General features: G+C 33.1%; 12 protein-coding genes and 1 pseudogene across 12 annotated transcripts; 8 read left to right on the forward strand and 5 right to left on the reverse strand.

Moving 5' to 3' along the window:
- Window positions 1-2,861: 2,861 nt before the first annotated feature.
- On the forward strand, window positions 2,862-5,755 carry LOC11420110 (sphinganine C4-monooxygenase 1). Its single transcript, XM_003613696.4, has 2 exons — window positions 2,862-3,455; window positions 4,636-5,755. Exons 1-2 carry the CDS (start codon window positions 3,219-3,221, stop codon window positions 5,188-5,190), a joined length of 792 nt encoding a protein of 263 aa, XP_003613744.1. The 5' UTR covers window positions 2,862-3,218; the 3' UTR covers window positions 5,191-5,755.
- Window positions 5,756-14,656: 8,901 nt separating this feature from the next.
- Window positions 14,657-16,455, reverse strand: LOC11408887 (protein PHYTOCHROME KINASE SUBSTRATE 1). Its single transcript, XM_003613698.3, has one exon. It carries the CDS (start codon window positions 16,185-16,187, stop codon window positions 14,790-14,792), a length of 1,398 nt encoding a protein of 465 aa, XP_003613746.1. The 5' UTR covers window positions 16,188-16,455; the 3' UTR covers window positions 14,657-14,789.
- Window positions 16,456-22,835: 6,380 nt separating this feature from the next.
- LOC11414978 (probable methyltransferase PMT2) lies at window positions 22,836-27,610 on the reverse strand. Its single transcript, XM_003613700.4, has 7 exons — window positions 27,407-27,610; window positions 25,744-26,395; window positions 25,225-25,435; window positions 24,843-25,137; window positions 24,301-24,669; window positions 23,810-23,887; window positions 22,836-23,578 (listed from the first exon to the last, which is right to left on the reverse strand). The coding sequence occupies exons 2-7, from the start codon at window positions 26,386-26,388 to the stop codon at window positions 23,347-23,349; spliced, it is 1,830 nt and encodes a 609-aa protein (XP_003613748.1). The 5' UTR covers window positions 26,389-26,395; window positions 27,407-27,610; the 3' UTR covers window positions 22,836-23,346.
- A 19,840-nt stretch (window positions 27,611-47,450) lies between these two features.
- LOC11417566 (protein FEZ) lies at window positions 47,451-50,259 on the forward strand. The gene is made up of 3 exons (XM_003613705.4): window positions 47,451-47,936; window positions 48,360-48,661; window positions 49,289-50,259. Exons 1-3 carry the CDS (start codon window positions 47,756-47,758, stop codon window positions 49,979-49,981), a joined length of 1,176 nt encoding a protein of 391 aa, XP_003613753.1. The 5' UTR covers window positions 47,451-47,755; the 3' UTR covers window positions 49,982-50,259.
- A 2,040-nt stretch (window positions 50,260-52,299) lies between these two features.
- LOC11418054 (glutathione S-transferase U9) lies at window positions 52,300-53,770 on the forward strand. Its single transcript, XM_003613706.4, has 2 exons — window positions 52,300-52,645; window positions 53,184-53,770. The coding sequence occupies exons 1-2, from the start codon at window positions 52,322-52,324 to the stop codon at window positions 53,535-53,537; spliced, it is 678 nt and encodes a 225-aa protein (XP_003613754.1). The 5' UTR covers window positions 52,300-52,321; the 3' UTR covers window positions 53,538-53,770.
- A 3,320-nt stretch (window positions 53,771-57,090) lies between these two features.
- LOC11417364 (TMV resistance protein N) lies at window positions 57,091-68,900 on the forward strand. Its single transcript, XM_039834486.1, has 5 exons — window positions 57,091-57,201; window positions 57,316-60,886; window positions 61,008-62,106; window positions 67,973-68,328; window positions 68,436-68,900. The coding sequence occupies exons 2-4, from the start codon at window positions 60,300-60,302 to the stop codon at window positions 68,057-68,059; spliced, it is 1,773 nt and encodes a 590-aa protein (XP_039690420.1). The 5' UTR covers window positions 57,091-57,201; window positions 57,316-60,299; the 3' UTR covers window positions 68,060-68,328; window positions 68,436-68,900.
- Window positions 62,173-67,974, forward strand: LOC11413243 (retrovirus-related Pol polyprotein from transposon TNT 1-94). Its single transcript, XM_003613709.4, has 2 exons — window positions 62,173-62,835; window positions 62,925-67,974. The coding sequence occupies exon 2, from the start codon at window positions 63,712-63,714 to the stop codon at window positions 67,651-67,653; it is 3,942 nt and encodes a 1,313-aa protein (XP_003613757.4). The 5' UTR covers window positions 62,173-62,835; window positions 62,925-63,711; the 3' UTR covers window positions 67,654-67,974.
- Window positions 68,556-73,512, forward strand: LOC11412787 (TMV resistance protein N). Its single transcript, XM_024783568.2, has 4 exons — window positions 68,556-68,921; window positions 71,360-71,655; window positions 71,957-73,055; window positions 73,198-73,512. The coding sequence occupies exons 1-4, from the start codon at window positions 68,556-68,558 to the stop codon at window positions 73,510-73,512; spliced, it is 2,076 nt and encodes a 691-aa protein (XP_024639336.2).
- Window positions 73,513-73,590: 78 nt separating this feature from the next.
- Window positions 73,591-75,225, forward strand: LOC120580583 (disease resistance-like protein DSC1). The gene is made up of 2 exons (XM_039834540.1): window positions 73,591-74,389; window positions 74,628-75,225. Exons 1-2 carry the CDS (start codon window positions 73,628-73,630, stop codon window positions 75,201-75,203), a joined length of 1,338 nt encoding a protein of 445 aa, XP_039690474.1. The 5' UTR covers window positions 73,591-73,627; the 3' UTR covers window positions 75,204-75,225.
- Window positions 75,226-75,986: 761 nt separating this feature from the next.
- On the reverse strand, window positions 75,987-81,111 carry LOC112422056 (pentatricopeptide repeat-containing protein At5g16420, mitochondrial-like; annotated as a pseudogene).
- Window positions 81,112-96,159: 15,048 nt separating this feature from the next.
- Window positions 96,160-98,646, reverse strand: LOC11408889 (60S ribosomal protein L34). Its single transcript, XM_003613714.3, has 4 exons — window positions 98,486-98,646; window positions 98,313-98,392; window positions 96,589-96,698; window positions 96,160-96,490 (listed from the first exon to the last, which is right to left on the reverse strand). The coding sequence occupies exons 1-4, from the start codon at window positions 98,562-98,564 to the stop codon at window positions 96,397-96,399; spliced, it is 363 nt and encodes a 120-aa protein (XP_003613762.1). The 5' UTR covers window positions 98,565-98,646; the 3' UTR covers window positions 96,160-96,396.
- Window positions 98,647-102,645: 3,999 nt separating this feature from the next.
- LOC11420111 (uncharacterized) lies at window positions 102,646-108,665 on the reverse strand. Its single transcript, XM_003613715.4, has 5 exons — window positions 107,961-108,665; window positions 106,100-107,871; window positions 104,961-105,371; window positions 104,074-104,279; window positions 102,646-103,302 (listed from the first exon to the last, which is right to left on the reverse strand). The coding sequence occupies exons 1-5, from the start codon at window positions 108,044-108,046 to the stop codon at window positions 103,048-103,050; spliced, it is 2,730 nt and encodes a 909-aa protein (XP_003613763.2). The 5' UTR covers window positions 108,047-108,665; the 3' UTR covers window positions 102,646-103,047.
- A 6,163-nt stretch (window positions 108,666-114,828) lies between these two features.
- Window positions 114,829-117,099, forward strand: LOC11416069 (ATP synthase subunit epsilon, mitochondrial). The gene is made up of 3 exons (XM_003613716.4): window positions 114,829-114,984; window positions 115,988-116,188; window positions 116,831-117,099. Exons 2-3 carry the CDS (start codon window positions 116,005-116,007, stop codon window positions 116,857-116,859), a joined length of 213 nt encoding a protein of 70 aa, XP_003613764.1. The 5' UTR covers window positions 114,829-114,984; window positions 115,988-116,004; the 3' UTR covers window positions 116,860-117,099.
- Window positions 117,100-131,243: the final 14,144 nt, after the last annotated feature.

A 131,243-nucleotide genomic window follows, 5' to 3' on the forward strand; every position in this document is an offset into this window, starting at 1 on the left:
TTGACAAAGTACAAGTGTACAACCACTACCTCCACTACTCTGTTTTCTGTCTACGCTACAAGACAAAACAACAGCCATGCCTGCAGAATTTGTACAACTCAAGATGGGAATGAATTTGAAGTTTATCCTTCAAAGGACTACACCCAAATCAGGCAAAGGATCACTGGTGGATAATCAAAGGATTTCAAACGACTCTTTAGACGTGCTGATTATCTCAACGTCTCTTTCACACCTCTATATAAAGGAGTGAAGACTTGAAGATTTTATAGAGATACATAAGTTCAAAAGCGCCAAAACTCTGTCAATTTGATTCTACAAAGCACACTGAATTTCTGCACTGATTTGATACATCTTAGAAATTCAAAGTCTAGAGTCTTTTCTGTATTGTATTGTGAACACCACTGATTGTATATCAAGTGTTCAATTCAAACTCAATTCTCTGTATTTTTGTTTGATTAGAAGTCTCTTGCCTGCGTGCTTGAGCATTAGAAGTCTCTTGCTTAGTGCTTGAGCATTGGAAGACTCTTGCGTGTGTGCTTGAGCATTGTTTTGTGAAGTCTCATACTTTGAAAGTATTGAGCAGTTGTAATCTTGTGATTATAGTGAAATCTCCTTGGAAGTGCAAGGGGGACTGGACTACTTCCGTGTTGTGGAAGGAACCAGGATAACTGCCTGTGTCTTTGTCTTTCTTTTCTCTGCTCTGTTCTTTTCCGCTGCAATCTGACTCTGATCATTTCATCAGAAGCAATCAAACTGCTTCTGAAGTTTTATCAGAAGAAGAATCTCTTTTTTAAGAGAAAAAGAAAACACAATTCAACCCCCCCCCCCTTCTTGTGTTTTTCACCTTCAGTATATGTTGATAAGTTGATTAAGGTGTTTTGTTGTTAGAGTCCATGCATTAGCATTCATTGAGCTTTGTCCTCACCATGATAGGAGCTTTGTCCTCCACACGTTTTAGGAGCTTTGTCCTCCGCACGATTAAAGTATATTAATACTTATGATGACGTTTGGTACCACATGCATATAAGTGTCTAAGTTGCATTGTCGCATTGTCGAGTTTTAAAGATGTTTATGTCATTGATGATGATTGAAGTTGTGATTAAGTGATAATTGTTTATCAAAGATGCAATGTTGATTAAGACTGATTATGATGTTAGTTATGATTTTTGAATTATAACGATTGATATTATTGTATTATGAAATTTCACCCCTTCTGCTTGAAAATGTTGCTCTTCGTATGAGTAACTTGCAGGTGATCGTGCTTAAGTTTGCAGTTGCTGTTTGTGAGTGGCCTTGCCTCACTGTGTCGTCTAGGTCGCTCTGATACGTAACGGGATGGGGTGTTTGATATGCATGCTTCATTCTATTATGTGAAACATTTATGTTATTTGGATAATGTTGATTAACTTTTGAAATACTATGATGGGGCCTACGTGCCAAAACGTTTTATGGATTATGAAATAATTTCCGCTGCAACGTTTAAGTTATTTGGTTAAATTATTATTTAACTGTTATTGAATTATGTTAAATGTGATATCCCGTTTGTTTATGTTGTTTACTCTGATAATTGTTTAAGAAATTTTTATATTGGGAAAATGGGGTGTTACAGTAGAAATTGATGAATATGACCCAGAGTTTGGTAATTGGAAGGATGAAAAAAAAGAGGATGAGATTGAAGAGAAAGAGGACAAAGAAGAGTACATGGATCACTATAGTGGTGGAAGAAATGATGATGAAGATTTTCATGATTCTTGAACTTTTTATTTGAGTTTTGATGTTTAGTATCTTTGTTACTCTAAGCTTTAGAGGCTTAAAGTCTTGTTTGCCTTAAATTTTATTGGTATTGTTTGCAAGCATGTTTTAATGTTACTTAAGACTTGTGGTTTTTATTTCAAATTATGAATGCTTCATGACTTTTGAGTAATGTTTAAGATATTTTAGTATTTCTTTCTCAACGGTATAGTATTTTTAGTATTAAATATACTAATGTCCGTGACACCGAAAATGGCCTATTACGTGCCCTCTTTCAGGCCGTGTCAATTTTTAGGGTGGCCATGCCGCATTTCTTCATTGACAACTATGATTCCTGCAACAAGAAGAAGAAGAAGAGGAGGAGGAGGAGGAGGAGGAAGAAGAAGAAGAAGAAGTTAATAGTTCGAATGATCAATTAAACATTCTATTTAAATACAAGATTTGTTGGGTATTTGTTTCTTATACGTTGAAAAGAACAACTCTAACCCATTTAAATTATGAACATTATAAACAATATCTTGAATGAAAATAATTAGATTTTGATTAAAATTATACGTATTAATGTTTGCGGTTTCAAATTGTAACAATATGCTTATATTTTTTTTTTTGACAAAAATAAATGATATTCACTCATTCAAATTGATAGAGTACATCGATACAATACAAATCCAAATTCACTAAAAACAAAGAGATGAATCTGTGAACAAACTCACAACATCCATGTTAATAGCATAAAACGGCAAAGTACATATGCCTACAAATATGACTAATATGATTATATTCATCTCTCCGAAATACTCATGTCTACGGATCTGCAAGGTTGACGACGCCAAAGTCATTGTCATTGATCGGATTTACACTTGCTCAAAGCTAATCTTTCAACTTGAATCAAATAAACACCGCACTAAGATGGGAAATAAAAAACACACCGCACAAAGACGGAAAATAAAAACAAACAAAGTCGTTAGACGGCGAAATCACAAAAACAAACGACTCAAAAATCACCCCTTTAAAAGAAGAAGAAAAGGGTAACATTTACGATTTGAAAAGAACAAACAATCCAAAGTACGTCTACACACGATAACTTCGTACACCGTAACACACATGATTATCCGATATTTTTCCTCTTGTTCGCATGATTCTGGAACCTGCAAACAAAACAATTTTCAACATTCTCTCTCTTCTCTCTCTTTGGAACCTTCCTCCTTCTGTGGAAAAACCTAATCCAATATTTAATTCGCTTCTCGTTGGTTTTGGGTTTTCTTCAATCATTCATTCATCCAAACCTTGAAGGAACAAGGAGAGAGAAAGAAAGAATTTCAATTTTAAGGGTTAGGGTTAAAGATTAAGTGGAGAGAGAATTTCATTTATTTTTTCTGAAATTGATGCAAATTTTGGGTTTTGTGGGTTATTTATAAATCAAATCAAGGAAAAAGATTTGATTTTTTCATCTGGGTGTGTGAGAAATGATGATGGATTTGGATTTGGGGGTTTCTGATGAGATGTTAGGGACTTTTGCTCCACTTTTAGTTTATTGGATTTATTCTGGTTTTTATGTTGTTTTGGGGTTGTTTGCTGAAGATTATAGGTTACATACAAAACAAGATGAGGATGATAAGAATTTGGTTTCTAAGTTTGATGTTGTTAAAGGTGTTCTTCTTCAACAAGCTGTTCAAGCTGTGGTTGCAACCCTTTTGTTTGCAGTAAGTTTTTTGAGATGCAAAGTTTTTACAGCTTTCCTTTATTCGGTCGGTAGACGGTGCGACAAATATCACATGAAACTCACACACAAATGAGAGTTCCCAGGTTTGAATTCGGGACACAACAAATATCCGGCCTAACAATTTTAGCATTTGTCAGTCGAGTTAGGACTTATTAATTACTAGTAGATATAATAATTGAGTTGATTTTATATTGCCTAAACTGGTTTATGGAGGTTTAATTGCTTAATGAATTGTTCTATTTGGACCCTTTTATGTGTTTTGACTTTTGAGGAAAAGTAGACAACAAACAATTTTGTTTTCAATATCTCTTGTGTTTTGTCCTTTTTATCATAGTTTACCATCTTTTGCAAATACTATGTTTTGCCTAGTTGTTTAGAGTTTAGAGCTAAATATGGGTTGATTTTGTGTATGATGCTTTCCTTTTTGCTGTTGTAGATTCTGATAAGGTTTTGTTTCTATATGGTATTTGTTAATTAATGAATCTCTTGAGTTGGAGTATTTCAATATGTTTTAGATGATTGAATAGTTTTTGAGCCTGTGTTTATCTTAGGCTACATCAAAAGGGAAAGTTGCATTGCATCTGTAGATAGTAGATACTATAGTGGGTTATAGGAACTCCTTAATGGTAATATGTTATATGCACAAAATAAGATAGTTCTACCCAAGAAGGGAAAAAAGAGCATAGAACACCATTGCTGAATTGGGTCCTAGTGGTTATGAGTTGTTCTTCGGTTTCAAAAATTAGAAAAAATAAATTGTGAACCGTTGCTAACATTGACTTGTCTCAAAGTTTAGATCTTTTGCATTTACTCTCTATGAAGCGTTTTCGAGTCAAATCTTGTGTGGATTTTACTTTGGAGTCATTGATTTAATATCACCAGTGTTGTCAAATAGCGGCTATAGCATAGCAGAATTTGCACAAATCGCTATTATTCTAAACATACGTTATTTACTACAACAAAGTGTTCTCAAATAGCAGCTATAACATAGAGAATTTGAACAACCCCTCTATTTTCCACGTTCCAGAGTTGACAACACTATATAATCTGTACTTTTTGTGTTTATTATGTTAAATTATTGTGAAGTAATGAAGTTGTGATTGTATCTGGATAAACTATAACTATAACTAAACCGTGGTTGGGTTTTTGTTTTTGTGTAGGTGACAGGAAGTGATAGCCAAAGTAGTACCAATGAGAATACTTCTCTCCTTGTTTTAGCAAGACAATTTATTACTGCAATGTTGGTAATGGACACATGGCAATACTTTATGCACAGATACATGCATCAGAACAAGTTCCTATACAAACACATTCACTCTCTACATCACAGACTCATTGTACCCTATTCGTTTGGAGCTCTATACAATCATCCCATTGAGGGGCTTCTTCTCGACACAATCGGCGGAGCTTTATCTTTCCTCCTATCTGGTATGAGTCCTCGAGCATCCATTTTTTTCTTCTCCTTTGCCACCATTAAAACTGTGGATGACCACTGTGGGTTATGGCTTCCTGGGAATCTATTCCATATGTTTTTCAATAACAATTCTGCTTACCACGACGTACACCATCAACTGTACGGAAACAAGTACAACTTCTCGCAACCGTTCTTTGTTATGTGGGACAAAATCTTGGGTACCCACATGCCATACTCGTTAGAGAAGAGAGCTAGTGGTGGTTTTGAATCTAGACCTTGTAAAGCTTACAAGGATGAATGAGTAATTAATATGAGTAATTAATCTTTTTGCTTGATGAGTATTTTTAATGTGTACCAGTATTGTTTTTTTTTTCTTCCCACGTTATGATGACGAGCACCGAGAGTGATCATGCCTGTATATACATTACATATGATGTGTCCTATTCTATTGAAGTGTTCGGAACCACGTCGAAACCACTCTCCGGCATGGAAGCTAGGACTGTTAGCTATTATATGGCTGTGCGTTTGATGTATCTCGCCCGTGGTAACAAAGATACACAATATTTTTCTTTCTCTTATGTTCATATTAGATAGTTTTAATAAAGAATATTGAGGAGAAACCTATGCAATCTTTGATACTATCATAGTCCTTTATTTGTTTTGCAGACTTTGTATTGCATCTCTCATTCTGTTTTCTAGAAAGATCAATTTATGTCCAAAGATTTATTGTTGAATTTGATTATTGTAATGGTAAATTGATAGCTGGTTCTAGTTATGTATTGTGACGCTTATAATCATTTATGATTTAATGTGATGGATATGTGTATGTATAATGTACAATGTATCCACCAATCATTTGTATTCTAGTGTGGACTAGATTGTTTGTGGGGACAAAGTGTATTCCCATCAGAAAAAATGCTCAAATCTCTGATGCTCCTTTTTTTTGATTGATATTTCTAATTCTCATTTCTCAAATAATTGAGCTGTATACTCATTATTTAGGACCCAAGTCCCAAATTGTAGGTTCGTCCTAGACCATCAAAAGTTCAGAAACGGTCTTGGAGACACAAGTCACGTAACTTGTCTGCATAATACCCATGGCCTCCGCCAAATCGGTTTCAACCAAACGAGAACCCTTATTTGCAATCAACTTTAATTCGTAAAATATAGTAGAACATTCTGCTAATAATCACAGAACATCCGTAAAATATACAGAACAATACGGTCACTTCAACATGTTTCAAGCATATATCAAACTAGTCTCAGAAATTTACAAATTGATAAATCCATCCATAAATTTGTATTGCACTATTGAGCAACTCAAACTTCCCAGTTTAGAGTTATCTTATTTTACACACTTCCTTGTGTTTTTCTGTTCACTTGGGTGCAATCATTAGCAGAGACATAATCATTTGATATCAAGTGGCAATTTGTATTTTGATACCAAATATAATAATTAATCTATTGGGTCCACATTTATTTACTTACGTGATCAAGTAATAATCTTTTAAAAAAAAAAGTAAAAATCTTCTTCTTCCCGGAGGTAATCTTTATAACGATTTTTTTTGCAGAATATGACAAAACATGAATCCTACGCTAAGGAAAGGATTTGCGTAAGATTAGGAAAAGATAAATCATAGACTCATAGTACATGATTTATATTGAATTTAATTTAGGTGGATTCAACACGCCCCCTCTAGATAGAGTTACACCAGGTAACATTTATCTTGGTAAGTAAATCTACATGTTACTAGCAGTTTTCCATACTGAACTGGCTAACAAAAAAAGTAATAATTAGGAGAGAGATGTTTCATGCCAGAAGAATGTAGAGTTGAGATCACACAAAGATAAATAGTAGCATGGTCCTTGGAATATAAAGTTCAATGAGCATATTAAAAGCCACATGATCTCTGAAGTTGTAGTGGCAATAATCCAATACTATGCCATCTGAAGTTGACCAACATGTGTAACAGAGAGAATTTAAGAGACCAAAATAAATCGAATTTTAATTAATGGACCAAAGCGATACTACCTAAATAGTTAAGGGACCAAAATAAATCCATCCATTTTAAAAATTATCAAGAGTATGTTTTGATGAGAGCATTGGTGACCTACGTTACCCCTCGATAAATTTTGGATAATTCCCCTAATGACAAGTACGATTCGATTCTAGAACGAAGAAGATAGAGATCACATGTTGAGTGAAGAAGATGAAGAAGTTTAATATTATTGAGATGAAAATGGTAATTGGTTGTAAGAAAAAAATTCTATCAGTGAGGTCTATATTACCTCTAATGACAAGTATGATTCTATTGTAGAACGAATGAGAAGGAAACCATATGTTGAAGGAAGAAGGTAAAGAAATTTGATATTCTTAAGATAAAAATGGTAATCGATTGTAAGATAAAGATGAAAAAAATAAGATTTTTCTTTGAAATGTGTAAATTATCCGAATTCATCAAAGGATAAATTATAAAAAAAACCAAATTTCATTGGACAATTGTAATTTTAAAAGATACTTTAAATAACTTTAGAAATGTAATTATCACATCCAAACATTACCATCCAAATAAAATAATTCTAAAATTTCAAATAAAACTCTGAAAATATATTATCTCATAAAGTGCTATAGCATTATCTGTTTTAGCATGTTACACGTCCCTCACACAGATAGAGTCATATTATTTAAAAAAGAACTGGTAGTTATATCCTTGCTCTGCCATTATTGATATAATAGCTGGCCAACATGTTTTTCCATCCATCTAAATCATCAAGCCTAAGTCCCTAACTGTGTATAAATAATAATTGGTTAGTATTTTGAATCAAGCACGTTAGGTCGTATTCATCTTATAGCTACGGACAAATATACCTCATTTACTCTTGGTTCATGGTTAAGAATGAAGATATTAGACGTTAGAATCTAATAAAAAAAAAAAAAATAGACGCTAGAATATGACCTCTAGTCACATTTTTTGGGGGTTAATTTTCAAGTTTAATAGTATGTGTGTGTATATTTTAAGAAGTAGATATTTCATGCTAAAATGTCTATTGTTTTTTTTTTGAACAAGCCAAAATGTAAGCGATAGCAATCTCTTAGTACAAGGTGTGCCAAAAGACCACTAACAACAAACAAAGAGGAACAAAGTAACAAAGTCAAGAGGAAACAACCTCCAGTGATTAGCCAAAGCCCAAACAAACCATAGGACTTGACCACCTGAGTTCCAAAAACAAAAGTGGCATTTTTAGCTTTCAGCCACGCTAAAGATAACAACTTAATTTTATCAAGTAATCTAGGAACCTCGGTAATCACATTTTTAAACAAACGATTATTACGCTCATTCCAAATCACCCAAGATGTCAGAAGCCATATTAACTGTAGAAAAGACCTCCTAGCTTTGTCGAAACCTGACATACTAGTGAACTGCACAAAGTGATGAGAAATAGTGTTGGAGTCAACCCCGACACAACCTATCCACGATCTGGGTTAGAGGTGTTCATGGTTCGGTTCACGACAAAAAGCGAACCAAATTGTTTTCATAAATCATAAAAACTGAACTGAAGAAATAAAGATGTATCCTGAACCGAATTGTTATTATTGTTTGGTGCACCAGATCCATGATTCCGAACAAAACCATAAATAACTTAAAAAAAAAAAAAAATCAAAATGTGGTTTTATGATCAATCGAAAATTAGAACTATTTATAAAAACCTAATTATTAAACTGAATTCCGTTGATAAATCATCCGATAAATCATGAATTGAATGGAGTCGAACTAGTTTAGTTCAATCGGCGAAATTTTTGTCACAATTCAGTCTTTGTTGGTATGGTTAGGTTTATCGGTTAAGTTTGGTTTTATGCTAATCATAGTAAATTAACTTGTCTAAAAATGAAACAAACAAACCAAAGACAGCCAGAAGCAAAACAGTTACAAAGTAGAGAAAGCATATATGCAGAATGCAGAAACCCCTCTCTCTCTCCATTACCTATCAAGTTTAATATCATATTCTTGAGTTGAGAGGCTCTTAAAGGCACCACCCAATAATTGGTCTTTAAATCTTTAATGCTACCATCTTATTCATGGTCCAATTGCCTCTTTGGCCACAAGAGTTGTCCAAAAATTTATAGTTATACCCCACAATTAATCACGATGTTTATTTTTTAAATATAAACAGAAAAAGTTGACAGCATACAATTTGTTATAATTTTAAGCGATCTTAAATCATCTGAGAATCATTACGTTGAGTGAAGAACAATTTGTTCTAACTTTAGGTGATCTTAAATCACCTGAGAATGATCACGTTGAGCGAACAACAATTAAACAAGTTAGTTTTTTTTTTGTTACAGGATTAAACAAGTTAGTTAGATATCGTATCTTTCTCTAAAATTTTCAAACATCATATTGTTCAACACTTATTTTTAATCTAATGTACACGCTGAATTTCAACTTACCGTTAAAAATGTACGGGGTGTAGGATTTGGAGGAAGAAGTAATGAATGTTGTTCCAAAATAGGTCTTGACCCAACACGAAGTCGGTTTTACCTAGAGGGTACACAATTTGACTCAAAAAAACATAGGGTAATTGATCCGTTGACTAACGCTAGCGTGCCTTCTTAGCTAACAATCACCGCACAAACAACGTTACACAGTGATCCCCATATTACGTCAAGATTCTCTCGATAGTTTGAACGAGACTTACTCTAATTTACCTAAAATTTCAATTACAAAAGGACACATACTCCAAGAGAAAGGTCCACACACTATCCTAATAAGCCGCTTACTTTACCTGACAAAATACTAACTTGAACATCAAAGTGTTTGCAGATACATCACATGTCTGTGGAGCTTCACCACCGTTCTCCATTATTAGCTTCAACTCCGGTTCCCGCCTCATATCCACTCCGTATCAAATGTACTTTGAGAATATTATAAAATTGTGAAATATTTTTAGTAAGTGCATGAAATAGCTATCAAAAATCAAGTTGTCATTAGTCCAAAATAAAGAATAATGGAGAAACATTAATGTTTAAACTGCATAATAATGTGACAGGCAGACTTGAATTGAATGGACCATTAATCTGATAATTTGCACCACATACAAAGGTTGTTCAAAGCAATGAATCATGACATTAGATTATGCATATATCTAATCCTTTTGCAGCATTAATATCTTATCTGCCTTTTGTTTCTAACAATTAAATAGCTTATTGACCACAAAATCACATGGCAGCATGTTTGGTCCCTGTCCATGTAGGTCTTTTTGTGGAAAAACTTCATTAACTCTCATTCACTTGCTGTTATTACGCACTTGAGAACATAGTTATATTTACATTGCGATCAAAAACTTCTTCATCTTCTTCATTTAACATGTGATTTTCATCTCCTTCGTTCCAGAATCGAATCCTACTTATTATTAGGGATGAATTTCACTCAATTCATCAAGGGGTAATGTAAGTCTCACCGTCTATTAAATTATATCTTATGATTTCTGAACCATAGGTAATGCTCAGAAAATATGATTCATTACTAAATAGACACCCTTATTTATGAGGTGGTTTTAGCATTGAATGCAGCTGGCTTTCATTCCTTGGTGGTCATATTTATAATGTCGCTTTTAAATTTAATAGTTGAATGTTGCTGTAAGGATATACTATCCTTGAAATTGAAGGGTTATCCGTTAAACAGTTGTCTGATCACTAAGTTTTTTATTAACAACACTTTTTGTTTTTATGAGTTTGGAGATTTTTCATAAAAAAAGGGAAAATAATATTTTTTTTATTGAAGTCGTACTAATCCTATTTTGGAACTATACAAAGGGTGATTTTAACTTGGTTCTTTCAAGTTAAAATATCAAACTCTTACTACTGAACTAATCTCTAATGGTGGACATCATTAACATATAGATATGATCTCTTATCACGACATAATCACAATATGCTCCTAAGAGCAGAAGAAATTATACTACATAATTGTCATCTTATCCGGAGTAGTGAATCTACAACGACTGTCGGATCCCGAAGTTGCTTGAAGACAATGGAGGATGGCATTGCTACTTCGAGAGGGGCTATGTTCGTGCTAGGACTCTAATGCTCAAGTAAATGAGGGCTTTAGGTGAGTCAAGAGTTGAACTGGAATAGATAACATACATTTCACCAAGGGTCGAAGACCTTTTTGTTGTGCGACAAGTGTGAGTTAGAAATCTCGTATTGCTTAGAAAAATGGAGTTGAACACTTAACAAATTGACAGGACCCAGAAACTCAATGTCATAAGGATTTTGGTAAACATGTGACGTCCAACTCACTTATGTAGATGATCCCTCGAACTCTCCTTGTGACTGAATACTTTTATAGGTGAAGGGAACACGAGGTCCGAGGCAGTTATGACGTTGCTATGACGCTGATGTGATTTGCGAGTCAGCATATGATTAGATGGATCATGGATCTTTGCGGATTGAGTCTTTGGTTTATCGTTGGACATTTACAATGTCCCTTTGTTGTAAGAATGATTAGCTTTATAATCACTTAATTTCCTCTTTGATGATTGGATGAACTAGTTGACAATTTTACACAGATTAAAAAAAGTGTATAAATGAAAGAGAGAAAAATAGTTTTGAGTGCCTTTGTTAAGTATTGATGCATTCTTTTTTTATCATAAATGTAAAGTATAATATAGTATTGAATTGAGAGTGATGAAAGTAATATTAATTATAGTTATAATTGAGTTAATATTCTTGGAACAATATTTTTTTACAAATAGATCAGTTATTATGGGACAAGAAAAAATACAATTTTTTTTCTTTTCAAAACAACTTATAATTTGATCGGAGGAAGTTAATTTTTTCCTGAAAAGAGGTATACATGTCACAATTATTTTTCCCTAAAAAAATGTCCACGTTTAATTTGTAATTTTTTTCTTTTGCTAAATATCTTGAAAAGGGAAAAGTCTTGAATATCTTTGTTAAATGGATTCTTATACATAGCTATGATCCTTAGAATGAGACCCAACAAAGCATAAAAACAAAAAAGTTGTTATGCAACTAGCAGGCAGTTGATGAGAAAGAACATTTGAGTAGGTAGTTTCCAATGCTTTGACAGTACGAGGATCACCTTTCACATCCTGTTTTTCTTTGCATAAAAACCAAATGCATGAATACAAGAAATTCATTCTGATCAAACATTTTTCTACCAGAAAGTGCAAAAACCGATTGGAAGCATCATATACAAAAACAAGCAGAAGAATATATGTAGATAAGTTAGAGGAGACATAAGAAACTTCACATTTGAAGTAGGGATTTCATGCCTATAAAGATGCTTTCTTTCACTATAAACTAAGTGTATGTTTGATTCGTCACATTTGACTCATCACACATTCATTAAAAACAGTGTTTGATTTTGTGGTAACAAAAATTAATTTTGAATGAATTGATTTTTTAAAATAAAAGTGAGTTGAATTTAGAGATGGGAATAGGCCATGCCGGCCTACAGAGGTCTACTATCTAGCCTACGATAAATTAGTTTAAACTAGACTTTTTTCTTAAACAGAGAAGACCTAGCCTTTTTTAGAAGCCTATTTAGCTTAAAAGGTCAGGCCACATGCCATTCAGAAAGCCTCTTAGGCCGGTCGATTTAAGTAAATATGAATAATATTATGGGTTAAATATGTTTTTGGTCCCTATAAAATTGGGACCTTTTAAGTTTAGTTCTTACTTAATTTTAATAGTTTTTTTATTCCTTAAAAAAAATTCTGCACTCAGTATTAGTCCCTCTTCAATTCAAATTTGTTTAATTTACTCTTGAGTTTTTAAACGATTTTTTGCAGACGTGTTAAGAACATTACTAAAAGTTCCTCTGTAAAATATTGTCGCAAAATTTGATTTCTACGTCCAGATTTTGTTAATTTTATCTTTAACTTTTGCCGTTTTAAAAAAATTCATATTTAATTCGTTTCATGTTAAAAAAATCTAAGTTTTGGTAAATGAACCTTTCATAGTGTTCTAAACTTATCTTAAAAAAATCGTTCAAAAATTTAAGAGTTTAAGGATAATTAAACAAACTTTGTTGTAACGGGGACTAAAATTAGAAGTAATTTTTTTTTTGTAAGGACTAAAAAACCTATTAAAATTAAGTAAAGACTAAACTTAGAAGTTCCCAATTTTATAGGAACCAAAAACATATTTAACCCTAATATTATTTACTATTATATTATATTTTGTACTGTGAATTAAATAAAAATTTATTAACTTTTTTAGTAATTTAAGTTCATTAGTTTACTTTAATTTTTTGAATATTTAAATGTATTATAATAACTAAAATTGAAATATGATACAATATATATAGTCAAATTCCATAAAAATTAAAAACTCATCTTGATTATTAAAAGAGAGTTTAATCTAATTGATATATTAGTTTGCTAGTCTATTGAAACTTAAATCACATTGCTTATCAAAAGATATTCATATGAATTATGCTTTTAAACAGACTAACATGCCGTATCAAACTTTCAAAAGACTAAGCTCAACCCTAAAAAGTAAGCCTATGACAGGCTACAGACCAGACTTAGTCCTTCAAAAAATTTGCCAGACCAAACTCAGATCTTGCAAAGCCTAGCTCGACCTAAGCTTATTCCCACCCCTAGTTGAATTGAATAATAAATTTGAACATAAAATCACGTTTGAAGCTATCAATTTTATATTTTTTAAAACAAATCACATTAAAAGTTCAAAACTATAAATCTTAACTTTAAAATCAATTTTACAGACAAAATTAATTTCAATCCACGTCGCACACTTAAGATATGAAAATTTATCATGTGTCGCAAAAGCAATGTTCAACAAGACTTTCCATCTTGATTCTTTATAGGCTAATAGTCGGTTTGAATATCTTTTCACATGCATTTTAGAAAGAAAAGCTGAAAATGACATAGCAATAACTGAGTTATCTATGTAATTGTTTTTTCGTTGGGTCAAATAGTTTAGTGGTTAAATTTTTTTGGGGTTCGAATCTGGCCTTGCATAATGCAATATTTCTACCAACCAAGTTATATATGTTCAAAAAGACTATGTAATTGTTTTCTACATAATTGAAATCAACTATTTCCTCCTCAAATATTTTGAAAAAAGAAGGGAGAAATTTAGGGTTAAATAAGTTTTTCGTCCATAAAAAATTATCAAATTTTATTTTTCATCTCTATGAAATAAAGTCTCATGTTTTCGACAGTACAAAATTCTCCTACAAGTTGTTTTGGTTCTTGTTGTTAAATCAATGTATTTTTGAATGATTATTTTTGTAGACATGCTTGAAACATTATAAATTGTTCTCCAAATAAAAGAAGCTCAAAATTTAATTTCTAAGTCGAGATTTTCGTTATCTTTATCTTCAACTTTTGAAATTGAAAAATGTCATATTTGATTCATCCTCCATTTTAAAAAATTATAATTTTTGTACATAAACTTTTCTTAATTTTCTAAACATGCCAAAAAATTATTCAAAAGTTTAATTAAGAAATGAGGGATAATTAAACAATAAACAATTTTGAATATTATGTATCAACGAAATCATGCCACTTTTTTGGGGACAAAAAATGAAATTTGATAATATTTTAGAGACAAAAAAACTTATTTAAACCGTAAACTTATTAGAAACTAGATACTTTTCCATTTGTACTTTTAATTATCAATTAAATTGCTCTCTATTTCAATTTTGTTTTCTGTTTTCATTAATTTGAAAACAAAGAGTATTTTATCTCTCATCTATTTCTTCTACACATTATTCTGAAAACATAGTAGCTAAAATTCATAAACAACTGCATTACACCAAGTAAATTTTCAAGGTACACATAATTGATCAAATTCCAACTACAAAGAAAGATATGCTTGTTTTAATTAAAAACACTATCTTAAATCTAAATATACAAAAGTTGTGCACCATGTGGTGAATTTGATCTCCTAAGAGGAGGTTTTCCATAACCATGTTGTTCATTTCTTGCACCAAAACTTTCCACCTTAAACCTTGTCATCTGAGGCAACATTTTTGCATTTGTACCATGTTTCTCATTTGTTGCAGTGAAAGCATCACCAGCAACACCAACAGCTTTCTGACTATTACAACCCAACAATTTCCCCGGACGCCGCCTCGGCATCTCTTTGTTGATTTTGTGTTTGCCATTCAATGAATTAAATGATGTTCTTATTGGACTCCTTATAGTTACTACTGAACCTTGATCTTCATGATCTGAAACAGCTGAATAATCAACTGCACTTGCAGTTACCACACTCCATTCAATGCTTGCTTCACTTGGTGCATAAAAATTTGGACTAGTGCAACCAGAAGCAACATGTGATGTTGTTGTTCTTGATAAAAATGAGCTTGTTTTATTACCAGTGAAGCTTTCAATCTCAAATAAATCTGAACTTGCATCACTTCCAACATCATCATCATCATCATCACAATTTGTAGAAAAATCAATTTCTTGTTCTTCAAGTTTTGAAGCAGCTTCCCAAGATGGTATTTTTAGTCTCATATCAAAGCTTATTGACTTGCATCTTTCATCTAATATTGGTGAACCAAACACTTCCAATGTTTTCCTTGGATTATCTACTTGTTGAAGTTGCATTTTGTAAGGAGAAACCTTTTCTTGTTTTTGCAAGTAGACATCTTTGTTCATCAAGAGTTCCGATGTAGCACGCGTCTCGGTTTTCTTATTCTTAATTGAATGATCAGAAGCATCTTGATCATGTTTGAAGAGTTTTTCTGAGGTTGTTTTTCCTTGAACTGCACTTTTGTTGAAGCTGATTTCACCTGCATGATCACTTACATCAACAGAATTCTTATCATAACAAGAGCATTTGCAACCAAGAGTAGCAAGAAGACTCTTTCTATGAACTTGATTTTTTCTACTATTACTTGAAGTAGAATTTTTCAAAGTAGTTTGTAAAAGTGCACTTTGGCTATTCAAGCTTGATTCTGAGCCAACACTTGGAGTTCCATATTGAACCTTGCACTTTCTATTCTCTTGTTGGTTTTTCAAGTACTTGAGTTTATTGGCATCTAAGGTAGCAATTCTTGGAGTTTCTATTTCAACTCCATTGAAGTATTTTTCAGCATCAAAAACTCCAATTTCTCCATCTTCTTCTTTCTTTACTCCAAGGTGAAGAGGTTCCTTTCTGTTGCTGATAAAGGGGTGGATTGAATCAGCAAAAGGATCCTTTACTTCCTTGTTGTTCAAGTATGAAGAGAAAGAACCACCACGAAGGTTATTGTTGTTATTCTGAGAGGTGAAAGTGGTTGCTGAGATAACCATGGTTAAAAGGATTTGAGAAATAAAGAAAAGTGGTAAAGACAAAGATGCTATAACACTTTGAGAAATGAAGTAAAAGTAGTAATATTATGATGACTTTTTCGAGTGCAAAAGGGTCAGATGAATTGGAAAGGTTCTTAAAGGAAAACACAATTATGTGAAGGAAAAGACTAAAGCTAGATAGAAAAGAAAGGAAGTAGATGCAAGAGAGGGTTTTAAATGAGTAGCATATTTAAGAGTAGCTCTATAAGTAGGCTAATGGAAGATGCAAAATGTCAAGTAAGTAGGACCATATGCTTGTAGCTTAATTGACAATTCACCAATAATGTTTACAAGGAAATTCCGAGTTGATATCCAAGGTTCACCAGAGTCAGAGAAAACTTAAGATTCAGTTGATGTCTAAGGTTCACCAAAGTCAAAGAAAATCTAAGACTCAAAATATTTATAGATGTTCTTATATATTATCTATCAACGTAGTATTTATATTGACATTAGATTCAAATCCAAGTCATATTAAAATATGAGTTGAATTCTAACCGAATCTAAATCATACTAACTGAATCAACTTTTGTTGACCGCAAAAACTTCTTTTGGTTTTGTCTAATAACAGTTTATAATATTAAACGTTTGTCTAATCACATATTTAATAGACAAAGATTAGGTGCTTATTATATTAATCATGGTTTGTTTCTATTGTTATATTGGAAAAGCCTATGATTTGTCCCCTTCCAGGAGGAAGGATGATAACTACTAGAGAGGAACATGTTCTAATCTACTTGATTGTATAATATGTAGTCACATCTTTTTTTAAAAGTATTGTCTTTTTCCCTTTTCACAATTGGATCTAACCCCTTCCCTAGTGAATAGTCCATTGTACTTTAATGCATCTTCCAATAATTCAAATGGAATAGAACACAAACGTGCTAGTGAGATTTTATTGTGACAGACATGAAGAGACATGTAGGAACTAAATGGTCATTGCATTTAATGCAGTTGTTTTACTATTTTTTAAAAAAGAATTTTTAGAATTTTCGTCAAATCTAACTCCATCCTGCAAAACTAACTATTATAATCGTTAAATGCAAGACTTTTAATACGCACTCTCGCATTCAAGACTCGACATGGAGAATATGACTTTTGTGGGAAGATAGCAGATGATCCAACAAATCTATAGTTATGCTATTTTAATACACAAATTTGCCATGTGCACTACCTACAATCACTGTGTAGATGATATAATTATTCATTGTATTGTATAGTCGACACTGATCAAGAATGATGCATTGACATATACCAATTCCTCGAGTACATTCTAGAATATTAACAAGGTTGCAATGCCAAAACCACAAAAACCATTCCTGACATAGAGAGTAACCAACTAGTTTGTCTACTTGATTCATTCAGAGAGATCCTTCTGACCACACAAAAATTGATAGTACTGCTGATCACACACCAAGAAAATTAAATTATTTATTACCCGTGGCATTAATTAACCTATCATATTTCATATAAATCCAAAACCAGACATTAAAAATTGACAAATACTAGTATTATACACCACAATTTTAAGCAAACATAAGATAACTGGTAGAAATTAAATAGGTCTGAGGACCCCATGTTATAGTGGCTTTCTTGGCGTTTAATCAAGTTACTTAACCGACATTGACCATACGTTACTTGAATTGAACCTGTTGAAAACTTGACTTAAAATTCTGAATTTGTGGAGGAGCACAATCGTAACACGACTTTGCTATCTGATGACAGTCAGTCATTTGCTATTTTTAGAGTCTTTTTATGATAATTTTGAGTTCATAAGAAAGCTTAAACAACAAGGAAAGCATGAAAAATACAAGATTTTGAAGAAACAGTTGTTTTGATGTTTTTATTGAGTCTGTAGCAATTTTAGACAGCCTGGGGGTGTAAAAAGCAGAAATTCTGGAAGTGCTGGAAATTGGCAACCGTGGCGTGATTTTGAGTGGCGTGGCGCAATTTTGTGACCAGAATGAAGGTTTGGTTCTACCACGGAAATTGTGGTACGATTTCTGGTGGCGTGGCGCGATTTTATGAGGCGTGGCGCGATTTTGGACGCAGAAAATGTTGCCTATTTAAGCTGAAGACTATTCTGAAAACAAGGGTTACGATTTTGAGATAGCAAAGTGCGATTTTGAGACTACAAGACGGCGAGAAGGGCGATTTCTTCACTCTTTTACCAGTTCATGTATGTATTGATTCCTCTAATGATTATGTTATTTGTAAACACCATTATGAGTAGCTAAATCCATTAGAGGTTAGGTCTGAGATGATTCTTTGTAACCCTAATTGATTCATGTTGCTGTGAAACTCTATTATTTGTGAATGACAATCTAGTTTTTATTCAATTCAATTGTTCTTAATGCTTTTTATATCCTGATCAAATATAAACATGATTTAGTGAGAACGAATGACTACTGACCATAGCTTTCGACTTAGAACTAATTGAATTGTTCTAATAAACATGGTTAGTCTAGGAATGGATAATCCTTTATTAGTGATATTAGGTTAACGTGCTTAAACCTTCGACGGTTATTAGATCACTTAAGAAATTAGGGGCTGTAACCCTAGAAGAGGGTCCTAACTCAAGGGATTGATTAGGACTATTTTGTTAACTATCGTTAAACTAGGGACTCATTCACAAAAATAGGTGCGGTATACCAATTAGGGGAACATAGATGATTCGGAAGATCTAAACTCATCTCTCTCTTATTCTTAAAACCAATCTTTATTTTATGTTATTGCTTATGCAAACAAACCAATCAACTGCCTAGCGGCAAATTAAAAGAACCTTTATACATCCTAATTTACAACGTGATTGAATTATTGAGATTAAAACCAGTCCTTGTGGAACGATATTTTTACTACTTCAATAGAAGTCAATTTTGAGTCAAAAACCAACACCACTTCGATAAAACCAACACCACACGCGTATCATCACCTTTACAAAAACCATCATCATATGATGGAGATTTGATTTCTGCTCATCAGGGCGGAAATCACGTGGGGGCTCAACGTCCTTATTGAACTTCTATCCTATTCTACTGATTAGCTACCCTATCTAAGAACCTCCTTCACTAAAGAGGAATGAATGCACCATATCATACTACTACCTCGTGCCCACCTCAACATCCCATTAACTTGAACGCCCGAGTGCTTATAAATATATCGCCGCCAGAGAGCTCACACCCTCGCTCTCCGCTGCACTTTAGCAACACCATCGTCGTTCGAAATCCACCTATATAATCTCGCCTAGTATAACTATAGATTTAATATCAATACAATAACAGGAATAACAGCCCAAAATTAAAAGTATGACTAACAAAATGCTTTCATTTCTATCCTTGTCTTTGTCTCATTGTTTATCCTTAATGATTGATACTCCTTTTCTTTCCTCATTTTTCGACCGTCTTTTCATTGTACCATCACTAATTCTATACCATAGATTTAAATACCAATACATTGATGAGAATAGATAACCCAACAATAAAACAACGATCGACTAGCTAAACATTTCATGATCTATTTATATTTAAAGTAATCATTGTTTTCATACTAAACTCTTGTTGTCTCCTTAATCACTTAATTTTATTTTATTTTTAAAGATCCTTAATCACTTAATTAATCAATAGGTCAAACCCCTTTTGTTATTTATTGGCATATTGTTGGGGGAGTCTAGAAAGCATTACAATCAACAACGGATCAATAACCAACACTCATAATAGATCAAGACATCAATCATATATTTCTTATATATCAATCCATAATTTGAAACTAACCACTCACTTTTTTTTTTATAGACAAACGGTTAGAAAATAAAATATTAAGTTTAAGTTATTGAAGTTTTATATTACTAAGTTAGCAGTCCGTTACGTTTTATTTATATTCTTTTGTAACTTTTTGTAATGTCAAACTATTATAATCTATGAAACCTTAACCGTTTTTGTTAGTCTCTTTATTATTCTCTCTGATTATCTATATTGTTAACACAAACGTTAATAAATTGCTGATTATGTTAGTTTTCAACGATCGATCTCCTTCAATGTCCCTTAACTCACACTAACCGAGCTACCAACATGAAACTAACCACTCACCCTTAAATTTTCTAACACCTATTAATCTAATACACATGTTGTGTCCACCATTTCAATGCAACCACTCACACACACTTACGTTTAAGAATTTTCCATTCCATTTCATTAATTTCACACACCAACCTTGCTAGCTAGTGACTACAACAATTGTGTGGCAATGAGAGCATGCAATGAAGCAGACCCCCACGGTGACTAGCCTAGATTGTCTTGGACTCTCAGCAGCAATGTACTACCTCATCTCTAGAATTGACTGCTTACCAATACTGTCCAAAACCATGCATCATGGGAGGCTGGCTTCACTTGATCCCCGTGACCAAGAAATATGTACGTGTAAATATGTGTAAAGGAAATTGGAAATACTTCTCTTGTGTGTGAACGTGGCTAGCCGTATATATTTCCATTACACTTACTGTTTCTCTGACACCACTTGTTTTATTCTTCAACTTCTATATCTTACATTTTTCTGGCTGCTATAGCTTCCTATATGGCTACAAATGTTAAGAGAAGCAAGAATATTATTTGGTAAGTAGAGAATTTTGCACTGTCAGAGTAAAATTTGTCATAAAAATGATATGTACCTTCTATTGAAATTGTGAAACAATGATATATTATTATTCTACACGACAGCCTACAGATTTGTCTCATGCCAATTATAACCACCAGACCCCCCCGGCAATTTATGGTTGGATCAATTTCTGAAACAAAATCAATAGATAATTGAAACATGGTAATGGTTTGTCACCTGTCAAAGCTGCCTTAAATAATGGTAAACCATAATTTTGGTGTGTAACTCGCTGTCACATTGGTTCATGTATCGAAATTGTAAACATGTGCATATGTGTCATGTTTAATTGTATTTTTTTTCTTCTTTTTAGTTCATAAATTATCAACAAAAGAGACACTAAAAATATGTTTGCAATTTCAATACATTTAGAGATTATAGTGATGGCGTCTCACACATTTATCGACTTGTTTTCCTTTCAGTAATATACTACATTCATTCTAAATTGTAAGCCATTTTGTAAAATTTCATACAAATTAAAAAATGTAACTAATTTTATATAAGAAAAATTATCAGTTATTTTACAATATTATCTTTCATTGATAATTCATTAATTCTCTACATAGATGAAAGTTTGTGTTAATTGTTTAGTAGAAGCTTCATTCTCTTTCCCCTTGGGGAGAAGATATTATAGGACAACTTTTCTTTTAAAAACGATTTATAATTTAAGATGAGTAATAAATTGAATTTTCGTTATCACATTACATCAAGGAATACTAGCTAAGCAAAGAATATTATGTTAAGTAAAATTGGTTAAAAAAATGCACTGTCTCTTGAAATTATGGAACATGGATATACTATTCTCTACTACAGCTATTGCATAGAATACATTTGTCTCATGTCAATTATAACAACCAGACCCCCCCGGCAATTTATAGTTGGATCAATTTCTGGAAAATTAAATCAATAGCTAATCAGTAATGGTGTCTGTCTCTTGTCAAGATGCCTATTAGTACTTGTTGAAAATAAAAGGAGTATTAACAAATTATAACAATACTTATTCTTGTTCCCCTAAAAATAATAATTTTTTTTAACCCTCCGATTTTTAGAAAAAATGGATTATAGTAGTCTGGAGCTCGGCCGAAAGATAAGTAAAATATGATTAAGAATTATTGTATCTAATAATCAAACTCAAGCTCTTTTGAAGAATTCGTTTTTGGAGGAGCTCGTTCACCACTTCTGTCCAATTGTTTGGTTAAAGTTGTTGAAAATTATATTTTTTTAGGAAAGATTAATACTATTTGTCTTAGTTAAATCTATGTAAGTGAGTGGGTCTCATATATAAAGAGATTAATTTTCAGATTGAAGAGATCACACAAAATTTTACGTCAAATGTGCTTCTAACCATAAAAAAAGTTGATACAAAAATAAAATCTTGAATTTTAACTAATTTTAACTAAACAAATCGACATATTTAAAATCATATCTAACTGCCACTTACTCGGACACATCTAGTAAAATAAAATTCAATCAAAAGTACATTTGTAAACGTTAAGTTAAAACTTAAAATCAAAAAAAAAAAATGAAGCTTTTGCGCTAGGTTGAAAAAGTATAGGTTTATGCAAACCTCTGAGAAATAGGTTAACAATGCACTACAAGAGAAATAGAAGAATAACGGGTAACAAACTGCGTTGTTAACCCTTTCTAGATGTCAAAATCAATCTTTTAAACACAACATTTTTGGGCATAGGAGATATAAGTATAACATTGTTTTTTAAGAAGGGGATATAACATTACTATGCATGACCTTTGAAACTTTTGTTTAGAAGGTCAACATCCTCAGGGGACATAACTTTCTTTTCATATGTTTAAAAACATACGAACATATATTGCTTCAGACTCAAACTTAATCCAATCAATTTAATCATATCATTTATCACAAACTCAAAGAGAATAGTTATAATCCTGCAACCTTTCTTACAAGATCAAAAACTTTAAGAATAGCCAAATCAAAGAGCAATTCAATTTAAGTCTCACTAGCAAGCAATGAGGGAATTCTAGTCAGGAAGATATATTATCATATACTTGTTAGATTACAAAACATGGACAGGTTATCATCCATTACATTGCAAAGTAGAGGGACATCGACTTAATATAGAGAGAAAATGAGAAAGAAAAAAACTATTCAATAAGAAGCCAGTGTTTGCTTGATTTCTGAACAAGATAACTAAATTCTGAGGGAAAAAATGCCTAATAGCATAAACCTCAAGCTAAGGTACAATTAAACATAACGCAGACACCGGTAGTAGAGTTTGCTAAAATAGAAGTGATTGAATATAACTACAATGTCAGAAACCATACATACTTTCAATCTGAAACGTCGGTGGTATGTAGATCAGCCCTTCTTGTGTACCATAGGTGTGATGATAATCAAGCCAAAATTCTCATATTACAAAACCATATGAACTCTATAAGGATTGTATAGAGAAAGGCACCAGCGATTTATGGCCACGCCTTCCAATTTGTCTTTGAGTGGTTATTGTGTTGATGTGGTATTTGTATCAGCAACCCAATACTGCTTGACAGCAATTAGTATCTTTTCCGGAACAAGTGGACCGTCCTCATGGTCGACCAGTTTAGTATCCCATCGCATTCCTCCAACAATTTTCTTTACCTTGATTAAGATATCAACTTCATCGCGGAATATCACGGCACCTTCAGGTCGTAAAATCCGGTCCATCTCCATAAGAATGTTTTCTATGTTACATCTGCATTTGATGATTAGATACAGGATTTTGAGACACAAGAATGAACACAACTGATGAAGGGAAAAAGAGAACTAAAACCGAGTGGTTTCATCACTGATAATCGTTATCTAGAATTCATTTTCATACCACATACAAGGGCTAAACTATTGATTAAGAATTTATATCAAATTCAAAAATAAGTAAATAACTGTAAGAATAACTGAATAACCATATAATTAAAGGAACACTCACTTGTCCTTATACAGACTAAAGAGCCCATTGCTATGAATGAGGTCGTACGTCCTTGGATATGTAGAGAAAGCTTCACACCTGGATCATAAAGGCATAAATAAATAAGGAAAAACATGCGAGAAAGAAGCAACCTGATCACAGAAGATTGTACTAACAATAAAAGATAGAATCTACATTTTCATGTAATACATCAAGAAGAGAAAAAAGAATTGAGTTGTGTTATTTGAACATCAAAAAACATACGCCGTATGTGACACCATATATGTCTATCTCTATCTCTCTCTTACTTTTTATGTTATACAGTTTACATGGATTTCAAAGATACACGTAAAAACCAACGAACACAGTATTTGACATCAAATTCTGACGTCAACGTATCATTTCTCAAAAAAATAATAGTTCAACATTAGTATTATCGTAACAAACATTTTCAAACATAAAATCAAGACCCTCCGTGAATAAAATAGAAGGAAGAAATTAGAAAACTATACCAATCATGATAAATGCCTATGAGTCCTCGCTGATAAATGGCACCGAGTGTATGTTTCTCAGCTATAGTAGGCACAACATTCATGACCCATAACTTGGGAGATTGAATAGCAGCAGCAAAACTACCCAAACCAGCATTCATATCCATGATATTGCGATACCTTCCAGAGCCCAGGAGCTTATTTATTTTCTTGTAAGCATTTACATGTTTTTTCCACCTTTTGTTATCATCCTGGTATGTCTCGGCTGAAACTCCAGGAACAGAACCACTGGCAATTTTAGGAGGAACTGCATATAATCTCTGTGGAAAAGGCTTAAGATCTCCGTGGACTTTACGATTAGGAGTAACACAGGCTTCCATTTTCTTATACCTGCAACCACAAAACAAATCCATTCCAACTCAGTACAAGATTTTCGTACACAATTTTTTCTTATATTTATGCATGCTTGAATAATCTTGTTGGTAAGTAGAAATACATGAATGGAATATCAACAATGGATGCTAAAATATATAAAATGTTTAACACTGAAAGAAAGTACATACCAAACATCATTAGCATCTGTTGATTCACAGAACTTCACACCAGAATCTTCCTGTCTACGTCGACATGTTTCAGAATCAACAGTTTTCTGCCAGACGGCAATTTCATTCTTCTCGGACTTCTTCTCCCAGCAAAGGAGCTTAGCAACATCTTCAATCTTTCTTTGTTCTTCCTCAAGATCCTCCTTAGGTCTTTGCCAGGCTTTGTAATTAGCCTTCCAATGGATTGGAGGTCCCGAAAGCACCCAATAACCGCCAGGTCTTAGAACTCGGTCAACTTCCATCAAATAAATCCCATCTGCCAATAACAACCCAAGATGCACTTTCCTTATTTACTGGAAATACTTCAGAAGAAAAATTATAGTTCTTAATGTAAATTTCTCACCATTTGATCCCCAAGGAATTAAGCAACGAGAACAATGCGCCATATCAAAGGCTCCAGATGGATAAGGCAACTTTATGGTTCCTAGGACACCAATGACAGCAGGTACACCCCTTTCAAGTGCAAACTGTACTTGTGCTTCATGTGAGTCCCTAGGTGCAAATGACATAGCGATAACATTTCTGCTCCAAAGATATGCACCCCAACTGGCAACCTGTGCAAAACAACCTTACACATTACAGATACGTAGCTAAAACAAACTAACTCAGTGATGTTAGTCGCGGATTATGGAAAATATTCGTTTGTTCAAATTCCACTACAGTGCTATAGTGCCTCTATTTGACAACACTTTGTACTAAATAGCGTATTACATAATAGCGATTTGTTCAAATACTTCTATGCTATAGCGCCAGAGCTACTATTTGACAACCCTAAACTAAATTATTCTGCTAATCAAATTAACATGAAAAAAGACAAAAGAATATGATACAAACCCTAAGGAATTCACGCAGACATACGTACCCCGCAACCAGTGTCCAGTGCTGTCCTGACTGTTCCATTCTCGATCGGTATCACAGAAGCAATTTGATCAATATATTTGTCAGCCCCTTGAGGGAATTGGGTTCCACCACCAGGGAATCTGAACACATTTCCCTCATATTGGATCCAGTTCTGAATAGCCTTCTCAACTGTAAGACTCTTGTAGGGTGCGTTCGCATATGGAACATAATCACGGCTCTTTGGCCATGGAAATGGAGTAACATACCCTTTCGGTGCTGGTATCAAACAATGTAACTTCTCTTCTTCACGAGGGCAATGCCTCTCTCGATAAATCATATTTTGTCTAGAAAAGGTCATGGCACGCCGTTGATCATGGCAGGGCGTGTAATCGATATATCGAGCCTTGCAAGGCTTAAATACCTTAGGTTTTGAATCAACCTCATCAATTTTGCCAACTTCTCCACCATGGTGAGAATCAAAGCTTAAATTTGGAACAATATCACAACCAGCACCTTTCTTAGTAACCTCCAATTGTAAAAGATCTCCCTTTCCAAAACCAGTTCTCTGCCATGCACCTAATATGTAGAAGAAACAACATAGACCAACTACTATAAAGATCTGCACAAAGCTTCTAGTTCTACTACCAGATGAACTTGGTTTAGCCATATAGAACCTGAAAAATAATCAGAACTTCATAAACAAAAGATTAACAGATTCCAAAGGCTAACTTCTACACCATCCACTCGAGATTAATCATAAAAATCCTTTAGTCAAAGCAAGATAACTTTCCAATGATTTAAACTAACAACTAGCATGGTCCAATAAATGAAATTATGCTCCAACAACATGCTATCAGTTACTCTTTTCAATGACTAATATGAGCAATTATTAGACTTTGAAAGCTCTGTTTAAATTGACTTATTTTAGCTTATCTACTAGCATAAGTATTTGCGAGTTGTGAGACTATTTGGGAGAGGTAATGGAATAGCTTATGACATGTCCATAAGTTGTCCAAGATCACTTATGAAAACAACTTATAGTCTCTATGAAAAACAACTTGATAACAAGTTATACATAATCACTTACATTATAACAACTTACGCTAGAAGTGCTTAATTAAGCCATTTAACCAAATAGTGCCTAAAAGAAGAAGAAGAAAAATGCAAAACAAGGTTCAGAATAGACTAACAACTATCCAATTCCAATAAACAAAATTATGCTCCAACAAGTTGCTATCAGTTACATTTTTCAATCACTAATATGAACCAATTATTAGACTTTGAAAGGTCTGTTAGGATCGATTTATTTGAGCTTTGTTACCAATATAAGCACTTGTTGAGAGAGCTTATGACATGTCCATAAGCTTTGCAGGAAAACTTACGAAAACAACTTATAGCTACGCTTTTACGAAAACAATTTGACTTTATTTTATCTTCTGTTAAAGAAACAACTCATACATAAGCACTTATATGATAAACACGTGAATCATATTCATATTGGATCAAGCTACAGAGCTTCCAACACAAGATGAACACTAATGAACAAATCCAATGCTATAAAGGAAAATGACCCACCAAATCTTACTTAACATAAATTACTAGAAACACAAAATTAACCTAAAAAAACTCAACTTTCGAATACCCATTTGAATAAAAAAATGATTCTTTAAAATAAAAAACAATACCGATCATATGATGTTGGAGGAAGCAATGGTTGAGAAGATCTAGGAACCAAACTATGATGATGTTTTTGTTGTTTGGTGTTTGGTTGAGTAAGAGAAGCTGAATGAGTCAGTGAAAAGTCTCACTCTAAAACCCTATGATTCAATAGCGTCAATCATGTTCAGATGAACACAACAGTGGAAAGAGGAAAAGTGGAGAGAATTTAGAAGTTCTATTAATTGTTTTTTCACTTAATTAATTAAGGATTGGTGTGTGTATTTTTTGTTTTTTAACAATTTTGTCATAAATAATTTAGGGATCTTTCAAATAAATAATAATTAGGGAGCAGTCTGCAAATGCTAACTCATTCGTTAAACATATAAAAAAATATATAAAAAAATTTAATTTTTTTTTTACAAACAAAAATATAATATATATTAAAAACCCAAAGAGAAATTTCAAGCACAAGGTGTGCTAGAAAAAACTAAAAGCTAGCCAATGCTCAAATAAACAAAAGAGTTTAACCACCACATATGAAAATTATTACGGATAGAAATATTAGTAACCTTCATCCACCAAAAAGACTGTAATTTGATTTTCTCTATCAATTGGTGAACGGTATGGTCCTTATTTTTGAAGACCCTGCTATTTCTTTCACTCCACAGAACCCACACGAGCACAACCAAATAAGTTGCATGAAAGAGAAAATAGTACGGGAGGCACCTGCGAAATACACAAACTGATAAAAATGATCTGACACACAAAAAGGCTCGGCGGTAGCTATCCCTAACCAAGACCGAATTTGACCCCACAAGGCAGCATAAAACGAACAAGAGCGAAACAGATGTTGCGCAGTCTCAAAATCATCGCAACCTACCACACAATGTTGGTTATCATGAGAAATAACACCACACACAAACAAATTATCCTTCGTCGGTAATCTATTCCGTAGGAGTCTCCATACAAGAATAGAGAAGACGGGACTTGACTAGATTCAGATTCGGAGTCTAAGTAAATTTTCAATAGTATTGTCATTTGACTATTTGTCCAAAAGAAATAAGCAATAATTTTTTAGAGATTTCTTAAAAAGTATGATATATTTTTTTGGTGATATTTTGTTTTTGTTTGAAATAATAATAAAAATAGAGTTTGTATTTTTTTTTTCAATTACAAGCGATATTTTAGAAGAAAAAAAAATAGTTAAAGTAAATGTTTACTTTCTTCATAAAAACAATTATTTGAACAAAAGAATTTTTTTAAAATACTTACACAAACTCAAACATTTAAAATGGTTTTTTCTAAAATTTTATATAAATTTAAATCAAAACTAAAGATCAATGCTAAAATTCTAAAAGGAGAGTTTTGTTGCACCTTATGCTTCTACGAAGAAATAGTTTGTCTAATTATGGACATATCATACCTGAGACATAATTTTTTTTAGAAGACATACTAATAGTGTAAAATTAGTGTTGCAGACAGCTTAGCGTACAATCAGGTCCAATGACAGCCCCCTTCTTATGGTAGAGTAAAATGTAACGTGGACGCTGCATTTTCGGATCAACGGAACAATACGGGGGTTGGCATTTGCATAAGAGATGACAAAGGTACGTTTGTCTTAGCTAAAGTCATTCCTATTTTCCCACTGTGTTCAATCTCTATGGGAGAAGCTGTAGCTCTTTATCATGCCTTGGAATTGTTGAGTGATATGTCCTATGACCATGTTGATTTTTGCTCCGACTCAAAGGTTACCGTGAATGCTTTTCATCAGAATCGAGTGGATGTTACAGAGACTGGTCATATTCTTACGACATGCCGACAATTGTTTACCACACACTTTACAAACTCTAAGATCGAGTTTAGTAGGCGACAAGCAAATGAGATAGCTCACACCTTAGCGGGGGTTGCCACATTATCAGCTAGTCGTAAAATTTATTATCATGTACCTCATTATATTGAACATTTTATTAATAATGAAATGCTATAAGCGTTCTTCTTTCAAAAAAAGATAGTGTAAAATTAGGAAACCATGTCATGAAATACTAGAAAATAAAGTTATGAAAACCATATATCAACTTCTTATTTTTATCAAGTAATTTAGTGATTAAAAATTTGGTAAAACGTATTAATAGTGTAAAAACTAGGAAACCACCCACTATCAAATCAAGTAAAAATGTGAAGAATTAAAAGTTCAAACTCTAACATTTACATACTATAGTTCTATCAACTATGCTTATCGAGAGAGACTTTCCACTTTATGCGTGTTTGGTTTATCGTTTGCAATACACAAAAACATGTTTGCACGTTTTACGATGTGTTTTTGCTGTGATTTTCAGAAGTTCTGAATACTAACTTCTACGTTAATATATTTTTTTTACCGTGATTTTCATCGAATTTCTTTTTACAAAGGTTGTGCCAAACAGACACTTTAATATATATGAAGAAAAGATTCAACCGTATCTTTTGATAAAAAGGATTCAACCATATGTGTGTCGTCTCTTTCATGTATGTTATATGATAAATAACTTTTTTAATTTGAAATAGATAAACCTACGTGTGTGTATTCGAACATGGATCCTCCAAATGGCTGGCTGGTTTGTGTACTCATATTGTGAATCTTTTTTAATTATTATATGATGATGATCATGATGCATGCTACAGTCAACAAAAGGCCTGCAAGGGATCATAGTATATCAAAGTTTAACTAGAAAATAAATAAAGTTTGAATGATAATTATTGGCAAAATTATAATTTTAGTCATTTAACTTAATTTTAGGTAACAGTTTGGTCCTTTATTTTATATTTTTAAATTTTAATTTTGTCCTTTTTGTTCCATTTGCATATGAATTTGCAAACTTCAAATTTATAGTCTTCATCTATGTTTACATAAAAATATTAGATTTGAAGTTTGAAAATTCATATGAAAATGGACTAAAAAGACAAAATTTAAATTAAAAAAGATAAATAACCAAATTGTTACCTAAAATTAAGTTAAGAGATTAAAAGTGTAAATCTACCAATAATTATTCCATTCAATAATTGAACTCTCATATTTTATCGAACAATTCATCTTTTTATAAAGTTTATTAACCACTTGAATATAATCACTCAATTTTCGAATATAAAACACTTGTATATATTTTGCATCACTTCTGTTATCCTTGCAGTTTTAGACATGAGATATAAAAATTGTGTCATATTTTCCGTTTTCATGAGATATAAAAATTAATAGAGATAGAGATATATAAAATATAAAATTAATAGAGATATATAAAAATTAATTAAAAGAGAAAATGGAGAGAGGGATTGTGTGGATGAAGATACACTATAATTTTTCATTCATTATCATTTTCTCTTTCGGCTCTTGTTTGTTTTTCTTGATGGAGATAAAAGGAGAAATTATTTTAGAGAATCCAATGTAAATGGAGAGGGACCCAAATTCCTGTTAAACATTTTTTAGGACCAAATCCATGTTCTGTCCTCTCTATTCTCTCTCTACTTTTATTTCCCACGACAAAAAGTTTTGATTAAAAAAAAAAACTAATTTGCTCTTTATTTGTAATAATTAATAAATATTTTTTAAGAACCACTCAAATTTTTTTTTAATTTTTTTTTTTAAGAAAAGTGGTTTACTTGTATTCGGAAAATGTAATGAGATTTTTATTTCTTATATTTTTGTTCATTATAAGATGTTGAGGTAGCATAAGTTTTAGTTATACGAAAGATGTTGGAATTTAAAAAAATGTGTCTTTTATGAATCTTATAACTCTTTTTATAGTGTAAATTATGTGCAAAATATCAATCAATTAAGAATTATTAGAGAAACTGTTAATGAAAAGATTGAATTTTATTTCACATCATGCATAACATTGGAATATACATTGGGATACAATCCTTTATTATTAATTTTTGTATTATTTTTAGTTGTATCACATTGTCTAAGTACGTAACTCAGGTGGAAATAAATTGTAGGTCGTTGTGGCTGATTTTGGGGGGTTGGCACAAATGATTAATACATTTATAACCATGATTTGGAAAACGATGTTCACATGCATCGTTAGTTTGACACCAGAAAGTGACAATGGGTCCCCTTGCAGCTGATTTCTTGCACATGTCTACACAGTACATACACAAATATAACATGATCATCATTAAAATCAATATAATATTTACAGAAAAAAATAGTCGAAGGTAAAATTAAATGTTTTTTTTAAAAAAAGTCACAACTATAATGTTTTGGTGATATATATATATTTTTGAAAAAGCTAAATTAACCCATCTAAATTGGCACCGAAGAGAATCGATCCTAAAACTTCAAGGAGGAGCACACTCCCAGATCCCAAGCCGATACCATCGTGAAGAAATTAAGAGTAAAACATGATTTCTAACCTGATGCAAAGATAACAAAAATCAATAAGATTGCAAATTTGGCAGTAGAAGTCTTTCGAGCATCCATATTCACAATGAGAGATAACTTGAGGTTTAAACTTGTGTAAACTAGAGATAACAACATACATTATTTATAATAGTTTTTATATAGTGATTTAATAAGTTATCAGTAAGCTTTTAAAAATAAAATATAAAAAAAATAGTATAGAATAACTTTTAAGAATTTTTCCTTTTGACCAAAATAAAGTTTTTCAGATTTTTTCTTTTGACCAATATTACTTTTAAGATTTATAAATAGTAAGTATATGATTTACGGTCTACATTTTTTATTATCTAGTAACAATATATAAAAATCGAAGTACAACAAAATTTCATAAGATCTCCTAGATTTTATGTCCATAATAGTTATTTTGAAAATTTTATTTTTTTAAAAGTAATTACGGATGAAGCTAATCACAATTGTAACCAATTTCCTTGGATAACTATGAAACTAATTTATTCGTTTTAAAAAAAAATGAATTACGGATAATGGGCATATCTACTAACATCTAACAATATATAAAAATTGAAGTAATGCTCCTCAGAAGATATAAACATCTAAAATCTGCAATGGGAGCGGTCCAAATATTGAACGGTGTTTTGCATTATAAAATAAAAAAAAATTAATTAATAGAAAGACAACATTAATGTTGATATTTTGAAAATAGTCACGAGTTTTCAAAATTTTATCATATCAACTTTCTCATATATGTATATAAAAATTAGTTTGTGGAGATATAAGTACATAAATTCTGCAACGAGTGCGGTGTAAACATTGAAAATGTTTTGCATATAAAGGGTAAATACCTCTTTTTGTCCCTGTAATATTAGCGAATTCCGGTTTTAGTCCCTGTAAAAAAAAGATTTATATTTTGTTCCTGTAATTTCAGATTCTTCCACTTTTGGTCCCTCCTTTAATCACGTAAGCAGAATCTGCATAAATTACGTCCCTGTAATTTCATATTCCTCCCGCTTTTGGTCCCTGTAATTTTAGATTCCTCCACTTTTGGTCCCTCATTTTATGTCCCATGTATGCAAATTCTGCTTACGTGGTGGAATGAGGGACCAAAAGTGGAAGAATCTGAAATTATGGGGACAAAATCTAAATCTTTTTTTTTACAGGGACTAAAACCAGAATTCGCTAATACTACAGGGACGAAAAGAGGTATTTACCCTAAAATAAAAAGTTATTTAACAGAAACACTACATTAATTTTGATTTTGAAAATAGTCATGAGTTTTTAAAATTTTATAACTTTCTCATATAAGTACATAAAATCTGCAACGGTGCGGTGCAAACATTGAACAATGTTTTGCATATAAAATAAAAAGTTATTTAATAGAAACACTACATTAATTTTGATTTTGAAAATACTCATGAGTTTTCAAAATTTTATCAACTTTTGTGCAAGCACATGAAGCTCCATCAAAATCATTTGCTACCGCAATGGCAGGTTAGAATGTGAATGACGAAAGACCTTTTCCGATACCATGCATGAAAGGAGATGCTTTGAGCATCAAAATCTGTCAGGACGAATACCAAAGTGGTGTAGAATAGTGCAAGAATGCACTACGATCTAGGTTAGCGTTGAATAAGGGGGATAAACCCTATGTTGCACGTGACCAATGTACTAAGATAGGAAAGATTTGGAAGACACTGTCTGGATGGAAAATGGTACCTCTCGACAAAGGATACTATGATTCTCCCTTTGATTCGGCGGATGAATTACGTAAAATATGGGAAGCATGCACCATAAATCTTAACCCGGGTTTGTTAAGGTTATCTCAGTGGAACAACGACTTCAAATACCTTTCTCAAAAGCAGACACATGTTTCACTTTGGATTCGCTTGGTTGAGTTACCGCAGGAGTATTAGTGGGAGAGAACATTGAAGGAAATTGCAAGCATGGTTGGAACCCCTATCGACATTGATGGTCTGACACAGAACCATACTTTTGGGCACTATGCACGCATTTTAGTTGATATTGATTTATCAAAGAGAGCCTATGATGAAATCCTAGTTGAGCGGGATGGTTTTGCTTTCAAAGTGGAAGTCCAATATGAGAGCCAATTCCATTGGACACAATGTCTCCACTTGTCGGTGGTTACATCCGCAAGTAACAAAGGATAAAATTGACTGTGGGAAACAACCTATTAGGGTCGAACCCCCTAAACCTTCATGGCAGCATCAGGATGTTAGGGCATCAACATTGGCCAATGGAAGCACATGGACTTGGGTTCCGGTTCCTATCATTTCCACATTAACTACCACTCAGAGGGTTACAACGCCTTCTTCCCCTACAACACTAGCTTCTATTTCTCAGGAAATTTTGGCTCATATTCCATCCTCTAATTTGATTTTTAATACACAGATGGTGTTGGTTAATATTGTTTCTTCAACAATGGTTACTTCTCAGACAACCGTCCCTGTGTCCATACTGTCTCTGTCATCTAACTCTTTCAGTTTTCCTCTTCATGGTTGATGATGTTACTGCTACGCTTTCTGATGATGTGGAACATAATCATTTAAGCTGGCGGGAGCTGGTGGAGAGTCTCAAGGGTTCCCATGAGCATGTCTCACACTCATCCCCTATTGAGAATGATGACGTGCATAAGGTGTCTGTTGATCTGTTACAGGTTCAAGCAGATCGTTTTGTGGAGCGCAATGACTTGCAATCTGACTCACACAACTCTCCACCTGTTGATCGTACTATTGATCTTTCTTTGGTATCTTTTGAGGCCACAAAGGGGTCCCTTGATAGGACTGGAAATTTCGAGAAAGAGGTTGTCTTTCAGGGTGGTCGAACGCAATATGTTATGCCAAAGGTTCACAGTAATTCTAGGATTCAGCAAGACATGTAGTTATGGCGCCGAGTTAAGCAGTATGATAAAAAATGTGTTGAATCACCTTTCCTCCCTATTTTAACAAGGAAACAGAAACAACACCTAAAGAAGACCATTGTGGGTAAGCCGTACAAAACCCGTTCTACGGGTGATAATTCTACTACTGATCATTGACAGTTTTGTACTGGAATGTCCGTCGTTTTGGTAACTCGGACACTAAAATTGCCTTAAAAAAATTTAAAAATGTGTCGCTGGTTCTGGTTTTACTTCGCAACTGGTGGCACAATGTACGCTCTCTTGGTATTCAGGTTCTTTCCTCTCACATCTTCTGTGAAGGTAACTGTTGTGTTGACAGGTTGGCTGCTATGGGTCACTTGGTACAGTTTGGTTGTCGATTTTACTATCTGATTTGCAGTTGGACTTTAATTCGTAACGTTGTGGAATGCCTCGGTTTAGATTTCCGTAGGCGGTTGTCTTTATTATTTTTTTGCTCTTCTTTTATGTTTTTTTCGCTTTTTTGTTTTTCCTTTGAGGGTTTTGGCCTAGTCCCCCCTCTTGTATTTCCCCCATTTTTTTTAATAAAATTTAATATTGACGGTATAGAATGAGAGTTCATCGGGGTGCCAATCTAATTGGGATGTCGTTGCTTCTCCTTGATGTCTGTCATCTCTCCTGGTTTAGCGAAGAAAAAATGTCCATAACTGGTGTGACTCAACTATTTAACAAATTATTGTATATATAAAAGAAAAATATTTAACAGAAACATTACATTAATACCCATAATTTTCATTTAATATCTATAAACATTCTATAATATTAACAATTTAATTATTTTTTATATAATTATCGCAATGTTACGTGACCTGTACGAAAGCACAGGTCTTTTACTAATATTTCATAATAAAACAATCAATCCTTATAATGAATTTAATTATAGAAAATATAATGTAAAAAAATTAGTTATATTAAGATTGATGATTAAATAAAGTAAACTATAAATTTTATAATATAATTTTACGATGGATTTTATTAAAATAATATTTTTATTATGTTTTTTTTACTATATAACTTATTTTGACTTCAATAAATATATTTTTATTAAAAAGTTGTTAAAGAAAATTTCACAAAATCTTTTTTCCACAACTATATAAAATATTTTAAATTAAATATAATTTTAGTCATAGACAAAAAGTTTTATGCTGAAAAGCTTCCTATAACTTGTGAGCACCTAAACCTAGCAACTGTTGCATGTTAAACAAGTTATAGCTCTTCGTGAGGAACATGCGAGCACCTAAAACTAGCAACTGCAATCTATATGGGATCAATATCTTTTTATACTATAATATGAACAGTGTATACTGACATTCAATATTTCTACCTCAAAAATATTCATAGTGTTTTGGGAGACATCAATATTGCTGCAACTTAAAATGCAACTTTCGTAATCATGTTGTGAGTCATGATTACAACAGCACAAACTCCAAATCTGATAAAAGTTCTTACTCAACGAGACCTCCATATTTCAATGGAGATGCTAAACACTTTTCTTAGTGGAAAAGAAAAATGTATAACGATATTATTGGTGTTGATGATGAAATTTGAGATATCAATGAGGATTGTATAAGTTTTGCAATAGACTATAAGCGCATGGTTATTTATAGAAAGAGCTTAAGTGATGCTCAGAGAAAGATTTACAGAAAGCATCATAGAGTTTGTAGTATTTTGGTTGAAGCTTTCCCTCATTCAGAGTATATTAAAATTGTTGATAAATCTATTGCTAAGAGTATTTTTTAGCCTCGCTCTTCTAATTATGATGGAAGTCAACAAGTGAAGGAAGTCGATGGAAATCGTCTAGTCTAATAGTATGAGTTGTTCAGAATGAAGGAGGATGAAGATATTGAAGCCATGTATTTAAGATTTCAGACTCTAGTCTCTGGCCGACAAGTCTTGAATAAGAGCTATACTACAAAAGACTATGTCAAGAAGATTTTGAGAAGCTTGTCTGTCAGGTGGATATCCAAGGTAACTATTATTCAAGAAGAAATATACTTTAGCAAACTTGGATTGGAGACTCTAATAAGCTCTCTGAAGAGTCATAAGAAGGAACTACTAGGGGATGAACCAACTAAGAAGTCTATGTTTTGTGAAGAAGGTATCTTCCTGACTTGGCTGAGTTTTGATGATAACAACATCTCATCACAAAATGAAGAAAAAGCATTAGAGGCTCACGATGGGGTGAGATTTAGTATGGGAAAGGATAGTTGTTTCCCACCATGAGAAAGTTTTTTTTGACGATCAGATTCAAGAGGAACACATATTTTATGATAGTCTACCCACACCATATCATCCATTATCATTCTCTCTCCTCCATCCTCCCACTCATGCACTCACCCACCATCATCAGTCATCACACTGCTTTCTCTTCTGATTTAATATGCTGATTCAAATCATATTAACATGTTTGATTCTTTTATTTCTTTTTAATACAAAATATGTTTGATTCTTATGAATAAAACTCCCCTCTTCTGATTTAGTCTCCTAATTCAAATCTAATTAACCTTCATCACAATCTTTGGCCAGTCACATCTCCCAAACGATTGTTGAACTCCCCTTTTTGGTGATTTCACTAAAGAAGGAGTTGAATCTATAAACAAATGAAAAGCAATCAAAGTTTTGAAAAAGACTAAAGCTTTTTCCAATTCTTATTTTTTTTAGTCACGCTTTTTACGATTCTTAGAAGAGACCAAATTAAAGGAAAGTCATGCAAATATTATTTTTCATTACAAGCAAAATGTGTTAAAAAAATCCAGGAACGCGCATCGCAAAGCTTTAAGATGGGGAAGTTTTTGTCGGCAAAAATCAAGGAAAGAATGAAAGTAAGAAAATTCTTCTATAATATTATTGACAATGAATGCTCTTTCTTTCCAATTTCATTGTGGGTTGGAAGTTTGAAACAACAGATCCCCGTTTTCTCAAGTTTTTGGGCTAGATTTAGAATTTGATGAGTTCTAAGAATCCTAATTTAATCTAATTGAGTTTTCTATTTTAAATTAAAAATATATTTTTTCTGAATAATAAAATTCATGTAAGTTCTGATTCAAAAAAAATAAAATTCGTGAAAGTTCTAAGATGAATGTGCGGTGGGGTAAGGACGAAGAGGGAGAAGGAGAGGGAGATGGGTTTGTAGAGGGTGGGCGTTAGATTTAATACTGAAGGACTATGATAAAAATATGTTCTTTAGTTAATCTAATGGTCTAAATCTACTTTCCCATGGTGGGAAACAACGATCCTTTCCCATATTAAATCCCACCGAAAGATGGATGATGAAGATAGAGAGTAGACTACTTAAAGTTATAAATTTTGTATGTATGGCTCTCATATTTTAATTTATCAATTCTACACATCTAAGATAACTTAGAATGCTCATAAATCATGTCTAAACTTTTTACAAAATATTTTTTAGGTTAAATTAATTAGTTTGTATGAAGCAAACCTTTTAATTTAAGAAAAAAAAAACTGAATTTTATACTGTTGGAACAGATTACCAGATTCGTGTAATAGAATACCGTGTCTGGCAGAAACTTCTGGTAATCGATTACCAAATAGTTGTAATCGATTACCACTGTATAAAAATTCAAAAATATGAACGTTAGAAGTGTGTAATCGATTACCACTTACTCCCTTTCGATCACATATATAAGCAAAAAAGTATTTTTTAGATTCATTCAATATTTAATGTATTTGGTATATATAGACCAAATACATTATGTATTCAATGAACCTAAAAAATAATTTTTTGCTTATATATGTGACCGGAGGGAATATGTGTAATCGATTACCAACGTCCAGAATTCAGTTTTTCATGAATCAACTTGTTTCAAGCTCATTCATTTTCATCTAAAACCTTTTTGGAAAGAATACCTTGCTTCATGAACCTTGTTTTAGCCTCTATAAATTCAATTGAGAATAAAAGCAATTTATACAACAATTTTAAAACTCTCAATTGTGAATTTTGAAATTTGGCCGTTACTGCTCCCTTCTTTAGACAACGCAGTACATAACCTAGGTTAGCCCGAGACATAGTTGTTGTGAGAAGCTTCATGTGAGTTTTATCCATTGGTATCATTAAATCATAAGTAGGCAACGCGCATAGTTGTTTGTTTCTTAAAGTTTAATTCCAACAAAGACTAAGGGAAGATTCAAAGGATTCCCTAATCACCGTTAATTATCTAAATTACAAACCTAATCTTGTTCAAAGTTTACTTTCACCTTTTAAAATAAGTTTCATTAATTCTCAAGTTGAACGACAATCCCTGTGGAGAACAATAAACTTACTACTTTATTACTTCTTACGATTTGGTTTACTTGCCAATTTCGTCCATCAATACTCTACTTACACTTTATTACAGCGGCGAAGCTCGCAAAAAATTTATGCATGGGCCAATTATAAAGAAGATTTTTTTTAAAAACAAACATATTAAATTTAAGAATAAAATATATTTTTAGTCCTATAAATTATAATTTAGGGTTAAAAAAATTATTCAATTTTTGTCTTTGATTTTTAAAAAAAATTTATAAAAAAAAAGTGTTTTTAGTCTTGAATTTAATCTCTAACAAAAAATTAAGGACTAAAATTAACAAATCTTAGTCTTTTCAAATGTAAATAAATAGGTTATTTGCAAGAAACTCATTGTACATTTAATTTGTCTATGACTATTGTCTTGATCATTTTTATTGTTGAAAAAGGTTTCTTTATTGTTGTTATTGAGACGGGAAGTATCAAACCAATACAAACATAGCTATAAAGTGTGTGGTGCTGGTGGGCTGAGAGCGTGTGGGCCTACAATTGTATTACTTTATTTGTTAAATAAACGAAATATTGTTATTATTTATTATTTATCTCTTTTGGGTGTTAATCTTTCGATTCTTATACAACATTATCAAATAATTTGAAGTTCGACCGGAAGTTAAATAAAGATAGAAAAAATTATTTCATCTAAAATTAAACTTGGGGTAGCTAAATATATATTATTAGGGGTAGCTAAATATAAAAATATACCTACTCGCTAAGAAAAATATTTTTTTTTGGGGTAGCAAGGGCTACCCCTCCCTTGTACTACCATCCGCCCCTGCTTTATTACTTGGTAAACGATTTGGTACACTTGCATAAATCCGACCATCAAATTTTTGGTGCCGTTGTCGGAGATTGTTGATATTTTTCACTAAGCAATTTAAATTACTTATTTGTAACTGTTATTTAATTTTTCTCAAATTAAATTTTTGTTATTTTATTTTCAATTTATTTTATTTTTGTTCAAAAAAATTTAACGCATATTACGCATGGAGAAGTATTATATGATGCATGGGAAAGGTATTATATTCTCCAGCTTCAAGCAACAAGATGGAGAAGTATTATAGGACGCATGGGAAAGGTTCAAACTTTTGTTGAAGAGGTGTCCCGGTCACAAGTTTTCAAAAACGGATAACAAGCAGGCCTTCACCATAGGATTAAAGTCAACCACTCGGATGTTACTGGATGCATATGCAAGAGGAACTATGAAAATCAAGACAACTGATGACGTAAGAGAACTAATTGAAAATATGTCTCTGAATGAATATCGTGTACACACTAAGGAGGAGGCTGCCCCAAGGAAGAAATGTATGATATATCTAAACACTGAGGATGATATACTTGCTAGTAACAAACTTCTGAGCATTCAATTAGAAACTCTGGCAAAAAGGCTAGAGGCTTGAGATGCTTGTGAAGTTTGCTCATGGATCAAAGAATTATAATAAATAGTTTATTTAATTTTTACGCGTTATGATGTGATAACCATACTATTACTACCTATAATAGTTGTAATTTGTTCAGACTTCTGCACTCAGGGGTGTAAGCGGTTCAGACAAAACTGATGAAACCAAAAATCCAAACCAAACTAAACCGCAAAAGTATCCAATCTTTTTTGGTTTGGTTCAAAGCTGAACCGAACCAACCTAAACCGAACTAGTTGGATTTAGTTCTTGGTTTTTAAATTTGAGATCCAAAGAATAGATGAACCAAACCGATGCTAACCCACTTCCCATTTTACTAATATTACCCTCCTCGCACAAACATTTATTATTAAGCTCAAAATTAAAGCCCAACATAAAATACTCCTTAATTCATTCACTTCATCTCATCCTCATCTCATCTCACCACTCACACTCTATATCATTTCTACTAAAAAAGAACACTAGCCGTCAACCACACCTAACCCATCGTTCCTCACCGTCACTAGGATCATCCATCTCTTGGTTTGAAAAAACCGTGAACATGGAAACTAAGTTCCATAAAATATTTGAATATGTTGCATGTATGATATACAAATTTGTGAAAATATGATTTTTTTTTTTTTTTTAAACAAACCAATCAACTGAATTGATCCAAACCGAACCAAACAGCTAGTTTGGTTTGGTTTCTTTTTTGAAAAACAGTAAATCCCGAACCAAACTGATCCAATGAAGATTTCATTTCTAGGATTTTTTTTTTGTTGATAAAAACCGATCCAAACGAAACCGATACACTCCTATATGCAATCACACTAGTTAAACATTTATTTGTGTTTTTGATTTGATTTGATTGACTTTTTTTAAACAAAAAGTCAATGTAAACAACATTACAATTTGTATTAAAAACATGAAACTAACATGGGCTGAAGAGACTAGTAAAACTACGTTTTTTCTTTTCTTTTCTAATTAATATTTTTTCGTGAAGTCCACTTCCCCTCTCTATGACTATCTCTCGACAAAGTGACGAGAAACACATGACAAACCAATTTATTATTAGTTTAAGGTGCCTTCATTTTTGTAACATGTTTAAATGAGGCCATGAGGCAACTCGTTGTTAGCATTAATTTGTTGAAGTTATTCATGAAACTTTAGAAATTGGAGTTTGGCCCCTTATTGATAGGGTTGGTGGTGACGGTGTGTTGCACGTAGAAAGAGGCATATATTTGTGGGTTTTTAGAGTTTGACTATGTTTTAAACTTTTGTTACACGCTTGGGTAGCAAACCCAAGGTCAATAATGGTTCAAACCGAGGGCTTGATTTTAGGGTGAATGGAGCTTTCACTGACTTTTGAGTCCCAAGTTTGTCATTGACTTGCTCAAAATTTACAATTAATCAATTGTACGGTACTTGTTATCCAACCAGTAGACATATTTGGCAAAGCAAAAAAATTGGAGAAAATCTAGATAAAAGTATTAATTAGGTATGTGGTCTTGAAGGAGAATCCTAACTCATCGATGAAACATGACTATTTGGCTTAACTAAAAACTGTTGAACTAAAATGGATTTTAAAATAAGGTCTCTAAAGTTTTGTTGAAGTATGAAAGAACAATTAGATACTCTAATGTGTATTCAAGTGTCTAAGTTTATATAATTAAATTATGACTTTGAAGTCAACTTATTGGTTTTGAAACACCAAGATCTGGACACAAAGGAATGCATTTGGTACAGGGTCTCTAAGGTTTTTTTACAAACTTTTAATCTTAAAATTTCTTAAGTGTTGGGGGTTTCTTGAGTTTTAAGATAGTTTACCACTCTTTGAGTGTCAAAGTCTAAACACAATCAAACTTATTTGTAAACTCTGATTGTAGAATACTACTAGAAAAAGAAAAATCAGCGAGGGAAATTAGTGACGGAAAAAATGAAATTCCTCAAAAATTCCTTGATCGCAAAATTTAGTGACGGAATTAGAGAGAGATTTTATGTTTTCCCTCACTAATTTTTGATTTTTTAGTAGTGGAAGTCCTCTTGTGTGAGGCAAAGAAATCTTATATTTGTGTGTCTAAGTAATTGTAATATTTTATGATTATAGTGGAAAATTTTTTGAAAGTGCAAGGAGATTGGACCAACATCGAATTGTAGGATGAACTAGGATAATTGCTTGTGTTATTTTCTCTTTCTCAATGATTATCTTGCATGTTTTGTTTTAAACACTTAAAAAAAGATTTTCAGAAAAATCAACACAATTCAACTCCATTTTTTGTGTTTTTCTCTTATATAAAATTCTTTTGGTACCTCAACTCATATTACTGCGTTAACTTAGTACTTTGGTTTAAAGGTGTAAACTCTCAAATTTGATCATAAATGAATGTTTAATAAGTGCAAATGTGTGGTTTTGAACAAGTTAATTGGCAAGCTTGTGATTTTTTTTTTTTTAACAAAACAACCTCACGATCTTAAAAAATGAAAAGGCTGTGATATATTAAGTGTGAGTTAAAGTCTCACATTTGATGGAAGTGTTAAGATTGAGCAACATATAAATGATAGAACTCATAATCCAATGATTTTGTACGAATGTATGATGTTCAACTCATTTTTCTGGGTACTTTTAGATTAATGTGATGATCCAACTCGAGGGAGCAGAAGAGATTCTTCGTGTTGGACTAAGGACGCAAAAAGTCTCACTTGAGAAAGAGATAATATGATGCGTCAAATGTGACATAAAGTATAGTATTGGATGAGAGAATTGAGATTGTATCTAATGTGATGATCTAATCTAGTGAAACTCTCCTTCATGGCCAACAAAAAAGTTTAGGAGCAAACATTTTACAACAATATACAAAGATGTAGGACAAACCAAATTAGAGGTATCATTTAATGTTTCTTAGAGAAGATGAATCACAGTGGATATCTTCATCATTAAGTGTAAATGCATAGAAGATTAAGCAATGAATAGTTAATGACGCTTGGGATAAATTGCTAAGAACAGTATTTCATTCCTTCATTTATTATGAAACTCTCTACGAAAGTTATAAAACTTGATCGTAAGGAATTACATTAATTATATTCCATACCTTTTTACTGTTTTAAAAGTTTATTGCTAGGTGTGTAAAGCATAAGTCAAGGAAAAAAGAGTTGTTTCATTGCCTTGCTAGCAACAACTAACTAGTCGATTAATTGAACTGAACAAATCGTGTAATACTATTTGTAGGGATTTTTCTTGAATGGTCACAAATTTTTAGACATAAGATTTGAACAAACACACAAATATATATAGTGGAGCAAGAGGTTCTTCTAGTGGCTGTGAACTTTAATTTGTCAGTGATTTTCTTTTGTTGGGACAGGTGAATTATTAACTTGGACAATTAACATGTACAAACTTATGTGTTCATCCTTTTCCATTGTAACTTTTTTTTTTTTAAACAACCCTAAAGGATAAAAAGCAAACTCAAAACACCAACTATCACGGAAAATCCAGCACATTCACATGTGGACGCGAAACTAAATTACAAAAAATATGCAGAGCAAAATGTTTAGAACATCTAAATAGGTGTATGAATCATCTGCCAACACAGAAATGATTCAAGTTCCAACAACTCTCTGAATATCAAGTCATAAATGCCCTTTTGGGCTGACCCAATCAAATCGTTGTCCAGATCGAATGATGAACAAACGACGAAACTCCAACACAGTACACTGACGGGGCATGAAGAAACCACAACATGTATAGCCCTTTCGAGTAACATCATGTGACAAATCCATGCACCGATGAACAACAGAAATTTAGAACCCATATCCTGAATCCAATAAAAACCAGATAAAAGATTTTAAAACAGAGTCATTGAAGTCGGAACAAAACCACACCCATCCTCACCTTCCCAAGACAAACAAAAAAACAAAAACAAATCAAACACGAAGGTTATCGTCTTATTATAAATGAATCTTTTGTAAAAAAAAAATGAAAAAAGAAAGACTTTTAATTAATTATGCCACAATTCATCCAAGACATTCAAAATCTTAGGACCGACTCTCTTTAATTGGTAAAACAACTGCAGTCAGATCTATTAATTTAACTTAAAATGTCAAGTCTTATGGGCTATGATGGAAACCTTAAGGCATATGAAGCCGGTATAAATAATTTAATTTACTATTATAATATATGAGAAATGTTAACCGAGGCACTGGTTAATGACTTTAAATGATAACTTTTTATGAAATTTGTGTAATAAAGTGTATTGGAAATTGAAAAATTTGATATTTTTAAAGAATAATTACTTGATTTAAAATGCTTAAACAATACTCAAGAGCACTCGTTAACAAAACCCTTATTATATCAAATTAAATATTGTACTTCAAATTGATTTTTTTTAATTTGTTAATATAAAGTTTTTTTAAAGGGGTCAATGATTTAATCTTGTTGTTAGTCTACGTTACTATTGTATATTTAAATATATTATTGTAAATTAAAATTGAAATATTATATCATACTTATAGTCAAATTCTCGGAAAAGTCATTATGTATAAAAAATATTTTAATCTAATTGATATATTAGCTCTCTAATATAATTAAACATAAATTAAAGTACCTATTTAAATATAATTTTGTTACAGGCAAAAATATATATTATTAAATAAAATGGGAAAAATATATAAAAAAAAATTTGGGGACATAAACCTAACCCAAAAAATCGACATAAAAGTGTAGGTTGACCCAAACGGGTAATACAAAAAATTAAAACAACACAAGTGGAATTGCCTCTATTTTATCCTCAAACTAAACAAAGGTCTAAAGTTCCGTGAATGGATTGTCCGTAAACACAGAAGAAGGACCACGTACCATCAACTCCTTACAACGAATAACATCAAGCTTAACGACTCTTTCGAGCTCCACATTCCAACTCAAACATAGTGAATGAAATCACATTGAGTACATAACCATTTCTAGCCATACAGTCTCAATTCAATCATGAAGCATTGAAACAAATTAAAGCACAACCCCAAATTATTCAAAAGAAGTGTTGGAGTACAAATTGGATTTGAAACTGGATCTGTAACACGAAACCGGATCCGATGGATCTCACTCAAAAGGGTTTGAGAGAGCTATGGTGAACCCAAAAGAACACCATTTGTGCCGTTGACGGCGACCTTAGAACAACAAAACAGCTGCCACTGCCGAGGAACCCCCAAAACATTAACCACAGGCAGTGACGGTGATCTAGAACACTAGATCGAGCTACTATGACAACCAAACACCGTAAACCAATAAGCTAACATGACAAATCATGCAAAGTTATGGCTAAAAAATAAGCTATGACAAACCGCATGTCAAATATATGCCTTAAATTTTTTGACAGGTCAAACTTAGACCTTGCAAAACCTATTTCCACTCGTAATACCGGGCATGGAGCCAAATCTTTATAGATGAATTAAAGTGCATTCATACAAATATTTTTTTAAGAACTAAAATCAAAACTTATTCACTTCATACAGAAAAATATATATTTAATTCTTATTTTTTATCAAATAAGTCAAAATTCACGAGTTTATTACTGTTCTACTCGGTGAAGAAAACTCAAACAAAAAAGTGGCAAATACAATGTAACACCTCATTGAAAATAAGTTTTTACCTAACTCTCATGTTTGACACATTGATAGTAGTAAAAAAAATAGCTAAATTGCATTTTCAAGGTAAACATTTAGACATAATGTTCCTAAAAGGGCAAAGCGGTCCCCTCAAGCATATTATTAGACTTTGGTCACACGCTCGCTTGTTTTTATTTGAAATTTTAGATTAATAATATTATTCAACTGATTCAAACCTGGTAAAATCAGTAGAATAGAAGCTGTGAGAATGGAATAGAAACTGGATTTTAGGATTCCAAGAGGCCTACAATAATATAATCCTAAGTGTGTCACAGTGGAATTTGCAGTTGAATTATATATTTGAGCTATGTTTTGGAATCTGGTTCACTTCCACGTTTCCAAATGTTATTTCAAAGTTTCAAACATTATGTTATGTAATTATTATTAATTTACATGGAACTTTGATCTAGTGTCTTGACTTGTAGTACTGGATAGACCAAAGCTTTCATGACATTAATGTGTTTAAAGGGTTATTAAATATATGATCATAATCCCCAAACCTACAAATTAGGCATTTTATTGAGATTCTACCATTAAGGTCATAGTCTCATGGACATATCACCATTAAAGAAATATTACAAAGTTAGAAATAATAGCAAGTAGTATTGTACTATGATATGTTATAAACAAAACATTGTACTATGATAGCTCACAAAGATTTGGTCAATTGATAAAGATTCAACTCATATTAGCTTTATTTGAATTTGGTAGTCAATGTAAAGATTTCATTTGTAAGTAATATATATAAATATTTTTTACACCTTTTGAGTCTTAGGTCGTTCCCAACTCAAGTAAACCTAAAACTAAAATCCAACTCATTAAAAAAAGAGCAGTGCTATTTAAACGGAAAGAAATTGTCCAGAATTTATCAAGAATAAAGGATTGACCAATTAAAATGCTTGCTTTTGCACAATACATGGAGGAGAGAGAAATGTTAACATGAGAGAGAAATCAGAATTGCACGTTCCTGACAAATTCGGGATCATGCTTCTCGGGAGATCAAGCATTACGCTTAAAAAAATTTAAAAGAAAAATATTGTACTATGATACATAATGTGGCATAAGAGATAGATATTAGGAGTCTACTCGCATACATTTGATCTAAATGATTGGTTTTGACCGTACTTATGAAAAATCGTTTGTTGTAATAGATTAGCCTCTTAAATAGATTTCAATTATCTTGTGAAATTGTATGTGAGGATAGCTTCGCTAACAAAATGTACGTATAATATAATCTCTAATATAGTGATCTCTTATTGACTTGAATAGTAAGTGACATTAATTAATTTTTCTTGGGAATTGTTCATTTTTAATTAAGACCAATTGCCCTTTGCTTGTTGTCATAAACCAAATCTAAGCAATCCTCGCAAAACACACAATGCTTTAAAAGTCACCAGAAAAAGTGGCTGATCCTTCGGTGGCAGACCCCTTATCAGGAAGCATATAATGACTTCAAATTAACTCAAAAACTTCACTCTCACTTAACCCTTTCATTGTCTTCAAAGTTTTGAAAAACTTCACATATATCTCATGCACTTCTAGGGTTATTGTTGTTGTTTTTCAAAACTTTCAACCATCTCTTTGAAAACATCTTCCACTTTTTCTACCTTGTTTCTTAGTCTTTTTTTTCTCTTTGCTAGTTTTGGTTAAAAATATTCCAAAATAGGGTTAATATAGTTAGGTTTAGGTTTAGATATGGAAGAAAGAAATGATGGTGAAAAACTTGATGAAGTTATCTTACCAGGGTTTAGGTTTCATCCAACTGATGAAGAGCTTGTTGGGTTTTACCTAAAGAGAAAGGTTCAACAAAGGCCTCTATCAATTGAGCTCATTAAGCAGCTTGATATCTATAAATATGATCCTTGGGATCTTCCAAGTAAGACAAGACACATATATATCTTTGTTGGTTCTTCACATACATAACCCTTTATAAGCACTTTTTTCAAACTGAACTTAGCCTCTTTGGGTAAACAACTTAATTAAGTGTTTATAGCATACACACTTATCATATAAACACTTGTATATAAGATATTTCTATTACAAAAGTAAAACTGGTTCAATATAGGCCGCATACGAAAGAAGATTGATAATAGTTAAGGTGCTAACCTAGTTGGGATGTTCGCAGGCTACGTTAATGTTTTGCATGTCTAACTTTTATCAACAAAAGAAGTCATAAGTTGTTTTCATAAGTTATCCTGGAGAGCTTATCGAAATAAACTAAAAAAAGCTTAAAGACTTGTCATAAGCAATTTCCACTTGTCACAAGTACTAATGTGTTTGTATGATTGTATGTGTGTAGAGTTTGCAAGTACAGGAGAGAAAGAGTGGTATTTCTACTGTCCAAGAGACAGAAAATACAGAAACAGTGCAAGGCCTAATAGGGTAACTGGAGCTGGATTCTGGAAAGCTACAGGGACAGATAAACCTATCTACTCCTCAGAAGGTTCCAAGTGCATTGGCCTAAAGAAATCCTTAGTCTTTTACAAAGGTAGAGCTGCTAAAGGAATCAAAACTGACTGGATGATGCATGAGTTCAGGCTACCTTCTCTCATAGATCCACTTTCACCAAAGAAGTACTTAGAGAAAACCATTCCTGCTAATGTGAGTAAAACCTAATCCAAATTTTATTGTTATCTTAGCGAAGTTATAATTTTCAATGCACTCACATTACGATCCTTGATATTATGGAGAATCACAGTCAAATGTAACTCATGTGATGTCACCATAGGTTGCATGATATTCCATCTAATTCTAAGTATCTTTTTAAGAAAATGATTAGTTTATGTTGAAATATATAGTTAAAAATTGTGTGCCTAAAATATCTATATTAATTAGAGCAGTTGAAAGTAGTGGAATAGCTAGGTTGACCAAATAATTAAATTAGGGTATTGCTAACAAAAAAAATGTTGTATTTATATTTTAAAGTGATAAATAATTTGAGAGAGATAAATATTTCAAATGAAAAAGTTATAGTGAGATGGAGGCGGTGTCAAAAACTTGTTGACATTGTCAACATATCATATAGTTGGCCATATGTGACTTTAAACAAAGTTATGATTAAAGTCAAATATATTTAATGATTTTGGCGGTTATAATTGATTGACCGCTACAAAAATCTTTACGGTATGATGTCTATGATTTTTTTTATTTTTTTTAAACTTCGGTTTTAAGTGTTTGTGGTTGTAAATATAATTTATGGACATCTTTAACTTGTCTTTTAACATGCAGGAATCATGGGCTATCTGTAGAATATTCAAGAAAACAAATTCTACGGCTCAAAGAGCTTTGTCTCACTCTTGGGTTTCTTCCCTATCTGAAACAAGAACCTCTAATATGCTAACCAAAAATCAAGAAATCACCCAATTTTGTTCAAGCAACATCTCATTGACAAAGAACACATCCTTGGCCAACCACTTCTACACTAACAACAATGATAGCCAAAATTTTGATGAAGATGTTACCCCTTATAAATCCATTATTAGTCCATTACTACATGAAGATCTTAATACAAGCTTGATATTCTCATCATCATCTCCACTTGAAACATCTAACACTAATAGTGATATTATTTCCAAATCTACAATGGATGTTTCATCAATGTTGTTGAATATGTCATCATCATCCTCAATGCTTGGTGACTTTAGCAAGACATGTGATGAGGTTACAACTACAAATTTCATGAATGGTGGGTTGCAAGAGCAATTTAGTGACTACTCATTACCATTTGGTAATTACCAATATGATAATAATGCATTGGTTAAGGTACCTTATAATGTTAATATGAATGTGCCTCGTATTGATGAACAAGAATTGATGAATTTCAATATTGGTGATGCATGGAAGTCAAATTTGCTTTGGGATACTTCATTTTGTCCTATTGATGTTCCCTCTAGTTATTCAACAACCAAGTGTTACACTTAATTTGTACCTTTTATTTTTACATAAGTAGAATCTAGAAGCACTTATTTTTTCTAGCTAGCTTCTATAGTAGGAAGTGAGTACTGGTGATTCTGACCTTTTTTTAACTTTGATTTGTGTTCAATTTTACATTAGCATGTAGAACTTCTATTTTTATTTTTTAGTTGATTTTAATGTACTTTGAAAAAAAAAAGTTGTAACTTGAGCAAATATGTGAACTCAAATGTTATGGAATAGAAATTTGACTGCAATGGGAGATTTTCAAAATGGTACCATTGATTCAATACCCTACACAGTATCAGCTATATTTCGGACAGATTTGATGCAACATTGTTCAACAAGGCTCGTACTGAAGACTTTGCTTAAAGAATCTTAGTTCAATTTTAATGTTGGTAAAAGTCATTATTTCTACCAGCATTTTTTCTTATTAAATTTATAAAACTAATTCAATCGGACGACCATAGAACTTTGACGGGAACTTTTTTCTCTAAAGTTTCAGTTGTATAGTTGTATAAATATAATAAACTATGAAAACACTAACACGAGTACATGCACGAGATTAACATGTTTGAACGGAAGATTTAGGAAGAAGGGATGGTTTACTTTTTAGGAAGGAAATGATAGTTTACTTTTCAGTTTTAAATTACGGATATTATAAAATGTTTTTTTAAAAAGTTAACATATTGAGTAAATTACACTTTCTTCCTCTCAAAGATGCTTGAATTACACTACTCTCCTCTCTTATGTTAAAATATACACTCTCCTCCACTGAAAAGTAAAATTTACACTCCCCTCCCCTATAAGATGTTTGAATTACAACCCCCTCCCTTAATAATTAAATATGGACTACACGTTAATCTATTTTAACATAAATAAATATTTGTATAATATATATATTAATTTTGAATCACCATTTAAAAAATATAAATTCGTTTCTTTATAATCTAAATGTCAATAACAATTAAATTTAAATATTTTGTTATTAATTTTATAATTTAGAGTATAAAATTAACTTTGAAATAACCATACTTAATCGACTTTAGTCATTTTTCACATATTTTAATTTTATTTTGGGTTTTTTCATATTTTATAATAGGGTTTAAAACTATATGTTAATGAAATTGTGAATAAAAAATAGAGAAAGATATGTATTCAAAATTTGATTATATTAAAATGGACCCGCAATGCTATTTTTCTTTTAAGTGTGTTAGAATATTTTTTTGTTAGATTATTAGAAATAAAAAAAAATTGAGGGACTAAAGTGTAGATTTTAACATAAAAGGAGAGGGGAATGTAATTCAAGCTTCTCTCAAGGGAGTGGAGTGAAATATTTTCTAATATGTTTTGAATAAGAGGGGATAGGAAGTGTATATTTTAACATAAGAGGGGATAGGAAGTGTATATTTTAACATAAGAGGGGAGGGAGTGTAATTCAAGCATCTTTGAGGGGAGGAGAGTGTAATTTACTCTAACATATTTACATGATAGAGGGGAGGAGAGCGTATATTTTAACATAAGAGGGGAGATAGTGTAATTCAAGCATCTTTGAGGGGAGGGGAGGGGAGTGTAATTTACTCTAACATATTTACATGATAGAGGGGAGGGAATCGTATATTTTAACATAAGAGGGGATGAAAGTGTAATTCAAGCATCTTTGAGGGGAGAGAATTGTAATTTACTCATATATATAAAACATCCTTTTCTTATCGCCTGGTCTTCTTATCAAGTTTTATTCAAACTTGCATCATCGGAGATTAGGATGCTTTTAGCTTCAAGATGTGTACAAGTATAAAACTCTTTGAGAGAAAAATGTTTTATTTGAGAATAAAAAATAAAAAAAACAACAATTCAATCTTTTGAATTTACTTTTCTCACTTTTCATTGTATTAAAAAAATATTGGTGACCCCATCACTAAGGAAGTCATGAAATAGGTTTCAGATTAAAAATGTTCAAGAGGGTTGAATACATTCTCCCATTCGTTTACAACCCTCAAGCTTATCAAATCACTCAAGCTACAGCATATAAAATGAATTTATATTATTTTACTTTTATAATAAAAATTTAGGGTTAGTGGATAAGACCTAATCCAATACATGTAAGAAAGATCTTGGAGCTCAACGAACATTTATAGATATATGTATTTACATTTATCTTCCACCAAGGCATTCACTTAAGATTATGATATGTTATATGTTATACTACTATCTCACTTTGACTATGGACCAATATCAGAAAAAAATAATTAATAATCATCAACTAGACATTAAAAAAATAAAAATTTTACGCATGAAAGCTATAAAACCCACATAATTAGCAAACAACAGTCATCATATTCATATCCAATGGGTGAAGAAACAAGTGAAGTTGTGTTGTTGGGAAACTGGGCTAGCTCTTACTGCACCAAAGTAGAACTAGCCCTTAAAGTGAAGGGTATACCTTACAAGTATGTGGACGAAGATTTGAGAAACAAAAGTGATTCCCTCTTAAAGTACAATCCTGTCCATAAAAAGGTCCCAATTCTCTTACACAAAGGAAGGTCAATTTGTGAGTCACAAATCATTCTTGAATACATCGATGAGATTTGGGATCATAGTCCCAAATTGTTGCCAGAGGATCCTTATCAAAGAGCTAAAGTTCGTTTTTGGGCCAACTACTTTGATCAGAAAGTACACATCATTCATTACTTTCTTTCTACTTTTCTTCTATATTTGCGATGATGTTTTCGACTTAAAGTGTTTTACAAATAATTTGTTATTGAGTAAATAAATATTTTGATCATTAAAAGTGAAGAGTTGTCATTGTAATATCTCATCTCATGTATCAAAATTCTAAAAACTTTCTCTTGGTAGTCAATTTGGTTCCTAAAATTATTAAGAGAAGACACAAGATTAAAAATATCATCTTGCTTTTAGTATATTCATGACTATAGTGAAAAGACCTTAGTCGTTAAAATAATTGTTAGAACACCAAATTTAAGTAACTTTCTAATATTTTGGGAGGTAAAATAGGTTGAGCCCAGAAAGTTTAACCTATTACTTAAGTATGATGGATTAAGGTCCGCACCTACGACTCAAATCCGTCTGGCTCATTAAAACGGAGCGGATTTACTCGTTTTGTCACATTTAAACCTATGTTTTAAGTTTTAACCACTCAAACTGTCGGCTTGTTTGATACATAACGTACGTTTATTTTGAAAATGTTTAGATCATTCCTAGTAGCTACCGCATATTCCAATCACGGGGAGAAGAGAGAAAGAAAGCTGCAGAAGAGATGGAAGAGATACTTGTGGTGTTTGAAGAAGGGGTCAAGGAAGGTTTTAATGAGAAATTCCACTTCTTCAACGGCGAAACACTAGGACTCCTCGACATTGTGGTAGCTGCGACTTCTTGCACCTACGAAGCATTTCAGGAGGCCTGTGAGATAGAGGTCTTCACACCCGAAAAGATGCCGAAATTTTTCATTTGGGTGAATAACTTGAAGGAACATCCCCTGGTGAAGGAGACACTTCCTCCTCATGAGAAGTTGGTTGCCAAACTGAAAAGCATTATTGGAACATGAATTTAGAAGCACTGAATATTAATACTTTATTCTCCTTATGCTGCTAAATAAAGTAACTGGATTTTTATGTAATTTACTATTTGCTATTTTGGTTTGTGGGGTTTTAGCTTGATTTTGGAGTTGATTTAGTTTTGGAGGTTTGTTTTTTATTGGTGTTTAAGATGTACGGTGTATGCATTTTCTTTTGAGGTTCCACTTATGTACGACGTCCGTTGCTTGTAGTTTCTGTCTTACCCGTCCCTGGTCGTCTTGTGCATGGACTTTTATTAATAAAATTTGCGGTTAAAAAAAAAATCTATTTGCTATAGCGTGGTCCTGATTGATTATAAGAACAACCATGATTTATTTGTCATGCTTTGAATCGTGTTTGCTGCAATAAAGAAATATTTTCTTTCTTCCCAGAAATGTCTTAGATATTATAGTCACTATGTGCTGACAATCCAAGCTAATGCCAACTAGAACACCTATGTATTCTGCTCCAAAATAATGTGAGCATTATGAGATCTCTACAAGAACCACATAATGATTTTCCACGTTAAAAAAATTCAACCTCGTTTTTTTTCTGCACCTAATTCTAATATAATACTAAGAAGATGCAGCGATGACTACATCTGGAGGTAAAACAAACTCCCACCTCAACTACCTAAGCACATGATACCACATCCGACCTAAAAAATGACATCTAGCAAAAAAGTGACAAGCCGATTCATGATGCTCATTACAGAAAACACAAGAAGTATCTCCAATTGCCACGAAAAAACCTTCACCTTGAAATGAGACTAAGACAGTAAGACTCTCACACACTTGAAAGAAGCCGAACAAGCTACACTATCAGAGATTTTCCTATCAATCATCACCACTACAAGTCTTGTTAAACAATCTTTCAGTCTAAGTACCTGCATTTTTTTGTCATTAAATTTATAAAAATAATTCATTCAAAAGACTATAAAACATTGACGGGAATATAAAATCGTTGCAGAAATATAATAAATATATTAAAACGTCATTTTCATATCATCTGATCTCAAATTCTTTTAATTAACCTTGCATCATCGGTAGCTTTGCCTTCAAAGACGTGTATATTTATAAAATGTTGTATTGTATTTGTGGGAAATAAATAAATAAATAAAACAACCATTCAAACATTAGTTGCAGAAATATAAAATATATAAAAACGTCGTTTTCTTATCACAAGTTCTTAATTTTTTTTTAATCAAACTCTTGAATTTACTTTTCTTACTTTCATTTAGGCTTTGTTTGAATCAAATGAGGGGGTCCACATGGTGGGGATTTATGGAATGGGTGGGTCAGGAAAAACAACTCTTGCATGTGCTGTATACAATTGCATTGCTGATCAATTTGATAGTTTCTGTTTTCTTGGTGATATTAGAGAAAATTCACTGAAGTGTGGGTTGGTACAACTACAGAAGATGCTTCTTTTTGAATTAACTGGGAAGAACGATATTAAGTTTTGCAGTTTAAATAAAGCAATTCCTATTATCGAGAGTAGGCTTCGTGGGAAAAAAGTTCTATTGATTTTGGATGATGTTGACAGTTTGGAGCAACTAAAAGCACTTGCAGGCGAGCTTGACTGATTTGGCTCTGGCAGCAGAGTTATTATCACAACAAGGGATAAGCATCTGCTGCATGTTTATGGTGTTGAAAGAGTCTGAAGTAGAAGAATTGAGTCGTGCAGAAGTCCTTGAATTGTTTCGTTGGGATGCTTTCAAAACAAATGAAATGGATCGTAGTTATGAGGACATTTCAAAGAGAGCAGTGCTTTATTCTAATGGCCTTCCATTGGCTGTTGAAATAATAGTTTCTGACTTGTATGGTAAAACAATATTGGAGTGGAAATCTGCTTTAGATACTTATGAAAAAATTCCTTATGAAAATATTCAGGAAATTCTTAGAGTAAGCTATCATGGGCTAAAGGAATTTGTGAAGGAAATCTTTTTAGACATTGCATGCTTCTTCAAAGGATACAGACTAAGTGATATCTTGAACATACTATGTAGTGGTCGTGACTTCGACCCAGACTATGCTATTCAGGTATTGGTTGATAAGAGTCTGATAAAAATCGATGATCGTCATGTGAGGCTGCATGACATGATTGAAGATATGGGTAGAGAAATTGTGAGACTGGAATCACCCGCAAAGCCAGGTGAACGCAGTAGATTATGGTTCTACAAAGATATTCTTAATGTCTTTAAAGAGAACAAGGTATGTGAAGGGACTAGTGTCTCTAGGATCCTAAATTTTATACCTTCTTTTTATTTAGAAAAGTCGCATGGTTCTTAAGCCACCACTTCTCCAAAAGCTAGGTAATGGTGTGAGGGTTGTCCCCACTTACAATCATTGTTCACTCCATATCATTATCTAATAAGGGACTCTCAATATTGACAATATTTGTTATTGCTAAGACTATAAGCTTTCTAATCTAGAGGTTTATCTAATTTAATGTTTTTTGTTTGCAGGGATCTGATAAAACTGAGATCATTATGCTACACCTAGTCAAAGATAAAGAAGTACAATGGGATGGAAATGCATTGAAGAAGATGGAAAACCTCAAAATATTAGTAATAGAAAAAGCTCGCTTTTCGATAGGACCTAATCATCTTCCAAAAAGTTTAAGAGTGCTAAAATGGCGTGATTATCCTGAATCATCACTGCCGGTTCACTTTGATCCAAAGAAACTTGTCATACTTGATTTGTCTATGAGCTGTATTACTTTTAATAATCAAGTGATCATAGTGAGTATGGTTTCAAAATATGTTGATATTTATTTGGTATTGAATACTAATAATAATACCAGCTTAAAAATTCGTAATGTGGTACTGATAGACAGTTATTGTATGTATTTTTCAGAAATTCAAGGCTTTGAAGGAATTAAAGCGGATGTCAATCCGTAAAGCAGGTACCTGACATGTCTGGAGCTCAAAATTTGAAGAAACTGCATCTTGATTCCTTCAAGAATTTAGTTGAAGTTCATGATTCTGTTGGATTCCTTGGAAAACTTGAAGACTTGAATCTAAATCGTTGTACCAGTCTAAGGGTTCTTCCTCATGGCATCAACTTACCTTCTCTTAAAACCATGTCCTTTAGAAATTGTGCAAGTCTAAAGAGTTTTCCAGAAATTTTAGGTAAGATGGAAAACACAACATACCTTGGTTTAAGTGATACTGGCATAAGTGAATTGCCCTTCTCCATTGGACTTCTTGAAGGGCTTGCAACTCTTACAATAGATAGATGCAAGGAGCTACTTGAACTACCGAGTAGTATTTTTATGTTGCCAAAACTAGAGACCTTGGAGGCTTACAGTTGTAAGGATCTTGCACGAATTAAGAAGTGCAAAGGTCAAGTGCACGAAACAATGTATTCAGGCGCGAAAAGTGTTGTTGACTTCAACTTTTGCCATCTGTCAGATGAATTTCTTGCCACACTTCTTCCATGCTTGCACTATGTCAGAAATTTATCTCTTGATTACATCATTATCACAATCCTTCCATCATGCATCAATGAATGTCACTCTTTGAAGGAACTTACTTTCAATAATTGTATGGAGCTTCGAGAAATCAGAGGCCTGCCACCAAACATAAAACATATTAGTGCAATAAATTGTACATCATTGACTTCCCAATCTAAGGATACGTTACTGAATCAGGTATCATATCTTTAATTTCATCAATAAGTTGTCCCTTGACAAGAAAATAAAAGTATTCTATAGTGTCAACGACTTTACTTTAATTCACACTTTTAAATTTTATTTGATTGGCAGATGCTTCACCATTCTGGGCCCAGATATATCTGTCTTCCAGGATCAACTATCAAAAGTAATTGGTTCCGTCAATATAGAAGGGAACCAAATCTGTCCTTCAGCTTCTGAAACAAATTTCCACGGATAGATCTTTGTACGGTGGTAGTTTTGGGAGCTTATGGTGTCCTAAATCCTTGTATTAAGTATGAGTTTGACCTGATCATCAATGAAAGTCAACGGCTCAGGAACTTTCTCCATGTTAGGTGGTCTAAATACTATTCGATCTATACAAATATAGAACATATAATTATGCTGGATCTGCGGCTCAAAACTAGCCTTGGTATGATTGGAAAACTACATATTAAGAATGGATGGAAACATGCTGAGATTTCATTAGTAAAAAATGGTGGAGAAGATATGAAATGGATGAGACTTCATGTACGAGATGAAAAATCAAGGATGGCAGATATTCAAATTATAAATCCTTAGGTTACAATAGAAGGAAAAGACAAGAAAAGCGTCACGTGTGGGTATCAAAGATCATCAAAACAAAATCCCAAAGTCTAGCTAGTAGCTACTCTTGTCAGGTATGATTTAAGATAGATGAGTGAACAGAAGAGTGTGAACATTTGATGATGTTTTGTGGTGTTTGTAATTGTAACTAGTAGCAAAGAAAAAGTCAGAAAAATAAATCGTACATGTTGATAGCACCCGTAAAATCAAAGTGACCAATCTGTATATTATTAGTGATTAGCTAAGCTGAGCAGAGAAACTCTTACACCAGAAATGGATGCTAGCCCAGAGTCAGAGAATATTGCCATATCATTCCTATTTCCCTAACACATGTGGAGGCTAACTCCGAATTACCATTCAAAACTACAAAAAAAATGATAGGAGACAAAACTCATTTTAGATGTACAATTTGAAGCCGAGTGGATGATCAACTATAACCACAAAATTCATAGTATATGTGATGTGACAAATTGCAGCAGAACATCTAAAAAAAGGATTCTAAATGATAAGGAAAAAAATAAAACAAAAACCAGGTTGACAGTTGAACCAGCACATTCAAAGGTAAACATGAGCTTGTTCCAAATATATTTTGTTAGAATAACATATAATTTGATACGGAGGGAGTAAAATGTAAGGTTGTTGGTAAACTTTATACTTGAAATTGAAACATAAACAGAAAATAACTTGAAATTTTGCTAAGTTACTTTTACAAATTACTTCATCCCAATTCATTTAATCTAAAATTATACTCATACATTACAACATAATTGTAGCAAGTAGCTACACAAAGTCATGTGTTACTTGTAGTATTAGTATTAAATTAAATGATTAAGTAGGTATTTGTTCAAATTGAAGTAATTATGATAATTGTATCACTAGATTGGGTCACATTGAAACAATGTGGTGGGTTGAAAAAGGGAAATTATACGACGTGGTAACCTGGAAGTAACCACATAATATTTTCAACAGGCTACCTAATTGATCTTACCATTGAATCAATACCTCCACAGGATGCATGACATGATTAAAGATATGGGTAGAGAAATTGTGCGGCTGGAAGCACACCCTCAAAGTCGGGTAAACGTAGTAGGTTATGGTTCTCCAAAGATATTCTGTTAGTAATAGGCATGTTATCACTAGGACTTATGTTAGGGTTACTATACTTCTTGATCTTGAAACCAACTCTGCAGAATGTTATTATAAAAGCGTTGTTGATAATAACATAAGTTACATTCAGTATATACTATCCTGCACTTACCTGTAAATATAATATCTATCATTGGTATCAAAGCTCCGATCCGAGGAGTATTTGGTATTGGAAAGGAAAAAAACCAACAACAAAAAAATTAAACCAAGGATGAGAATATTGGAAGCTATGCAGGTGGTGTTAAGTAAGCCAGCAATGCAAGGAAGAACTACTAAGAACTATTAGGAAGTGTTGGAGAGGCATCTCTACATAATGGAGCAGTTGTGGAAGAATCCCGCAAATAGAGACAAAAAGAAAAAGAAGAAGACACTAACATGGTGTAGGCAAGCCAGAAGTGAAACTGGATGAATCACCTGCACCGACCAACCAACTGCCGTCACCAAAACCGTTGGATATCTAATTCCTAGTGGTTGCTTGTATCTTAAGGTTTCTGTTTGACGTGACAGTTACCAATTTATGTTTTTATGTAGCCACCCCCTTTGGAGCTATTCTATGAGGTTATATTCGCTATTCATACAATCTACCCCTCTAATACTGGGGCGTTTAGCTTGTTCCAAAAAAAATACTGGGGCGTTAACGAAATTTATGACAAGAAGCAAGAACCAGAAGCATCTGAAACTGAAGCTGAAAATTAGCAGTAAAAGTAATAATATAAAATAATTAAAAATTTAAAATAAATTACAACATAATAATACAAGAACTAGAATCAGGAGGAAAATGCTGAAGAAAAAAGAATAGGTTATTGAATTGGAAAAAAAAGATTGAGATGTAAGATGGTAGAGAAAGTTTGCATGTTTAGCGATCCACCGACGTCGGTGTTACAATCGAACTTAAGAAATTTTGCAGTACAGAAAATTAGGGAATTGAGATTATGGTAAAACCGTTGCCAAAACCGTCGGACAGTAGATTTCACACGGTGGTTGTTTCTGTTTCAACTATTTGCTATAAAATGTTTTTTTTTCACAAATAAAAGCTTTGTGCATATTTTGATTACACATGATGGCCTCACTGATTACAAGAATGGCCATGATTTATTTGGCATGATTTGGAATCACGTTTGCTGCAATAACAAATTATTTTTGTCCTTACCTGAAATGTCCATCTGCATTATCTATATTCGTTCACTAGCTAATGCCAACCATGTACCTACATTTTCTAAAGCTTCGATATAAAATTGGCAGAAATATAGTAAATATATAAAACATCACTTTCATGTGTTAAAAGAAGGTTATCTAGTATTAGAAAATCTGTAAAACGACAATTCTTATGTGAAAAGTTTTGTCTCATGTATTTGACACATTTTATAAAAAACACATTCCTTAGAAGGCTTTGCTACATCTTTTTCCTTTTCAAGAGTCATTTTGTTATGACTTCCATGAAAGAGTTGAAATCCCAGGCCTCCTCTTCCTCTACCAATGAATGGCGGGCTTATGATGTTTTCCTCAGTTTTCGAGGAGAGGATACTCGAAAGGGTTTTACCGGAAACCTTTATAAAGCTCTTTGTGGAAAAGGAATCGACACTTTCATAGATGACCAAGAGCTTAGGAAAGGAGAAGAAATCACACCAGCACTCATGATGGCAATCCAAGAATCAAGGATTGCAATTGTGATTTTTTCAGAAAACTATGCATCATCCACTTTCTGTTTGAAAGAACTTACAAAGATCATGGAGTGCATAAAACACAAGGGAAGGATGGTTTTACCAGTTTTTTATCATGTTGACCCTTGTATTGTGCGCCATCAGAAAGGGAGCTACGCAAAAGCATTGGCCGATCATGAAAGTAATAAAAAAATTGACAAAGCAAAGGTCAAACAGTGGAGGTTAGTTTTGCAAGAAGCAGCTAGTATATCAGGTTGGCATTTCGAACACGGGTACGTGGCTCATTTCTCTTTTGTACATATTGATTTCGTTTGTCATAGATAAATTATCATATGCAATATTCAATATTATGATATTAATGTTACTTCAGAATTAAATTTGGCAATTAACCAGGTACGAGTATGAATTCATTGAGAAGATCATTCAAAAGGTGTCTGAGAAGATTAATCGTAGACCTTTACATGTTGCTAAATACCCTGTTGGGTTAGAGTCTCGAGTGGAAAAAGTGAACTCGCTTCTAGAAGTTGAATCAAATGAGGGGGTTCACATGGTGGGGATTTATGGAATGGGTGGGTTAGGTAAAACAACACTTGCATGTGCTGTATACAATTGCATTGCTGATCAATTTGATAGTCTTTGTTTTCTTGCTAATGTTAGAGAAAATTCAATGAAGCATGGGTTGGTACATCTCCAGGAGATGCTTCTTCATGAATTAGGTGAGGAGAAAGATCATAAGTTGTGCAGTTTAAATAAAGGAGTTTCTATTATCAAAAGTAGGCTTCATGGAAAAAAAATTCTATTGATTTTGGATGATGTTAACAGTTTGGAGCAACTAAAAGCACTTGCTGGTGAACTTGACTGGTTTGGTTCGGGCAGCAGAGTTATTATAACAACAAGGGATAAGCATTTGTTGCATGTTTATCGTGTTGAAAGAGTCTATGAAGTAGAAGGACTGAATCGTAAAGAAGCCCTTCAGTTGTTTGGATGCAATGCTTTCAAAACACAAAAAATTGATCAAAGATACGAGGACATTTCAAAGAGAGTAGTACTTTATTCTAAGGGTCTTCCATTGGCTGTTGAAATAATAGGTTCTGACTTGTATGGTAAAACAATATTGGAGTGGGAATCTGCTTTAGATACTTATGCAAGAATTCCTCATGAAAATATTCAGGAAATCTTAAGAGTAAGCTATGATGGCTTAAAAGAATTTGAGAAGGAAATCTTTTTAGACCTTGCTTGCTTCTTCAAAGGAGCAAAGTTAAGTGATGTCAAGAACATACTATGTTGTGGTCGTGGCTTTTCCCCAGACTATGCTATCCAGGTGTTGATTGACAAGAGTCTGATAAAATTTGAAGACTATAGTGTCAAAATGCATGACATGATTGAAGATATGGGTAGAGAAATTGTGCGGCTGGAAGCACCCTCAAAGCCGGGTGAACGCAGTAGATTATGGTTCTCCAAAGATATTCTTCACGTTTTCAAAGAAAACAAGGTATGTGAAATGATTATTGTCTCTAGGATTCTTATTCTTATAACCATGTATGTTTAATTTGTTTGTTGACTTTAGAACTTGAACTGCGGCTTAACTCAACCACGAAAGTTTGATCATGAAGTATGAGATTCAATCCCACTACTAAACATTGTTCAGCAGCACACACACCACGCCTAACATTAGTTGTCATGAGGGTGAAGTTTGACATCTGCATTTGCGGGTGACCAACTTCAATTCAGATAGATTCTAATATCTTTTTAAAATGGGTTTGGGCTATCTCAACTTCAAAATCTAGCTCCTGGATGGGGTGAAGATTGCCACCACTTATAAGTTATAACCATTGTCTAAAGTGGGATTCTTTATTCTCAACATCGGAAATATATATTACTGCTAAGATAATATCCTGTATCATCAGAGGTGTATAATATATTATTTAGTGCTTTTGATTTAAAGGGATCTGATAAAACTGAGATCATTATGCTACGGCTACTCAAAGATAAAAAAGTCCAGTGCGATAGAAATGCATTGAAGAATATGGAAAACCTCAAAATACTGGTAATTGAAGAAGCATGCTTTTCCAAAGGACCTAATCATCTCCCAAAAAGTTTAAGAGTGCTAAAATGGTGTGATTATCCTGAATCATCACTTCCGGCTGATTTTGATCCAAAGAAACTTGTCATACTTGACTTGTCTATGGGCCATTTTACATTCAGAAATCAAATGATCATGGTATTGATATTTTATTTTTGTTCTGAGTTTTAATTATAAGACATAGCTAGTTAAAAATTCATAAAATAGTCTTTGTTTGCGTCTTTTAGAAATTCAAGTCTTTGAGGGAAATGAAGTTAAGCGGTTGTAAATTCTTAAAGCAAGTACCTGATATATCTGGAGCTCCAAATTTGAAGAAATTGCATCTTGATTCCTGCAAGAATTTAGTTAAAGTTCATGATTCCGTTGGACTCCTTAAAAAACTTGAAGATTTGAATCTCAATCGTTGCACAAGTCTCAGGGTTCTTCCTCATGGAATTAACTTACCTTCTCTAAAAACCATGTCCCTTAGGAATTGTGCAAGTCTCAAGAGATTTCCAGAAATTTTAGAGAAGATGGAAAACATAACATACCTTGGTTTAAGCGATACTGGCATAAGTGAATTGCCTTTCTCCATTGAACTTCTTGAAGGGCTTACAAACCTTACAATAGATAGATGCCAGGAGCTAGTTGAACTACCGAGTAGTATTTTTATGTTGCCAAAACTAGAGACTGTTAACTATTGTGTTTAGAACTGCTGCCACGTTTGCTGAGTTCATTTTAATTCTGTTTTGAATATTTTAAATATGTTCTCCTAATTTCTAGTTCAGTTTTATTTCCTCCTTGTTTTCAGCAATCAGTTTAACTCTAGTATTCTATCGTGGCCTAACTTATAGGAACATGATATTAGTGGGCAGTTATTGTCTATTCTGTACTTTTCTATTTGTACGTTTGAATTGAATAACAAATTTACTCTTCTTCCACTTGTTCTAGCAACCACCTTTAATCTTTTCCTCTGCAACTTTACAAAATCATAACAAATTGGTATCAGAGCTCTCTTCTTGAGGGGCCTGTGAAATGGATGATGAGTCAAGTTTTTCAAAAGTTGCTCCTCCTCTCTTTGATGGGAACAATTATGACATTTGGGCTGTCAAAATGGAAGCTTACCTAGAAGCTTTGGACGTTTGGGAAGCCATAGAAGAGGATTATGAAGTTCCTCCGCTGCCAAATAATCCAACTATGGCTCAATTGAAGTTTCACAAGGAGAAAAAAACAAAGAAGGCAAAGGCAAAATCTTGTCTTTTTGCTGGTGTTTCAGAAACAGTTTTCACTAGAATCATGACCCTCAAAACACCAAAAGCAATCTGGGACTATTTGAAGGAAGAATATGCAGGGGATGAGAGAATTCGAAGCATGCAAGTGCTGAATCTGATGAGAGAATTTGAGTTGCAGAAAATGAAGGAGTCAGAGACAATAAAAGAATACTCTGACAAATTACTTTCTATTGCAAACAAGGTTAGACTACTCGGCACTGGATTTGCTGATTCCAGAATTGTAGAAAAAATCTTGGTTACGGTGCCTGAAAGGTATGAGGCATCTCTAGCCTCTTTGGAGAACACAAAGGATCTTTGTAAGATCACTTTGGCAGAAGTCATTCATGCTCTGCAAGCACAAGAGCAACGAAGGGCCATGAGGCAAGAAGGAGTTGTTGAAGGAGCACTTTCAGTCAAGTATCAAGACAGAGAGAAAATGTGGAAGAAAAAGAACAAGAAGAATTTTAGTGCAAGTGATGATGCTACAACAAGCAACAATAAGAACAAGATCGTAAGTTCAAAGGGTAATTATCCTCCATGCCAACACTGTAACAAAATGGGTCATCCTCCTTTTAGATGTTGGAGGCGACCTAATGCAAAATGCAGCAAGTGTAACCAAATTGGTCATGAAGCTGTAATTTGCAGAACTGAATTTAAGGAGCAAGAAGCAGATGCTCAAGTTGCTGATCAAGAGGAGGAGGATGAGGAGGACCGACTATTTGTTGCTACTTGCTTTTCAGGCAGTGATTCAAGTGACAGTTGGTTAATTGATAGTGGCTGCACTAATCATATGACATATGACAAAGAAATTTTCAAGGAATTAAGGAGTTCAAAGACCTCAAAAGTCAGAATTGGCAATGGACAGAATATTTCTGTAAAGGGAAAAGGCACCATTGCAATTGTAAGTTGTTCGGGTACAAAACTTATCTCTGATGTTCTCTATGTTCCAGAAATTGACCAAAATTTGTTAAGTGTTGGTCAATTGTTAGAGAAAGGTTTCAAGGTACACTTTGAAGACAAACACTGCCTGATAAAAGATGCTTCTGGCCAAGAGATGTTCAAGGTCAAGATGAGGGGAAAGAGCTTCACACTTAATCCATTAGAGGAGAAGCAATCTGCATTTACTGTCAAAGAAAGTGTCACAGAGATGTGGCACAAAAGGCTTGGTCATTATCACCATCAAGGATTACTACTGCTTCAATCAAAGAAATTAGTGAGGGATCTACCTATGTTAGAAGATACTCTTCCTCACTGCCAAGCATGTCAATATGGAAAGCAACACAGACAATCATTTCCAAAATCAGCTTGGAGAGCAACACAAAAGCTTCAGTTAATTCATACTGATTTATGTGGACCACATAGAACATCGTCTCTCAACAGTAGCCTTTACTATATTGTCTTCATTGATGATTTTACAAGATTTTGCTGGATTTTTTTCTTAAAATTCAAGTCAGAAGTTGCTGGAGTGTTTTTGAAGTTCAAGAAACTGGTGGAAAATGAAAGTGGCTGCAACATTCAAGTTCTAAGGTCTGATAATGGAAAAGAATACACATCTGGAGAATTTAATTCATTTTGCGAAGAAGCAGGTATAAAACACCAACTTACCGCTCCCTACACTCCACAACAAAATGGAGTTAGTGAAAGAAGAAATAGATACATAATGGAGATGACCAGATGCATGTTGCATGAGAAGAACTTACCAAAAAAGTTCTGGGCTGAAGCGGCAAATACATCAGTTTTTCTTCAAAACAGGCTTCCCACAACTGCAGTAAAGAATCAGACACCATTTGAGGCTTGGTATGGATACAAACCTTCTTTAAACTTTCTTAAAGTATTTGGTTGTTTGTGCTTCACCTATGTTCCTCAAGTTAAGCGTGATAAGCTTGACAAGAAGGCAGTACAAGGCATCTTCATCGGTTATAGCACAATATCCAAAGCTTACAAAGTTTTTCAACCAGAAACGGGAAATATTGTCATAAGCAGAGACGTGCACTTTGTGGAAAATGAAGAATGGGTATGGGATACTTTAAAAGTGTCAAATCAAGCTTCAAATCAGATTAAAAATGTTGAGAGGCAGACTAGTGAAGAAGATTGGAAAAATGAGATGGTGGATGACATTCCAATCAGAGGAACTAGATTACTTTCTGATGTTTATGAAAGATGCAACATTGCTGTTTGTGAGCCTGCTGATTTCAATGAAGCAAAACTTGATCGAAAATGGATGGTTGCAATGAAGGAGGAGCTGCACATGATAGAGAAAAATAATACATGGCAACTTGTTGATAGACCTCAAGACAGAAAAATCATTGGTGTGAAGTGGGTGTTTCGAACCAAGCTAAATGCTGATGGCTCCATCAACAAGCATAAGGCGAGGCTGGTGGTTAAAGGCTATGCTCAGATTTTTGGAGTAGACTACTCAGACACGTTTGCACCAGTTGCCAGGCTAGATACTATCAGGTTATTGCTTGCTGTTGCAATACAAATGGGTTGGAAAGTGTACCAATTAGATGTTAAATCAACATTTCTAAATGGTTTCCTGCAAGAAGAAATCTATGTTGAACAACCCGAAGGCTTCATGAAGAAAGGGGAAGAAGACAAGGTTTATCTCCTTAAGAAAGCTCTCTATGGACTGAAGCAAGCTCCAAGAGCCTGGTACAGCAGAGTAGATAATCATCTGTTGAGTTTAGGCTTTGTTAAAAGTTTATCAGAATCCACTCTTTACATTAAGCAATGTGAGGTTGATATTCTTGTTATATCCCTTTATGTTGATGATCTTTTTGTCACTGGAAATAATGCAACCTTGATTGATAAATTCAAGATGGAAATGACAAAAGTATTTGAGATGACAGATCTTGGGCTGATGACTTTTTTTCTCGGAATGGAGATTAAGCAAAGTCAAGATGAAGTTTTCATTTGTCAAAAGAAATATGCAAGGGAAATTCTGAAAAAATTTCGTATGGAAGATTGCAAGTCAGTAAGCACTCCTATGAATCAAAAGGAGAAGTTGAGTAAAGAAGATGAAACTGAAAAAGTAGACGAGGCCTACTTTAGAAGTCTGATTGGGTGCCTTATGTATCTTACAGCAACAAGACCAGACATCTTGAATGCTGTGAGTATCTTATCTCGGTTCATGCACTGTGCAAGCGAAATTCATTTGAAGGCTGCTAAAAGGGTGGTTAGATACATCAAAGGCACAATCAACTTTGGCATCAAGTTCAGGAAAAGCAAGGAATATAAGCTGTTTGGGTTCTCTGACAGTGACTGGGCAGGATCCATTGATGATATGAAAAGTACCTCGGGGTACTGTTTTAGCTTTGGATCAGGAGTTTTTTCATGGAGTTCAAAAAAACAAGAAACAGTGGCTCAATCAACTGCTGAAGCGGAATTTGTTGCTGCTACTGCTGCTGTAAATCAAGCTCTATGGTTGAGGAAGATATTGAGTGATCTTCATCTTGAGCAGAAAGAAGACACTAAGATCTTTGTTGATAATCAAGCTGCAATAGCTATTTCCCATAATCCGGTTTTTCATGGAAAAACTAAACATTTCAACATCAAGCTGTTTTTTGTGAGGGAGGTACAGAAGGATAATGTTGTAGCACTTGTTTACTGCAAAACTGAAGAGCAGATAGCAGACATTTTTACTAAACCTTTACCAGCTAGCAAGTTTGAAGACCTGAGAACTAAACTTGGTGTCTGCAGTATCTAAAGCAAGGAGGAGTGTTAACTATTGTGTTTAGAACTGCTGCCACGTTTGCTGAGTTCATTTTAATTCTGTTTTGAATATTTTAAATATGTTCTCCTAATTTCTAGTTCAGTTTTATTTCCTCCTTGTTTTCAGCAATCAGTTTAACTCTAGTATTCTATCGTGGCCTAACTTATAGGAACATGATATTAGTGGGCAGTTATTGTCTATTCTGTACTTTTCTATTTGTACGTTTGAATTGAATAACAAATTTACTCTTCTTCCACTTGTTCTAGCAACCACCTTTAATCTTTTCCTCTGCAACTTTACAAAATCATAACAGAGACCTTGGAGGCTTACAGTTGTAAGGAGCTTGCACGAATTAAGAAAGGCGAAGGTCGAGTGCGGAAAACAATGTCTTCAGATGTGAGAAGTGTTGTTGACTTCAGTTTTTGTCATCTGTCAGATGAATTTCTTGCCACACTTCTTCCATGTTTGCACTACGTCACAGATTTATCCCTTGATTACAGCAGTATCAAAATCCTTCCATCCTGCATCAATACATGTCAATCTTTGAAGGGACTTGCTATGAATAATTGTACGGAGCTTCGAGAAATCAGAGGGCTGCCACCAAACATAAAACATCTTAGTGCAATAAACTGTACATCATTGACTTCCCAATCCAAAGATATGTTACAGGTATTATATCTTTAATGTCATCAACAAATTTTCCTTTAAAATAAAATAAATGTATTCCAAAGTGCCAACAGGTTTAATTCAAAAATTTTATTATATTTGATTGACAGAAACTTCACAATTCTGGGGCCAAATATATCTGTTTTCCAGAATCAACTATCCCAAGTCTGTTCCATCAATATAAAAGAGAACCATCTATGTCCTTCAGGTTCCGAAACAAATTGCCACCGATGGCTCTTAGTACTGTGGTGGTAGTTTCGGGTGGTTTGTATTTTTCGAAATGTTGTGTTAAGTATGAATTTGACCTGATCATTAATGGTAAACATCTCAAGAACTTCTTTCATGTTAGGTGGTCTAAAATGAATGCTTTTGGTAGAAATTTAGATCATATAATTCTGCTGAATCTGAGGTTCAAAGCTAACCTTGATATGATTGGAGAACTAAATATTAAGAATGGATGGAACCATGCCGAGATTTCATTAGCAAAAAATGATGTGAAATGGAAAAGACTTCATGTACAGGAACAAAAAACAAACATGGAAGATATTCAAATTATCAATCCTGATGATGCAAAAGAAGGAAAAGAAAAACGTCATGTGTGTAAATTAAATTAAATGAAATCCAAAGATCTAGCTAGTAGCTACTCTCATCAAGTATCATTTATGATAGATGACTGAATAGAACCTCATGAATGTTGATAGTATAGTTTATATACCTCCAAACAATTAATGAATGTATGATTTCCTCTGTAACTTAAATAAATATGTATAAATTTTTTGATAATTTGAACATTTATATGCATGTTATCTAGCAATAAGAAGTAAGAAACAAATGCATTGGATAGAGTTAGCCCACTATTAAGAACTTATCTTAAGAACAACTTATGACAAAGTAACCCATAAAAGAAAAGATGTATCTTACAGTGCAGGCTATCTCCAATTACCATTCGTATCTGAAAAATAACGATAGAAGATACATGTTTGGCTGCAATGGATGACCACCAGCTGTTTAATCTATCAAGAGACATTATGCCGCCAGAAAGCAATACCTATAGAGATATAGGCTAGTAAATGAAAATGATTCAATTCATTAATTTGTTATTTCAGAGTACAATCAAAACTAAGTAAGAGAACAATGCTCCAACGTGCCCCTGCAAGATGGAGGTGGAATCAAAAACACCAATCTTTGACTTGAGAAAATTGTGACGTGAAACCAAGGGGCTTTGTGAGAAGATCATCTAATTGATGACTCGAAGGAACATGTGAGACTTTGAGCTTGTTTTGAGAGACCAAGTTAGAACAAAATGATAGTCTATAGCCAAATGCTTCATCCTGGAGTGACAAACGGGATTGGAACAGAGATATGTCGTGTCAATGTTTTCAGAATGAATATGAGGAATGGTTGAAGGAAATCCGAGTTCATGTAGAAGTTGTTGAAGCCACAACAATTCAGCTGTTGTAAATGCAATATAATAGTTATGTACTCTGCTTCAGTTGATGATCGTGCAACAGTGGATTGCTTTTTGCATGACAATGAAATAGAATTTGAGTCAATGTGGATGATATATGCACTAGTAGATTTGCGGTCAAAGTTGTCTCCACCCCAGTCTGCATCACAAAACTCATTGAAAACACGTTTCAAGGCTTGCATAAATGAAAAACTGTCGGATTTTGCATATTCTGTGATAGTTTGTTGACAGGAAATGCAACATCAGGCCGTGTTAGTGCCAGATAGTGAAGTGGTCTAACCAAGCTAAGATAGAGGGAGGCATCACAATTTGTAGTGTCTGGTTGATGTGTAGAGGAAAATGAAGTGGACATTCGTGTGGAGACAGGCTTTGTATCTGTTATATTGGCACGATCAAGCAATTGACGATATAGTGATGCTGAGTGAGAAACAATCCTTGTGACGACGGTAGGATTTCATTTCAACTCCCAGGAAGTGGTCGGGAAAGCCACGATCTTTAAGAGAAAATACTTTAGCAAGAGATTCTTTGAACTTGTTAAGAAAAATTGCACAATTTTCTGTTAACAAAAGATCATCTACATAGACGAGAAAATAAGCAACAGTTAGACCATTTTTATTATTGAGATTGATTTATTTATCCTATTGTTGTGGATTGTTCCTATTTTAATCAGATTTGACTAATTTTTTAATTGATAATTTAAATAAAATATTAAAAAATGGTAAAAACTATAAAATAGGTTAAATGAAGAGGTACAGTTGAAAATAAAAAATTCAGCCCAAAAGTGTGCATCCCCTTTATATATTGATAGTGATACAAGTTGTCTCATATGACTTATATCTTCATTAATGGAAATAGGTAATCTAAATTATTGGTTTTTATTATGGTCAACTGGACTCGGGCGTCACAAGGGTCGAAATTCTAGTTTGCTATAAAATGTATATCTTCACAAATAAAAGCTTTGTTCATATTTCGATTACACATGATGGCCTCACTGATTAGAAGAATGGCCATGATTAATTTGGCATGATTTGGAATCACGTTTGCTGCAATAACGAATTATTTTCGTCCTTTCCCTGAAATGTCCATCTGCATCAGATGTATTCATTCACTATGTACTGACAAACCAAGCTAATGCCAACCATGTACCTACATTTTTTCTTCATAAAATATAAAATATCACTTTCATTTGTTAAAAATATGTTATCTAGTATTAGAAAATATGTAAAACGCCACTTCTTATGTGAAAAGTTGTCTCATGTATCTGACGCATTTATGAGAAACACATTCATTAGAAGTTCAACAAAAAAAAAAAAGTCATTCTACAAAATTGCAATTTCTTATCTATCCAATCACGAAATTTAAAATCTTCAACCAAACAACTATAAATAATGCTTTGTTGGAAGTTTTATTGAAGGGACGCCAGCCACACAGTTTTCTTTAGCAACCTTTGGCATCTCCATAATTGTAATTTGCAAGTCTGATAGTCTGATTAATTGGAGCTGTTACATCTTTTTCCTTTTCAAGAGTTATTTTGTTATGACTACCACAAAAGAGTTAAAATCCCAGGCCTCCTCTTCCTCTACCATTGAACGATGGGCTTATGATGTTTTCCTCAGTTTTCGAGGAGAGGATACTCGAAATGGTTTTACCGGAAACCTTTATAAAGCTCTTTGTGGAAAAGGAATTAATACTTTCATAGATGATAAAAATCTTGGCAAAGGAGAAGAAATCACACCAGCCCTCATGATGGCAATCCAAGAATCAAGGATTGCAATTGTGATTTTCTCAGAAAACTATGCATCATCCACTTTTTGTTTGAAAGAACTTACAAAGATCATGGAGTGCATAAAACACAAGGGCAGGTTGGTTTTGCCAATTTTTTATCAAGTTGACCCGGCTGATGTGCGCCATCAGAAAGGGAGCTACGCAAATGCACTGGCCAGTCATGAAAGAAAAAAAACCATTGACAAAATAATGGTCAAACAGTGGAGGTTAGCTTTGCAAGAAGCAGCTAGTATATTAGGTTGGCATTTCGAACACGGGTGCGTGGCTCATTACTCCTTTTTACTAATTAATTTTCTTTATCATAGTTAAATTATGGTATGCAATATTCAATATTATGGTATTAATGTCACTTCAGACTTAAATTTGGCAATCGAGCAGGTACGAGTATGAGCTCATTGGGAAGATCGTTCAAGAGGTCTCTAAAAAGATTAATCATAGACCTTTACATGTTGCCAAATACCCTATTGGTTTAGAGTCTCGAGTGCAAAAAGTGAACTCACTTCTAGAAGTTGAATCAAATGAGGGGGTTCGCATGGTGGGGATTTATGGAATGGGTGGGTTAGGAAAAACAACTCTTGCATGTGCTGTATACAATTGCATTGCTGATCAATTTGATAGTCTTTGTTTTCTTGGTGATATTAGAGAAAATTCGAAGAAGCGTGGGTTGGTAGAACTACAGGATATGCTTCTTTTTGAATTAACTGGGGAGAAAGATATTAAGCTCTGCAGTTTAAATAAAGCAATTCCTATTATTGAAAGTAGGCTTCGTGGGAGAAAAATTCTATTGATTCTGGATGACATTGACAGTTTAGAGCAACTAAAAGCACTTGCCGGTGGACTTGAGTGGTTTGGTTCAGGAAGCAGAGTTATTATCACAACAAGGGACAAGCATTTGCTGCAGGTTTATGGGGTTGAAAGAGTCTATGAAGTAGAAGGATTGAAGCATGAAGAAGCCCTTGAATTGTTTGTTTGGAATGCTTTCAAATCAAAAGAAGTCGAGCCTAGTTATTTCGACATTGCAAAGAAAGTATTACTTTATTCTAAGGGTCTTCCATTGGCTATTGAAATAATAGGTTCTGACTTGTATGGAAAAACAATATTGGAATGGCAATCTGCTATAGATACTTATGAAAGAATTCCTCATGAAAATATTCAGGACATCCTTAGAGTAAGCTATGATGGCTTAAAAGAATTTGAAAAGGAAATCTTTTTAGACATCACTTGCTTTTTCAAAGGATACAAACTAAGTGATGTCATGAACATATTACATAGTGGCCGTGGCTACGCCCCAGACTATGCTGTCCAGGTCTTGATTGATAAGAGTCTAATAAAAATGAATGAATATCGTGTGAGGATACATGACATGATTGAAGATATGGGTAGAGAAATTGTGAGGCTGGAATCACCCTCGAAGCCAGGTGGCCGCAGTAGATTATGGTTCACCAAAGATATTCTTCATGTTCTCAAAGAGAACAAGGTACGTGAAGGGATCCTTTTTCTTTCTACTTTTTTGGAAACATAATGTCTTATTTTGAATAAGTTTGAGCTTTACTCAACAAGTCATATTACAATGTTGTATAATCATTGGTGTATATTATTATGTGATTTTTATTTTGAAGGGATCTGATAAAACTGAGATCATTGTGCTAAACCTTCTCAAAGATAAAGAAGTTCAATGGGATGGAAATGCATTGAAGAATATGGAAAACCTCAAGATACTGGTAATAGAGAAAACTCGCTTTTCCAGAGGACCTAATCATCTTCCAAAAAGTTTAAGAGTGCTAAAATGGTTTGATTATCCTGAATCGTCATTGCCGGCTCATTATAATCCAAAGAAACTTGTCATACTTGACCTGTCTGACTCTACGGGACTTTTTACATTTGGCAATCAAATGATCATGGTATTGATATTTTGTCTGTTTTCTGAGTTTTAATAAGACCTAGCTACTGAAATATTCATAAAATAGTATTGTTTCTATTTTTCAGAAATTTAAGTCTTTGAAGGAAATGAAGATAAGCAAGTGTCAATCCTTAAAGAAAGTACCTGACATGTCTGGTGCTCCGAATTTGAAGAAACTGCATCTTGATTCATGTAAAAGTTTGGTTGAAGTTCATGATTCCATTGGATTCCTTGAAAAACTTGAAGATTTGAATCTTAATTATTGCACCAGTCTCACGATTCTTCCTTACGGCATCAACTTACCTTCTCTTAAAACCATGTCCCTTCGGAATTGTACAACTGTCAAGAATTTTCCAGAAATTTTAGGGAAGATGGAAAACATAAAATACCTTGTTTTAAGTAATAGCGAGATAAGTGAATTACCCTACTCCATTGGACTTCTTGTGGGTCTTGTAAACCTTACTATAGACAGATGCAACAAGCTACTTGAACTACCGAGTAGTATTTTTATGTTGCCAAAACTTGAGACCTTAGAGGCTTACTGTTGCAGGGGGCTTGCGCGAATTAAGAAGAGAAAAGGTCAAGTGCCGGAAACACTGCCTTCAGATGTGAGAAATGCTAGTTCTTGTTTGGTTCATAGAGATGTTGACTTGAGCTTTTGCTATTTGCCATATGAATTTCTTGCCACACTTCTTCCTTTCTTACACTATGTCACAAATATATCTCTTGATTACAGCAGCATTACAATCCTTCCTTCAAGCATCAACGCGTGTTATTCTTTGATGAAACTTACGATGAATAATTGTACGGAGCTTCGAGAAATCAGAGGCCTGCCACCAAACATAAAACATCTTGGTGCAATAAATTGTGAATCACTGACTTCCCAATCCAAGGAAATGCTACTAAATCAGGTATATGTTATATTCCATCGGTTCTCTTGGTCATTCGGTATAAAATAAGTTTTTAAAGAATAATGTCCTAAACTGATCCCTAAGAAATGAAAATTACCAATTTGATCCTCCAAAATATTTCGACAGATTTTGGATAACCAAATTAATACTTTTCATTTTGACCAAATAGATCTTTGCGTATTTGCTCAATGACCAAGTTGACTACTTAATTCAAACTTTTTAATTATATGATACACAGATGCTGCTCAATTCCGGAATCAAATACATCATTTATCCTGGATCAAGTATCCCAAGTTGGTTCCATCAACGTACATGTGAACAATCCCAGTCCTTCTGGTTCCGTAACAAATTGCCAGAAATGGCGCTATGTCTTGTTGGAGTTTTAGGTAGTTGTGACTTTACGGCACGTAGTGATGAGTATATTTTCGACCTGATCATTGATAGAAATCAACAAAGCAATCACATTTTCTATGTTAGATGGTCTGAAAATAATTTATTTGATACAAATCATATACTTCTGCTAGACGTGCAGCTCAAACCTAGCCTTGATATGATTGGAAGAGTACAATCTGAGAATGGATGGAATCATGCTGAACTTCTGTTGATGAAAAATGGCGGAGAATATATGAAATGGAGGAGAGTTTATGTACGAGAACAGATGATGAACATGCCAGACATTCTATTTATAAATCCTGAGGTTTCAATTGGAAAAGAAAATAAAGAAGTAACCTGTGGGGATAAGAGATCACAAAAGAATTTACAAGATCTAACTAGTAGTACTCTTTGCATAAAAAAAATAAAAAAATCAAACTAGTGGATAGAAGATTGTAAATGTTGATAATGCTTTTTAGTTTGTGTTTAAAGATTGCATTACACTACTGGTGCATGATGGTGGTGTCTAGTTCCACCATAATTTATATATTTAACTTTTCAAATATGATCTGATATTTAAATTTTGTTTACTACAATTTTCAAGTTCAATAACAAATAAAGACTAAATAAATAGTAAAGACTACATCATAGTTGTAAAAAAAGAAAAACACATAATATTGTTTATCTAAACCGTACACCGCATTCCACCATATCATAAAATTCATCAATAATTGAATTTGTATCAAACTTTTCGGCAATTCTTCTCTCAATGTAAGTAATCAAACAATCAGCAAGAAAATCATCTTACATCTTGTTTCTCAGCCTATTTTTCACAATCTTCATAGCAGAAAATGATCTCTCACTTCTACCAGTTGAAACAGGAAGAGTCAATATCAAACAAATTAAACGATAAGTCAAAGGATAAGTCAAATGTTTCCTTATTTTCGACAATCCTTGACAGAGCTCTAGTATTGTTCATAGATTTTTCAATTCAGAATGAAAAGAAACATCAAATTCAAAATGTAGTATTTTAAGATGCAACTTCTCTTGTTTGGTAAAATCATCAGGATAAAACTTCATAGCCAACTCACAAAATTTCTCCACATTGAGGGATTTGTATTCATCTTTAAGATCTACAGATGTACTCGGTAGCAATTCCAGCATATTCTCACAAAATCTACTATTAAGCTCTTGTAATTGAGTGACAAGTGTAGCAATGAAAAAATTAATTCAATAATAATGCTCAACTGTAATATTTGGACGAGCTCGACCTCTTTTAGGAACGTACAAGACATTCGTCTCAGAAACATTGATTACATGCTTTACACAAAATGATATTACTTCCTTAGAAAAACTTCCCCAATCTGATTCCCTCATTCTTTAGATCAAACTTTTAGTAGCGGGAACCAAAGGCATTGCATTCAATATATCTGGGTTCTTACATTGCAAAGCATGACAAAGATCACGTGTAATGGCTTAGATATCTCTCATGAGATGTAACATAAAAACAAACTCGAACGATGTGATGATATCAAAATCATGATTAGCATCATTGTTTATCGATAAATTACGTTCTTCTTTACCTTTTTCAAGAACCACACAAGCAGCATCCTACAAGCATAATAAGCTTTGAACCAAGCTTAAGTGAGATCCCCATTGAGTATTCGTAGCTCTTTGTAAAGTGCCTATTTGATTCAATCCACTATCTATTTCAATATCACCATTGTCAACCAAATTTGTTATGATTGTTGCTTGAGCATCCTGTAATTGGTCATGTCTCTTAGGAGAAACAGTCACAGCATTCACAATCAATGTCAAATTTTAATAAAATGTATCAACATAGCTAACTTCTTTAGCAGCTGTAACTAGAGCAAGATGTAGCCGATGTGCAAGACAATGAATATAGTATGCATAATGACAATCTTTCAAGAACAATGCCTACAATCCATTCCAATCACATTGCATATTGCTAGCTCCATCATATCCTCGACCACGGAGATTTTGAATATCAAGACAATGACGAGAAAGAACACCCAAAACTCCTTCCTTCAATGTTAACGAAGTGTTAGTAACATGAAAGAGATCAAAAAATCTCTCTTGAACATACCCATCTTTAGCAGCTGTAACTAGAGCGAGATGTAGCCGATGTGCAAGACAATGAATATAGTATGCATAATGATAATCTTTCAAGAACAATGCCTACAATCCATTCCAATCACATTGCATATTGCTAGCTCCATCATATCCTCGACCATGGAGATTTTGAATATCAAGACAATGACGAGAAAGAACACCTAAAACTCCTTCCTTCAATGTTAACGAAGTGTTAGTAACATGAACGAGATCAAAAAATCTCTCTTGAACATACCCATCTTTAGCAGCTGTAACTAGAGCGAGATGTAGCCGATGTGCAAGACAATGAATATAGTATGCATAATGACAATCTTTCAAGAACAATGCCTACAATCCATTCCAATCACATTGCATATTGCTAGCTCCATCATATCCTCGACCATGGAGATTTTGAATATCAAGACAATGACGAGAAAGAACACCTAAAACTCCTTCCTTCAATGTTAACGAAGTGTTAGTAACATGAACGAGATCAAAAAATCTCTCTTGAACATACCCATCTTTACCCACAAATCCCAAGACTATAGCCACTTGTTCCCTTTTTTTTTTCATCTGAATGGCAACTAAAATTTTCATCAATTTGGTACATGCCCTCTTTACAAAGTCCCAAAATTTAGGATACTGCTTTTGAAAAGACGAATCTGCAGGCAAAGAAAATGTCCCCTGGGAGGTAAGACTAAGTGCAAGAAATAAGAAATAAGTAGCATTTTATGCACAAGAAAATGCAAAAAAAGTGAACAAATGCGTTTTCTTTTCTTTTCTTTCCACCAATATGAGAAATAGACATTGTAGAGTGAGGAGGGAATGAAATATTTAAAGGTTCAAATTTTAGCATGGCATCTCGCTACATATCATATAGCTACTGTCTATAACTAGTGAAAAATGCAGAGAACACAAACTAGTGGACTACAGCTGACAAGATTTGTTTAAATATATAAAATCGCATAGAAAATTTGAAATCTGCAAATAATCGTATAGAAAATATGTGAACCAAAACTGACAAAATTTGTGTAAATATAAACAAATTGCATGTGTTTATGAAAATAAAGTGGGTCTGTCTAAAATATTACAAAAAAGAACACTAGAAACAGCAAGAAGTGGCCATAAACTGATTTGAAAAAATGAAGGACTTGACTAGAATTAGTATATCCCCACGTGTACACACAAACACATAGTGGTCTGATAGTTTGCAACCTAAAAATCTTACATACAAACTAAAGCTTTCAAAATACATAGCTAGCACTGCAGTTTCAAATGCAATATATCTGTAAGGTATTCTAGAGAAAATCGAAGAGCCGGTGAAGGAGTAGAACATACAACAGCACAATGATATGACCGCTGAATACAAGGGAGTAGTTATGTTACAAAATTGTTTTGCATGTGATCTGACTACCAAACACACAATTAATTTATTACAAAACTGCAGCATAGCACATCAGAAAATGACGAAAGCTTTACAGAGTAGCAGTCTGGAAACAAGGAAGCAAGAAAGGCCAGTTTTTATTTTGCAAAGGTGAACCTTCGAATTTGTTACTGCATTACACTTTTCATAATTTAAAATATAGTTGGCAATACTCTTGAAGGTATGATTTTTTCTCTTCAAACAACAGAAATGGAATGAGACTCTCCTATCAAACACCAAAGGATATAATATCAAAGTTATTAAACACACTCGGGTTCAGTTTCCTTAACCTATCTCAATTTTCAAATCCATCACACAAGGAATCATGTAAATCAACGTACAAGATATTCGTCTACTGTATTTGTTCCACGATTTCAGACATCAACAAATAAATTGCAATGTAATGCAAACAATTTAACTAGAGATTAAATAGAAACACACCAAGATTCAGAAATAGACAATGGTAGCAAAAAATATTTAAAGGAAAAATTGATTAAAGAGAGGATAGAAGATACTAGTACAGTGAAAATACCTCATGTGGATAATACAATCTCTAGGATTTATACACCTGTAAGAAAAGAAACAAAAGACCCAGGAGATTTAACAAGAAGCCACCTCCAAGAAAATATCTTCACCCTTTCAAAATTGCTACAAAATCAAATCGCTCCTTGAGAAAAAAAAACATGTTACAGGACTCTCAAATAAACCAGATAACTGTAATGCAAATCAAAGATCACATTCTTCTCTTTCTTACTGCGAGCACAGCCACTGAATTATATGAACAGCTCAAATAAAGTGGCTACGGACTAGGATAGGCATACGGCATACAAACTCCCATCCAATTAAAAACAGCATATCATATTCCAGAAATGACAATACAGTATAATAACAAAATATATGTAGGTTAGATTCCGCCTGCTTCCCACACAACCAGCCATATTAACATTAGTCAACACCTTTCGCGGAAACAAATTAACTCTATTTGTAAACACATTAAGCAAAGTCTGACAAGAAAGAGCTATAGACTTAGATGGAGGCAAGCACTTCAACAATAATCTGAATACCTTTTCTTCTAACTGCACAACCTCATTAAAAGACTGAGAAATCAAAATAAGATAGGCTGATTTTAGTAAATTCTTTCCTGCTATTTCCCACTTGTGAACCCACAATTCCTCATTATGTCTAACACAATAAATAAGTGACAGGCTGCTCACACGTGTGACCATAATTGCATAATCAACATTCCTTAAGATGCACAGGATGTTGATTAAATATTGTAATAAGAAAACTCAGTGTTGATGGAAACTGTAATGGCCATCCATTAAAATTGGACCACAATGAAAAGAAAAAAATTCAACGAAAAAATGGTTCCCGGTCAATCTACGAACACTTTCAAGTTCACTAACTGGTAATTTTACCTGCTAAGGGAATGGCTCAAAAATGGAAGGACAGTTCCAAACATTCAATTCTCTTTTACCATTACCTTCCAAAGATCATATTCAACAGCATACCTCATAGTATTATCACAGTGCATTCTCTAATAATATCCTATCCAGTTCAGCTGCACCACCATCATCATTACCCACAACAGGTTTTACAAAAATATTCCACAAATCAGCATCAACTCCAGTGGACATGGCCAGTGAAACTACCTTGTTGATTTCTTGTTTCATTCCACCTGAAAGCAAAATCCCGTCAATTAATATTGTGTAGGTTGATTTGTTGGGAAAACACCTATTTTCCAACATCTCCTCTAGAACTCTAATACCCTCCTTGGCATTTCTAACTTTACAAAACCCTTTAATCAACATGTTATAGGTAAAAGCATTAGGAGCAACACCCTTTTCCACCATCTCATCCCACAGCCTCGCCGCCTCACAAAGCTTTCCTCCCTCACACAATCCAGCAATCAACGTGTTATACGTCAAAAGACTCGCAACCAATCCCTTCCCAAACTCATCAAACATATTCCTTGCTTCCAACACCTTCCCCTTCTTGCAAAGCCAATGTGTAAGCGTGCTCACAACAACTGCCCCGTTGAGGCCACAGTTCTTCCTCGAAACCATCCTCCACACCTCACAAGCCTTCTCAACATTCCCTTCCTCACACAACACATCAACAACCTTACAACACAACTCCGAACCCACAACCAAATCCTTCGCAATCATATCCTCAATCAAGTTAACCGCTTCTCCAGATTTCTTCTCCTTACAATAAGCCTAAATCATAACCCCATAAGTAACCTCATTAGGCTCAACTCCATTCTCCTCCATAACATCCATCACCCTAATTGCATCCACCAATTTCCCTAACCTACAAAATCCATCCACCAAAACAGTATAACTAGTCACATCCGGACTCCACCCTCGATCCAAAACCTCACGAAAAACCTTCATGGCACCATCCATATCACCCCTCCAAACAAAACCACCCAAAACAGTAGTATAACTAACTACATTAGGAACCAAACCCATCCCAGGCATCTCATCCAAAACCTTAACAGCAACTTCAACCTCATTCCCTTTACACAACGCCTTAAGCAAAATATTACAAAAATTATCCAGCAAAATGAAAGTACAAGAGAATAATCTACAAATCCCTAAAAGCTGGGTATGAAAAGAAAGAAACAAGAGGAATGGAATACTGATTCGTAGGAAAAATGCCGCCGCGGCTGGTGGCCGACAAAGCTATTGCTTAATAGCTAAGACATGAGGTAGAATTTGATTGGTCGAGTTAAATGTGATTGTTTTACATAATTGTCGGCGCATAGGGAAACGAGTTATACAGAATGTATGTAAACTGATTTATAGATCATTTTACTTTTAATGCAATGCATTTTACATTTCCTTTAAATTTATGTGTTTAAACTTTTACCCTTTATCTTTGATTATCCTTTTCTTTTAATTGCAAACTCAAACCTGTCGAGAGACAATGCCCTTCTTACTCTAAAAACATGTCTGCTCTCTAAGTAACTTCAGTGTATTTGTGATCTTTTTCAAAACATTTGCTCAACATTTCCTGATTTCTAGTTCGATCTCGCTTGTAATAATCAGAGTTAGCCCGTAGTTTATCAAAAACACTGGTAAACACTATTTTATTCATTTTATAATATTAATTAATAAAAAAAGGTTAACTCTCATTAAAATAGGAATTACTCCACTTATAATAAAAACAATTCTTTAAAAAAAAATTGAACTGATTTTGATTTATTTACAAAAAGTAATGAAGATGGTGATTGAAATTTATAATTAGTTCAAACACACCCACTAAATCAGCTAGCAAGTTGAAAATTATCCTTATTTATAAACACGTTATTTTATTCGATGTGAGATTATATTCTAAAAGAATACATGTCACATTACCAATACTATATTAGCCAAGACAATGGTACATGAGGGTTGATTGTTTTATGTTTAACATAGAGCAAACATGATAGTTGTGTATGCATGAGGAAATTAGAAGTTGGAGATCAGGTTACTTACTTCTCTACGTTGATGACATACTCCTTACTTCAAGAAATAAGTTGGAAATCAACAAATTGAAGCAGCAATTGAATTATGAATTTGAAATGAAGCATTTTGGGGCTTCCAAAATAACCTTGGCCGTGGCGATTACTATCAGAAGGAGAGATCAGAGTTGAACTCTTACAAGCAAGCTACATAGAGAAAGTTCTAATGAAGTTTGGAACGGAATGTGCAAAACCAATTGCAAATCATTTCAAATTTTCATAATACAATCACCTCAAAGTGGTTTGTTGAAGGTCTAATTTGGAAGCATGATGTATGCAATGGTTTGTTTCAAGGCCTAATTTGACATAGAGCCCGAGGGAAGTATTTTTCCAAGTGATAACACAACCCAAAGGCTCTCCTTCCTCTATGTTCTCTCGCCGCCGTATCCAGCTCATCTCTCTAAAGCCCAATCACGCCGCCCTCCCTTCTTGTTCCGTCCAGATGTAGATGGTGGTGGTTGGCGATGCGACGATGGTGGTGGGTATGCCATCCGCATCGCAACTCTCCCTTGTTCTCTCGACGGTGGTTCGTCGGTGGCACAGGTTTTAGGCGCGGTTTATTTTGGTCCGTCGGTAGCGCCGACGATTTGGGTTCACTTGAATCGTGCCGCCGTGATTGGGTTTGAGATTCTGTCATATACATCTATTCGGTTTGGACGGTTGCTGCAGATTTGGGTTTGTTTCTTTGTAGATTCGGTTTCTCTATTCTCTGCAGGTTTTCACGATTCAGTTTTGCATCTACCACGTCAAAGGATTGGACTGCTTTGGGTTGTTGCCGTTTTTTTAAAAATCTGATTCGGTCTCGTGATCGATTTTTGATTGTGGGGCTAGAAATGGCCGTGAATTTTTGTGTGGTTTGTCACAGTAAATTATGGATGTGCGATATTCGTCACCGTGTTAGTGGTCGAGTTCATATGCCATCCTCAATGTGCCTCGGCTGTGTTTGTATGTTCGCTTGATGTGGGCCATAAATGGCTAATTAATCAGTTGGTGCGCGTGAATTCGTTAATAAATGGCCATACAACTCAGCAACATCAACGACAACGTAGACAACGACAACACGACTGTGCATAAATAATTATGACTTACCCACAACTTGGTCAACTTAATGATATTAATAATCAACACCAGCATGGACAACAACATAAGCAACTTGCAACATAGCAATATTAATAATAACAACTTGAATGATATAAACAACGATATTTTCTATATCACACATTTCCCTCATAATATAAATATCTTAAACTAACTAACAATCATTAATCATTTGATTCAGACTCTTTGTAAGTCTATAACTTATTAACAACTTTCATTCCTATCCCAAGATCAACTCACAACATGGGTTAAATACTCTTAAACACCTTAATTGAATTCATAGTACTTCTAGTTTTGAGGGTTGGAATTATCCCTTAAGTTTTGGATTAACTTAGAAACGGTTATGCTGAATTTTCATAAAATTTCACTAAGACCTCCTTGGAGTATTTTCATCATATCTCAAAAACCAAATATCATTTTCAAGTCAAATCAAAGCCATTGGAAAGCTAAAAAAATTATCTACAACTTTTATGTTTACACCAAATGTCAATTTAAAACAGAAACGTGTGTAAAAGACGCAAGAACACGAAACAGGGCAGTCTGCCACTCAACATTTCGCCAGGCGAACAAATGGCGAGTGGCTACTGTGATGTTTCGCCAGGCGAACTACTGGCGAGGAAATGGCAAAAAGCTACTGGAATGATCCGCCAGGCGAAATATCTCTCCGCCATGGCGAATCGCGACAGACCAGACTACGTGAATTCTGCAGTTTTTCACCAAAATTCCCAATTTTCCCCAATTCAATCCCCAAAACTGATTACAACATTGCTATATGATTATACCATTGATATGTACGCAATCTCTCATCATTGTCATGGTTTCTACACTTTCAATTCAACAATCTATAATCAAAACCTAAATCCAAAATCCCAATTTAACCAAAACCCTTATGTTAAATCAAAATCAGAAGTTATATAATCTATAATCATTGAGAGTTAGTCTCACCCTTACCTTTGATTGAAGAACAAAACTCTACAGAAAATCTGATTCTCTTCACTTGGCTCTTCTCCTAGCTTTCTCTTGGTTTTTCTCCCAAAAACTGTTTGTACGTGAAACTGCTTCTAACCCTATTTTCTCCTTTTTCTCAGTAAATATAATCTTCCAATATTTAATTAACTCCCACTTAATTCTCATTTAACCCCAAAACTCCAATTAAATCATAATTCCCACTTATTCTATTAAACTCTCTAAATTCTCAAAACAGCTCCCACAACTTAATCTTATTTTATTTCAAATCTTATTCTATTAAATAATAAAATAACACCACTTAATAAAACAACAACACACCACATAATCATATAAATAGACTCTAAACTCAATAGAATAAATAAATATTAAAATAGGGCGTTACACGACCGAGACCACGACCGTTATTTAAAACCTTGCATATAACTATATACATTTGGGAGACAAAGCACACAAAATGGGTGTGTTCTTGTGATTCGTGCCTCAACATACTCATAAGAAATAGAATTACTCAAAAAAGTATAATCATAAGCGATAATTGAAATACATAAGTGAGTTTGAGATAAAATAAGCGGTTTAAATGGTATTCTTGTATTTCGTTGGTCTATGATGAAGGTGAGAAAAAACACAAGAAGGGAGAGTTGAATTGTGTTAGTTTTTTCTTCGTTTTCTTCTAAGCTGAAAACATTGATCGAAAGCAAATAAAATTCTGCTTCTGAAGTGATTTCCATAACTAAATAGCAGCGGATAAAACAGAGAGAGAGAAAGAAGAAAGACACAAAGCAATTATACAGGTTCCTTCCACAAACCGGAAGTCAGTCCTGTCCCCCTTGCTCTTCCAAGGAGAGTTCACTAAAATGTAATATCTGATTACAATTGATCACTGCTAAACTTAGCAAGAGACTTCAAATGCTCAAGCACAACTGCAAGAGACTTCCTATGCTCCTGAACATAGTCAAGAAACTTCTAATGCTCAAGCACAACTGCAAGAGACTTCCAAATTCAACCAGAATTACAAAGAAAAATGTTTAAGGTTGAACACTTGATATACAATAAGTGGTGTTCACAATACAAATCAGATACAGACTCTTAAGACTCTAGAATTTCTAAGATATGAACTTTGATAATAAATTCTAAGTGAACTTTTGATGCAGAACAATTTTGACAGAGTTTAGGCCCTTTCAAAGTATTGTTTTGTCATGCCATTCTCTAAGTCTTCACTCCTTTATATAAAGGTGTAGAAAAGAGATGTTGCCACATTGTCAGCACATAAAAAATAGAGTCGTTTGAAGTTTTGATCAATCACCAATGATCTTTTGCCTGATATGGTTATTGTCCTCTGAAGGATCAATTTCAAATCCATTCCATGTATGTAGAAACATTGTTGCAGGCAGAGCTGTTATCCTTGCCTTGTAGCAGAGACACAAACTGAGTAGTGGAGATAGTGGTTGTACACTCCGTACAATTGTACTTTGTCAACGCTCTTCAAAGAACAAGCATCTAATGCTTTCAAATCCTTTCAGAATAGTCGTTGCTTCACTCTTCCAGTCTTCTGCAATGCTTAGACGAGATTAAATCCATTGAACAGCCTTTGAAGCTTTAAGTCTTGCATCTCTTGATGAAATTTAGCTTCTGGTGATCTTGCTTCTGATGAGATGCTTCTGATGAACTTGCTACTGATGACGTCATCACTTCAGGAGCACTTTTGTCTTCAGGAGCACTTCTCTTCAGATGTTTTAAGCTTCCTTTTTGTTGATTCCTTTACTCTCTTTTGTTCTTCCAGAACCTAATAATGATTCCAAATTTTTGTCTATGGTCTTGTACACTTGAACAAATATTAGCATATTCAATTGACAATTTTTAATACCTTGTTATCATCAAAACCTTCAAAGGATAATGTTAAACACATTTTGTTCCAACATATGAAATCGTAAAAACAAACATTTTCGTATATTTAATTAAGTTTAAGGTTAAAACAATAAATTTATTTTAAAATCTCTCCCGTTCTCTTGTGAACCAAACACATTTTAAATTAAAATCTCTCCCCTCCTCTCTTTTGAACCAAACATATATCAAAGTAAAATATATCCCCTCCATTAAAATTAATTCCTTCCGATGAACCTAATGAACGTTTGGTTCAACGGAGGGGATGATATCGAAAGAGAGGGGAGAGGAGGGAGATGCTTTGATTAAATATATGTTTGATTCAATAGAGGAGAGGGGAGAAGAGGGAAGGGATTTTAATTAAAAATGTGTTTGGTTAATAAGGGAGGGAAAGGATTTTAAAATTAATTTATTGTTTTACCCTTAAACTTAATTGATTAAGTATAATAAAATAACGAAACAATAATGATGTAATTGATAACAACAAGATGTAGACAATGAAAAAATGGATTACTCACAGTTGGATTTGAAGTAGCGGTTGACTGCAACAAAATAGCGGTAGGGTTGGAAGAGTGGTTTTGACAGGTAACAAATAAGAGTGATAGATAACCTAATAATAAAAGTAATATAACTTAATAATAAAAAAACTAAATGGACGAGGGTGCTCTAGATAGAAATTATGTTGAATCTAATACAACCTCCATCAATTAGCTAATCGGGTGTGGATGATCTCTGGTTATAAAGACATGTTGATGGAATTTTTAACCGATATGGGATTATGTTACCCACTAAAGGCACGAAAGATGATAGTTTTCGATGTAGGAATTGCAATTCAAAACTAGCAAGTGACGTGATAGTTTTCCATTTGTTTACGTCCTAATGGCGACAATGAGACTGTGTTTCCTTGCAGATTTTGTTTTGGACCAATTGTTTAAATTGTATATCGTTAATGTTAACAAATTCAGTTTAATTTTTTAGTCTTATTAAGGAGACAATGTAAATGAGGCTAGTCGTTCCGAATTGAGATCCTTACCATAGTTTAATTTTATCAACACGCTCTTTAACACACATCCTGATAGATGAAAGTGTCTAAGAATGTGAATCAGAGAGTATGTTGCTAACACTCAATTATATATTGGCCAAGATGGTTGTATGGGAAAATATAGATAGACACCCTTTTTTTCATACCACTTTTGTATACACCCATGTAGGAGGTTATTTTGGTAATGTGAAATAAATGATAAGTAGTTATTTTGGACCCACATTACCACATGTTGCATTTATATGTGGGGGTTTAAAGGGTGTGTGCCACCTATGTGTGTCAATTCAGTTTTCTTGTGATCAAGGTTTATATGGACTCAAAACCAACCAAACCCCCCCAAGTCCTAACTATGGTAAATGTATTATTTCTATTATCTAGATGCATGGTCAAAATGGACAAAACAAAAAAATCAACCACATCCTCTCAAACAAAAACAAAAAAAAAAACACATTCATTGTTAAGCCAAGAGGCCAAGACACTGTAGAAGCACTGAATAATATATGAATACTTAGTCTCCTTATGCTACTAAATAAAGTAACTAGCTTCTAATGTAAATGTTTTTGAAACACTGAATAAATACATGCTATAAATGTTTTTCGAGGAGAGGATAGTTGAAAGGGTTTTGTGAAAAAGGAATCAACACTTTCATAGATGATCAAGAGCTTAGGAAAGGAGAAGAAATCACACCAGCTCTCATGATGGCAATTGTGATTTTCTCTGAAAACTATGCATCATCCACTTTTTGTTTGGAAGCACTTAGAAAGATCATGGAGTGCATAAAACACAAGGGAAGGTTGGTTTTACCAGTTTTTTTATCAAGTTGACCCTTCTGATGTGCGCCATCAGAAAGGGAGCTACGCAAAAGCATTGGCCAGTCATGAAAAGAAAAAAAATCATTGACAAGGCAATCGTCAAACAGTGGAGGTTAGCTTTGCAAGAAGCAGCTAATCTGGTAGGTTGGCATTTCAGACACAGGTGTGTGACTCATCACTCTCTTTTACTAATTAATTTTCTTTGTCGGATAAATTAGTGTATGCAAGATTCAATATTATAATATTAATGTCTTAAGACTTAAATTTGGCAATTGACCAGGTACGACTACGAGTATGAGCTCATTGGGAAGATCGTTCAAAAGATCTCTAAAAAGATTAATCGTAGACCTTTACATGTTGCTAAATACCATGTTGGGTTAGAGTCTCGAGTGCAAAAAGTGAACTCGCTTCTAGAAGTTGAATCAGATGAGAAAGTTAAAATGGTAGGGATTTTTGGTATGGGTGGGTTGGGTAAAACAGCACTTGCATGTGCTGTATACAATTGCATTGCTGATCAATTTGATAGTCTTTGTTTTCTTGCTGATGTTAGAGAAAATTCAAAGAAGCATGGGTTGGTACAACGCCAGGAGATTCTTCTTCATGAATTAGCATGAGAGAAAGATCTTAATTTGTGCAGTTTAAATAGAGGAATTTCTATCATCAAAAGTAGGCTTCATAGGAAAAAAATTCTATTAAGTGATGTTATGATACTACTTAGCGGTCATGGCCTAGCCCCAGACTATCCTGTCCAGGTGATGATTGATAAGAGTCTAATAAAAATTGATGAATATCGTGTGAGGATGCATCACATGATTGAAGATATGGATCGAGAAATTGTCAGGCTGGACGCTGGAATCACCCTCGAAGCCAGGTGACCGCAGTAGACTATGGTTCTACAAAGTTATTATTCATGTCTTCAAAGAGAAAAAGGTATGCCAAGGGATTATTGTCTCTTAATTTTATACCTTTTTTGAGAAAAGCCGCCTGATTCTTAACCCTCTATATTTAAATTTTGTGGACTCTTAAAATTTCAACTCAACTCCAAAAGCTAGTGGTGAATTCGATGAGAAAACCACACCAATAACAAACTTGATGTGTGGAGCAAGGAATAATCAAGCAACCAAAACAAAGTGTATGGAACAATTATAAACACAAGCCAAAAGTAGAAAACAGCGAGAGAGAGAAAGGAAAAGAGAACACAAAAGAATTTGTTGACCCAGTTCGGTCCAAATTGACCTAGTTTGGGGGAGAGAAGCCCTCTGTTCCACTGTATGATGAGTAACTTTACAAAAGAGATATCAATGGGTTACAAGAATAAGTCTCCCGCATAATTCTACCCAAAGCCTCAATCTCTTCCCGTAACCAAGAGACTCAGTCTTAATAGTGTTTCCCAAGGTAAATCAACCATCAAACCCTAGTGTTTGTTCCAAAGAGACGAACTCTATACAAACTCTAGTTTTGTTGTTGCCTTTCTAAACTCTTGTTTCAGCCCCTCTTTCTCAAGGTTTACACTGATACAATGTCTATATTTATAACAAAAGTAACTCCCATAAAATTGTAACAAATCTGGCCCAAAAATATATTTCTAAAAAAAACTGCACGCAAAATCAGGCCCCGAATTTACCAAATCGGGCGCCGATTTTTGTCGCAACAAACTGCTCCAACAGGCAGCCAAAATCGGGCCCCAAACTCCACAAATCGGACGCCGACTTTGGGTCTTCCAGCAAACATGATTTTGCACTCCAAACTCCGATTTTGAGTCACTTCTACAACAGCTAGCTCATGGTGCAATGGTTGCCTTCCACTGACATATATTGCTCTAACATGTGCCTTGGGGGATAGGTTTATAGGCCTTGTGAAATTGACAGCTCAAATAATCATTGTTCCACTCTATATCACTAGCTAATACGGGACTCTCAAAATTGACAATATTTGTTATTGCTAAGACTATATGCTTTCTAATCTAGAGGTTTATCTTATTTAATGTTTTTTGTTTGCAGGGATCTGATAAAATTGAGATCATTATGCTACACCTACTCAAAGATAAAAAAGTACAATGGGATGGAAATGCATTGAAGAAGATGGAAAACCTCAAAATACTAATAGTAGAAAAAGCTCGCTTTTCCAGAGGACCTTATCATCTTCCAAAAAGTTTACGAATTCTAAAATAGTGTGATTATCCTGAATCATCACTTCCGGTTCATTTTGATTCTAAAAACCATGTCCCTGAGGAATTGTGCAAGACTCAAGAGATTTCCAAATTTTTTAGAGAAGATGGAAAACATAACACACCTTGTTTTAACTTTTAAGCGATACTGCCATAAGTGAATTGCCCTTCTCCATTGAACTTCTTGAAGGACTTGTACATATTTGTAGAATTATTTCTAATAGTAGATATACTTTAAACATATAGTTTTTTAATATATTGGTAGGAATGTCCATGATATTAGTTGTGAGTTCAATTTAAAAAGTGTGTGATGTACATATTACTTTTTTTTTTTATTATTCTTGGTAACTATAATTTTTTTGAGGGGATTGTTGGATATGTAAAGCTTGTTAGTTCCTAAAATAACTATGTTTTTAGTGGAGTTAACATGTGTGGTTGTATTCTTCATAAAAGAGGTTGGGGGCATGTTGAAGTGTAGTGAGAATTAAGTTGAATAAATAATAACAAATTAAGCTGAAGATGAAGATTATGAGGTACTATTTATAAGAAAAAGAATGTTTAGTAAAAAAAAGGGAATAAGATGAAGATAATTTTTTTTTAAGGAGTGGTTTGGTAGTGGGATGAAGTTTATGAGGAAGGGAATTATGGTTGTTCAATATGATCGTGGGATGAAGTTTATGAATGAATTTTGATTGATCATATCCTTATGCAAATTGAACGAACATGTTTACAAATATATGCTCTTATTTAATTTATTATTTAATTAAATTAGAAATAGAGTTGTGGACATGGGTAGTGCGTTTTTTCTTTTTATTTAATTAATTAACATAGGTTGTGGAGGGAATGTTTGGAGGGAAATTTTTGGGAGGGAACTTGTAAGATTATAGTTATAAATGATGATGATGTCACTTATGACTTAAATTTGGCAATTGACGAGGAACGACTATGAGTAGTAGTTTATTGAAAAGATTAATCAGGTTCACAAGGGGAGGGAATGGATTTTAAAATTAATTAATTGTTTTACTCTTAAACTTACTTAATTAAGAATAGTAAAGAAACGAAACAATAATGATTTAATAGATAACAATGCAAATTTTGATCAAAATGTCAAAAGAGTAATTGACATAGGAGTTGTTAGAAATTTGTTACATCTAACACGACCTACATCAATTAGCTAATGGGGAGTGGATTATCTCTAGTTATAAAAACTTGTTAATGGCATTTTTAACCGATGTGGGATTATGTTCTAAAAAAGTAGAATAACGCTAAATGTTAAATAACTCAGGCACGAAAGGTGATGGTTTTCGATGTAGGAATTGCAAGTTGGTGATGCTTAATGCTTCTGTGGCCTTTCAAAACAAGCATGTGACAATGAGGCTATGTTTCCTTGCGATGGCACTATAGTCTAGAACCATATGCATAAATAAGGTTTTGCAGATTTTGTTTTGAAGCAATTGTTCAAATGTTGACAAATTTAATGTTCTTGCAATTCGTGCCTCAACATATTCATAATCATAAGAAATAGCCTCACTCAAAAATCTTTATCCAGATGTCATAAGGTATCATTCAAGATAGGTGAGTGAGTAAAAGCTCATGAATGTTGATAGTGCTTTATGTTATGGTTTGTTTATATACCTGTGAAAAATTAACTAATGTATGATTTCATCTTGTTTTAAGTTATTTGCGCTTGTCTTCATATCCATATTAATCTCTTTGGTTAGGCCACTGTAATTAATAACAACTTATAACAATTTCCCTTTCTTTACAGAGAAAATGAACTCGCAATTACCATTTAAATCTACATAAGGCCACTGTCATTAGTAACAACTTATAACATTTTGCATGCTGTAATCAATACTAACTACTAAGGTTATATTCAAAATAATTTTATTTGGAAATGGAAATATAAATTAGTGAGCGGCTATCCATAGTGCATGTGATTAAATGTAGCAGAACATCTAATAATCTCTTAAAAGAAAAAGGATAGATTAAAAATGAGAAGCAAAATAATAAAAAGCTAACCTGATTGATAGTTGAACAAGACATAGATATGTAAACAAAAGGCTCGGTTATATTTTTCTTCTGAGTCCATTGATGAAATGGCAAACCACCTTAAACTCACACATACTTTAAGGTCTCGAGTTTGAATCCAGGTGAAGACATATCAGCATTGTCAATTGAGCTAACCTCTACGGACAAACACTCACTTATTTAACTGCTAAGAGATATCCCAAATCACTTAAAACTTCATAATACAAAGAAAAGTATAGTTTTTAGGTTATGTTTGATCTACTAAAAAAACACGACAAAACAAAAGACAAAATAGAACACATGACAAGCTTTTAAGGTATTAAACATTTTGTCTTGTACCAAGTTTGATGGACAAGAAGATATTTTAGTATTTTGGATAAATTATGTTTGAGACAAAAAGTTGTGCGGAGGTTAATAATGGACAAGAATTTCAGTTTTGTCTGACTATTTGCCCCCAAAATTCTTCGAGACCCAAGAACAGTTTTATAATCAAACACAATACCACTAAAGATTTTTTATTGCGCTAATACGTGTAGATTATTAACAATATTTTATAGAAATTATGCATGTAAATTACAAATGATATTTTATATAAATTTTTTGATATTGATAAAAATTATAAGTATAAATATTTTGTAGTTTCAAATGTGTCTAAACTCTACAAATCATATTCATATTTTTCAATGACAACAATAATATAACAAATATAACAAAAATTCTTATCTTTTTCAATAACACCAACAATATAATATTATTATAAATTTTTCTGCTTAAGGGTATAATTAAAGTAACAAAAAAGTCAGTTCAAAATGTCCCCCAAAACCCCTTATTTTCTTTATATATAGTATAGATATTATATATAAGAAGAATACATGGTTTTAAGCTGAGTTTTCCATTCTCAACTATAAGAATTTATATTATATTTGTTATATTGTTGTTATCGTTGAAAAAATAAGTATAGTTTATTACATTATAAAAGTGCAAAATATCAATTAACTGTAACTATAATTTTAATCAAAATTATTATTATTTTATTTATTGATATTTCAATTGATTTATTATCAAAAACTTATTTATTGATATTTAAATAAATAAAAACTTATTTATTGATATTTCAATTTATTTATCAAAACAAATTTGAGCGGGATTTATTAGAATTTGTGGATATATCTAACAAAACCTCATTAAATATGTTAATGAAGAGATGATTGTCGCCGTTTATATACACATATTAAGAACATCTTTTATCCAATGTGGGATTATGTTCTAAAAAATGTATAACTAGTGCATGTCACGATACCAGATAACCTTGCACTCTAAAGCATTACATTCTTCAAAGAATTGAGGGACGGGGCGAAGGAGAGGGGCAGATTGGTTGGTTATCGTGTTGTTCAACAATTAGATATCAGGTTGTTTGTTGTTGAGATATTTTCTTCAAGTGGCTGATTGGTTGGTTCTCCTTGCCTACTTGAATTTACTTTTGTGGACAAATTGATTATTACATTAACACATGCTTTTTGAGATATATCACTTCTTACGATGCACAATCATGGTGTGATAAAGTATTCTTCACTTTCGTGATATTTGATGAAGCTTCCGACACACACCATTTTGTTATTTTGATTCTTTTGATGATGATTAGCTTTATTGACTTGTTATGAGCTTCTGTTGATGATGGTTAAGTCTTGTTGTTGTGCTTCTGCCATAGATGATTAAGCGCTTTTGTCGTGCTTCTGCCAAGTGGTAAAACTCGACATATAGTTTCTGCTTGGTGGTTAAGCGTTGTGCCTTAATCGGCTTTGTTGATGATAATTTCTGTTGAATGGTGATTAAGGGTTGATTTGTTGCTTCTTCCTCCAAGTGGTTAAACCTTGAATTATGGTTTCTTCTTGTTGAATAAGCATTTGCTTGTTGACTATGCTTTTAGCCGATGTATTTCCAGCATCTCTCATTGTATTTTCATTTTCATAATGCATTTTTGTATATTTCTTATCCCAAGTTGAAAGTGTTATGAACACCTTCCAACTTGCAGGGGACTATTGGATATATATAGATTAATGGTACATTAGTCATAGTAAATATTAGTATAAATAACTTGTAGCCATCCTATTAGTAAGTAACTTGCGATCATTCCTAACTTTCTATTCTTATCAATACAAAAAGATAGTTATTTTTCTCTCATTCCTTCCATGAATGGCATGTCTCATAACATTATCTATCTATTCTATATCAATATATAAAGAGAATACAACCTTTTATGCTGGATTTTTTCTTTCCAATTTTACCTTTTTATTTAAACCATTTTATCATTATTATTTAAATGATCAATTAAAAAATTAAAAATTAGTTAAATCTCATTAAAATATAAACAAATCACAAATATACATGTACTAATAGATCATATCTTTGGGTTGCTGTGATTAGAACAAAGTACAAATGCAGAAACTACACAATTCCTTGAATCAAAAAGGAGTGTAATGGTTCAAATTTGGCGTATGGTGAGAGGTGCTATTTTGACTAACGTTGAACTCATGCGAAGAGGATTGACATTTGACCTAACTTGCCCAATATGTAATGTAATAATAGTCCTACTTTGATTTTGATTTATTTATTTTTACAAAAACTGTTTAAGGAAACGTGTTTGATTTAATATTTTAAATTAGATCAAACACATCCACTAAACCAGTCTAGCAAGGTGAGAATTACCTTCACATATAAACACATGTTCAAATCATCTTTCATTCGATGTGGGATTGTGTTCTAAAAGAATACATTTCACATTACGAATACTATATAGCCAAGACGATGGTACATGAGGTTTGATTATTTTATTTTTAACATAGAGCAAACATGATAATTGTGTGTGCATGAGAAAATCAGAAGTTGGAGATCAGGTTACTTGCTTCTCTATGTTGATGACATGCTCCTTACTTCAAGAAATAAGTTGGAAATCAACAAATTGAAGCAGCAGTTGAATTATGAATTTGAAATGAAGCATTTAGGGGATTCCAAAATAACCTTGGCTGTGGCGATTACTATCAGAAGGAGAGATCAAAGTTGAACTGTTACAAGCAAGCTACATAGAGAAAGTTCTTATGAAGTTTGGAACGGAATGTGCAAAACCAATTGCAAATCATTTCAAATTTTCATAATACAATCACCTCAAAGTGGTTTGTTCAAGGTCTAATTTGGAAGCATGATGTATGCAATGGTTTGTTCGAGGCCTAATTTGGCATATGCTAGTTTTAAGAATAAAGGAGATTGTTGTGTTAGGCCTTAAGAACAAACGTAAAACTAGGATCAATCTTTATGATATGCATCAATCAATTTGGCATATGCAATGGTTTAATGCTGTAAAGGCTAGGTTGTTGCCCACGAGCAATGAAAATGGAACTGGGCTTCTTCTGGTTAGCCATAGGCACATGTGGAATTAGTTCATGCAGCATTCCCTTTGCGATCGACCAATTTGATTTTAACAACAATTGAAGGTAGACAGGGAACAAGAATGTTCTAAAATTTGTACTATATCATATAAAACTTGCTTCGTTTAATCAAGGTGACTTTAGTGGTTAAAATCCAAGACTCTTTTAGTTCGACTCTTGTGTATACCGGTACTAAAGTTTACGCCTATGTTGATCGTGAGGGAAGTATTTTTTTCAAGGACGGCTCAAGATTTGGTTGCACCTAAATGCAAATAAGTTTTGGGGACACAATGAGAGTTTTCTATGATCCACCAATTGAGAAAATGGAACCAAAGCTGCCTCTCACTTGGAATAAGTTTGAGGGAAAGATGTAAAAATAATTCTCATTGGTTAAAAATTATGGAGAAAATAAAAAGGAGGACAAATTGAATGTAATTTGCATTTAATTTTACATTGAAAAATATGATTTGTTTGAAAAAATAATATTAGCATAAAAATTTGTCTTTTTTGCCTTATATTTTGCGACGGAGAGAGTATGTAAAAACTAATGACTAAAATTATTAGCTCATGGTGAATTTTGTATGATGATTTTAGGCTAAACTGTACTTTTCGACCCCCTAGGTTTCAGAATGTTGCAATTTTGACCCCCAATTAGAAAAATTACAATTTTGGCCCCTTTCATCTCAAAATTTTTTAGAAGACGCCACGTGTCCCAAAAAAGGGGCCATAATCGCAACTTTTTGACAAGATAAAGGGTCAAAAGAACATATTTCTCTTATGTTAGGGGTCAAAAGAGCATATTTCCCTAAACATGAGGTGTCACATTTGTCATTTTTTTCAGAGGGCCAAAATCGCAACTTTTTAAAACTTATGGGATGAAAAGTGCACTTAAGCATTCAATTGTGCGGTTAGACTTAAGGGAATAACCACAAATGCGCTGAAATTAAAGGTACTATTGGTAAAGTACAGTAACACAAGGAATCCAATAAACCAGAAAATTCAAAACTGTATCACAATGGTTTAACAATTTGCTCTAAAAATGAGTTCAAACAAACCAATAAGGCACAATTAACATGGGAAAAAACTCTAAAATAAAACTTGTGATTTACTATAATCACCCAAACCTAAGAGTCTTCCAAAAAGATTGTTATCTCATTTTGTGGTCCAAAATTATGCCTTGGAGGCAACCTTTTCCTTTGCCTTCTGAATTTTGAGGACCTTTTTCACGATCTTTTGCTCTTCAACCAAGAAAGCCCTAATGATCCTATAGAACCAGAGACAAATATAATCAGATTACAGCATCAATTAAATCAAATCATTAAATGTAAGAGCTGTAACAGCCTGTAAGATAAGCATACAAACCTTTCCCGAACAGCACCTCCAGACAAAACTCCGCCATAAGCACGGTTCACAGTCCTACGGTTTCTAGGCAGCCTTGATCTCTTGTACTCTGTAGGCCTCAAGTGTGGGATCTGCAATTATAAAAAAAAAATTATCTTGCAAGCTCAAATAATCATAGGCAGACCAAAAGTAAGAAACATATAATACATTGAATAGTAAAAAAGCATGTCAGAGGAAAATCATACATAACAGAAAATACATTCTGCAGTATATATCATATTATTCATGATATATGCCAACAGAGCCAGCATATGATTGTTCACGGATTCTAATTTTCTTTATGAAACAAAAAGCTCACCAAACATTCTATAACAAAGCAAAAGAACATCAACAAACAATCAAGTGAAATTTATAACTGTTCATATAATAAGAAACATGGTAATATAAATTAAAAATAGAAGGCTTTAACTCCTAATTTTGTTCCAAGTTAAGGCTTCAAGGTATATAAGTGTGTCATGATAGAATTTCAAAAACTAAACTGGAATCTGCAATTGTCAAGCATAAATTATCTTCCAAGCTCGAATAACCATACACCAACCATTCCAAGACAATGGAAGAGAACAAGCAATCAAGTAAAATTGTTAACTGGTCATATATTAAAAAACATGGTAATATTGATTAAAAATGCCAAGGTTGGGATCTTGATCTAGTTAACTGTACAGGATAGGCATATGATTGTATCAAGATAAAAAATTATACTTCTAGCATGTCAATTTAGTTTAAATTCCGTATGATAAACTCAAATATCTTTCACAATCTGACCTCAGTATCCCAATGCCATGAGCAATTGATATTTACTAAGGTTTGCATTCAAAGCCAGATATTAGTGTATAATTTTAGGGAGTTAATTTCCCCACCCTATGAGTTCCTCCACAGCCTGTTCAGTTTGTAAAATCCAAAATATTTTAACATGTTTTGAAGGATTTTATAGGGTGTCAATGTCGTTCGGATTTTATAATCTGAACTGCATAGGGCAAGCAAGAAACTTAATAGGGTGGGAAAAGAAGGTGCCATAATTTTATATAATTTTATCATTTTTCTTAGTCATTATTTAAAAGTTTGAAATAAACATCACAAGGACAAACTAGGTGCGAACCAAACATTCACAAGCTCTGTTTGGATAGACATCTTATCTTGCTGCAACTTATAGCAGAAAAGATAAGATAAAGTTATTTCTATAACTTGATAAAAGAAAGTTAAATTATTTTTGTAAAGCTACTATAAGTTGTTTTTGTAAGCTATCTTAGAGAGGTTACGAAAATAAGCTGAAAATAATTTACGAACATTTCATAAGTTGTTTTCCTAAGTTCTCCTGAACTGTATCACATGTGTTTATGCTTGTGGATAATCTCAAATAATCGAATATATAACCACATTTAGAAGTTTTAATTTCAAAGGTAATAAAGCAAATCAAACACGAGATATCAAAGCATTATTCAAGTTAGATAATCATCCCAATACAACTATCATACAACAACAAATATTCATCAGAGAAGAACAAAAAACCAGTTACCATAAATCACAACATAAAACTATAAACAATGGCAACAACTTTTAACTTATAAAATCCAAGATAAACATCATAAATCAAAGGTAAACAACGATAATGAAGAGCAATAAAACAAAACAACACATGAGAAATTACACAAACATAAACAATCGAAAAAAATAAACGAAATACATACTCCTTGAATTCTCTTGCCAGTAACAGGGCACTTAGGTCCACTAGCTCTCTTCTTAGTAGTCTGATAAACAAGCTTACCACCTACATTTCAACAAAACAAAATCAAAACCAATTTCAAAACAAATCTGAGATTCAGAATCGAAGAAGATGAAATTGAAAACGAAATTTACTTACCAGGGGTTTTGACAACCCTGTGTTGGTTGGATTTGGTTGCGTAGCTGTGACGACGGCGATAGGTGAGACGTTGCACCATTTTCGATCGAGATTTTGCTGCCCCTACCTCACCGCTGAGCTTATTAGGGTTTTCAGAGAAACTCAACAATAAGCCGCAAAGGAGTATAAAAGAGAATGATAACCTAGATCTAACGGTTCTAAATACACACTCCTCACCTATCGTTCGATGTCTTTTGTCTTTGCTGTGTAGATTGTATTATCTATTGTGTCCCAATATTTTCAAATACTGACTAATTTAGTTTCTTAAAAAAAATTAAGCATTAAGCAACCTATTGTGAACTAATGTAAGGTGTATTAACTTATTAAAAAGTTGCTAACATGATGAAAGTAAGAACATAAATGATCTGAGGTATTAGACGGCAAAGTTGTGTACACCCCTAGCCACTTTTGAACCATTTTACAAGCCTGGCCAAAAAAACCGTAATTTAAGAATAAATGATCATTAGTCTCTTGCATTCCACACCCACCAGCACACATTTGATACTCATAATGAATAATCCCCCAACGAAATAAGGTAGCCTCAGTAGGCAATCTATTTCGAAAGAGCCGCCGCACAAAAATAGAGACTTTAATCGGAACGTCCTTCCTCCAAAGGATGTCATCAGATACTAAAGGACCACCTGGATTGAGAGGTATACCATCGGTGAGAATACGGTAAGCCTCTCTAACTGTATAACCTGTCAAAAGGTTTGGAATCCAAATCCAAGTGTCATTAATGTCAACCTGCAATGAAACAGTCAGTAATAAAGTCATACTCTCCTCTAGCTCCTCCTCCCACACCCATAACCTCATACGCCACTTCCACGCCTCTCGTCCCACATCCCACCCCCAATTCATTCATTTGCGCGAAGGGACACATCACCTACCCACCTATCCAACCAAAACAAAGTATTTAATCTGTTTCAAATTTTAAGGCTCACGTTGTCAGCACACAAATTGCCCAACGCCGCCCCAAAACCGTCACGAATGTTAACTATTTCCCTCCACCAAACAGATCCTTCACGACCTCCTGCCTGCAAGCGCCCACTCTCCAGGTCGTATCTCGCGACCAATAATCTAAACCACAAACCCTCTCTGCTGTCACCTGCCTTCAAAACCACTTCCTTAACAACGTTAAATTAAATTCCTTAAGTCTTCTTACCCCTAAACCTCCAACCCCCTTATCCAATCAAACAGTATTCCAATCAATCCACGAAATTTTTCTATTATCCTCACTCCCACTCAAAAAAAAATTAATTAAAAAAGAATCGATAGAGGAGATGATACCTGAGGGAGCTTTGAAGAAGAAAATAGCATAATCATGGAGCGAGGTCAGGACAAACTTTAGGAGAACAAGGCGACCACCAAACGATAAATATTTACTCTTTCAACCAGACATACGAGATTTGATATGATTCACAACATGATTCATCTGACGGGGTCCCCACACACACACACACAGGGAAACCAAGATACAATATAGGCAATGATGACACTTTACAATTTAAAACGGTCTTCGCTTCAAGTAACCAAGACCGACTGACATTGACACCCACCAACTCACTCTTCTGAAAATTTACTTTCAAACCAGACATAGCTTCAAATAAAAACACAGCCGCACACGTAGCTATGACATTAGCCCATCTTTTATTTCCCACAATTAAAGTGTCATCTGCAAACTGAAGGTGAGAAACATCCAAAGATCTATCACGCCCCACCTTATATCATGTGAAAATATTATTGGATACCAAAGAAGCCATCATAACATGAAACCATTCCGCCGCCACCAGGAACAAAAACCGCGATAGGGGGTCCCCTTGGCGTAACCCCCGGGCCAAAGAGAACTCTTCCGTAGGGGAACCATTAACAAGAACAGCCGCCGTTGCCATTGTTACACATTCTTTCATCCACTTTCTCCAAAGAACCAGAAAAGACATTTTACGTAACACATCATCCAAGTAAATCCAATCCACCGAATCTTAGGCCTTCTCAAAATCAACATTAAAGAGTAAAAGATATTTATTTAATTTCTTAGCTTCATCTACCATCTCGTTGGCCACTAGAATACCATCAAGAATTTGTCTTCCTTTCACAAAAGCAGACTGTGCATCTGATATAACACTACCAATAACATCCTTCAAGCGATTGGCTAACAGTTTAGCCAACACCTTATACAAACTTCCCACCAAAGAAATGGGACGATAATCAGTCAACCGTTGCGGACAAGTTGCACCTGCTGGTCACACGAGTACGTACGTGTGGGGTCTTACTCTCTTAGAGGTTTGGGTTCATCACCCTCTAGCTGTCAGTTCCAACCTTCCACCGGAGTTTCTATGTGTTTTAGTGTTTAGGGTTATCGGTCATGTAGGAAGATACACTTCGCGCGTAGAGGTACATGTGGGATCTTACTTTCTTAGAGGTATTTGAAATAATGATGGATATTAGAGCTATTAAATTCTCAATGTCTTAAAGGTATCATCGTCTATTAAATCTTAGAAGGACATTAGCACACTCTTCCTCTCGGTAGTTCAACAAACGGGCAACCATATCTCGTCTACCTCACCACGGATGAAAGAAGAATGAAGTTATTAGGCTGAATTAAGCCATGAAGCCATTGTGTTTCGCTAATTATTGTACTCGTTATCTTAGTTACTTCATAAATTCGAGAGGTATGCACTAATATTAGGTATGTCACCTTCCGAATTACCGTTATCTCAGGGTGGTTCGCTTAAAAGGAGACAACTCTTACGCACGATAGTAAAATTAAATAGGATTCAAAAAAAAAATTGAATACAGATTTTAAATTAAAATATCCAACAATCAAAATAGAGGTTCATCTTAGAACCCTAACCTAAAAAGATTTAGTTACTCATGATAACTAAGGATAAATTACAAACAAATAAAACATACCCTAGAGATTTAGAGTGAGAAAAAAGACTCCTCCATTAGAGCTCTTAGTGCTTGCATTCCTCTTAAACCGATTCGTTCTAAATGAGAAATTATGAATGAGAGGAGTGGTATTTACATGGAGAGTTTCCACCTAAAATTGGGCTTAAAAACCGGACTTTTCCCACTTAAAAGTAGCAAAAAGCAGTTCTAGCCTGTATTTCCAACACTTGGGGCGTCCAAGTGTTAATTTTTCCGAACTTGGGGCACCTAGCCCATACTTCGGGTGCATTGACCTTGCTTCGGGCACTGCAATGTACTTTCCTGCACGTAAATGCATGTTTCTTCGTCTTTTTGGGTGTTTGCTTCCATACAAGATGTCATGGGACTTGCGAACAAAATTTCCCCCTTTGTAATATCTTCTAAGGCCTCTTGAACCTTCATTTATTATCTTCCCAAAGCCTTCACAAGTCGTTAGATGTCTTACTTTGCAGATTTGCATGATTTCTTTGTGAAATATATCAAAACACCCTAAAATTGCTATGTTTTGGGAAAAGTATAATTTTACATGACTCAAATATAGAAATCATTACAAATGTCCCGAAATCATAGGCAATTATCTTATACTCCTATATTATGGATGAAAAACTAACTGAAAATGCTGAAAAACATGCTAAGAATAACGTAAGATGACATGTCATCACATACCCATCAAAGAATGAATTCATTTGCTTTGCTGTATAGTTGACATTCCAGCCCAAAATATGTCTCTAACATACACATGAACCCATCCGAATCGCGCATTAAATAGCCCTTTCAACCATTCATTATCATGCAGTTCATAAAATTCAATCTTTTTTTTTTCACTTCTCCATGAAATCAAATATGCTCGACGAATCATACATAACATCATACAAAAGTAATTTGATAGACTGATAATCAAAGAGTCTGCCCAACTTTTCCATAACCTTTTTCATTAAATGTCACAAGCACCATCGATGGCGAGCTACAAGAGTTGAAAGACATTTTTCTATTATGAGTATTACTAGAAATTGGATACGAAATCGTGAGAGATGAATAATTAAATGATTGTTTAGTTACTTATATTAAAAGTGATATTTTTATTGATACTGAAAACGAGAAAACCATTCAATATTTTTAGAATATAAAAAATTGTAAAGAACGGCTATGATGTGTATTTATGCTTTAAAAATGAAATGTTAAATATACTTTACTTCTGCCTCTAAAAAAATACTTTACTTCTACAAATTATATGAATACATGTGGGTTGCCTACATTCCTAGCTCCATTCCTATCTAAAATTATACACTATCTAAAATTTCTAACTCCATTCCTGAATGTATTAACTTCATGGAATGGAATAAAATAAAGAAGTTAGTATATAATTCATAAATTTATTGAACCAGCCAAACTTGTATGCTACTACACAAGAACATTGCACTACCTTTTAATTTTTGTTGCCATTTATTAGATAACTATGATGTATGAGCAAGGAGGTTCAATAGTTCTATATCTATTTACAAAAGCTGAGAATTTTGGGATGATTCTTCAAATTTTGCCTAAGCTAGTATATAATTTTATGTGACAAAAAAAAGTATATCTCTAAATTGGTTGAATCAGCATGGAAAAAGCAAAAAAGAAGGTTCCACATGGACAATCTTCCTGCTTAAAAATTTGATACGGTTCAACTTTTCACTGCACCATAGTACTTGTTCTTTTCTCAATTGTGACATGTTTATCACCCTTGAAATCAATCGCAATCCAACTTGAGCAACCAATTGCTCATGATCAAGTTGATCCTCATGGTGCTTTTGGAACTTCTTCACTATGCAATTTCCAGTTCTTACTATGTCCTTCAGCTTTTTATCCTTCTGTAACATGTAGCACAAGATTATAAATTGTATGCAATAAATTGATAGCTTGTTTAGAAAATTGTTTTCACCCTTAAAAATCAGGTTTCATGCAAGAAAGCATGGTTTGGTTGTTCTTAATTCTTTTGCTCTTAAAATGTTTTTTTTTACTAGACTTCAAAGTTCCATTTGTTTAAGATTAAAATAAATATAATTATTAGATAAAATATTTTAAAGATTATTTTTGGAGATTATAAAAAAAAAATAGATTTTTTACCAAGAATTTTCTAAAAAAGTTTATCATTTGAAGTAGAAAAAGCAATTTTTTTACATTCAGATTAATTTAAGAAGCTAAATCAAACACAATTAGAACGACTAAACACAACCTTTTTAGTTATAAAAGTGATTTTTCTCTCAAATAATTTAAATGGATTCAAAATAATATAACATTTAGAGAACTCATGTAACTGCCACGTGCTAGAGTTGCGGGAGAAAACTTTCATGTTAAATTGAATCGTGCGACGAACTACATTTTTCATAATCTAACTCAGTCTTATAAAACTGACTTAATTTTTTAAGAATGTCTTCCACTTAAACACATTTTAAGATCGTGTTTTCCACTTAAACTCGTGACCTTATAATCAATTCAATTCTAACCAAGTCACTAAAATCAATTTGTAAAATCAAAATAATTTAAAACTAAATCTGTAAAAGCTGAAGCTCATGCAAACACACACAATTAAAACATGCAAGTGTAAACATAAAAAGTGATAATCTAAGTAGAAAGCACACCTTTTGTAGTTGTATTCGAATGTCCACTAGAAGGTTTGCAATTGCAGGGTCTTTGAGATCACTTCCAATTTGCTTAGAAATCACATTCACATTCCCATTATCTTTATCTGTTCGAACAAATTCCCAAAACACACGCATTGATTCTTTGATGATATCTTGCAATCTTCCACTTGCAATTGGATCCTCTTCACCCCCTTTTATATCATCTAAGAATCACATTCACATAAAAAAAAAATCAGCATCTCACTCGTGGTTTGCAATGTATAAAAGTATAGAATTAAATATATTTTTAATTACTATAAAATATCGTCCTATTAAGTTTAGTATGTAAAAAAAGGTTTACGCGTGGGTTATAAACCGTTTCAAGTTGGTTAATATTAGTTGTAAGTCCTATTAGTTATCTTAGTTATGATCACTATATAATGTCTGGAGAGTCTGAAAGCAACAATAGACTAATAATTACGACCATCAAAAGACATAGCCAGGAGTCACCAAATCTTCATCTCAATTCTTAAAACATTGAAAATATGGGCCACCACCCTAATATATATGTCATTTAGCTTTTTCATAATCGATGTAAGATTCCATATATAAAGTGCGTCTTATACTCACTGTAATCAACTTTTCCCATTCTATCAAATTCAAATAATCACCTTTTCTCAAATGATTTTTCTCTATATTGGACCCTACCATGTCTCTCAACATTATCGGTGTTTAGTTATGAGTTTGGTGATTTTTGAGAAATTTTTCATCTATAATTACTCTTTGAAATTATCAAATTGAAGACTAAACATTGATAAGAATATATATGTTGAAACAAAATTTGTAAGGTGCTACTTTTTAGGGACTAAAGTAAATATATATATATATAAGCAAATAAATGTCACCTTTAATAGCTGGAACATGAAGCAGGTTCCTAATCACACAACGATTCTTTACATAATTCTGAATCCTTGGTCCACCTTGAAATGGCTCATTCTCTATGAACCTTTGCATCAATACTTGAAAAAGTTGAAACTCACCAGCAACATGGTTATACCTATGAGACCTTTGTGAGTCATATTGTTGTAACTCAATAGCTTTCATGTGTAGCCAACATAGGATTTCCCATGAAAGGCAAATTTGTCCAACATATACCAATTCCAAATCTCTATGAAGCTGATGAACAAGTTTTAAAAATGGGTCAGATGTGATCTTTGTTGATTTTCTTGGCCACAAATTTTGAGAAATTATTCCATTTGAGATGGTGGATTTTGGTATTGAAATTAATTTAAGAGGGTCTTTTAGTTGAAGAAGACCTACAAATCAAGAGTAAAGTGGAATGAATTAGTCATAATAATCAAATGGAAAACATGATCATTATTTGTTTAGTGCTAAATAAATAAGTTCACTTTACTTAGAGTATAATATTAGAAACAAATCCCAATCAAAACTTTAAAGTGATATTAAAGGTTCCTACTTCAACTTTATTATATGCTTTGAATATGGAGTAGAAGAAAAAAATGGGAGAACAAATCTTAGTCACTGATTTTGATGTCTTTAGTATATAAAGTAGACCTATGAAGAATAGGAAAAAGATTGCTACAGAAGTGAATTTAATAAATTCATGATGTAGATTTGTCACTATCTCTAGGTTAACTATTCAAAAAAAATAAACAAGATATCTTTATGGACACATAATTAGCAAAATATGTTGGGTGTGAGATGAATAATGGCCCACCATACTAAAATTGCAACTAAGTTTTTTTTTTTTAAATCATTCAATTTGAGTGAGTGTGACAAAAATTCATGAAGAGAAAACATTGGAAAAAATTATGAAATTAGAGCATAAAAGACTCCATTCTACAATTTTTTTAAGTGTGAAAAATAGAACTTGTGTGATTAAGCATATATGATCCAAGAAATCATGTTTTGATCTTTAAACAACAAGCTGAAAAATTGACCTAAAACAATGATATTTGCATAATCTTCAAATGTTTAAAATTGCAAGAATTTAAATAAGAAATGAAGATGATTTAGTTCTCACCTAATGCATGCATGGTTTGATAATTCAAGATATCAAGTTTCCTCATTTTCTCTGCATAGCTCTTGTAAACTTTTTCAATTTGATCCATTTGATCCTTGAATTCTAATTTCACTTCAATTTTCAATGGTTTTAATTCTTCAACCACTTTTGGTGATTCTTTTTCTTCTTGTTCTTGTTCTTCTTCATCTTCAACTTCTTCTATGATTGTGGCAAGTCCTCCTTGTCTTGAATTCTTCAATTCTAACTTCAATTGTTCCACTATTTCTTCATGCTCCCATTCAAAATCATCTTCATCAGATTCTGATCCATTCAATTCCTCTTCACTTTTCTTCATACCTTCTTTTTGATCTTTCACTTCAAAACCATGTTCTTCAAAGGTTTTCAAACCCTTCATATGAGGATCCATTTCTATATACTCATTCTCAGAATAAACCTCATCAACTCCAAATTTTGAAACTTTATCATCAAATGAAGATTGGTTTTCATCCAAATCTTCTATTGTTTCATCTCTCATCATCAACTTTAGAATTTCGCTACCATTTTTGCTACCAAGAAACTCATATGAAAATGAATCATCAATTTTGTTGCTGTTGCTCCAGATTAAACCACTTGAGCTAGATGATTCTGACTCAGAATCAGATGTAACTGAGTTTTCATTGAAAATGAAATAATCTTCATCAGATGAATCAGTTCCACCAAACGCCTCGCTCTCAAAGAGAAGTGGAATATCGGTTGAATGAATAGACTCTTTCTCTTTTTCTTCTAGTTCTTCAGTTACAATGTCTTTCTCTGAATCAAGCTTTGAAAACTCTTTGTTTGCATTTTGGGAAATGGTTGAAACATCAGGACTCGTGTAATATTCTCGAAAACTGAATCGGAGTGTTGTTGGTTCTTCCACAAAGCAACTTATATCTTTTTCTGAGAAGTATTCATACCTACTAGTGGTTGTTTTTATAGTTTCACTCTCCACAAAAACAGAGTCCTCTGTTTCTTGCTCTGTTTCTTCTTCTATTTTATTATCATCGTCGTTACCGAAAACTGTGATCATTGTTTCAATTCCACCTATTTTCTTGCTAACCTCATGAAGATTATCCTCATCATCCTTGAAAACAGATTCCTCTATATCCTTTTCAACTATTTTCTCACCATCTTCAATAACATCAGAGACATTCTCCATGAAAACAGAGTACTCTGTTTCCATTCCATCAAATATTCTTCCATCTTCATGAACATTAGAGTTATTCTCCACTATGGCATGCTCTATTATTTCTTCTTCTTTCTCTTCTATCTTCATATGATCATGACATAGATCATAACCATTTTTCAAGCAAACAAAACTCTTTGTTTCCATTTCATCAACATTTGGATCATTCTCCATTGAAACAAACCTTTCACTTACCCCTTCATTTTCCTTACCACCATCTTGTTGAACAGATTCATCTTCTTTTTCTTTATCAATACCCTCTTCATGAATTTCACACTCAACCACCTTTGATAAAACACTCTCCATGTATATCTCAGTTTTCACACTATCTTCATGAAAATCATTGTGAATTTCCTTCAAAACAGAGAACTCTGTTTTTTCTTCATGGACAGAATCCATGAAAACAGAGCACTCTGTTTCTCTTTGATGAAAATCATCACTCCAAAAAAGGAAATTAGACAACTCTTCTACAAAACCATCAACCTTAAAATCATGAAAATTTCCATCACCAAGTGATTGTGATGGTAAATTAATGAGATCTTTTTTGGCATCTCCTAAATTAAGAAACCTGAAACAAAATAAACAAAGCATCAATCATTTTCCATGCACTTATAATAAACAAAACAACCTCAAAAAGCAAAACAAAATTCACCAAACCTCAAGAAGAATCTGAGTATCAATCCAAATGAATAGAACACATAATTGCTGATGAAAACCCTCACAGAAACAAAATTCAAAGCCATGTTTTAGTGAACAAAATCATTCACAAAACAAAATATATTGATGAAACCAATGTAGAGTTTTCTTAAGCATGAAAAATGGTCTTGTTACCCATAATCAAATCCAACCAAACTTTTGAAAAAATATTATTTTTTTATGCCCATAAAATTTCCATAACCAAGTTAGAGTATGGAGAAGAAATGGGTCATAAAATAAATATAATTTTTCAATAACAAATCAACCATTCATAGTGGAAAAGTGGACTCTTTTTCCAACTTGTGGAATAAGATCTTTGAAGCATAATTTGTATTTGGACCAAAAAAATAAACCGAGATTGTAGGAGAAGATTTTGCACACATGGACAAAGAAAGAAAGCAACGTGTAAATTTTTTTGATGAAGACAAAACAAATGAAGAAGATTTTGATTTGTATGACTTGGTTTTGTTGTAGCATAAACAGTTTTGTTGTGTTTGACACGTTTTGAGGATTGAAATGGACTGTTACTAATACTGATTGATTCCCATTAGGCAGTTCACTTAACTTGGAATTAATGGGTTATGTTTGGAAATTGGGAATCAGTGAGGTGGGTCTATGTGTTTTATGCTCTTAGAGAAACTGAAAAATTTGTATCTTCCTTTAATTGGTAGGGGTATGAATCAACATTTATAGTTTATGATATCTGTTCTATTTTCAAAAGTTAACTCAAATGATGGCGTGCATTCTCAAGTCTAATATGGATCATTGGTGCAATTACTCATAATTAGCCTATATGAGTGAAATTTAAATTCATTTAACGATGTATTGAAACCAGATTAATGATTACAATATGATAATGGACTTGGATCTTTATCATGTTAAATGGACTTTGATCTCATTTCAATTGGAGTTTATCAATCGACATATTTTTTATATCAAAAAATTATTTTGGAATGAGCATATCTGGCCAATAGGTAATATTTGAATTCGATCTTTAGTCAGAACGATTATTGATCAAACTTTATTAACATCCTGAGTGTATTTTGAATTAATTAGAGCTCGATCCACCTAATGAAGTGGAGACTTAAGGCCTTGTTTGTTTAACAACTTAATTTGCATATATAACATAAGCATTTATCACACACACACATATATATATATATAAACATTTATTTAAGCTATTTTCATAACAATAGATGAAATAAAGTCATTGTGTTTCACATAAGCAATTAGTTGTATTCATAAGTTATTTTTGAGAGTTTCCGGAAATAAATTGAAAATAATGTATAACAAATTATAAGTTGTTTTAATAAATTCTCTCACAATATAACACAAGAGTTTATGCAAATAGATTTTTTTTTTTTTTGAAGGGCTATGCAAATAGATATATAAGCTTAAATAAGTTAATCTATATAGACTTTAAAACATGGAAAAAGATACATGTCTACTTTTATTTTGTCTCTAGTTCTACTTTTATTTTGTCTACTATAGAAGTGACAACCGTGATTGCCTATATTATAATTAAAACTATAATTAATTTGAAGTCCAAAATAATTATTTTCCCACCACCATTAATTTATGCCAATAAACTAACCCCACCCGCTAGAAGAAAATAATGGATGGTGAATCGATCTAAGAAGAAAGATAGTTCATCAATTTAGGCACGCTTCATGCATATATTTATTCAAATAAAAACTACCCTATAAAAGTTTGTTAACTGAATATCATTTAGTTGATAAAAAAACTCAAATGTGTACGTGCAAGTAATAATATACTACGTATTTACATTAATTTTTTATTTATTTCTTTAGGGGTTGCCATAGACGACGAGTAATACTATATCATTATCACAGTGACTAACCTAATATAGACAAGAGCAAAAAGCATCTCATATGTAGCATGCTTATGAGCTCATGACTTCAAATGGTATCCACACTTTGGGTAGAAAGGTATTTTAGATGTAAAGTAAACATACAATTGTTTATAAATAAAAGTTTGGTCGAGTTGGCTCTCCGACGTCACAAGGGTCAGGTTAGATCTCTAGACTCGGAGAGTGTTAGTAACGATTTAGAAATTACCCATCAACAAGGTTTTCATGTTAATAGTGGGAGTTTTACCAATACATTTGTTAAATATGAGTCAATCAACTATTTATCAATTGAATCAACGTTCGATTTTTTGTCAGACTTTACTTATTTCTCATCCGAACTTCGGATTATCATGTTTCTTTTCTCTTAGAACATAAAGTTTAACAAAAAAGGAAATGTAACAAAAAAAAAAAGCAAAAAAAGAAATTGAACCAACATTCGCAGACCTAAACATATTTTTAATCCCTACAATATATTACCATTTACATATATCTTTATCCTTGTTTTTTATATATGGTTATTTTATGGACTAAAAATAAATGTATTTTTTTCGCCATAATCAAATTAGGGACTGAATATTGATGATTATTTTTGTAAAGATTAAATCATGTTTTCACAATTTACTAATCATTTTATATTTGACATTTTAACTCAAAATTATTAAACCCTTAAAACAATAACTCAAATGATTAAAGTCAAATATATTTTATAATCTAACCAATAATGATTTATTGCACGTATAAAAATATCTTTACAATAGCCGTACATATCAATATTAAGGGTACACGTATTATAATCTTTAAACGTACAAGTAAAATACAATACTTTTCCATTTGCATGAAGGATAAAATATGTTCATAATTTTTTTAATTACCATTTAATCTGGGAAATACGTATTAATTGTTTTCTTACAATTAAATGCACCAAATGGATATTTTATTTTGGATGTGACTCTACACTTGTTAACAAATAAAGATGGTATATAATAACTTTCTGAAAAGCCTATACTACCTTCAAACCACCACGCTATATCTGTTTTTCTATAATGCTTTTTAAGTTTTATCGTGAACGAAACTTTAATTTTATTTGAGATTCTTACGTGCATTTTGTGATAGAAAATAAGCCACTTGGAAATTTTATTAGGTTACATATAGTCAATTAATGGCATAATTCATATTCAGTGCATGCTTGATTTCGTCATATTCTCTAATTTGGACGGTGGATTTTGGAAGGTGGTGAGTGTCAATTCAGTGTATCAATTTTCTAATACACATTAATGGCCCTAATAATCATTTAATTTATGAATAATACGACTTGGCTGAGGTGGATTTATATAAGTGGAAATTAATGAAATTTTTTGAGTGTCTACCTTGTTTAGACTTTAAATTAAATTAGTTTATTGTTTGTAAGTTTTTTTTTCCAATAACTTGAATTGTAAGTTTAACATTTTCTATTAAAATTGTCGGCTATAATTTGATCGCTGACCTTACCTTATGATAAGACTTTTTTGTTTAGATAGCAAAAATATTTCAAATTGATTTATTTCTTATCTGCCAACTGTTAGCGAATTCGTTGTGAAAACTACACCAATAAAACTTGATGCGTGGGGCAAATTAATATCGAGTAATCAAATTAAGCGGGTAGCAAATAATTCAAACAAAAATAAATAGCAAGAGATAAAAGGAAGAAGGAGAACACAATAATTTGTTTACCCAGTTCGGTCTAATGATGACCTAGTCTGGGGGAGAGAGCAGCTCTCTGTTCCACTATAATGATATGAGTTTCTTTACAAAGAGATATTGAGTTACAAGAATCAGTCTTCAAACCTAATTCTACCCAAGTTCCAGCCTCTTCCCGTGACCTAGAGACTCAATCCTAATAGTGCTTTGTTCAAGGTGAATCAAAACAATCTCAACCCTAGTATTGTTTGCCAAGAGAAATTCTCTATAAACCCTAGTTTGTATGATGGTTTCTAAACCCTGTTTTCTACGCACTTTATCATCCGATACAAGGCTTATATTTATAGTGGAAATTAACCCTTAAAATATGGAACAAATCTTCACTGAATATACGTTTATGTTATTTCCTTCAGTGTACCATCGTGTCACGTTATGATTGCATCGTGGCACGTTGCGCTGCCATCGTGCCACGTTATGATTCCATCGTGGCACGAATTTTCCAATGACTTGCTTCAGGATCTTGTTTAACAATCGTGACATGTTGCTTCTCCATCGTGACACGTTTCTCCAGATTCCTGATTTTAAATTAACTCCCTCACACCAACCCTATCATTAATCCCAGTCTGATGAATTTGGATTATCTATAATTTACACTATATACATGGGGGAACTTGTTTATTTTGTGAATGGTTTAGTAATATGTTAGATTGTATTCCAAGGGAGGAGGATGTCTTAATCTTTTGTTCTCAATGGTAGGTTTAGAACTAACAATATCTTTCCCTAATTCAATTAATATAGTTATGTTTGATATTAAAAAAAAAAAAAACTATATTGCACTTGAATGTGTAATAAATTGGAATTTAGATAATCTTATATTGAAACTTTTCACTTAAAAAAAAGTCATTACTATAAGTGAATTTTAATAGTAATATTTCTCACATAACTTGTTAAAAGTTCCACATATTTGATGAGACAATTCATAACCTTATAAGTCAATTTTGTAAAAAGTAAAGTTAAATACTTAAATGCAATAGAAATTCTAATATAATATCAAAATTTATTCAAAATCTATTAGATCACATGCTATCAGATCATCGCTGTCTAAATGTCCTTGAACGTAAGAGACTAGATTTAGAATCAACATGTTGAATGAAACAAACTTTGAATATAAATTTATAACATGATGATTATATTGTCTCCATCTCATAAACTGATTTTATAAATATGAGTTAGACTCGATACATCGACGACATAGTCATGAATGAGAGGGAAAGGTACCAAAATTAGGGGAATAGACTTATGCTGCCGACTCCACTAATAAACACGGCGTAATTAGCTGAAATCTCAAATACGTTCACATAGTTCGCATGAGACATGAAGTCAATGGAAGAATATTGGCATATATCGACATGGTATTGTATAGGAGATTGTAACTCCAAATGTGTAATGTAAGGAATTGGTACGGATGAGGATACCCTTTCTCTTCACCTATGTCCCACACAATTCCCTTAAACATTCTCTCTCACACTCACACATGTGTGCAATAGTACAACTATTCTCTATGATATTTCTTTCATCACTCCAAAATATTCATTTTATATTTCTTAATTTTTTTTTTATATGCAACAAATAAAATACACGGGATAAATTATCATTGACTAAACTAACCTTTATTTACACGACAAGTTGTCCTGTATAAAAATTGTTCCTGTTAAAACGTTTAAACTATTTATAACATCATCACCTCAATTCAATTTTACAATGATATTAAACACTTATCAACTTAAATGCACAGGATAAACAGAGATTGAATACAATTTCGTAGATAACTGAAATACATCGGATAAGTGGTCATTAACTAAAATTTCAAAAGTAAAATAAATGCACGAGACAAGTTGTCGCTAACTAAACTAACTTTGATAAACGATATTTATAAAAAATTGATTTTGCTAAAATGTTTCATGTCACCTCACTTCAATTCTATAATGATATTGAACCCTCATAAACTAAAATACACGGGATAAATGAACATTGACTAATCTTTCAGAAGAAAAAAAATACACAAGATATATTATCATTGACTAAACTTACTTTGATTTACACAACAAGTTGTCCTTTATAAAAATTGTTCATGCTAAAACATTTAAACTATTTATAATATCATCACCTCAATTCAATTATAAAATGATGTTAAACTATTTATAATATTACATGACAAGTTGTAAATTTTTTTTTTTTGAGCAAAAGTTGTAATATTATAATAAACTGTTGGATATTATTTTTAATATCTATATAAACTTAAAATATACACACAATATCTCATTTTCCATTATATTCAAATATTATAACATTGTTTACGTTTTAAGTTTAACAAATTTAAATAAACTTATGTTATGTAAAAATTGTATTATATTTTAATGTGCATTATCATATTCTGCAAAATGTAACAATCATTATAGAGAAATAACTGCCCATCACATGTAAAGAAGTTATATTAACATTTTCAAAACCTAAAAAAAAATATTACATCAAATTTTTAAATAACAATATATAACAACCATTAAAAAGAAAATCAGATTCTTTTAAACAACAAACGGTTACTGTACCCGTGCGTCAGCACGGGTATGTTACTAGTTCCCTTAAACATTCTCTCTCACACTCACACATGTGTGCAATAGTACAACTGTTCTCTATGATATTTCTTTCATCACTCCAAAATATTCATTTTATATTTCTTAAAAAAAATAAAATTATATGCAACAACACAAAATAAAAACAAATGGTGGTACTATTTACAATATTAATTTTCTCATATTTACAAAATTATGCAATTGTCTTTTATCATAAAGGTAAAGGGGGGTTTGATACATGCAAACAAAGTGTTCCAAATCTAATATCCTTATATGTAAAAAATGATTTTTTTTTGTTCGGATGCTAGAATCCAAACATGTAAAAATTGTTATGAACCGTGGCTATATAACTGTGCTAATTTTCTTCCTTCTTACATGATGGTAAATCATGGGAATGGATTCTCTCGATTAAAATCTCCTCAATTGTTGCATCTTAACCATAAATTTTTTTAGAGAGAAAATGACAAATGAAATTACAAGGAAATGAAGGACTAAATTTAATAATTTGAGATACAACAAATTAAAAGAATTTAAATTGAGAGAGTCTATTCCCATAAAACACGCTTCATATTTTAGAATCCGAGACATTTTTTAAAAAGCGATGAACGCGAGAGAGGTGTGTATAGAGATTTTACAAAGAGGAATGTTAATTTGGGCTGTTAAAAGCCCAAAAAGCTTATAACCCAACAAGAAAGAAAACGCTAACCTCTTTCTTCTCTCTCGCATCAAAGTTCAACACTCGCTTCCGATCTCTCTCTCTCTCTGCAACCCCTAGCTTCTTCGTCTTCCTCTTCCATTTTCAGCTCAGGTAAATTCATCTATATTCCTTATATTCTCCTTTGTTCGATTGATTTGTGATTTTTTTTTTTGTATGGTTCATTTATTCGATTCGCTTGTTCCATTTGAATCAGATTTACAACATTTTTATGAAAATTGAAAATCTTAATTTGCTTTAGAGTAATGTGATAGTGATTTTTATGAATATAATTTAGCTAAGATGTTGGAAGATGTATAAATTAATAGTTACAAGTCCCAATTTTTTAGGATACAATTTTTTCACATTTCTCAACCTCAAGGATGATTACCCAATTATATGTGAAGCTTGCATCTATAATTATGTCCCTGTTTGGATAAGTAACTTATTTTGCAGCTTATAGATTAAACACTTAATATATAATAGCTGCAAATAAGCTATTTCTATTGACAATTTTTCTGCGTTGATGAAATTGTAATTGTAATTATCTGTCAAGGACGTATGGTTGGTTTCAATTATGCTTGTCTGCATCTAAAGTTAATTGCTGGGGACACTCTTCTCATACATTATTAATGTCCCATGTTTTGGTTCAACTTGGATTCATTTACGTTGTCCCTCTTCATGTTCTAGAATTCTGTTCTGCGGTAGTAAGTAACTATAAATTTGGTTTTGAAACTGAGTTTAGAAGGAATAACAACATGAGTCTCGACCACATGTTTCAAAATTCCATTGATATATCAAACATGAAAAACATATTTATCACTTTTTTGTATATGTTCACCTTATCGAATTGTCTCCTTACCGCATTCCTGTGGACAATCAGTTTTTGTTACAGTTTCTGCAGTGTTTCTGGATGCTACATATATATATTTTTTTTTGCAATGATTTGTTGTTTAGCTCTTGGAACACTATTAATGGTGTATTTGGAACATGAGTATTGGGATATCGATGCTTTTCCCACATGTCTCATTCATTAATGTTTTCTTCTGTTGTTTGCTTTTTTGTTTAACTAGACAACTTATTATGTACTTTCAAACGTCATTTTATATCCAAACAGGGCCATTTCATAGTTCGATGGCATCAAGCGGAGCAGTGCCATTTTGGAGGGCAGCAGGGATGACATACATTACTTACTCCAACATATGTGCGAATCTTGTCAGGAACTGCCTCAAGGAACCTCACAAGACCGAAGCTCTCTCTCGCGAGAAGGTCCATTTTGCTCTTGCCAAATGGTCTGATGGCAAGCCTGAGAAAGCTAGTACGTTCCCTTTTCTCCTTTTTTTTTTCTCCATCATATCATATCAAATCTAGTTACTATCTAGTTACTATCACGTCTTGAATACACGTCAAATTAAAACAAAAAATGGTTCGAGCAGCTGTTAGACACGTCTTGGACACATGATGTCTTAATTTGTCTTAATTATCATGTTAATTAAGACGAACATGATGTCTCTTCTCATTTTTTGTGAGGCTCATTATAATGAGATTAACTAGTTCTTATAAAATACACAATGCATTTCCAAAATATAGAATACTGGAACAACACATACATATTTTATATATAATATTAGCATAACAACAATTCAAATGCGTTGTGTATTTTATGTCAAATTTGATTTTAATGTAAAACATTAAAACATAAATAAATTTGCCTTAAACACAGTTTTATACAATTAAATTTATTCAAACACACTTAGAAACCAAGAAAAGTTACACTTGATAAGGGTGAGAGCGGTTTGATATTGAAGTAAAATATATTGTTGATTGTTCACAACATTTGTTTTGACTAGATGCCCTTTTTCTGTTGTCTCTTGATGGTGTGTATTTAACATAAGTTTATTTAGTTTTGTACATTTGATGTATTATTTCTGATCGAAGTGTTCAATTGTTTTTTGCTCAGCCATTCGTTCAGACACCCCAGATATTTGATTCAGTATAGGTGGAAGCTATGCATGCAGAAATCTTTTATTTCTACTGGAAGTTAATCGTCATTTTGGACCTTTTTGTGGATTTTGATGTTTTTGATTGTTATTTTTCTGTCCATGATGTGGCACATGCACTGAATTTTGGATTTGCATGGTTAATCTTGTAATAATTTTAGTTTGAACACATGTTATTAGACCAAATAAAATGAATACTTATTCATAATTTCACGTGATGTTTGCCTTCAATCAATTTTATGTATTTACCACATCAGTTAGTTAGCACCGAGTATATTTATAAACAAGACAGACGAAACTCTCATCATAACATAAGAATCAAGAGAGCTATGACAAGATCATGCATTCTCTGAGACCTTTCTTAGCCAACTGTTTGTAGGTCTTATATTTGTGTGATTGAGAAGTCATTCATGATCATATAATTGATCAAGTTGGTTCTTGTGCCACAAACTGTGACAACATTTTCAGTATCGAAGTACCAACAACATTGAGGAAACAATCCTCTTCCTAGATCATGGATGTTGGCAACAGAATCTTAACATTTCTTTTTTGTGAAATCATGTTGGAGCTTATAATGCTCTTGGTATTGCACGAACAAAATGATTGGGTTGCTGCTTATAATGCTAATGATCAAGAACAGGAATTTCCACATTGGTTGGAGCAACATATGTTACAGACCTGCAAAGTTTATTGCAAGAACAAGCATAACCAAAGAATGAGAATCATACATACTCCAGGCATAAATGAGAAAAATGAAATCAGACATTTAAAATGTCAAAATAGAACCATTTTATTAGACTAAACATTGGAGATAAAAGCAGGCATACATTTTATCCAACAGGGAGGAGGGGATGAGGTTTCTTCATTGTTTATATAATTGCAACCCTGCAAATTTTATTCATCAAAATCGCCTACTAATTATGCATAAGTTCAGCAGCATATAATGTTGTACTTGTATGAGTCTACTGCGAAAGAACCATATTGGGTATTGCCTCCCAATTCCTTGCCATCGCATGTACATGTTCCATGACAACAATATTTGGAAGGCCACATGTTGTTTATTTGTTATAGTTTTTCTTGTTTGAAGGGGAAATTATGATAACTAATAGTGATAACACTCATGGTCATTTTAAAATTGTCATATGCATATGAGATTTGAACATGGTTTCTTGGATTACAATTTGTTTGAACACTCTTTCATGTGCCATCGGGCCATACTAAGTTTGCCTTTAATTAAATATCAAAGATTATTTTTCTAACATATGAAGTTTCTTAAAAACACATTAAAACGATAAAAAAAACTCAGCGGTAAGTAATTACAATTGATTTTCTCTTTTGAAGTCAATTGTAGCTAACTATCGTTGATTTTTTTGTTGTTGTTATTTACATGTGTTTTTAAACAAGTTGTTATACTCTCTCGTCCTACAATAGCATTTCTTTATGTTATATTCTCTTTTTTAAAGATATTTTTCTTTTACTCCTCTCATGTTACCGTTTATTGTAGTTACTACACAACTTTGATGGTGATGACTGATGAGTATTCAAATCCATATTCTAAAGTTTTATAGTATATGTTTCTACTACTTGTCATAATTTTGAACGGTGTGGGACATTATTCCCTTCCTAAGGCACTACTAAGTTAGCCATCAAATCTATCTATTATGGTGGAACTTGTAAACTATTAAATTAGTTTTTAATTTTGTAGAGCACTCACAAATAGGTCATTCAGTTATGAATATTCCAAAAATATCTTTTACTCTATTGACGTGTTAAATTGATCTCTATATTAAACCACTTAATTTTAATTAGGTTTCAATATTTTAACAATTTACGATTCATTTGGTCCATAAGTTTATCCACTTCTTATTAATTTAGTCCTTAAATTTGTTTTTTAAAAGATAAATATAAGTAAAATTTGATAGAGTCGATGACCATTTTAAAATATTCATAACGTTAGGAATCTATTCGTAAACGTCCTACAAAATTAGGGATTAATTTGATGGATTACTCTTGCTAGAACCTTGCGGAATTGAAGTGGCTCAACCAAGTAGATTAAACTTGTTATCATGAAGATGTAGAAATATTCATGAGAACAATGAATCAATGATATCAAGTATTTTCACTTCTTGATGTAGAAATATGTTGGCATAAATTTTTTGAATTACTGTTGCATTTCACTTTATGATGATGCAAATTTGTTTATCGATTTCATGGCAGACAAAAAGTGACATCTTTTATTTAACTTGTAAATAACATCAAAAACTCAAAATGCTTGTTATTATATTAGTCCATTGAGCTCCTATGAAAATCATGAATTTTAAGTCTAGAAACCATTGATGATCTAATATCCAATAATCAGAACTTTGGTAACATGATGATCTAGTAAAATATATAAAAAAATAAATATACATATGCAGGCCATTGAAATCCATTGAGCCTAAATCATGAAGTCCTTGTATAATATGTTTTGAACTGAATGTGTTTTGCAAGTCCAATTGACCAAGTTTCTGTCAAAAATATACGAAGTTGAATAGAGAGATAGTAATAAGTCCCACATTGAGAGGATACCTTAGCTATAAATAGGCAGTGGACTGCTCATGTATCAAATGCAAATGAAATGCTTTCAAAATGGGAAAACCAAATAAAATTACCTGTGAAACAGAGAGAAACACACACAAGCATTGCGATATTGTGATTGACCAATGTCACCAATATCACCCAAGTGCTACCCGATAATATAAGTGCCTTTTTTCTTTTTCTTTTCCATGTTTTCTACAGCTTTATATTGAAAATAAAATAATAATTTTTCAAACTTGGAGGCGTGGGTTGACATGTAAAGTAGGCACAATAGTATATCAATTCAATTCACGAGGCTTTTAGTTAAAAAAACGTAATGGAAATTAAAGAAGACGCATTTTGTTGTGAAGGCTTTATCGTTCACATAGAAATGGTATCTTAGATGTGAAGAAAGTTAATTAGATTAAAGAACACTAGGATGGCATGGGACTAAAATTTCTTGATAAACAAAAACCTTGTGTTAGTTTGTCACTAAAGAGTGTACACATTAAAATGTTAAAAAAGAAATTAAAAGATAATTTTGTATTGAAAATAAGAATACATTCAAACTCGAAACTTAAAGGATCTATTTGAGACCTTAGAAACTTAAAGGACCTATTCGAAACAAACTCCAAACTTAAAGGACCTATCTGAAACTTTAGAAACTTAAACGATCTATCTGAAATAAATATGAAACTTAAAGGACCCGAGGATGTATTTGGCCAAAATATTATAATAATTAGTTTGATTTGTGTCCTAAATAGACAGGTTTGCAATTCTCTAAAAAAGCATATATCATCTCCAAAGATAATGAATTTTAGCTCACTTTTTAAACACGTTATATAATATGGGAGAACAATTGGTAGTACGAATTTTATTATCTCTTGTAACTCAGTCTCATGGATGAATTTGGTATAAATTTCACTAAATTATTTACTTGAATTTAGTTTCTTAATTTGTTGAAGAATCTATTATATGTCTCACCTAAAAAAGACTATTACATTTCTGTAGGTTTAATCTTGTATGAAGGGACAATTTGGTTGAACTAGTCAAGTACAAATTAATAACACTAGATAAGATAGGGGTGTGGCTAGTGTGATAAGCTTTGTCCCATGTTGGAGCCTCGATTGAGAGATAGGAACGAAACTAGGATTATCCCACTAGGACAGATTTTGTCGGGGGCAGGTACCGGCCTTTGCCACCCTTTCTTAACAACTACATACAATGATAGATCTTTTAAAAAATCAAAAGTTGTCGTGAGTTCGAATCCAACTATAAAAAGGGTCGGATATAGGAGGGGGGGCAGAGTGAGGGATATCGACGGCGGGGTAAGGGTGAGGTAGTGGAAAATTGGAAACGCCTTAGAAAGTACTGTACTGAGGAGGTTTAAAGGATTGAGATTGCGACATCGGCGAAGGTGGGTGTCCGGAGGAGGATTTGAGTTTGTTGTGTTCGGGCATGATGGTTTGTTTAGTGCAAGCTGGGGTTATGAGGGATGAACAAAGCCACTAACCAATATGAAGATAGGAATGAATCCAACATTGTTTGATTTGTTAATGGGTGTGAATTCATAGAGGGGTTTAGTTCTTTAGAGAAGATGCGAGAGTGAGAGAGAAGAATGACGGAAATTGGAATGATGTTAGAGAGAGAAACTATGAAATATAACTATGGAGTTAGGAGCCGTATGCAACACTGTTTTTTTTTTTTTTAAGATGGTTAGACAAATGTTGGAAACAGTGATATGAGAGATGATTGGATAGTTTGAAAACCATATTTAGTTCACATAAACATGTGGAAGGTCAAGTTTAATGATGGTTGAGTTTGAAATTCAAATAAGAGATTATATTAAGAGGGATTAGTGGGTAGTTAGGAGTTGAGTATGCATTTAATGCTTGTTAAGGAGGGAAATTTTGAAGTAATTAGGGCAAACATGCCAGCGTGGCAAGTGTGACTTTTATAATAAAGGATATGTCTTCACTTGTACAATTTATGTATAAATGACATTACGATTTATCATAAATCTAATAAACGTTATGTTCAACGTCTTTACAAGTAAATCATCGCAGAAAGATTCATTTGTATAAAAACAAGCAAACTTATTCACATAACATGTTACACTAAGATTTATAGTGGAGATAATTTTTGTATGAAATTTTGTCTAAATAAATTCCCCTAAGGCTGAAAAATCAGAATTCTATACCAAAGGGGTACTTTGAATCATGAAAATTGCTCTTTAAACTTTTAATATTATTTTTAGACACTACAAAATTATCCATTACCTTCAACGACAATTAGCTATCGTTTGAGATACTTTTTAAATCGAAACAGATTTAAAAGGTGATTGTTGTTGGATAGGTAGACGAACAACACTTAAGTGCCGCTTAACCAACAGACACTTGCTTGAATAAAAAGCAACTGTGTCGGTGCCAATGAGCAATTTCCATGAATCATTGTTTCTTGAGGCCCACATACATATCTGTTTCACCTTAAAACCCAATCATTTTGTACAATGTATATATCATTAACTATTAACACCTGTGAAAGAGATAAGATGTTGACTTTGAATTTTTGGAGCTCATAAAATAAGTGGTGAATACATATCTAATAAAATAAGTGGTGAATATTTAAATATGTTTATTGATTTGTCTTCGTGTGCATCTTTTTTTGAAAAAGAAAAATATATTGATAGAGCACAAATTATGCTATGATTAGGCTAGAAAAAATAAATCAACAATTAGAAGTATTAAATTTGAAAATTGCTTTTTTTTGACATCAAAAGTTTTCTAATAACATATGGAAATGACAAAATTACCTCCAACGGTAGTTAACTATTACTAGAAAAATCGACTGCAGTTAATTACCGCTGACCTCAACAGTAATTAACTACCGCTGAATGTAAAACTTAAAAACTGTAAAAAACGCTTATCTTCTCCACTTTGCCTTCTCTCACATTTCATTTGCCTCACGCGGTTCATTTATTTCAAATTTTCTTCTCATTTTCAAAGACATTATAAGTCGTATATGTACCTTAATTCAATTAAGGATGGTTCTATTTTTACAATATGGGTATCTTATTGATAGATATGAAGGTGGGAACAACAACAATGTCTTTGACAAAATAGGATAAGATGCCAATAATATTGCTTCTTCGACACATATTTACTAGAAATAGGAACATAATAGAATCAAATAATTCTCAATCATCAAATTGGAGAGTCAATTTTTTCAAATTCCCAAAAAACAAAATCCGACTCAAAAAACAAAGAGGAATGAATCGCAGGCAACCCAACTAGATCTATCATGATTCATGAGTAGTTGAGAGTGGAAAACACAAACATAAAAGCTGCGAGTGAAATGGTGAAGAACAATTACAGTTTTTGGGTATTTTAATTTTAGGGATAAATATGTTTTTTTATCCTATAAATAGACCAACTTTTTGTTTTAGTCCCTCTAAAATTTTTCTTCAACTTTTAGTCCCCTCTAAAATTTTCAATCACTACTTTTGATTCATATTTTTAAGTTAATTTTAGTATTTTTTTTTTTAATGAAATTGTGCAGAAATGTGTAGAATATTGTAAAAATCTTTCCCAAAAAAAATTAGAATTTTTTAACAAAACATAAATTTAATATGAATTTTTAACCATCAAAAATATAAAAATTCGTATTAAATTTATGTTTTGTTAAAAAATTCTAATTTTTTTTTGGGATAGATTCTTATAATATTATGAATTTTTCTGTAAAATTTTATTCAAAAATATGAATTCTACATATGAGTTTACTTTAAAGGATATATCAAAAGTGAAGATGAAATTTTTTTAGAGACTAAAAGTTGAAGGAAAATTTTAGAGGGACTAAAACGAAAATTTGATATATTTGATGGGACCAAGAAGAGATATATATTTTGAGGAACCCAAGATGCAAAATATAAGATGCCCGAATATCGGATAAAGATACGAGGTTAAACTCTTGTAATTTTATATTAGGTCAAATACAATTTTTTTTAACAACAAATTTTATTTAAAAACCAGATCCCTGCTCAAGATGAATATAAACCGGTGATTCAGAAAATACAAACTAAATGCGCCGTATATGTGCGGAACTAGGCATGGCAACAAAACGCATACCCGCGGTTACCCACCTGAACCAAACCTAATTTGACGGGTTTTCCCCGTTTTGATTGGGTTTGGGTATGGATATGGGTTTTCCCCGATTTCAAACACGGGTATGGGACGGGTAACGGATATATAGATACCCACTCCGAACCCATACCCATACCCGTCCCAAATGTAAAAAATTACTTTATGTTGATATGTATGTTATTTTGTTTGATAATTGTCATGTTAATAAAAACTACCATTGATATTTAAAGGATCAACTAAATCATTCCGTCTAACAAATGTTAAAGTGAACATATTGTTGGATAATGTATTACAACGTTGCTCTTGGGGATGCAAAAAACTTTTATTTTTTGTTAAAAAAAATTATTCGATACGGGGATGGGGATACCCGAACCCGTCGGGGACGGGGATGAGATTCAATTTCTCATCCCGTTGGGTATGGGTAGGGTAACAGGTAAGTATATGAGAATCGGGTATGGGGACGGGGAAGGTAAAACCCGTCCCCACCCTGACCCATTGCCATGCCTATGCGGAACACCCGAAATAAACACCATAAAAAACATCCATACTCACAACACCTAGCCAAACCCTACCTTCACCACCCATGAGGAAAACACCCACCAAAATAAACATCACCTTCTAAAACAGACTCCTTTACGAAACGATCACTGAAAAACGATATCCATAACCACCCATCACCACTACTCACCCCAAAAGTAGACACCTCTAAATGAAACACCAATCCTCATCACCATAGCTGAGCCACATCCGAAAAGTCATATTCTAAAGATCATTCAACTTCCACCACCTCTCAACTTCAGGTCCACCGAAAGAACATTAAAATAAGCCCAAAGTAGAACTTGAACCAAATAATTGACTCCCGATCTCGAGTCAAAAGCGGTCGGCCCACCATACTTCAAGACCAAATTAGAAGGGCACCCCTCACCCCCGGTCCACCAGAGGAACACCCTAGCCAGCCAAAACAAGATTGTAGCTAGAGACCAACTCCCGATCTCAAAGCAAAAAGTAAATGGCCCACCAGAATCCAGCACACAATTTGTAAGACAATCGACATGAGTTGCAGTGGCGCAAACATCAATCAAATTAAAAAGGAAAGAGCTCAGCTCGAAGGACACGCACACTCGAAGCACCCAAAAACACTTTAACAACCCAAAACTCAAAATAAGAGCTAACGACGAGGGATGTTAAGACACTGATTTTGTTCCTTTTACTACTACTAAAATTCTGTAGATAGAGACAATTGGTTGAACAAAAATAATGAAATTGGTGAGGTAGTTGAGTGAGTTATTTATGTTGTAAAATTGAATTCAGAATGGGAAAAAAAGAAGAGAATTTATGTATGTGTAAAAAAGCATAGCGTAGTGAAGTGGTGGGTGACAAGTTGGTGAGTGTTACCGTTGAGGAGTAACTCTAACTCAGTTCTATTGTGAAAATGCAAAAACAAAGCTTAAGTGAGTTAACTCACACAAGTGTTAATTTCAGCGTGAGTTAACTCACGCAGTGTGACCTAAGTCACGCATGTGTAAAAACTAACTCAAGTTTTTTTTTACACTTGCGTTAGTTAACTAACACAGGGGCTTGTTCAAAAAAAAAAGTTAACTACCAGGAACATTTTCGGCAACACTGCAGGGCGCGAGTGTTTTGTGGTGGGGGAGAGCAGAAATCATGACGTTTTCCCTATCAAAGAACTCTCTCTATCCAAGTTTATATCTCTACGCCTCGAAGATGTGCGGAAATCACAGAACAGTGGAGTAAGGAAATGCTGATTCTATAATATCCTCTTCTCAATCTTCTCTGTAAAATTGTTTCTTCTTTGAAAAAGTTATTTTCTGTTTGTTATTGTAATGATCTGATTCTCATAGAACAAATCAATATTGTTCCACAATATGTGATATAGTACAAAGTGTTATCAAATAGCAGTTATAACGGTGTTATACCGCTATAGCGTTGTGGAATGGAATGTAGACTAACCGCTGCTTTTCCGCGATATGCTTTTTAGTACAAAATGTTGTCAAATATGTTGCTAAATGTGGCACTACAGCACTTTTGAATTGCGGAATTTTAACAATCCGCAATTGATAACATTGATAGTGACGCTATAGCGCTGTAAGGCAGCAGAATTTTAACAAATCGCGTGGTATTAGTTAGACATACAGGTGACTTATTTGAAAAGCTATCTAGTATCTACATTTATAATCTATTCAGTTAGATTAAGGCTTAGTTTACATTTTGATCATCATAATCAGAAACAGGTCCACTTGTTGCTTTGTCTGGGTTTAATAAAAGCATTTTCCTTGTCACACTAAGATGTAGACATCTCTGTAATTGTGTTCTGGTTCCAGCTCTTGTGTCAATAACATTATTTATTACTCTAAGAATATATATCATCCATAATATAGACGGCAATGCTGAAATCCTACTGGACCATCATATCTCGTTCAACCACTTCGCCCTTAACCAGGACTCGTGCTTGGGGGGTTGTGGACCGCCATATCAAGAATAATCACGCTTGTCTTAGGATAAGGACAAGCGCCTAAAGTAAGGGCGCTACCAAAGGTGCATGAGGCCACCCTTATCTATTAAACCAGAGTCAAACAGCCAAGTCCAGGGCCTTCAGGCGAGACATACAGATACAGATAAGCTTGACGCGCCCGCCACTATAGGAACAAACTGGCTAAAGCTCAAGGAAAAGGCTCTCAGGTTGTTACGGCTATAGGGGGCCAGAAACACTGTAAATAGAACCCCTGGGTTCATTCCCAAATCAAGACCTAACCAGATACAAAAACCTAAGTGTTGTTGCTTATTCATAGGCTTAGCTCTCATATTGTGCTTATCAGTTATCACAAGTACACCTACTAATTGGAATGGGGGAGAGAATATCATTATGCAGTGGTTTCAACCTGAGAAAATTCTATTACAAGCATTACATATCAAATGAGATGTTGTTTACATTAATCGCCAGTTCTTTGGTAGAAACCTTAAAGGAAACTTGTGGGGTTGGGGGAGGGGGGGAAAACAGCAGTATTTGAAAGAAGTAAAATGAATAAGTAGACTATACTTCAGAATGGATTGGTGAAAAATGTAACTGCTACAGAAATTGAGTTTGACAGAATGAATAAGTAGACTACCACTACTGTTAAGTGTTAACGTCCTCAATAGCCATTGTTGTCTGCCACAATGAGTATTTGCCTAGAATCTTAATGCTTCTCAGTTATGAAAAGGATATTAACTTTGGTTTTGCTGTTCTAACTGTTTCTAACATCGTACAATACGATTTTGAAACAACACTTCCTTAAGTTTGCATTACATATGCTATTATAGCCTGTATGATTTTGATACCTATGATAGGAATGATTCATGCTGGTCGACATGCTAGTTTTCCATTTTGATTTTAAAAACTGTTTTTACAGACATATGCTATTATCGTATTACAGTGAAGTATGATGAAAATGTTCGTCGTGTTTTTTAATAGAATAATGCCATGCTTTATCTTACTGATATATCGGTAAGTTGCTTATCCTGTTTCGTGCAGTTGAGTCTAGCATGTTCTTTATCTTACTGATATTAACTAGTTTATTTTGTTAACATAACTGTCATTATATGTTTGTTTTCGTGGCCAACCCATAATTGCTTTTCAGCAAGACATGCACCCCGAATCACAAGAAGCAGAACAAATAAGAATAGAAAAACTGAAAAAAACAAACTTCTATTAAATACTATTTTACATGATTTAGACACATTTGTTATGAATCTATATTGCTCAACAACTGCACTTTTGTTGGTTGTGATAAGACTTGTATGTAGAGTCCAAAGACCGAAGATACGGAAGGTTTGTTAGATTTGAATTCCTCCGAAAGATGACATTACAAAAGAATTTCACTATAATCTCGCTGAAACTGAATACTAGTGCAAATACATCTTTCCTTTCCCTGAATGATACTAAAAGAAAACATTTTTTCTGTTGGAGATCATCATCTATACTGTCTTTTTAGATGATTCTGTTTCATTGAATTGCTTTCCAAAATTTATGTAGTAGTTTGACTGTACAAAATACAAGGCTCTCTATCACAAAACTCTTAAAACTTAGATTGAAACAAGAGAAAAAACCAACCAACTGCTGTGAAGATCTTTTGAGAATGCTGGTCCTGCTCGCTATTTTTCTAACCTGCTCTGCATTTCCAAGCATGCCAACTTTTGTTTCTCACCCTTCTGGATGTTAGCGACTTAGCTTTGCTTCGCTTTCTCTCGTAGTCAAGTGAACAAGATATGTTAAGCCCTGTTGTGAATAGGATCTGACCCTTTTCGCACTCTTCTTTTGCTTGATTGATTTGGATCAAACCTGTTGTTGACATTAGCCGAACTCTTCTTTGTCGGAACAGACATCTTGTTAACATTTGCCGAATTCTTCTTTGTGTTCAACAATTCCTTCTCTGGAGCTTTTAGAGTATGTTGATTCTGCAGCATTACCCTGTGATCTTTTTGGTTATGTCTTAGTGCAATTTCTAAACTTTTCAAGCCTGACACTTCCTTTGGTTGAATAGATATTAAGAACCCAACAAAGAGAAGAAGCATTATTCTAGAAGGATGGAACACCATTTTCACTAATTCACTCTTAAACAAGAACAAAAATAGAAGGTATATTGTTTCTGTTTTCTTATGGTCCATTCCTGTAGATATAAGCTTGTTATATATGCCCCACTAGATTTGGAGGGAGACTTTAAAGCTTTAAAGCAAAGAGGGCCTACAAGAATTTTAGATTCATCTCGAATCAGAAGCCTGAAATCTTAACTAATTAATTAAGGCTGTTATTTAAGAATCTGACAAGAATGAATAAAGGGGTTGGGATAATATCCTTGAGAGGCCAAGTATCTCTCTTTCTTTTCCTTTCTTTCCCTACACATATATATCATATATGCATACTTTTTTCAATAAAAGAAGAAGCCAAACCTAGTCTCTAAAAATTAATGTATTTGGTTCAAAATTTGTATCAGATACATCAACTTATTTTGGGACGGAGGGAGTACTTGATATACAAAGAATGGGGTTAATATGGTAAAATAACATTTCTTTGTGATTAAGAAAGGGGTTATTAAAACATTAGTTGCTTTTAATTGAAATGGGCCAGTAGATTAAAACAGTGGAAGCAGCAGCAGGTCATATAAAGAATAAATGTGGGAATAGAACAGTCCACAAAAGAAACAAACTATTGCTTTATGCTCTTTACTAAACTTCTAAGATCTCCTCTTGTTGGCTTTAGAATTCCAAGCTCTCTTCCCAAGTTAAACAAAAATAAACTGTACTACTTGTTTTCTTGGGTTTAATGTGTATCTTTATGCTTTGTTCTACTTTTAGATTGGTTGCCAAGCCATATTTGTCTCTCACTTCTCCTTATTTTACTTTCCTTTTAACTCAAAATATCACATGCAGCTTGGAACTGTCCAAAGCATAATAAATTCTTCACTTTATCACAGCTAGGTGACATTGTTTCTTAAGATGAAGGGTGACTGGTCATTGTCCTAGTGAAACAAACAACCAGAGCATGAACAATTTATGTTCTCTCTTTTGTTTTTTTTTTTGTTTTTACTTTTTTATCATCCAATTAAAGTGATAGTTTGAGTGACTAGTTGCTTTCCATTTTTTCATTTTTCTTCCTAACGTTTGAAATCTCCTTTTAAGAGTGTCACCCTTGTTACAAACCACATCTCCTTGAAGAATATACTTTTTCTATTCTCCCTCTGAATAATTGTTAACTTGCATTGGTAACATACAATATTGTGACATTCTTATGTTGGAAAACGTTGATACTAGATTGAAACAAACACATATGCCAATGTAAAGAGAGGGGTTTGTACGAGTATTGTTCTCTCGCTCGATAAAAATTTGTCACATACTAATAATAATGCTAGCGACACACTTTTTAATACACACATTTTAACGCACTATTTCTAATCGATTAAAATTCACGTCTCCTACCAAATTCATATAGGATTCACATGATTTGGTGGGGTCTATGTGAATTTCAACCGAATAGTATGTTTGAAAGTGTGTTGGGTACACTCCTCTCATGCGATTATATGTTATGTAGGGTTAAAATAGATTTGATGAATGTCTATGATAATTCATAGTAATTATAGATACATGAAAACATAAAAATTATACTATCAATTTTTTAAAATTGAGCACTTCAATCAACTCATAATATGCTATGCTTTAACTTAGGAGCTTCAATTTGCAGAACATGTAGAACTCTTTTACACCCCACATAGGCCATAAAATAAAAGAACCCACAAACTTGTTTTATTTAAATAAAAGATATTTTGAATGTTATATTTTATTTTTGTGGTCTTTTACTTACATGGTTTCTGAGGAGATCCTAGTGGCTTCACTTTTTATTTTTATCTTTTGACTGGAAAACTGTTTGATTAGAAGGATTTTGGGAATAATCAAATTCTTACTATTGTGTCCCAAAAAAGTCTTATTGATCCAAGGGATACCTATTAATTTACATATGATTTAGATATCAACTCATGTTACTACTGTTCAGATGCTTTTGCCAAATTAGGAAGTAGAAAAATTCAGAGAGTGGGACCTTATGATTAATAACAAACATGTGGTACGGTACGTACAATAGTGAGGTTAACTTGATTCATACGTTTGTTTTCCGTTACCCTATCCATTCTAAAAATCATGGTGGGTCCCACTTGATGTTAATAAAAAAATTATACAGTAAGTGACATATTAACAAAGGTGAAAATTTTGCACATAATGGCTTTCATAGATTCTCAAATCAAAGACTGGTCTTAAAGTTGAATGCTCTTTGCAAAATTGTTTTGAATCAAAGTGTGACCCATAATGCTAAGGATGAGGGTTTTGGTACAATGAGCACTGACTGAACAACAAGGCCACCACACAACTTTGAAAGAGAGAAAAAGAAGAATTGCAAAGCAAAATTAAAGAAGATAAAAGCAAAAATAAAACAAAAAAGAGTTGTAATTGTTACGTTTGTATCCCCTATGTTGAATAGTTTTTTTTATTAGTAATTTGCTTTATTTATTGTTAGTTTTGTTCTTTGATATGGATGATGAGAACTTCTATGATACTAAATGGACAAAGGTTTATGATAATGATGCTATTTGCAATCAAGAAAACAATGTTCCTTGTGAATTAAGAAAGTGACATGTCATTACATTTGAATTATCTATGTCTCATTATATGTGTCTTATATGTAGTATTTTTCTGTTTGATTCCACTAATATAACTTTATTTATTGTATTTCATTCATCTAAAGTTACGCTTAATAAAAAAAAGTGTTTTAGTAAATGAGATTTATTTTAAAATTGAAATAATAAAACTAATCATTTTTTTATGAATCGTGCATAATCCAAATGAGATACTTATAATAACACAATATGAGTTTTATTTGTCCTGCTATTTTTGTTGCAAAATCATTTCTACTCTGTTGGTAATTAAGGTTCTTTAAAAAGTTGTTTTTGATATAAATTAAAGTAAGACTAATTAATCAAATCTCGAGACAGCGTAAAATATTATTAAAATTAATTTTAATTTAAAAAACGTCTCTTATGCAACAATAATACTTCTTTTTTATTTTTAAACAACGAGGATGGATTGCATACATCAAAGTGGGAAATATAGACAATTAGGTTGAAACCAAAAAAAC

Source organism: Medicago truncatula, chromosome 5, assembly GCF_003473485.1.
Source record: "Medicago truncatula cultivar Jemalong A17 chromosome 5, MtrunA17r5.0-ANR, whole genome shotgun sequence".
NCBI lineage: Eukaryota > Viridiplantae > Streptophyta > Magnoliopsida > Fabales > Fabaceae > Medicago > Medicago truncatula.

What these genes read in the sequence shown, in the direction of transcription:
- LOC11420110 (XM_003613696.4), top strand. Translation starts at nt 3,219, where the DNA reads ATGATGATGGATTTGGATTTGGGGGTTTCTGATGAGATGTTAGGGACT. An exon ending in TTGCAACCCTTTTGTTTGCA is followed by an intron (nt 3,456 to 4,635) that starts GTAAGTTTTTTG and finishes GTTTTTGTGTAG; the next exon opens with GTGACAGGAAGTGATAGCCA.
- LOC11408887 (XM_003613698.3), bottom strand. Translation starts at nt 16,187, where the DNA reads ATGGTTATCTCAGCAACCACTTTCACCTCTCAGAATAACAACAATAAC.
- LOC11414978 (XM_003613700.4), bottom strand. Translation starts at nt 26,388, where the DNA reads ATGGCTAAACCAAGTTCATCTGGTAGTAGAACTAGAAGCTTTGTGCAG. An exon ending in CACTGGACACTGGTTGCGGG is followed by an intron (nt 25,436 to 25,743) that starts GTACGTATGTCT and finishes TGTTTTGCACAG; the next exon opens with GTTGCCAGTTGGGGTGCATA. An exon ending in TTTAGTCTGTATAAGGACAA is followed by an intron (nt 23,579 to 23,809) that starts GTGAGTGTTCCT and finishes CATCAAATGCAG; the next exon opens with ATGTAACATAGAAAACATTC.
- LOC11417566 (XM_003613705.4), top strand. Translation starts at nt 47,756, where the DNA reads ATGGAAGAAAGAAATGATGGTGAAAAACTTGATGAAGTTATCTTACCA. An exon ending in TGATCCTTGGGATCTTCCAA is followed by an intron (nt 47,937 to 48,359) that starts GTAAGACAAGAC and finishes GTATGTGTGTAG; the next exon opens with AGTTTGCAAGTACAGGAGAG. An exon ending in AGAAAACCATTCCTGCTAAT is followed by an intron (nt 48,662 to 49,288) that starts GTGAGTAAAACC and finishes TTTAACATGCAG; the next exon opens with GAATCATGGGCTATCTGTAG.
- LOC11418054 (XM_003613706.4), top strand. Translation starts at nt 52,322, where the DNA reads ATGGGTGAAGAAACAAGTGAAGTTGTGTTGTTGGGAAACTGGGCTAGC. An exon ending in CCAACTACTTTGATCAGAAA is followed by an intron (nt 52,646 to 53,183) that starts GTACACATCATT and finishes GAAAATGTTTAG; the next exon opens with ATCATTCCTAGTAGCTACCG.
- LOC11417364 (XM_039834486.1), top strand. Translation starts at nt 60,300, where the DNA reads ATGTATTTGACACATTTTATAAAAAACACATTCCTTAGAAGGCTTTGC. An exon ending in GGTTGGCATTTCGAACACGG is followed by an intron (nt 60,887 to 61,007) that starts GTACGTGGCTCA and finishes GCAATTAACCAG; the next exon opens with GTACGAGTATGAATTCATTG. An exon ending in ACGTTTTCAAAGAAAACAAG is followed by an intron (nt 62,107 to 67,972) that starts GTATGTGAAATG and finishes AAATCATAACAG; the next exon opens with AGACCTTGGAGGCTTACAGT.
- LOC11413243 (XM_003613709.4), top strand. Translation starts at nt 63,712, where the DNA reads ATGGATGATGAGTCAAGTTTTTCAAAAGTTGCTCCTCCTCTCTTTGAT.
- LOC11412787 (XM_024783568.2), top strand. Translation starts at nt 68,556, where the DNA reads ATGGCTCTTAGTACTGTGGTGGTAGTTTCGGGTGGTTTGTATTTTTCG. An exon ending in AAGGAAAAGAAAAACGTCAT is followed by an intron (nt 68,922 to 71,359) that starts GTGTGTAAATTA and finishes TTAAAATCCCAG; the next exon opens with GCCTCCTCTTCCTCTACCAT. An exon ending in ATGTTCTCAAAGAGAACAAG is followed by an intron (nt 73,056 to 73,197) that starts GTACGTGAAGGG and finishes TTTATTTTGAAG; the next exon opens with GGATCTGATAAAACTGAGAT.
- LOC120580583 (XM_039834540.1), top strand. Translation starts at nt 73,628, where the DNA reads ATGTCTGGTGCTCCGAATTTGAAGAAACTGCATCTTGATTCATGTAAA. An exon ending in AGGAAATGCTACTAAATCAG is followed by an intron (nt 74,390 to 74,627) that starts GTATATGTTATA and finishes TATGATACACAG; the next exon opens with ATGCTGCTCAATTCCGGAAT.
- LOC11408889 (XM_003613714.3), bottom strand. Translation starts at nt 98,564, where the DNA reads ATGGTGCAACGTCTCACCTATCGCCGTCGTCACAGCTACGCAACCAAA. An exon ending in CAGGGTTGTCAAAACCCCTG is followed by an intron (nt 98,393 to 98,485) that starts GTAAGTAAATTT and finishes GTTGAAATGTAG; the next exon opens with GTGGTAAGCTTGTTTATCAG. An exon ending in CTGGCAAGAGAATTCAAGGA is followed by an intron (nt 96,699 to 98,312) that starts GTATGTATTTCG and finishes TTATAATTGCAG; the next exon opens with ATCCCACACTTGAGGCCTAC.
- LOC11420111 (XM_003613715.4), bottom strand. Translation starts at nt 108,046, where the DNA reads ATGGCTTTGAATTTTGTTTCTGTGAGGGTTTTCATCAGCAATTATGTG. An exon ending in TCAAACCATGCATGCATTAG is followed by an intron (nt 105,372 to 106,099) that starts GTGAGAACTAAA and finishes CTTGATTTGTAG; the next exon opens with GTCTTCTTCAACTAAAAGAC. An exon ending in TCATGTTCCAGCTATTAAAG is followed by an intron (nt 104,280 to 104,960) that starts GTGACATTTATT and finishes TGTGATTCTTAG; the next exon opens with ATGATATAAAAGGGGGTGAA.
- LOC11416069 (XM_003613716.4), top strand. Translation starts at nt 116,005, where the DNA reads ATGGCATCAAGCGGAGCAGTGCCATTTTGGAGGGCAGCAGGGATGACA. An exon ending in TGGCAAGCCTGAGAAAGCTA is followed by an intron (nt 116,189 to 116,830) that starts GTACGTTCCCTT and finishes TTTTTTGCTCAG; the next exon opens with CCATTCGTTCAGACACCCCA.